At 39.0% G+C, this 144,179-nt stretch overlaps 1 protein-coding gene, 1 long non-coding RNA gene and 2 pseudogenes across 4 annotated transcripts; 2 read left to right on the top strand and 2 right to left on the bottom strand.

The window, feature by feature from the left end:
* The window catches only part of LOC101684325, a 1,234-nt pseudogene extending 795 nt beyond the window's left edge, over positions 1-439 (bottom strand).
* A 160-nt stretch (positions 440-599) lies between these two features.
* LOC106004032 lies at positions 600-1,220 on the top strand (annotated as a pseudogene).
* Positions 1,221-51,756: 50,536 nt separating this feature from the next.
* On the bottom strand, positions 51,757-98,082 carry LOC123392771. The gene is made up of 2 exons (XR_006607422.1): positions 97,806-98,082; positions 51,757-52,368 (listed from the first exon to the last, which is right to left on the bottom strand). It is a non-coding gene; the product is annotated as an uncharacterized LOC123392771 (long non-coding RNA).
* Positions 98,083-98,198: 116 nt separating this feature from the next.
* EFCAB1 (EF-hand calcium binding domain 1) lies at positions 98,199-116,580 on the top strand. 3 transcript variants are annotated; one of them, XM_004775701.3, is made up of 7 exons: positions 98,199-98,391; positions 106,967-107,125; positions 107,849-107,953; positions 108,668-108,819; positions 109,063-109,167; positions 111,577-111,658; positions 115,048-116,580. In XM_004775701.3, exons 1-6 carry the CDS (start codon positions 98,334-98,336, stop codon positions 111,634-111,636), a joined length of 639 nt encoding a protein of 212 aa, XP_004775758.1. In that variant the 5' UTR covers positions 98,199-98,333; the 3' UTR covers positions 111,637-111,658; positions 115,048-116,580. The 3 variants fall into 3 exon arrangements, with proteins under 3 accessions (XP_004775758.1, XP_044938245.1, XP_004775757.1); XM_045082310.1 differs by lacking the exon at positions 115,048-116,580 and adding an exon at positions 112,783-113,130 and having other exon boundaries at positions 107,024-107,125; XM_004775700.3 differs by lacking the exon at positions 115,048-116,580 and adding an exon at positions 112,783-113,130 and having other exon boundaries at positions 98,200-98,391.
* The last annotated feature ends 27,599 nt before the right edge of the window (positions 116,581-144,179 follow it).

Raw genomic sequence — 144,179 nt, 5'->3', positions numbered from 1 at the left:
GACTTTTTGCATTTATGTAAGCAAGGTATGTGGGGGAATTATGATAGGCCTTCATAGATTCATTGTACTCTATCTTTTCTGCTTCGTATTCGTTTAATTATTCTTGTTTGTCTTCATCAGTGAGATTTCGCCACATGCCACCAATAATCTTGCCAATCTCCCACAACTTTAGGTCAGGGTTGGAAGCTTTTACTTGGTCCCAGACCTTTCTGCTGTACCTCATGTAGGGCATCAGTGGCTTATCTGGTCACTTTGGGGTTTTGGAATTGTAATACCAGAGGATGCCATGACCCGGCTGTTGGTGCCGGGTTCCCTCAGGCCTGTAGTTGTTGTAGGCGAGATGACTGTATGGATTGTATCTCACAAACCCTGGTGTGCTGGGCATTTGTGTTTCAGGAGCTGGGGTGGGAGGTGGGGCATCAGATGGTCTTTTTGACATTTTGGAAGATTAAGTTCTCAGTTAAGAATGAATCTGAGACACCGCGGGCAGAAAAAGGGCCCGCAGCTCCGGCCTCATTTCCCTTTGTCCCCTGTTTGGTAGTTTCTTAAAACCTAAACACACTCTAACTATGTGATACAGCAATTACTCCTCGGTGTGACACTCCATCTTGCCCAGAAGAGGGGCCTTTTTGAAAGTTAACCAGGAGCTGGCTGGCTACACCAGAGGGAATGTGAGCTTCATAAAAGAAGATTTCGACCTTCAGTTGAAACAACAACTTGTATTTGGTTCAGTTTTCTCAGCGTCTCTCTGGGGTGGGATGTTGGTGCCCACTGATGATAAACCATCAAGTATTGTGGACAGGTTTTACCTCAGAGGACCGTCCAGTATTCTTCTGTTCAGGACACATAGTGTTGGACCACAGAGCAAAGGCAACTATCTGGGTGGAGAGGAATACTGGGCCGGCGGCCTGCATGTGTACACTCCACTGTCTTTCCTGCCAGGCCAGGCCAGGCCAGGCCAGGGCAGCTTCGGGGAACTCTTCAGAAAACCCTTCTTCCTCAATGCAGAGAACCTCCACAACCTCAACTATGGGGAGGACCCCAAGGCTCATATCCAGAAGCTGGCTGAGTGTATCTGCTGGTTTTATGGTGCCAATATCATCCTCGGGCTTGGCAACATCACCCAGCTGTAACTGAATTACTGTGTCCCCATAAGTGTGCAGAAAGGTGACAGGATATGTGATGGTGTCCATTTTGGAGCTGGGATCAGGTTCCAGTAGCTGACACGTGTGCTGGAGGCTACACACTTTCTCACCAAGGAAACACGACCATGCTGTTCTTTGCAGTCCTCATGGGAAACCATGTAAAAAAAATTTTAAAGGCAAAAATAAAATAAAATAATATTTATCACTTTTCACTTTATCATTTCACTTTATCACTTATCATTTTATCACTCTGATAATGTTTCCACTGCAAGTATTCAGCTATGGAATTGGAAATAACTTGCTTACAGTGGCTATGGGTTGGAAACACCAATTACTGGATTGCCTCATAAGTACTTACTTTCACAATTCTTTGACAACAGAACATTAATCAGGATCAGAAATGTGACTTGCCCTCTCAGTCTGTGTTCTTCTTCAAATCCCCTAAGTAAATATTCACCTGCAGCTGAATCTCTTGTTGGCCATGCCTTAGCCTCAATAATCTGGCAATATTCTGTATTCTAAGACCGTCTAACATCATATTGCTCTAGTGGGCTTTTACATTATCCCATATCTAACCTTGGTGACATAACTTAAAGGAGCTGAAAGTGTATGTCTACACAACAACCTGTAAGATGTTTACAGCAGCTTTATCCATAATTGCCAGAACTTGAAAGTAACCAAGATATCAGTCCTTCAGTATGTGAAAGGATACTGTGGTACAGCCAGACAATGGTAAGTACAATAGTACAATAGTACTTACTTCTAAAATAAATAATCTATGGAGCCATGACAAGACACAGAGGAATCTTACATCATACTGTTAAGTGAAAGAAGCCAATCTGGAAAGGCTACATACTATATGATTCCAGCTATATGACATTCTGGAAAAGGAAATCTATGGAGACAGTAAAACAAACAAACCAATCAACAAAACAAAACAAAAAAGCAGTGATTTCCAGGAGTGGGTGGTGTGTGGTAGATAGAAATGAATAGACAAAGCACAGAGGACGCTTAGGGTAATGAGTCTACTCTATATGATGCTGTAATGATAGATACAGGTTCTTACACATTGGCCATGTTGAGACTGAACCACATTATAAACTATGAACTTTTGGGTGATTACAATGTGTCAATATAGGTTCATCAATTGTAATAAATGTACTATCTGGTGAGGCATGTTGATAATGGGGGGGCTGTGTATTGCATGATTTCTATCTACTTTTGTAAATATATATATATGTATGTGTATATATATACACATATATGTATGTGTATATATAGTGTATATATATATGTATGTGTGTATATATAGTGTATATATAGTGTATATATATATATATGTATGTGTATATATATATATACACATACATATATATATAATATATAATTATTATTAAAGAAAATTAGAGACTGGAAAGAACAAAACCTCATGAGTGGTACATAGATTGAGTTCCTTCCAAACACAGTGTTTAAAGATCAGTGAGTTAGATTTTCTTTCTTTTTTTACTCAATATACTTATCTCTAAGCTAGGAATGCCAATTCTAAGATGCAAAAATAAATGATTTGTTAGGCATTTTGAAAGTATTGGGGAATAAATTATTCCTATATGACTCTGGCACAGAAAGAAATTTGATCCAATTCATTTGAAAGAAAATTATACAAACAACCCATCTAGAAAATGTAGACTGAACTTTATCACTTTGAATCTGCTAGATCTTTCAAATGGAATCTAAATAAAGTGAAAGTGTGTTTTGAAGATATGAAAGGCATGTTTCCATGAGGAATTCATTGAGAATACATTTCTATTCACACATCTGATTCTGTCCTCTTTTTTTAAATTAAATTAAATTACTTTTTTTTTTCATTGTTCCAAAATTCATTGTTTACGCACCACACCTAGTGCTCCATGCAATACATGCCCTCCATAATACCCACCACCAGGCTCACCCAACTCCCCAAACCCTACCCCTCCAAAACCCTTAGTTTGTTTCTCTGAGTCCACAGTCTCTCATGGCTTGTCCTCCCCTCTGATTTCCACCAACTCACTTCTTCTTTCCATCTCCCAGTGTCCTCCATGTTATTCCTTATGCTCCACAAGTAAGTGAAACCATATGATAATTGACTCTTTAACTGCTCGACTTATTTTACTCAGCATAATCTCTTCCAGTCCTGTCCATGTTGATATAATTTGGTAATTCATCATTTCTGATGAGGCATAATATTCCATTATATATATGAACTATATCTTCCTTATCCATTCATCCATTGAAGGGCATCTTGGTTCTTTCCACAGTTTGGTGACTGTGGCCATTGGGGCTATGTGAATTGGGGTACAGACAGCCCTTCTTTTCACTACATGAGTGTCTTTGGTGTAAATATCCAGTAGTGCAATTGCAGGGTAATAGGGTAGCTCTATTTTTAATTTTTTGAGGAATCTCAACACTGTTATCCAAAGTGGCTGCACCAACTTGCATTCCCACCAACAGTGTAAGAGGGTTCCCCTTTTTCCACATCCTCTTCAACACTTGTTTACTGTCCTGTTAATTTTGGCCATTCTAACTGCTATAAAGTGGTATCTCAATGTGGTTTTGATTTGAATCTCACTGATGGCTAATGATGATGGACATTTTTCCATGTGTCTGGTAGCCATTTGTATGTCTTCATTGGAGAAGTGTCTGTTCATGTCTTCTGCCCATTTTTTGACATGATTATCTGTGTGTTTTGTGTGTGTGTTGAGTTTGAGGAGCTCTTTATAGATCTTGGATATCAGCCTTTTGTCTGTATTGTCATTTGTGAATATCTTCTCCCATTCCGTGTGCTGCCTCTTTGTTTTGTTGACTATTCCTTTTGCTGTGCAGAAACTTTTGATCTTGATAAAGTCCCAAAAGTTCATTTTCACTTTTCTTTCCTTTGCCTTTGCGGACATACCTTGTCCTCTTTTTTCTGTCACTTCTAGCTGTCTTTTACATCTGAAGCTTCCTCTCCTGCAGCTGCTTTAGACACCATACTTCTCTTCTACCCTCTACTGATAGCAAGGGGGTTGCATTTAAGCTCCTTTCAACAATTGGATAACTGTGTGCCCTTTAGCATATTACCAAAATTCTGTGTCTACTTTTATTCATTGTAAATGATCAAAGATCTCACACCTGATTGAGCTAGTGTCAAAAACTGTTGAATGAGGAGTGCCTGGCTGTCTTAGTTTGTAGAGCAAGGACTCTTGATCTCAGGGTTGTGAGGTTAAGTCCCACATTGAGTGTACAGCCTACTTTAAAAAATTTAAAAAAAACTATCAAGCAATATAAAGAAAGACATTTCTGTTAGTCTTATAGCATGCCCATGTTCTATTTTTCCAATTCCTCCTCCCCTGCATGCATTTAAACCAAGCATCACTTTCCTTCACATTATACTTTGCTATCCTAGATATTGCCACCAGTAAAAGACCAAGAAGATGAAGATACAGTAGAATCAGTAGTTAAGAGAAAATAACTGCCTTGATTACTTTGAATTATAGAAATAAAACCACATTTGACAAGTTTGGTATTAACAGGTCATTGAATTAGGGATAAAAAACAATGACTTGGAGAACTTGAGCATCACAGAACATTGTCATAAGAATCCAACTACATCATTTGGACAATGGCTCTGGTATACACCTCAGGGTTCCTTTAAGGAAGTGCATACTAGTCCTCTCTTAAAATAAAGTAAATTAGAAGACAAGACAAATATATGTCTTCAGCCTTAAAGGGACAAAATTAAAACTCAAAGTCTCCATGCTACAAACCTGAGTTCCAATAGTTCATATCATTTCTATTGTGTACTGTTAGCTAATTAGATGCCTGGCATCTAAATAAACCAATGAAATCTGGAGTCCACTCAGAAACGAATCTGTAGTAAGAAGTCCCTCCATAGTATTCTCTTACTAAGAAATCCAAAGTTTTGCCCACTTTATTTGACTCACACTCTCAAAAAGAAGATAGAAACAGAATTTTGCTTCTATTTTCAAATGAAGAATCAAAATAATAATTTATCAAAGAATTAGATAATTAACCCGAGATTCAAGTTCCAATATTTCCAATTACCAAGAAAACCAGTTTTCTACAAATGACATTTCATTATTAATTTTTCTCATTTAGAATTTCCCAACTTCTGGGAACTGAAAGTGATTGTGCGACTCAAGGTACCATTTTATCACTCTGATAATATTTTCATTGCAAGTATCCAGCTATGGAATTCAAATAACTTGCTTACAGTGGCTATGGGTTGGAAACACCATTCACAATTACTGAATTGCCTCATAAGTACTTACTTTCACAATTCTTTGACAACAGAACATTAATCAGGATCAGAAATGTGACTTGTCCTCTCAGTCTATGTTTTTCTTCAAATCCCCTAAGTAAATATTCACCTGCAGCTGAGTCTCTTATTGGCCATGCCTCATCCTCACTAATCTGGCAATATTCTATATTCTAAGACCTTCTCTCATCATATTGCTCTAGTAGGACTTTACATTATACCACATCTTACCTGAATCTCTTTAGAACTTCTCTTTTGGGGCACCTGGGTGGCTCAGTGGGTTAAGGCCTCTACCTTCAGCTCAGGTCATGATCCCGGGCTCTCTGCTTAGCAGGAAGCCTGCTTCCTCCTCTCTCTCTCTCTGCCTGCCTGCCTGTCTGCCTACTTGTGATCTCTGTTTGTCAAATAAATAAATAAAATCTTAAAAAAAAAAAAGAGCTTCTCTTTCAACATCTGGCAATTTCTAATAAACATACTTCTACTACAGCATAATGGTTAAGGCAACAGACTTTGAAGACACACACACACACACACACACTCACACACACACACACACACACACCCCTTTGTGTAAAATCCCAGTTCTGTCACCTTAGCCTCAGAATTTACCTAGTTTTGTCTCCTTGAATTTTTAAATGAGCCCCAGTTTTCTCATGTGTAAAACAGAAAGAAAAATGCCTACTTAACATATACTTTTTTTGTATTAAATGATATAATATGGGGTACCTGGGGGGTTCAGCCAAACATCTGCTTTCAGTTCAGGTACCAGAATCCTGGGTTCAAGGCCCATGCTGAACCCTTTGCTCAATAGGGAGCCTGCTTCTCCTTCTGCTGCTCCCCTTGCTTGTGCTCTCTCCCTTTCCCCTCTCTCTTCCTCTTAAATAAATAAATAAATAAATAAATAAATAAAACTTTAAAGAACAAATAAATGATGTAACATATGTAAAATAATGAGTATTTACTAAAAATAGATATTATTTCTTCTTTTATTAAAACGTCAATACTAGTTATTATTTATAATAGTGCCATTGAAGCAAAGCAAGATCCCATATTGTCTTTGAACTTATAGAAAATAATAAATTACTTTTAAATTATCACTAAACTTTAAACACTTGCCTCTAGCTAATTTTTTCCTTCAAAATTTAGTAATTCTGATAAATTATGATGGGTAATTTTCAATAAGCCAAAAGATTCCACAAATTAAAGTAAATGAGTGTTTATCACACCACACAAGGAAATAACTTACTAAGTATCTTCCTCTGCTTATTCATAAGTCATGGTTGTCAGAATTCTTTAAAACATCATACAGTCTCACCTCTTCTAGTCATATTTTTCACATGTAATATTCCTAGATTTATATTCTCAGCTATTAATGATAAAAAAGTCTTATCAAAGTGGTGAAATTATAGATTATCAGAAAAACAACAATAACAAAAGGCTTCCTTTGTGGTAAGTCTCTTTTTTAGATTATTCCTATATTTACTCTTAAAATACAGTGAAATTCACATTCTTGTTATGAGTGAATGAGAATAGGAGACTTTTTATTTTTTTTAAATTTATTTATTTATTTGGCAGAGAGGGAGAATCTTCATGTGGACCCCCCGCTGAGCCTGAGCCCAATGTGGGACTGATCTCACCACCATGAGATTTGACCTGAGCTGAAACCAGGAGTTCAAGGCTTAACCCACTGAGCCACCCAGGCACCTAAAACTAGGAAGTTATTAATAGAGACAAATAAATTTGCGTTTTTTTTTTAAATTTCATGCTATAGGTCGTGTAGCCCAGGGCAATCTTCAGTGTTGCCTAACTTTGGGAAGATAGTAACAGAATCTTTATATAAACATAAATTTTAAAGCGCAATAATGGATGGAAAAAGTCAGTAGGACCCAGTGAAAATGAATGCTAGATTGCAGATGGCAATTCTGCCCTAGCACACATGGCTAGGTACTTGCGGCCGCCCTGCTCTAAGGACCAGCCAGTACCTCTGTGGTTATGAAAAGGAAGCAGAACGATATTATTTTCCCAGATCTAGAGCCACTCTCCCAACCTACCTGTGTCATTCACCTTGAATCTGAAAGATGCAAAATCAGAATTCCCCTTCATGTTTCCATGCTCCCCTTTTGACCCATAGTTTCCACCTTCTCGTTTTACCTTCCATAGTCCCTCACCAACTTGGAATAAATACACGTTCCTGCCCAGCTGTGGGAAAGCCTGCAGCATTGTTTTCCTCATGACCTTGAATGGCCACCAGGGTCTAATAGACTTGAGAACACTTGAGAAAACTGAGAAGTATTCTTCAAAGCAAGATGCTATTGACATTTTTTGTATCCACACATAAACCAAAAGCTCCTAACTCAGCCAGCAGGCTCAGGCAGGTAATGTGTTATTTTTCTGGGAGTCTGCCCAGTAAGCACCTCTCAGGACGGCTCACCACTCCCAGGAAGGTTCCCCTGGATCAGTGAGCCACACTCGGGCTGAGCGGAGCGGCCTTTCTTATCCTATGTGAGGAGTCTGTGCACATCCGGCTAGTGGAGGATAACTTTCCAACTGGTCTCCAGCCTGACAGTCTAGCGCTGCTCCATCTAGGGGTGATAGTAGCTGCCACAATACCTCAAGCAAGATAATATTATTATTTCATTATCATAGATGTCAGATTAACATTTCTTTTTCTTATCTCAAAAATTCTTCACTGGGTTTGCTTTCCCTTTTCTCAATATCTTTCAAGTGCATTCCTATAGGAAATAAAATATATTTAACACTTCAATGTCAAAGTATTGAACAGCATTAGCTACATAAGATTGTTCACTTTAAAGTAGATGTGGGGGGAACGTGGGTGGTGCAGTCAGTTGGGTAACCAACTCTTGATTTTGGTTCAGGTCATGATTTCAGTGTCATGGAATCAAACCGTGCGTTTGGCTCTGAACTCAGTGCAGTCTGCTTGTCTCTCTCCCTCTTCTCCTCCCCCAACTGTGTGCACTTTCTCTCTCACTCTCTTTCTCTCTTTCTCAAATAAAAAAATAAATAAATAGAGTAAATGTGGGTAACCAATGAAAAAAGTCTAGGAAACATCAAAATCTGTTTTCACTGCTCTTCACTTGTTTTCAATTTTTATCATCAAATTCTGGAACTTCCAGACATTTATTTTTAACATTTATGAAATCAAGATTGACCTAGGAAATCACTTTGTCATAATTGCTGAGAAGCCTATAGGAAACCAGTTTCCAACCCAATTTCTCTGTGATCAGTGATGACAAAGTGTCTTCTCTCAGGACACCTATCCTTTATCTGGATTTCACCACCATGTCCAAACTGTGGGAAGAGGTGCAGCTTTTTGCTGTGTATCATTGGGTCCATATGACCAGGTGTACAGAAAATGAAACTTGTCTAGCTTTAGGAATAGGCTGAGAAGGCCTCACTTCCAGCTCCAAACTGAAGTTCAAATATAAGGCGAATGTGCAGGTATAAAATAGTCTTTACTCTTAAGTATTGTCACATCATGCTTGTGGGATGTTGGCTGTACTACACCCTGTTGCTTTGTTTTGCTTCTGAAAATGAGGCTGTACCAACTTCTTTGAGCTTATCTTCAGAGTGACTCATATGGAATCTCTGCAGAATAAAAACACAGGCAGCTGGCATCCTGGCATCACCCTGCGAATGCACTCATAGATATCACCATAGACCACATCTGCCATCTGGTACCCAAAACACTGTTTCAAACCCTTAATGCAGGTGAAAAGGAAATCTTGATTTACTGGGTTAAATTCATTGATCCATAAAATGGACCCAGGTTTTTGAACTTGGTCTGCCAATGCTTCTCCACTCCTTGGGATGCTTCCAGCCATGCGCTAAGGCTATGGTATTTGTGTACAAGCACCTCAGGTAAGTGAGGTCACTGGGGATGAGTTGACTTCAGTGCTCTAGGTGGGCACTGGATGCCTCCACTATCCAAAACTCATTTTATTTAAAAAAATTTTTTCTAAGTTTTTTTTTCCCCTAAAGAGCTAACACTCCTCATAATTAAACTTCGATAAAATGTATAAAAAAATAAAAAGTATAAAAAATAAAAAGTATAAAAAAATAAAAAGTAGACTTTTCCCCAAAAGGATCATTACTTAACACACTTTTTCTAATTAAAGCAATTTTTTCCTTATAATTAAGAATGGATATGGAGGTGATGTAGATACAAAGGAGAGCACGAACCAAGTCCAAATGGCCCTCCTCCCAGTTTTGTGCAAGTTGAGCAGATGACCTAGCAGGAATCAGACAAGATTTCAAAAACTGTGTCCATTTTCTTAAGGTGTTTTCTTTTGTACCGTACTGCCATTTCCCTGCCTCTCTCAGAGCAGGGGTATCAGGTATGCCTTTGAATGTCCACCTCTTTTTTACCAGAATCTTTCTCTTTGAATTCTCTTTTGAACATTCCCTGATCACATTTTGTATGACCTGGAAAACAAAGGTGAATTGTTGAAAAGCCAAAGGTTTAGAGGATGCAGAAGGCAGGAAGAGGAGAAAGAGTATTTAGGGAAAGGAGACCTATGGCAGGAACAGAGACAGAAAATGGTGGAGCCTTCAAAATACAAGCTAAGATGACTTCCATCCAATCCACTGTCCACGGGATTACTGACAAAGAGTCAGAAGTTGGAAGTCAGCTTTTCAAAACCTAATGATTATGGTAGAACACAGAATACACAGTGAGAAGACTGGCCAGGAGCAGAGGGAGAAAGAGTGATTTTTAGAACACCTTCACTTGGGTTCAGTGACACAAGCCACATCCTGAGGTTTGAATCAAACAGCAAAACGCACCTGAAAATTTCACATATGTCTTGAGGATATGGATTTTCAAAAGTTTAACTCTCTAGCTTCCTTCTTCAGTATTCTTAAAAACTAATTATGATTACTTGGAAAAAGTCTTACAAAACTGCATGGGCTCAAATACTTCCTGAATATGTCAGATTCAGTGTATGGGAGATATGAAAATGATATTCCATGAAGAGGACAATCCTGTTTAAGAATAAATTTTGGAGGAGATTACCTCTGCTTTCATTTAAAATGCCAACTTGAATTTGAAAGAATGTTCTAAGACACAGACAATCTGCCAAGGGTCCTCAGGGAGGTTCTATTCCAGAGACCTTTGCTAAGAGGCCAGCTCTCCTCTCTGCCAGGGCCCGGAGTATCCTCAGACCTTGTCAGCTGGCCTTGAACTATGGTCACTGCACTTCATTCACCAGCACCTGCCCATCCAGGCTATGTCTGGAGCTCTTCTTGAAGTCTCTTGTTGGTTGCTGCTATTTCTGACATCTCTGACTCCAGACTCTGCTAGTTATATCAGTCTACTTCTTCCTTTGAAAACTGACCTCCTTCCACCTTGGCCTGGAGTATCTTTCAATACCTAAAGTTGGAATCCCAGCTCTGCTCCAAACTATATGACAGTTCTCACTTCCATATTAGTAAAATTGGAAGAAGAAGGATGAGGAGGAGGAGAGGGAGGGGGGAGGAGGGGGAGGAGGAGGGAATAAGAATAGAAAAGAGAAAGCACATTGCAGGTTATAAGCACTGTACAAATACTGGGATTAGCTTTTAGTTGGACTCTTCCCCCAACTACCGAGATATGAGCATGGTTGTGGTAACAGAACACAGCTCAAGTACATGTGGTTCCAAAGTCTGACCTCCAAAAACTAACTATAGCTTATTAAGGACAGCAGCCCACTTATTTCAGGTGGTTCCCCACTTTGCCTGACTTACACTTTCCATGTGTAGCCAAGCTTGTCTGCAGGCACAGATTTGGGAACTACACTGGGGACCACATAGTGACATGCTCCAGCCATACGCCAGTTCAGAGCTGGATCACCTTCAGGTCTCCTGTCTCCAGTCAGTGTTCATGAGCACATTGGGCAGCCAATGTCTCTGTGCCATCGCCATCTCATTAAATGCTCACTGAAATACTCTGTCAATTCACTTTATCCTTTACAGTACTGTTTTATAAACAGATTCTTTGGAAAAATTAGGTCTTCTTTCGCTCCCTTTGGCACTTTGAAAGTTGCACTAAGAGAAAGAAGTCCCAAACTGTTAATTTAAAAGTGACTGTTGTTCCAGACTTCCCAAGCCGTTTCCTTTAAAAACAGGTCAATGGCCTGAAAGAACAAGTTGCTCTTTGACACCTCTGGCCTTAGCGAGCTGGGAGCAGCACCTGCAGTCAGATGGGATCAAAGGGCTGGAGCTTGCATGTCCCACAGCCCCCACCCCCAGTCGGCACCCTGCCCACCTGCCCGTGTCCATATTTCTCTTCCATCTGCTCTGCCACCTGCTGTGAGTCTGTGACCCCTTCCTGTGGGCCAGCCCACCTGTTGGTCCCTGACTGTCCCTTCTGTTCTCTCCAATCCCACCAGGTCATGACCGGGATCATTTTCAAGGCTGACTCATCTGCCTCGCTGTCTGGCAGGGCTCCACTGGGAAGTGACTTCCATCTGTGGACTCTGGCCGTCCTGGCACATGTGGCTGCAGTCCCCCACTCATGCTGCTGCTTTCACTGTGCCTCCTGACATGGGGATTTGCTGCTGTTTGGAGGATCCTGCCACCTGCTTCAGGCTTGAACTTCCCAGTCAGCTGTTTGCTCCATCTGCTTAGTAACCCTGAGTCTGTTCACAAAGGAATTTTCTTCCCTTTGTCACAGTGCATAATCCCTAATGTCAAGGTTGTAGGTCAGGCCCAAATTCAAAACCATGTGACATTTTATGTTCTGTGAAAACAAGATACAATGCAGAACTTTTAGAGTGCCTGCCTATGTATGTCACAAACCTCCGCTTATAAAGTAGGGCCTGGGTCTTCTTATGTTCACTCAGAAGGTGGCCAAGAGGAGCCCCAGTCTGTATGGTTGATGGAGGAAGTGGACCTTGTTTGAGGCTCTGTAGAGAAAGGAAATGGGCAGGGAGGAGGAGAAAAACGTTTCGACATGTGGATATATAAGAACAAGGGAAGAGATATAGTTAAGTAAAAGAGATTAAATAGGGCGATATGATCACTTTAATGTGAGATAAATACAGGAATACAGGAACTTTCCGATTTCCAGTACAATTCAGAGCAAAAAAAAAAAATAAGAAAACTTTGAATTACTGATATAATAATGCTAAATGATACTTCTATACTGTATTTAAAAAAAAAACTCATACAATCAGTAGCTATACCTTTTGGTATCTATTAATAGAGAGTAAAAATGTAATCTCATCTTAATTCCATGCTTTCCCCATGGCTCACACACAGGAAGAAGTAGAAGACATGTCATGGTTCCCCAGGACATGCTTGGACACTCCCAGTAACCCTGGCCCAGGGCAGGATCATCATAACCTGGACACAGCTTTGAGGAAATCAGAGAGTTGTCCCCTGTTTGTTAAATGAGCACAATGTTCCTCAGAAGTGAGAGCACCTGCTAACAGTTGTGCATATTAATACTGAGCTCAGAGTCAGCCCACTGCCTAGCTTTTTATAGGCTCACAAAAGCCAAATTTAATCAATCACAAGAACAAAAAATCATAGCTTGTTTTCCTCACCCCCATGCAAGGAGCCTCACACTTGCCCAGAGTGTGGATGTATCATTGTGTCTAGGCTGCACACAGAAACAACTACTGGTACTATCACCACTGCTGTGTGTGAGCAGCAGGCTTTCAACTGGATAAAAGAATGCTCCAGAATGTATGCAACATAGCAACAGCTGGAGAAGTCATTGAAATATAATATCAATCCCCAAATAGTCATAATTTATTTTTTGAGACTTATAAATGGTTAAAGAAATGGAATCTACCTTTGGGAAATAATGTTTCTTTATGTCTCATCATATCCCATTTTCCCCCAAAGATTAAAACAAATGGTGCTTTTGTGGTAAATCATGTTTGTCAGCCTTGAGCAGCCCTGGAGCTCTCCTGTGCTGGCTGTTGGAGTAGACAAGCTGTCCCTAGATCTTGAAGGGGTTGTCTGTCACTCATCTTCAGAAAGGAAGCAGGAAGGAAGGAGGAGGTCAGGACTGGGAAGCAGTGGCAGCACATGAAAACTAGCACATGGCTGTCTCAGAGGGGGCACGTCTGTGGCGTGGCTGCAGGGAGCCTCCCACTTCCTCGATTGCACTGACAAACCTCCTCTGCCCAGTGCTCATCCTGTCCTGGCCCGAGTTCCATTGTCTGGACACACCCAGGCTGCTGGCCTCTGGTGAGGTCAGCTGCCCATTGTTGGCAGGCAGACTGGGAATTTCACAGCTTTAATGAATCCCTGTGGCTTCCTGCTCTTCAGCCTACCTAATGGCATTTAAGAAATACATAACTGAGTTCATTAAAAATGAGTTAATCCATTTCTTCTTTTGTGTGGTCATTCAGAAAACATTTATTGAGTTCCTATCATGTAGCATGCACTTTGCTGGCTTCTGCATACACATAATATACAAAAATACATGGGCCTGGGGGCTGCTGGGTAGCTCGGTTTGTTAAGTGTCCAACTCTTAATTTCAACTCAGGTCATGAACTCAGGATTGTGAGATCAAGCTCCCATTTGGCTCTACTCTCAGTGTGGAGTCTGCTGGAGATTCTTTTTCCTCTCCCCCTCCCACTCTGTCCCACCATTCTGCCCTCTGTCTCCCTCTCGTAAATAAATAAATGTTATAAAAAAAAATACATGGGTCTGGTCACTTGCAATCAAGCAGGAGAAATAAGTCACTTTTTAATGATCCAAACAATTATTTGTATACAACTATGGTAAGTGTTTTGAAGGAAAGGGGTGTTAGGAGAGTACAAATCAAAGGGTCCTCACTTAGCATATGGAAGTCTGTGGAAGGGTTCCTTGGACAGTGACGTTTAAAATGAGATTGGACTCAGAGGATAAGGAGTTGGCCAAGGCAGGAAGCAGTGGCTGGGGCTGGGGTGAGGTAGGATGGAAAAAGCATTCTAAGTGAACTGAAGAGCACTGTAAAGACCCAGAGATGGGTCTGGAAACAGGCGCAGAACAAAAGTCAGCATGGGCACCCCTGGACTGGGGTTTGGCACCGTCCGCATTGTCTACCCTGAGAATGGTGCTCGCAGTCTCAAGCTGCAAAATGGAGTGCAATAAGGGTGGAATGAGAATGCGTAACCCACCCTGTCTACCCTGGAACGATGCCTGCACAGCCACATGCTGCAGAATGGAGTGCAGTAAGAGTGGAATGAACAGTAAAGCACGGGCCAGACTGTATAGGACCTTTGTTTCCCATGGGAATGTGTTTCGCTGCAAGGAAGAGAATATCAAGGAAAGGTGACCTACACAAATACGAACCTATTTGTCACATAAAAACCGGTGGAGATAGCCTGTCAAGCATGGTTCAACAATGCTATTACTCCCTGTTTCCTCCTCTTTGCCATCAGTATCACAGTGACCACTTTCTGTGGTATCATGACCTTCTACACATTCAGTTGCCAATTCATCATTCCATGAAAATAAAGGTTTTAACTGAGATGAAGAAAGGATTGCAAGCTCTCCAGCCAACACTGCCCTCTTTTCCTCAGTAAACCATGTTTCCTTGGAACTTTTATTCAGAAGTATCTAAGCAGGAGGATGAGTGCGTGGGGTTGAGTAAGCATATCAACAACATCTGCCACAGCTCATTCAGCCTTGCTAAGGATTGGGGGATGCAAAATTTGAAAACCCGCAAGGCATTGTTCAGTAATTGTATTTTCAAAGATATCATAATAGTACCACACTTCTAATAAGTGTGTACACTTCTGGACCAGAGTAGCACACCATTGACCCTTAGATCCTAATTCCATTCTGTTCAGTTTGTATTCCTTAAAGATGCAAAAAAAAAAAAAAAAAAAAAAAAAGAGAGAGAGAGAGAGAGACCAAATCCCCTTCATCTTTGCACACCCAGCATTTAGCATCACTTTCCGTACTTAGCCCTTATTAAGTATATATTCTTCTATGAAACAAATATACATTAGCTGTCAATGAGCACCACATATGGTTCCAGATGTACAAAGCTTATTGTTGATACATTCATTTAGAAACTGCTTAAGGGAGGTGTGCAACTCTCCATAAACAGTCCAACTAACTCAATGCTTTCAAACTGGCAGCTGACTGGTTAGAATTTCTCCTTGCACCATCTTTATAAAAATTATAGCCAAGAACCAAGAAAATTCCTCTTACAGTCTTAAATGATAGAGTATGAATGAAGAACACACTATATTCTTTATATTCCCTTAGAATAGAGTTATAGGGAAAAATAAAGCACATTCTTGCCAAAGCCAGCAATCTCATTTTTGTATGCTGAACAGGAAAACATTTTGGACTTGCCACAATTATTTTTCCTCTTTTCCACAAATAGCAAAATTTAAATTTATTCCAGGATGGATGTGTACTATTATGCACCATGAGAAATTATATTCTATTATTAAAATATAGGATATCAGATCCTCATCTTTCCCACCTGCTCCTCACATTCTGATGGGCCTGATGAATTTCCCCCAAATGCCAACAAATCTCAATTTCCACCTGTGAACATTCGCAGAAAAAATGATGGACAGCTCTATAAGGCAATAAACCATAAGCCTGCACAAGAGAATAAATGAAACCAGCTAGTGGGAAACACATTTTTTCTCTTTAATAGTCTATAAAATGGAACTATTATGTGTCTTGAGAAAATATGAAATTATACCAGAATAATGCAGTAGAAAGTCAGTCTGTAAACTGTTTGACCAATGCACTTTACCATTCCCTAGCTGATTTTTCTGTTTCCAATAAGATAGCAACTAAATGCATGGTTAAGCTGAAAAGGTCAAGAATATGCAAGCAGTGCTTAAAATGAAAATTATAAACCTACTGAAAGCTGGAATAAAACCAGGTAAAACCACCCAGGAATTAGGTAAAAATGCTGAAACATCAAGGTAAGTATCATTATGGGAAAAAGTAAAACAAGATTTTTTGTTGTTGTTGCTCTTTAGAACCAGTGGGGTTTCACGAGAAATATAGAGCTATAAGGAATAGAAAATCCACTCATAGAGGACTTGTGCACAGACACAATCATTCTGGGACCCAGTGCAAAAGCAAACAGTTTGAAAGGCACCTGGACCATATGCAAAAGAGACTCATTTGTTAATCTTAAAGCATCTGCCAGAGAGGCAGGAAGCATGGAACTTTCTCCAGAGACAAAGGTGCTGACAGGCACCATTTTTGCATTCCCCTTCTGACCTGTTGGTGCCAGCCCTGGCAGGTGCCAATTTTACAACACCTCCAACATTCTTGCTGAGGTGGGACTTCACCAACCATCCTCACATAACTGTGGCCATCCCACCATAGCTGGCATGCATGTGAAGCCCACACAGGGACACGCCTTAAACACCTGGGCACCATTGGTCTGACAAAGTAGGAGAGACAGTCCTTGGAGGTTACCACCCTAGGGCACTGCACAAATAGACTGAAACACAGACCTTGTTTTCATGTGGGAAAGCCCTATATTCTTACCCAGGAGTTTCAACCTAAGAGGCAGAATTCAGGTTTGCTATTTAGTCAATTTAGTGAGAGGCTACAGAAGTGTCTCTTGGGGATCAGGGCAGGGAGACACCATATTCTCACTTTCTCTTGTCCTCAGGGCTACTTGATGATACCTTCTAGAAAGAACCGTATACACACATCTAAAACCAAGATTTTTGAAACTGTCACCTAAGAGACAACTCCAGATCTCCTAATCTGGAAGTTAGCAGGTTTTATTATTCTGGACTCACAAGACTGTGTATATTTACCTACTAAAAGCTGCTGCCTGACTTACAAATAGCCTGAACTAGGCATTATGTGAAATCCCTTCCTTGGGAACACTGGAAGGTCTTAGCACCCTTAGCAATTGGGACCTATCAAGAACAAAACTGGCTACTTAGATAATCACAATGGTCTAATAAACAACAAAAAGGTAGGGCAATGTTAAATGATAAAGTTCATCTCCTATAGAAGACCACTCCTTCAAGACTGAGAGAGGTAGCTCTTCTGCATAATATATAGAAACAAAGACAGCAAAATGAGGAGACAGAAGAATATACTCCAAATGACAAAATAAGACCAAAATCTCAGAAAAAAAAGACCTTAATGATATGGAAATAAAGTAATCTACCTAATAACAAAGTTAACATAATAGTCATAAATATGCTCATCAAACTTAAGAGAAGAATGAATGCACACAGTGAGAAATTCAACAAAAAGAAAACACAAGAAAATATCAAACAAAAGTCACAGGGCTGAAGACAGCAAGAACTGAACTGAAACATACACCAGAGGAAATTAATAGTAGGCTAGACAAAGTAGAAGAATGGATTAGTGACCTGGAAGATTAAACAATGGAATCATTAGACAGAGCAACCAAAAGAAAAAAGAACTTTAAAATTGTGAAGATACCTTAATAGACCTGTGGGATAACATCAAGTGCAATAACATCCACATTATAGAGTTCCCAGAAGGAAAAAAAGGGTAGAATTCTATTTTTTTTCTTTTTATTTATTTATTTATTTATTTTTAAGTATAATTTTTTATTTTTTATAAACATATATTTTTATCCCCAGGGGTACAGGTCTGTGAATCACCAGGTTTACACACTTCACAGCACTCACCAAAGCACATACCCTCCCCAATGTCCATAATCCCACCCTCTTCTCTCAAACCCCCTTCCCCCAGCAACCCTCAGTTTGTTTTGTGAGATTAAGAGTCACTTATGGTTTGTCTCCCTCCCAATCCCATTTTCTTTCATTTATTCTTCTCGTACCCACTTAAGCCCCCATGTTGCATCACCACTTCCTCATATCAGGGAGATCATATGATAGTTGTCTTTCTCCGCTTGACTTATTTCGCTAAGCATGATACGCTCTAGTTCCATCCATGTTGTCGCAAATGGCAAGATTTCATTTCTTTTGATGGCTGCATAGTATTCCATTGTGTATATATACCACATCTTCTTGATCCATTCATCTGTTGATGGACATCTAGGTTCTTTCCATAGTTTGGCTATTGTGGACATTGCTGCTATAAACATTCGGGTACACGTGCCCCTTTGGATCACTACGTTTGTATCTTTAGGGTAAATACCCAATAGTGCAATTGCTGGGTCATAGGGCAGTTCTATTTTCAACATTTTGAGGAACCTCCATGCTGTTTTCCAGAGAGGTTGCACCAGCTTGCATTCCCACCAACAGTGTAGGAGGGTAGAATTCTTATTTGAAGAATAAATAGCTGAGAGCTTCCCTAACTTGATGAAAGAACATATAGAGTTTCACATAAGACATACAGAGAGTTTCACATAAGACAAACCAAAGAAGTTCACACCAAGACACATTATAATTAAAACGTCAATAGTAAAAGAGAGAATATTAAAAGCAGCAAGAGAAAAGCAAATAGTAGAGACAAAGGAGACCCCATAAGACTATCCATTAATTTTTCAGCAGAAACTTTGAAGACCAGAAGAAAAGGGCGCAAATATTCAAAGTGGGGAAAGGAAACACATCCAACGAAGGATAATTTACTAACAAAAGTTATAAAGAGTTTTCCAGACAACCAAAAACTAAAAGAGTTATCACCATGAAAACAGCATTAACCAGTAACAACAACAAAAAAAATATGTGAAGGTAAAAATCTCACTGGAAAATGCAAATATATAGTAAAGGTAATTGATTAGACACTTATAAAGCTAATATGGAGGTTTAAATACAAAAGTAGTACAATTAACTATAACTATAATAATTAGCTAAAAGATATGCAAAATTTAAAAATGTAAGGTTTTGTCAAAAAAAAAAGAACACATGGGGGTGTAAAATGTAGTTTCTAGAATATATTCAAACTTAAGATTCTATTAACTTAAAATAGAATGTTATATACACATAAGATGTTATAATCGAACCATATACACATAGGATGTTATAATCGAACCTCACAGTAACCACAAAGCAAAAATCTTTAGTGGGTGCACAAAAGACGGTTAGAAGGGAATCCAAACATAATACCAGACAAAATCACCAAATTCCAAGGGAGTAGAGAAAGAGAAGAAAGGAACGGAGAAGAGCTACAAAAACTTCCAGAAAATAATGAACAAATAGCAATAAGTACATATTATCAATAATTACTTTAAATGTAAACAACTAGATTCTTCCATCAAGAGACATAGAGTTGCTGAATGGATTAAAAAAAAAAAAAAAAACTAAACCCATCTAAATGCTAAATGCTACCTCTAACAGACTCACTTCAGACATACAGACATACCCACTGAAAACCACAGGATAGAAAAAGATATTCCATTCAAATGGAAACAAACAGAAATCTGGTGTAGCTGTACTTATATCACATAAAATACACTCTAAAACAAAGACTGTAATAAAAGACAAAGAAGGGCATTACATAATGATAAAGGGGAAAATCCAACAAGAGAATATAACATTTGTAAATATTTATGAACCCAACATAGTAGCACCTAAATATAAAAAGTATTAAAAGACATGAAGGGAAAAATAGGAAACCTTAATATCCCTTATATCAATGGATAGATCATCCTGACAGAAAATCAATAAGGAAACATTGGCCTTAAATAACACATTAGACAAAATGGACTTAATAGCTATATACAGAACATTCTATCAAAAAGCAGAATACATATTCTTCTCAAGTTCAGATGGAACATTTTCAGAATAGGTTATATGTTAGAACACATGTCTCAATAAATTTAAGAAGATTGAAATCATGTCAAGTATCTTTTCTGACCACAACAGTATGAAACTAGTAATCAATTGCAGGAAGAAAACTAGGTAAGTCACATACTATTGAACAACCAATGGATCAAAGAAGAAATGAAAGGATAACTTTTAAAAACACCTGGAGAAAAATGAAAATAGGAAAACAACAATCCATATTCTATGGGATACAGCAAAAACAATTCTAAGAGGGAAGTTTATAGTAATATAGGCCTACCTCAAAAGACAAGAAAAACTAAAATAAACAACCTAACCCTAACACCAAAAGAATTAGGAAAAGAACAGAATAATCCCAAAGTTAATAGAAGGAAGGAAATAATAAACTTAGTAGGAATAAATGAAGTGGACACTAAAAGACAATAAAAAAGATCAATGAAACTAAGAGCAGTTTCTTTGACAATATAAACAAAATTGACAAAACTTTAGCAAGATTCACCAAGAAAAAGAGAGGGATCAAATAAATAAAATCAGAAATGAAAAGGAAGTTATAACTGATAATGCAGAAATACAAAGGATCATAAGTGACTACTATAAACAGTTATAAGCTAACAAATTGGATGACCTAGAAGAGATGGATAAATTCTAGAAACATACTCTTCCAAGAGTGTCATGAATCAATAGAAAATCTGAATAGACCAATTACTCTAAAAGAGACTGAAAAATAACAATACAATAAAAGGATTATACACCATGATCAAGTGGGATTTATTCCAGAGATGCAAGGATGGTTCGTCATCTGCAAATCAATATGATATGCCAAATTTACAAAATGAAGATGACGAATACTATGATCATCTTAATAGATGGATAAAGAGCTTTTGACAAAATTAAAAATTCATTTATATAAAAACTCTCAACAAAGTTCATATAGAATGAATATACCTCAATATAATAAAGGCAATATATGACAAACTCACAGCTAACATCATACTCAGTGGTGAAAAGCTGACAGCTTTTCTTCTAAGAGCAGGAGTAAAACAAGAATGCTCAGTCTTCCCACTTCTGTTCACCATACTATTGGAAGTTCTAGCCACAGTTAGGAAAACAAAAACAAAAACAAACAAACAAACAAATAGTAAAAGGCATTCAAATTGAAAAGGAAGAAATAAAACTGTCACTATTTTCAGATGACATAAAATTATATATAGAAAATTCTAAAGACTCTACCAAAAAACTGTTGCAACTAAAAATGAATTCAGTAAAGTTAAGGATACGAAATTGATATACAGAATCTGTTCCATTTCTATATGTTAACAGTGACTGCCAAAAAGAAGTTTATAAAATTCCATTTACAATTTCACTGAAAAGAATATAATACCTAGGAATAAATTTAGGCAAGGAGGTAAAAAAAACCTGTGCACTGAAAACTACAAAACACTTATGAAAAAAATTGTAGACAACACAAATAAATGGAAATCTCATGCTCGAGATTTGTAATTAACATTGTTTAAATGGTCCATGCTACCCAAAACAATCTACAGATTCAACGCAATCCCAATCAAAATTCCAATGGCATTTTTCACAGAGGTAGAACAAAACACTTCAAATAGCCAAAGTGATCTTGAGAAAGAAGAACAAAGTTGGAGGTACAACACTCCCTGATTTCAAACTATATTACAAAGTTATAATGAAAACATTAGGGTACTGACATAAAAACAGACACATAGACCAGTGGATAAAGATGTGATAGGTATATACAATGGACATTAAAAAAAAAAAAAAAAAAAAGGAAATCTTGTCATTTGTGGTAACATGAATGGAACCTGAAGGTATGATGCTAAGTGTAGTAAGTCATTTGGAGAAAGATAAATATGATATGACCACACAAGCAGAATCTAATATCTCATATAATAATCTAATATTGTAGTGCCTACTAGTATAACATTATTCACTTCCTTTGATTAATATTTGCATGATACATATTTTTAAAGATTTATTTATTTATTTGATAGAGAGAGAGAAAGCATTGTCCCTGTTGAGCAGGGAGCTGAACATGGGGTTAGATCCCAGGACCCCCAGATCATGATCTGAGCTGAAGGCAGACAACAGATGTTTAATCAACTGAGCCACCCAGGCATCCCTGCATGATACATCTTTATTATCATTTATTTTAAATCTACCTATCTTATATCTAAACTGAGATTCTTGTATACAGTATTTAATTTGGCTATGTTTTTAATTCCTGTATTTTGTGTATTTAGATAAATTACCTATAATGTAATTATAGTTGTTAGAGCTTAAGTCTGAGATTTTGTTTTCTGTTCATTCTTTTTGGGGTTTTAAAGTTGTTTATCATCTGTGTCTGCATCAGGCTACTGTAACAAACTACCATAACTGGTTTATTTTGTTTGTTTGCTATGCTTTGTTTATGTATTTATTTGTTTCTCACTCTGCTGGAGGCTAGAAGTCCAAAATCAAGATCCCAGCAAGGTTGTATTCCAACAAGGGCCTTTTTCCAGGTTTCAGACTGCCAACTTCTCTTTTTATCTTTGTGAGTCAAAGAGAGGGTTAGATAGCTCTGTGACCTCTTTTTTTTTTTTTTTTAAGATTTTATTTATTTATTTGACAGACAGGGGTCACAAGTAGGTAGAGAGGCAGGCAGAGAGAGAGAGGAGGAAGCAGGCTCCCTGCAGAGCAGAGAGCCCAATGTGGGGCTCAATCCCACGACTCTGGGATCATGACCTGAGCCGAAGGCAGAGGCTTTAACTTACTGAACCACCCAGGTGCCCCTCTGTGACCTCTTCTTACCAAAGCACTAATAGGATCCTATCATGAGGGCTTTACCAACATGACCTAATTTCCTCCTAAAGGTTCCACTTCCAAATACTATCAAATTAGGGATTAGACCACAACATATGACTTTGTGGGGTGGGGAGACAAATACTCAGTCTTTCAAAACAACCATCTCTTTCTTTTTTCCTGCCTTCCCATGAGTTATCTGAATATTTTTTAGATATCCATTTTTATTTAACTTTAATGATTTTAAGTATATCCCTTTAGATAATTGGTTAGTGATTGTTCTAGATATTATATTATACAAGGTCACACTTTACTGATATCATTATTTTTCCAGTTCACCAATGTGGAAAGATCATACCTTACCTTACTTCTATTTACCGCTCCCCCCACATTTACAATTGTGGGAGGCCGCAATAAGGCTTGAGAGGAGGACCAAACCAGGCCCTGACTTGTGCCTCCTTTAAAGTCCGAATAACCTAACAGAGGTTTAGGACGGAAAAGTTGAGTAGCACTGAGAAAGGGTCTGTGCTATGTGTTGTGCGCTCGCCTACGTGACTTCCCACATGCTTGCTAAACAAATGAGAACAATTCGGTTGGGTCAAAAGTTCGTTGCTGGTCCTTGCTGCCCTGGTACTGCTCCTAAATTACTTTCAGGTTTTCCATATCAATACAGAATAATTGTACTAGCATCAGCCGTTTGGTGTCACGAGGTCTGCTTATAGTTAAATGTGAAACTTATTATGGGAACCCGTGGTTGTTTAACTGGACACAGGTGTATTGTTTCTCCTGTCACTATATATGGCCTTAATGCTTTGAATCAACTTAGTATTGTTGGACATCCTCCTCAGTGCTCCTCCTGCCTCCATCTCTTTGTTTCTTAATTTCTTTTCACCATCCTCTTACCCTCACATTTCCTGGTCGACTTGTCGCGCTAGTTGCGACATACAATATAAATTGTCTTACACATTTACTCTACATAAATTTATGACAACATAAAACAGTGCTCTGTGAAAGATATTGCCAAGAGAATAAGAAGAAAAGCCACATACTAGGAAAAAAAATATGTCACAGAAGACTCATCTGATAAAGGATAGTTATCCAAAATATGCAAAGAAATGTTAAAACTCAACAATAAGAAAATGAACAACCCAATTATAAAATGGGCAAGAGGCAGAGACAGAGCTGTAAAGGAGCAGAGTTTTTGTACTTAAATACAAAATTATTGTTATTAAAGTTAAGCTGTATAAATTGAAATTTGAGCATTAAACTTTAGGATACTAAATGTAATCACCATTATAATCACAAATAAATAGCTATAGACTATACACAAAAGGAAATTAGAATGGAAATTCAACATTTTAATAGAACAAATCAACTAAACACAAAAGAAGTTAATAATGCAAGAAATGGGGGCACGTGGGTGGCTCAGTCATCAAGCATCTTCCTTCTAGCTTGGGTTATGATCCTAAGGTCCTGGAATCCAGCTCCATGGTGGGCTCCCTGCTTGGTGGGAAGCCTGCTTCTCCCTCTCCCACACACCCTGCTTGTGTTCCCTCTCTGGCTGTCTTTGTCAAATAAATAAAAAATCTTTAAAAAAATAATGCAAGAAATGAGAAACAAACAAACAAAAATCTATAAGGCATATAGAAAACAAAGAGCATGGTGACAAACATCTCTACTTATAAGTAATTATTATTTTTTTACCTTAAAATGTTTTTATTGTAGTAAAATACACATGACATAAAACTTGCCATCTTAACCATTTTTAAGTATACAGTTTAATGGTATCAATTACATCCATATTGTCATGTAACCATGACCACCATACAACTCCAGAACTCTTTTCATCTTGCAAAACTGAAATTCTGTACCCATTAAACAGTAATTCCCCATTCCCACCCACCCCTCAGCCCTCAGCAAGTACAATTTATTTTCTGTCCCTATTTATTTTCTTTCTTTCTCTTTTTCTTTCTTTCTTTCTTTCTTTCTTTCTTTCTTTCCTTTGTGTAGTTGAGATACAATATTACATTAGTTTCAGGTGTACAACATAGTGACTCAACAAGTTTAGACATTATCTTATGTCCCATAAATAATTATTTTAAAATGTAATTGGACTAAGCTCTCCAATCAAAAGAAAGTGATAGGCAGAACAGATGAAAATATGTGATCAAAAAAGTACTGTGTAAAAGAAACTTCCTTGAAATCCAAAGAAATCAAAAGGTAGACAAAGAAAAGATGGAAAAAGGTATTCCATGTAAATAGTAATCAAAAGAGAACAGGGCTGGCTATGCTAATATCAGACATAGACTTTCAGGTTATAAGAGATAAAGAGACAAAGATTATATATTAATAGAAGGTTCAATTCTTTATCCACTCATCTGTTGAAGGGCATCTTGGCTTTTTCCGCAGTTTGGCAATGTGGCCATTGCTGCTATGAACATTAGGGTACATATGGCCTTTCTTTTCACTACATCATTATCTTTGGATAAATACCCGGTAGTGCAATTCCGGGGTCATAGGGTAGCCCTATTTTTAATTTCTTACAGAATCTCCACCTGTTTTCCAAAGTGGCTGCACCATCTTATATTCACACAAAGAGTGTGAGAGGGTTCTCGTTTTCCACATCTCCAGCCCTGTCTTGATGAATGCTCAACTTTTGTATCAACATGGACGGGATTGGAGAAAATTATGCTGAGTGAAATAAGTCAAGCAGAGTCAATTACTATATGGTTGTACTTACTTATGGAGCATAAGGGATAACATGGAGGACATTAGGAGAAGGAAAGGAAAAGTGAATTGGGGGAAATCTAAGGGGGAGACAAAAAATGAGAGACTGTGGACTCTGAGAAACAAACGGGTGGTTTTGGAAGGGAGTGGAGTGGGGTGATAGGTGAGCCTGGTGGTGGGTATTAAGGAGGGCATATATTGCATGGAGCACTGGGTGTGGTGTATAAACAATGAATGGTGGAACACTGAAAAAATTAAATTTTAAAAAGAAAATTCAATTCTGCAAAATGGTATAAAAAATATAAACATTTATTTTTTATTTATTTTTAAAAAGATTTTATTTATGTATTTGACAGAGGGAGAGAGTGTGTTCATAGGTGGGGGGAGTGGGAGAGGGAGAAACAGGAGCTCCACTAAGCAAGGAGCTGGATGTAGGGCTTGCTTGAGCTGAGGACTCTGAAATCATGACCTTAGCTGAAGGCAAGATCTTTAAACAACTGAGCCATCCAAGTGCCCAAAAGTTTTATGCTCCTAATGACATCCCATCAAAAAATATGAATTAAAACTCTACAGAACTGAAGAAGAAATAGACAGCTTCACGAAAGTAGCTGGAGACTTCAATATCATGCTCTCAGTTACTGGATAGAGCAACCAGACAGAAGATGAGTACAAAAATAAAGGACGTAACACAATAAGCCAACCAGACCCAAAAGACACCTGAAGTACATGCTACCCTTCAAAACCCATGGGCACACTCTTTCTCAAGTGCACAGGGGACATGTTCCAGGATAGACCCTGAGTTAGGCCACAAATTCTCTATAGATTTAAAAAGATAGGTGTCTCAGAAAATACCTTCTTTGAACACAGCAGGATGAAATTAGAAATCATTAACAAAAGAAAAACTGAACACAAGATTGTAGAAATTTAACAACATATTTTTAAACAACTAGTGGATCAAAGAGTAAATTCAAAGGAAAATTAGATAATACTTTCAGATGAATGATCACAAAAACAACCTACCCAAAATACAGACTGTAGAGAAAGTGGTGCAAAGGGGGAGATCTATAGCTATGAATGCTTACATTAAAAACTGAGAGATCTTGAGGCTCCTGGGTGATCCTTGGTTTGGGCTCAGGTCATCATCTCAAGGTATTGAAATCAAGCACTAGTTGGGGTCTATGCTCAGTGCAAAGTCTGCTAGAGATTCTCTCTCCCTCTCCCACTTGTGCGTGTGCACGCGCTCTCTCTCTCTCTCTTTCTCTCTCTCTCTCTCTCTCTCTCTATATATATATATATATATATATATTTAATATCTTATGTTAGTCAACATAGAGTACATCATTAGTTTTTGATGATGTGTTCCATGAGTCTTATTTGTACATAACACCCACTGCTCCATGCAATACATGCCCTCCTTAATACGCAGCACCAGGCTCACCAATCCCCCCACCCCCTCCCTTCTAAAATCCTCGGTTTGTTTCCCAGAGTCCATAGTCTTTCATGATTCATCTCCCACTCTTGTCCCCCCCCCTTCATTTTTCCCTTCCTTCTCCTAATGTCCTCCATGCTATTCCTTATGTTTCACAAATAAGTGAAACTATATTGTAATTGACTTTCTCTGCTTGACTTACTTCACTTAGCATAATCTCCTCCAGTCCCATTCATGTTGATGCTAAAGTTCAGTATTCATCCTTTCTGATGATTGAGTAATATTCCATTGCATATATGGACCACATTTTTTTTTTAGCTTTTTATACATTGATGTAAGCATGTATTGAATGTGCAATTTTTATAAAGTTAACTTTAGTTGCTTTTCTGGAAAACGATTATGGATCACATCCTTATCCATTCATCTGTTGAAGGGTATTTCATCTCTTTCCAAAAAAAGTTTGACTATTTTCACTACATCTGTATCTTTGGGGTAAGCACCTAGTAGTGCAATTGCTGGGTCATAGGTTAGCTCTATTTTTAATTTTTAGGAACTTCCACCTGTTTTCCAAAGCAGCTATACCTATTTGCATTCCCACCAACAGTATAAGAGGGTTCCCCTTTCTCCACAACTTCTCCAATATTTGTTGTTTCTTGTCAATTTTTGACATTCTAACTGGTATAAAGTGGTATTTCAAAGTGGTTTTGATTTGAATTTCCCCAATGGCTAATGATGGTGAACATTTTTTCATGTGACTGTTAGCCATTTGTCTATTTTGGAGAAGTGTCTGTTCATATCTTCTGCCCATTTTTTTTTTTTACTTGAGTATTTGTTTTTTGGGTTTTGAGTTTGAAAAGTTCTTTATAGATCTCAGATATTAGCCCCTTATCTGTAGTGTTATTTGCAAATATCTTCTCCTTTTTTGTGGATTTCAAAGTGCTGGAACAAACAACCCTAAAATTTGCATGGGACCAGAAAAGACCAGGAATCACCAAGGAAATGTTGAAAAAACAAACAAACAAAAAAGCTGGAGGCATCACATTGCCTGATTTTTAAAGCTATATTACAAAGCTGTGAGCACCAAGACACTGTAATACTAGAACAAAAACAGACACATAGATCAATGGAAGAGAATAGAGAACTCAGATATGGATCATCAACTCTATGGTCAACTAATCTTTGACAAAGCAGGAAAAATTATCCAGTGGAAAAAGACAGTCTCTTCAATAAATGGTGCCTGGGAAATTGAACAGCTATATACAGAAAAATGAAACTTGACCATTCTCTTATATCATACTCTAAATAGATTAAAGACCTCAATGTGAATCAGGAATCCATCAAAATCCCAGAAGGGAATCTACTAACCTCTTCTACATTGCCCACAGAAACTTCTTTCAAAACGAGTCTCCAAAGTCAGAGGAAACAAACCTGGAAATAAACTTTGGGGACTTTATCAACATAAAAAGCTTCTGAGCAATAAAGGGAACAGTCAACAAAACAAAGAGGCAACCCACAGAATGGGAGAAAATATTTACATTTACTACCTCAAGTTATGGTTACTTTGTTACCAGTAAGATGGGGCCAGGTCATACCTCAGCTCAGTGCCAAAGGCTCAGAAGTTCTAGTGTCCATTCTCTGATCTAAGGATTCAATTTTGAGCACTCTGAGAGAATAAATCATGCAATAAAAATATTACACCTTAAAAATACAAATAAATGAATTAATGAACTTGTTAAAATCAATCCCACTTTCTAGTAAATGATTTAAAATTATTTCATTTAACTTACAACTTTTCTAAATCTTATTGGTCTGAGGGTCAATCTGCATAGAACCACTGGTTGAATACTCCAAAGTTCATTTTTTTGACTTTTTATCCTTATTAACTGGATCACATAGAGCCAAGATTATTCCAGGGTCATATGCCCTTGTTTTATAATAAGCTAGTCTCATAACCTCAATAATATTATCTATTGATGTTATTTCAATTCTGTGAAAATCTCCAATAAATATGACTCATGGCTTACTGAGACATCCTATTCTACCCTTGCTTCATTCTTAATTTTTAGAAGATTGTTTCTTGTCAAACTAAATTATGTGTGTATGTGGTTTCGACTTGCTTTTCCCACTAGAGAAAAACAGAGCAAGGTAAATCATTCTTCAGATGAAGTTCTTAGAGATTATTTTCTGTATCATTCCTCTCCGTTCCTAACTATTTTATTTTCCAGCCCAAATGAAACAAAATGAAACAAATGAACAAAAACAGCAAACAAATCCTCCTTTTTTTTTTTCTGCCATTCTTCTTATGATGTTATTTGAAGTCCTCCAGCCAACTGATGTCTAATGTAGAGTCACTTCCATGTGCCACTGACCTCTCCAACTCACCCTTGTGGCCCATGTCTGGACACTGTATATGTTGATTGACCCAAGATCACATTAGCCCTTAATTACATTCATTGAGGAATTATTTATTGAACAACTACTTTGCTGAGAACACAGAGATGTCTGAAATAGGAGTCAAAGCCTCAAGCCGGTAGAGTGTTATTGGATCCCTTAAGGTGTTTATAAATCCACAACATTTTAGGAAGAAACTGGCAAATGCTAGCACAGAGCTAGAGCTTGTATCCAGTGGAAAAAAAGAAAATAGATGACAGAAAGATCATCTAAACAGGAAGACACAGAGTATTTTATAATCCCAGAGGCCTTTATGATCAGTTCTTGAAGTTGGGTGTGACATGGATTTACAGAGGTAATACAGAGGGTGCATGGCTAAGTCGATGGATATTTAATGTCCACTCAACCACCAAGGTGTTTTCTCCAGGAGCTGAGGCTAGGCTTTGTGTCCCTATTATGCAAAATTGTTTCTATTCTTTCATAGTACTTTTAACCAAATGTGAAGAATTCTATTAATCTCTAATAAGCTTTAGTTATTAAATATTTCCGGATACTTGGGATGTTTCAATATCCATGTCCAGTTATCCTTCCTATTCATTACCCATCCAGCTTCTAATCATCCAGTAATTTGATACATTTTCTTTCCACTCCTTCCTCCAAGTCCTTAAGGACAAGGGGCCAGGACCAAGAGGAGAGCAGCCCTGAGCCCACACTGAATGCCCTCCAAGGTGACTTTCATCTCACTCAGCACTCTGTGGCTCTTAAATTCTTTGACTCATATCTCACCATCTTTCCAAAAGGATAACAGGAGACCCCTGTCAGATGCCTTGTTGAAATCCAGATCTGTTTACCAGCTGGCAACACTAATGAAAAAGGAAATTGAGCTAGTCCACATAACGACTTGTTCTTAGTAAATCCGTGGTGGCTTTGATGATCATGTTTCCTTTCTAAACATTTAGAAATTATTTCTCAACTCTTGTTTAAATCTGCAACAGGATTTCAAGCCTATAATTGGTAGAATTCTTTCCCGGAAAGGACACTAGAACTTTACTTCCCACATTCTTACTTTCACTAGTTTTCTACAGGCTTCAACAATTACCAACAGTGGCTGCTTGACACTAGCCACTCATTCATTCAACAAGCACAAGAAGTTTTATCCATTTGGGTCTATGATTCATTTTGGCCAAGAGATTGAAACACTAATCAAAGAGAACTTTTTCACGATTTCCTTTGGCTTAGATTTCCTCTTAACAATATTTGTTTTACCCTTTTTGTCCAAAATGACTTGGTTTCACTGGGGGGAGGGTGCTGAATCAACATAGGAATTAATGAGTTAGTTTTCTGTTTATTATTCATCAACATTTCTTCACTGACCTCTGGCAGATCTTTTTGGTTCCCTTTGATGTTTTGGGGACAGTTTTGTAATGGTATAAGTGGGTCAGAACATGCGTCTGAAGTGTGAATGTGGGCTATGAAACTGCTGACCTTGAGCAGGAACATGGCTTCTCTGAATCTCCATTCTCTGATTTGAATATAGGGATAATGACACAAACCCACAAAGCCATTATAGAGTTAAAAGAAATACAACCTGACTCTTGTAGGCAACCCAAAAGTAACAATTCATGAAATATTTTTTATTCTTGTATTTGTTTGAGATCCCTAACATTTTTTTTCTATTTTTTTTTACCTTTATGTTTACACCATCTTTGAAACTAACACTATATATCCTGTAATTCTTTTATATTTATTCTTGTTCATATCTCATTTTTCTATTTGTGGGTATGCCCTTTTATATCAGAGCTAAATTTAAATCAATTAAAGTAATATGGATAAATAGCATAGTGTTTAAGGAAATAAGTCAGTCACAAAATATGTATATTGCAGGACTTCATTTACATCAAGTTCAAAAATAAGTTAAAGAGAGTAATAATTTATTATGCTATGTATTTATGGTTCTTCTGTTTGCTCACATGTCTTGTGTTTCACAATAAATATTTTAAAATGTTATTTGAAGTTGATTTAAATATACAAAATATATAAAATATGTGAAGATGGGAACAATGAGCATGATTTTATTACAAGCTTAGAAACTGTTAAGTTTGATTGGACTTTACCATTACTTGAAATTATGAAGGACCAAACAAATGATAAGTATCCTTACCCTGCTCTGCAGTAGTCTTTGTTAACAGAGTTGGGGTCTTCTTTTGTTACTTCAGTCATACAGCTCACAATGCCTACCTGATTTCACATACAAGTGTGACCCAGTGTCAGGTGGATGGTATATTCCTGGGAGACTGTGTAGCACTGTATGGGGGAAGTCCTGAACTCCCCCTTAATTGTCCTGTGTCCTTTTTCTATCCCACTTCAAAACATCTCACATCCTTCTCCACAAAGGAGCCTTGGTCAAATAAATCAGTGCTCTATTTGATGCAGTCTTTATTCATAGATGAATAAAGTCCAGTAAAGCTCAACATAGGTTGTAATGATAAAGGAAATTAGTCTGTACATTGTTCAAATAAAGCATCATAAAGGCAGCCAGACAAAGCAAATTCTTTTAGTATCTGCCATATACATCTATGCTCAAAACTTAGAGAAACAAATCTCTGGTCCCAACAGAATGGCATAGATCCATTTCTGTCTTCTCTTCCTGACTCAATACAACTATAAATCCTGGGAATTGCCAAACAAAAATGGTGGAAAGTAGCAGGGAAAGATATAAAGGTTTGGGAACCTGGGACTTGAAGCCCCCCAGCAAGATGGTCACAGCCCCTATCCCACCAGCAGAATAAGGTGATCCTGTTCCAAGGCTTCTTAACCCTCAACCTACAACAGTGAATAGCACAGACAAGCTCATTTCTTGCTCGGGGAAGGGGGTCCTTCTCACAGCACAGAGCAGCACCAACACAGTGGATTCCTTCCGACTATACCTAACAGCAAGACTGAGACTCCCTTTCTTATGGGAGAAATGGAATGGACCAGTGTAATCAGGAAAGCAGTGGGTACAGCAAGCCAAGCAATTTGTCCTTTAGTCTGAGACTCAACCTCCCTCACCAAGAGACATGCCACAGATGCACAAATATGCTGAATTGATTTTTTCTAACAGAGTTTATTTTTAGAACAGTTTTAGGCCATAATAAAATCGAGAGGAAGTTTTCCTGTACACTCTCTGCCCCTACACATGCACAGCCTCCCATTTTACCAACATCCAGTCCCAAGGTGGGACGTTTGTTACAAGTGATGTACTTATTTTGACACATCTTTATCATTCCAAGTTTCCAGTTTATATTTTGATTCATCCTGTAGCTGTGAGGGTTTCATACATTCTGTGTGTCTGGACAAATGTTTTTTCCTAATCTATGGCTTGTCTTCCTATTCTGACTGTGTCCTTTCACAGAGCAGCGTTTTTGCTTTTATTAAAATTACATCTTTCATGGATCATAAATTGCATATTGTATCTGAAAAGTTATTATCAAATCCAAGGTTACCTATATTTTCTTCTATGTTATCTTGATGGGTTTTATAGTTTTGCATTTCATATGTACGTCTGTGATCCATGTTCAATTCAATTACTTGGAGAATATAAGGTTTGTGTCTAGAACCGAGCCTACGCATGTGGATGTCCAATCACTCCAGCACCAGTTGTTGAAAAGTCTGTCTTTCCTCCGTTGTATCGGCTTTGCTCTTTTGTCAAAGACCAGTTGGCTATGTTTATGTAGATCTATTATGTTATATAGTGTATATATTTATTTCTGGCTCTCTGTTCTGCCCTAATTTTCTGTTCTTTCACCCACCCAAACTGCTCTTACCACTATAAATTTCTGGTATCTCTTGAAGTGGGCTATGTCAATCCTCTGAAATCATTTTTTCTTCCCCACTATTTAGTTGGCTATTCTGGGTCCTTTTCCCTTTTCTTTTTTTTTTTAATGTTATTAACATATAATATATGCTTTGGGGTACAGGTCTGTGAATCATCAGTCTTAGACGATTCACAACACTCACCACCATAGCACATACACACCTTAATGTCCATCACCCAGCCACCCTATCCCTGCCCCCACCAACCCTCACCAACCCTGAGATTGTTTGCTGAGATTAAGAGTCTCTTATGGTTTGTCTCCCTCCCTGGTCCCATCTTGTTTCATTTTTTTCCCTTCCTTCCCCCCACGAACCCCCCCACCTCTCAAATTCCTCATCAGAGAGATCATATGATAATTGTCTTTCTCCAGTTGACTTATTTCGTGTCACATAATACCCTTTAGTTTCATCCATGTCACTACAGATGGCAATATTTGGGGGTTTTTTGATGGTGGCATACACACACACACACAAACACACACAGATAAGTATCGATGTAGATAGATATATAGATATAGATAGATATAAATATACCAAATCTTCTTTATCCACTCATCTGTTGTTGGACATCTAGATTATTTCTATAGTTTGGCTATTTTGGCTATTTTGGACAATGTTGCTGTAAACATTCAGGTGAATATGACCCTTCGGATGACTACATTCTATGCAAGCTGTTGCAGCCACTTTGGAAAACAGTATGGAGTTTCCTCAAAAAGTTAAAAATAGAGCTACCCTATGATCTTTTTCCCTTTTCATTCAAACTTCAAAATCCATTTGCCAATATCCACAAAGTAACTTGCTATTATTTTAAGTGGGATTGACTTGAATCTATTTACCACCTTTACAAGAACGGACATGTTGATCATATCAAGTCTTTTCTTAACATATTGTTAAGCATGGAATCTCATCATTTATTTAGTTTTCCTTTTATTTCTTTCATCTGAGTTTTGTAGTTTTCTTCATATAGATCTTACATGTATTTTGTTAGATTTATACCTAAGTATTTAACGTTTTAGGACTTAATATTGTATTTTAAATTTCAAATGCCAATTGTTCATTGCTGGTATGTAAGAAAGTGAATTATACATTAATCTTGTATCCTACAACCTTGCTATAATATTATGTTTATTAGTTCCCAGAGGGGTTTTTGTATATTTTTTTTTTACATAAACAATCATGTCATCTGTGAACAAAGGCAGTTTTATTTTTTCCCTCCCAGTCTATATACCTTTTATTTCCTTTTGTTGCCTTATTACATTAGCTAGTACATCCAGCTCTTTGTGAAGAATACAGGTGCCTGGCTGGCTGAGTCAGCAGTGCATGCAATTCTTGATCTAAAGGTCTGAGCACCATGATCAGCATAAAGATGACTTAAAAATAAAATCTTTAAAATAAAAAGAATGAGTGGTGCCTAATAATCACAACCTCATCCAAGTGAGCAATGTCAACATTGACAGTTATAAATCATGTCAATAGTATGTAGCCTTGGTATGATGGGATGAAAATGACAGTTCCTCTCTATGATCTTCCTCCCCAAAAACATAACTTCAGTCTAATCTATGAGAAAAATATCAGGCATATGCCAATAAAGAAGTATCCTACAAAATACTTGATCAATGCTTCTCAAAACTTTTCAAAGTTATCAAAATCAAGGGAAGTCATAAAATGCCACCGCTGAGAGCAGCTGAAGAAGACATGACCACTAAGTATAATGTAGCATCCTACATTCTGAATCAGAAAAGGAACATTCTGAATCAGGAAAGGAACATTAGGAAAAAACTAAGAAAATCTGAATATACTACGAACTTTAGTTAATAGGAATTGATTAATAACGACTTAATAAACCATAATAACATAAAATGATAATAATAGAGAGCTGTATTTAGGAAGTGAAGGAAGTATATGGGAACTTTCTGTACCAACTGCTTCATTTCTTTGCAGGTCTAAAACACTTCTAAAAATTAAAGTCTATCAGTAAAAAAGAGGGGCAATAAGGAGGGTCCTTGTAGTAAGGAAGCACTCCGTGTTTTATACTGATGATGGATACACAGACTTATGTGTGTGATGGAATTGTATTTCACTAAATGCACACACAGATGCTAATACAAGTAAAACTGGAGAAATTTCAATAAGGATGGATTTCATGAATGTCCTCATCCTTTATAACTATAGTTTGCAAAGTGTTACAATTGTGAGAAGTTGGGTAAAGAATACAGCCACATGTAATCTATAATAATCTCAATAAAAGTTTAAATTTTAAAAATTGAGCAGCACAGGGCACATGGGTAGCACATTTGGTTAAGTATCTGCCTTCGGCAGGGGTCATAATCTCAGGGTCCTGGGACCCCCACATCTGGCTCCTTGCTCAGTGAGGTGTCTGCCTCTTCTTCTCCCAATGTTCCTCTACTCATGCCCACTCACTCTCTCTCTCTCACGAAAATAACTAAAGTCTTTTTAAAAAAAATTTTAATATTAAAAAACAAGGAACAGGAAGGAAGAAAAAACTTTGAGTGATTTCATGCTTCTGAACACAATCTTTAAGTGAACCAAAAAATATCCTAAAGGAAAGGGGAGGAGCAAAGTAACAACACTAAAAGTAGCAAAAAGGAAGAAGGAGAAAGGGGAGATCGACAAGGAAATACGGAGGGGGAAATAGTTGTGCTCCCATTAGCAACCAGATGTCAACATGTTTCAGAAGCTGGAAATACTCCCTTTGGAGAGCTTCCAGCATATTCTGTTTTCCAGGATAGAGGCCATCTTTCACTGGGGAGTGAAGAGCTTCTTTATTTTCAACAATTGCATTAATATTTCTTTTTTATGCAAGTGCAGGCCATTTCATCTAAGCATATTGCACATTGACTAACAGATAAAAGATTATAAATATTTTTTTAAAATAAAAGCAACCAGAGAAACAATCAGGAAATGTTGAGCTCTGATCTTAAGAACTCTTCAGTGTACTTGATATTGGGCATTCTCAAGGATGAGAGCAGAGCACTAAGCCTCTTGTGTGACACAAACATGGTTTACCTTAATAAGCAAAATCAGGTTTCCTGTGCTAGTGAGTTGGACAAGGTGTAACAAGCTCATCAACCCTGTGTAATTGAGGCAGTCTCATCTTAATGATCCATCTAGGTAGAGCTAGCAGCACCAAGAGCATCCATCACCAAGGGGAGAAACTGCAGATGTATGACATGAGAATAGAAAAACCAGTGTTCCTAAGAAGACTTCAGTTTCCAGATGTCAAAGATCCTCTTGGGCTTCCACTGTGAGAAAGCCTCAACACAGCACCACATAGACAACCACATAAAAGTTCAAATCAATAACTTGGAAAACTGAGCCTCCCCTGGAGCCTCTGGACTTTCGTAGCACTTGGCTTTAGTGTCTGGGTGCTTTCTCTTTTTTTTCTGCACCTGCATCCATATTGAATCAGCATCTGCCCCCATCACACGATCCAGGTACAGATGCATCGGGTCGAGCAGATCATATCTCCTCATCTGGCCTGGCATTTGTCTGTCATGCTGTGGCCAGAACATGATACCTAGTTGACAAAACGCAGCCCTCACATATGTTGATGGCCCTTTGTTCCACCAGGGTGCCTCTGTTGTTTGGACTCCTCCAAAAGTTCAGGGACTCAGGCCTCTATCTTTCTTGGCCCTTTCAAGACAAATGGTGTATCACAGATCACAGCAGTTGTTGCTCAGCTCAACATTTGCATCTCCCTATACAAATGCCCCTCTGCCTGCCACATTTCAGAATCAATCAAGGAAGCTCCATAGTCCTGTGCACACTCAAGAGTGTGCTTGTGCTTGTGTGTGTTTATGGCCTGTGGTTTGGAGTGAGTAGCTTTGATGTTTCCTTTATTATCTCGAACTTTATCTTGAGAATTCTTTGCAACCTGGTTGAAGTGGAAGTTAACAGCCAGGCTCAAGGGCTCTAACGAAGAACTCTGTAAGAAGTCACAGATGGAAAGTGTCTGCTCTGATGTCTGGTCTAGGATATAGGAAAGATAGAACAAGGATTCCATAGTCCAAAAGTTAATCACAGCAATCTTCCTTCTGAATTATGAACAGTGTTCAGGCCTCCTAAGATGGAAAAATGTGAAAAATGTCTCATTTAAATTATCTGAATTGACAATTAAATAATATGGTAGCAATAATTCAAAATTATTCATTTATTACCAAACATTAAAATATAAATGAATCTCCTTAAGTTTAGATCCAAGAACAGCCCTTATTTTCTAACAATAACTCACCCAATGCCAAAGTAGCCAAGAGGAATCAATCAATTTTCTGAAATCTTCTTTCATAACACCTACTCAGTATATATATTTACCTCCAAAGAATATGACTATAATTTTTTAAAAGTTCACTATTTTGGTTATCATTATTTATAGATGAGTGTCAGATCATTTTTTCGAGGTCAATAGATGAATAGAGTTAAGATTAACTGACTTCATTCAGCAGTGTGAAATTTTTCTATTGACCCTCGTCTGTGTGAAGAATGCCTCAGTAGACATGAAATTCTCATGACTTAGTTCTTTATATTCTAAATGTCCTTGTATTTGCATAAACAACTACCGATGCTTAACAGTATGCTTAACAGTACATACTACACTTTCATCTGATTGAAAATGATAAATCCATGGCTCCTTATAAGCAGATTGCAAGATCCAAGTTTTTCTTTTTTTTTTCATTAAAGTGAATCTTTGTCAGATTTACAAAAATACTAAATGCCCAAATCATGTGTACTTAACATTGCTCTGTAAACTGGCATATTGAAAGTATCTCCCTTTGTGACATGATCCATTTGTCTTTGATAATTCTTAATTACTTACTGTGTAAGATCCAAGTTTTTCTTAAGAATGACTACAGAAATTTGCCATTAAGATTGCTTTTCTTTTTCAGTCATTTTTGAGTTTTAAGGGTGGGATCCCATCATTTTACTCCTTGCTATAGGACAGCTATACTCATTGGCACAGCACGATGTCAAGGTGTTTCTACCAAGTTGTCTAACCCTCCGCATATCTTTCCCAAGTGTCCACCTGTGAAAAATCCCCTCACATTTCCTGCAAGGCCCCAGTGTGCAATGGGGATGAGCAAGGGGTACAGTACTGTGGTGTCCAAGGCACATGGCCACTCCCTAGAATACACATGACTGCAAAGGCCATAGCATGGACTCCTGAGGAGCAAATGGGATGAAGATATCCTTACATTCATTAATAATGTCAACAAGATGATCTCCACAGTACAGCCCCAACTCTAAGCTTCTGGTATACTAAAGCCCTAAAACCAAGCAAGCACTGAATTAGCTAAATGGCATCCCTGAGCCCATGCATTAGGTTACTAAGCAGGTTTGGTCCAATGCTGATGAACCGAATACCGTCTGAATGAAGATTGCATCTTCATTTTCCGCAAAGCAGTGAAGGACATTCACATATGAACTCACCTGAGTTCTTTTGTTTTCCTGATGCCAAGCCGCTCACCTGTAACTGGAAGGAAAGTGTTGTTACGCAGCCACATGCCACTTGGATCGTCTCTATTAGTGCCCTCAGGTCCTTTTTGCCTCTGGGCTACTTACTCAAGCAATAAAATTTAGTCTTTCCTTAAGGCAAGGCCTTGGGAATGTTGGAACATGAACCAACATCTTAATGCTCATTTACTGAATTCTTTTAATGTTTCAGGCACTATACTCAGTGCAATAGAGTATGCAAAGGTTAATACATCAGGGCATGCCCTCAAATAACTGTGAATGGGGGACAAGCACAAGATGCTGTAAGTATGGCAAAACCAGATACTGCAGAAAATAAATAAATATGAGATTTCCATTGATTGACTTTAGCAACTGGGGACAGTTTTGTGAAGTAGGTAAAAATGTTAGGTTCTCAACAATTGATAAAAAGAGAGGAGGAATGCAAGTAATTGGAAAGAAATGTATAGGCTAAGAGAACAAAGTCAGCAAAGGAAAAGAGGTGAGGAATTACAGGCTCTGTCCTGGACCCAGCAAAGAGCAGGTTAGAGCCCTGGTACACTGGGGGTGAGAGGTAAGGTTGTCCATAGTTTATAAGAGCAGAGTGAAGTAAGACCATGGATACCTTGGCCACCAATCTAATGAGTTTGGATTTTGTTCTTGCAGCAATTGCAAGTCACTGAAAAAGTCTGAACAAGGAAGTGACATTCTCAAGCTAATTCTGCATGATGCATGGAAGCTGGATTTGGCAGAGAGGTAAGCAGAGAGAAGTTATGAAATCTGGGATATTTCGCCAATGGGCTTCTCCACCTCCACGTCACCCCACTTGCTCCCTTACCCCGCTATGGCTTTAGCCTCTCCAACCTAACCCATATAACCCTTCCTGAAGTAAGGTATTAATCCTTTTGAAAAATCACACTTTTTAAAAATATATTTTATTTATTTGACAGAGAGAAATCACAACTAGGCAGAGAGACAGGCAGAGAGAGAGGAGGAAGCAGGCTCCCCACAGAGCAGAAAGCCCGATGCGGGGCTCGATTCCAGGACCCTGGGATCATGACCTGAGCCGAAGGCAGAGGCTTAACCCACTGAGCCACCCAGGTGCTTCCCCGAAAAATCACACATTTTAAAATGAAGATTCTTAAGAACTGAAAATACTTCAAGACCCCAAAGCATGTCACCACAGTGAGAAAAAGGATGAGTGTTAGCACCCAAGACCATGTTATCTGCTGCCCTGCCCGCTCCCTGCAGAAGTCAGCAGAGGAAACTGCACAGAAGGGTTGCCTCTCTCTGGGCTGAGATGCAAAGTAACTTTGAGGGGAAAGCAAAGGAGAATAAAGCTCAAAAATGCTTCCTTTTTAGTACTGACTCTTCTCAGGGAAAACCCAAAGCTCTTGACCTGGCCTAAAATTAAAGTACAGACACCAGTTTTTAAATCCAATGATTAGTCATATCCTTTTCTCAAGCTTGAGGGTTCAACTTTTCTGCCCCCGATGAGGCACAGTTCTGGAAGGCCAGCTGCAAGAGCAGAGCTGAGGATGCCTCCTTGGATGCCAGAGCTCTGCAGGTCTGGGAGCTCAGTGCAGGATGAGTAAAGACGGTGGCCTCAACTTGTTGCAGCCACCTCACGTCCCTACCTTCACAAGAACAGGGATCCCACAGAGCACATTCTGTATTCCAAAGACCCATTGCTTACATTCTTGTCTTTAATTACATCGTATAAATAGTTACTTTATTTTTATCCAGTGTACATAGGTTAAAAATGAAAAAAAAAAAAAAAAAAGAAAGAAAGAAAGAAAGAAAGCTGAAAACAACCAAAGCTCAAAGCTAAATTCTTTACAAGTGTCACTGTGACCCCAAAATCTCTCCTATCACAAAAACTCAGGGGACCAACTTCTGATTTTTTCATTCAGGAGAAAAATTGAAATGGGAAAGAAAAGTGTGTTTCTCCGCTGAGGCTCTCATTTTCCACAAATCACATCTCCAAGCCCTGAGACCTGGCAGGATCTCAGGTGACCACTGCTGCGTCTGGAGTCCTATCACTGCCCACTGAGGCAGACAGGACCTTTTCAGGAGGCTCTTTGCTGAAATGCTGCTGCCAGGGAGAAAATGGTCTCCCTTCTAGTAGGGCACAGAGCCTGAAAGCATAAAGGCTGAAAAAGAGGAGGGTGGAGTATGATTCACTCTGAGCTGAGAAGTGACTCAAAAAGGAAATTGCCTGGTGTGTCTGGATGACACAGTTCATTGTAACCTGCTGTGACCAGGCCTGTCTGTCAGGCAGCTGTCTACCTTTGTCTTGGAAATCCGTCAAGTGAACACGCCGGGCACACTCCAGGCTTCATCCACCACACAGTGACTAAGACTTTTCCTGGCTGGGTCTCTCACTTCTGACCACTCCCAGATTCTGTACTATGGTGATCATTGAGACTCAAGGAAACAATTTGGAAACAGAATAGAAACAATTTAGATATAAAGAGGGGACTGCTCAAGTGTCAGAAAGGAGAGTGAGAAAAAGGGGAGGAGAACCACATGCACTCGGAAATCCTGGAGCCTATGTTTTAAGTTATCCACTGTCACTATTCCTACTTCATGCTTGTAACTCTCTCCAAATCATATTCAGACAAGCAATACAAACAAAAAGAAAGAAGGAAGGAAGGAAGGAAAGAAAGAGAGAAAGAAAGAAAAGAAAAAAACCCCTCACTTTTGTTTTTATAATTGCTTTCTTTCTTTGTAAGGGTCTAGACACTTAACGCATTTTAACAGAACAGGTATTTACAACAGAACAGGTATTTCCTGAGCTGTTTTAATGCTGAAGAGTAAAGCTTAGAGTGAGGTATGTGGAATTACTATTTTGGTAAGTCAAAAATGGACTAATATCCTCACTTTACATAGTTCAATTTAATGTACTGAATGAAAGAGTAGTCAAAGTTTCTTCAGATAGTGTGTGTGTGTGTGTGTGTGTGTGTTTCCAAAAGGCTTCATTGGCATCTTATGTTAGCCTGTTACTATGTGCCTGCTACCTTCTTACCTACTTCCCTAGCAATCCGCCCTGGCTGGTCCCTGTGCTGCCCAGAAGGTGGCTGGTGGTCAACATTGCCTTGCTCTTCACCCACAAGATGCCAAGCTGGTTTCAAGTCTACACAAGCAGCTGGCATTGACTTCTGGGCAAAATTCACATCATACCAGGCTGAAAGGTTACCACAGAGTCTATCACTGTCCCTGGGGGAACCCTGGAACTGGCCCTGCACCTCATGAAAAGAATGGCCAAAGCCACAGCAGACTTACTGTATGAGGTGGAGGCCACCCTCCTGCTGAGCACCCACCCTGTCAACCCCCTTGTTCCCTGCACTGAGCAAAGTGAATCTGCTCCCCTGGGAGAGAGTCCAGTGTCATTTTCTCAGGTAAAAGTGCTGTATGCTGGTAAACCCCCACCTTCTCAAGAGTAAGGTGCTATCTTTGAAGGATGCAAAAAAGGGACTACCACTCCCCCACCAAAACTTACATTCCCACCTTCTTAAACATAGGACAAGACATTAGAACTTTTCTAAAAAGTTACTGTTATTGGCTTCTGATGAATACAGTTTACTTCCTTCTTTTCTTCTTTTCTTCAATGAATATTTGAGTGCACTGTGCCAGGCATTGTGCTTTTCCAACAAAAAACTGTTACATCTCAGACTACTCTCAGAAAGCTTAGGCTCGACAAAGAGAGAGCACACATGTACAGGGAACCCAGTGATAGCTATGCTGTGTGAATATAATGGGAGGAACAATGAACTCTGTCTTGGAAATGAGGACCAGGTGGTTATGGATATTGCTCATCCCACACAGAGTATATCGTGAAGATTTATTAGTGAATGAATGAGTGAGTATGAAGTGAATGAGTGAATGAGGGAGGAATAGATTGCCTTCCATGGTGAGCTTTGTTCTAGGTAACAGGGACAAAGGAGTGAATAAAACATACAAATAATTACTTTCAGATTGAGTGGACTTGACAAACATGATATTTTGAGTTGCATTTAGAACAACAACAACAACAACAACAAAAAGATTTTAAAAAATTAAGGGAGGGACGCCTGGGTGGCTCAGTTGGTTAAGCAGCTGCCTTTGGCTCAGGTCATGATCCCAGGGTCCTGGGATCGAGTCCCACATCAGGCTCCTTGCTCGGCAGAGAGCCTGCTTCTCCCTCTGCCTCTGCCTGCCTCTCTGTCTGCCTGTGCTCGCTCGCTCTCCCTCTCTCTCTGACAAATAAATAAAAAAATCTTTAAAAAAAAAAATTAAGGGAAAACAGGATAAGGAATTCTGAGCGATAGGAATAGGGTCATGAAAGCACATTGATGTACATATACAATCCAGATAGGCAAAATATAAAGTCAAGATGTTTCAGGATCTTATGAATTTTAGAGAGAAAAAAATTGAAAAAAAAAAGTAGTAACATCCTGGTCTGGCCTGGCCTTTGTTTTGATCCTGTTAAAATGGTTATCAACATTTCCAGACCTTTCCCTAGTCACCAAAATAGAAAGGAGAAATAAAGGAAATCAGACTGATTTTTCAATTTGCCTCCTTTAATGGTGATTTACCTCTGATATGAACCTCATGAATAGGCCAGAGAAGCAGAATGAGTCGTTAGAGGCAGGGAAGAGTGTATTGGGGAAAAGAGAAAAAATAGTGCCCTGTCCTCCTGGAGAGTACCCTTTCCCAATGACAAATCACTTGCCCCCTGGTGTTGGTGTTCTCAGGTTTGTCAGAGAACTCTTAGCTCTTTCTGACTTCTAATAAAGTGAACACTGGAGACCAATTTAGTAAGTTTAAACTTTTAATATAACATTTTTATTTTATTGAGGTAAAATGTACACACAGAAAAATGCACATTTTGACATTTTGATAAATACATACACATGAGAAACCACCAGTCTAATCGAGACGGTTATCAGCCCAGAAAGCTCTCTCAAGCTCCTTTCCAGAGAACACTACCCATGCAGAGGTAACCACTTTTCTGACTTATATAACCATGTATTAATTCTGCCTGTTCTTCAACTTCATATAATGGAATCAGAACATAAATATTCTCTAGGGGTTGGCTTCTCTCCCTCAGCATGATGTTTTTGACATTCATCCACGGTGTTTCATTTGACAATAAACTGTTTCTTTTTCATTCTAGGTGATAGTCCATTGTATGGTCTCACACAAGTCCTTTATCCATTCTCTTTTGGTAGACATTTGATTTGCTTCCATTTTTTTTTCTTTATTTTTGCTTTAATGGATAAAGCTGTTATAAATATTCTTACTGTTGTCTTTTTATAGACCTATATTTTCAGTTCTCTTGGGTAAATACTGAGAATAAAATGGCTGGGTCACGAAACAAGTGTGTGTTTAACTTCGTAAGAAGTTGCCAAAGTGTTTTCCGAAGTAGTCTCACCATTTTACATTCCCAGTCCATGAGAGTTACAGTTACTGAATATGCTTGCCGACATTCAGTGCTGCCAGTTGTTCCGATTTAAGTATGCTAATGAAAATAGAAGTATATTTCATTGTGGTTTTAGTTTGCATTTCTCTCTGATCCTGAGCATTTTTTTTCACATGCTTCTTGGCCATCCTATGCTTTTTAGTGATGTTTCTGTTCAAACATTTTGCCCATTTGAATGGATTGTCATTTTTACACATGATAGGTGACTAGCTAGCTGGCTGGATGATAGATAGATAGATAGATAGATAGATGATAGATAGAAGTCTTTTTTCAGAAACATGTATTGCAGTCCTCTTCCAGTCTGTGACTTACATTAGCATATTCTTAATTTTGATGAAGCCTGATTTACCACTTTTTTCCTTTATGTTTAGAACTTTTCTGTCCTCCCTAAGCAATATTTGCCTACTTCAAAGTTGCAAAGATATTCTCCATTGCTATCTTTTGTAAGTTGTAGACTCTTAATTTTAATGATTAAGTTTATGATATGTCACAGATTAATTTGGGAGTGTTTATGAATTACAAAGGCTGAGAGTCATTTTTTCCACATATTTATATGGCAGAACAGATGTTTTGCATATTTCAATGACAAGACTTCCCCGCCCCCATTGAATAGCCTTGATACCTCTGTCAAAAAATGAAAAAACTAAAAATAGAACTAACATATGATCCAGCAATTCTACTTCTGGGAATATATCCAAAGGAAATGAAAACACTATGTCCAAGAAATACCTGCACCGCCGTGTTCACTGCAGTGTATTTACGGTAGCCAAGACAAGGCAACAACCTAAATGTCTATTCACAGATGAGTGGATAAGAAAGATATAGAATCTAATGTAATGGAATAGTATTTGGCCATAAAAAAACAAAAAGAAGAAGATGGTCCAGCCATTTGTAATAATACAGATGGACCTTGAAGATGTTATACACCAAGTGAAATGTCAGACAGACAAAGATAAATACTGTATGATATCATATAAATATATGTATCTTAAAAAACAGAAACAAACTCATAAAGACATCAGATTTGTAGTTACCAGAGGCAGAGGGGGAGGACAGGGCATTGGAGGAAGGTAGTCAAAAGGTACAAACTTCTAGTTATAAGATGAATAAGTACTAGGTATATAACCTACAACATGCTCACTATAACTAACACTGCTCTGTGGTATACGGGAAAGTTGTCAAGAGGGTAAATCCCAAGTTTTCATCACAAGGAGAAAATGGGTTTGTTCGTTTTTGTTATTCTATATCTATGAGGTGATGATATTAACTAAAGTCAATAGGTGATCATTCTAAAATATATGTAAGTCAAGTCATTACACTACATACCTTAAACTTATACAGTGTTGTATGTCAATTATATCTCAATAAAACTGAAAATTTTAAAAAAAAAGGAAACAAAACAAGACCAGACTCAAAAACAAAAAGGAAGGAAAGAAAGAGAGTTGAAAGAAAAGGAGAGTATTATTACTATGATCTCCATTTATCCAATTGTTTAAATTCATGTGTGAGAAAAAAATTTTTAATGATTTTCTAAATATTTGCAAAACAAAAAATAAATCAACAGTATATGGATGGTCTATTTTCAAAGTCAGTATTCTCTTCTATTGATCTGCCTATTCTTAAACCAATAACACACTATTATGATTAATGTAGATTTATAGAAAAAATTCATATCAGACTCAAAATATAAATATCCATGAGTCCATATTGATATGAATAAAGAACTGGGTAAATAAATAAAATAAATGGCAGGGAAGCAGGAGGGTAAAGACAAATCTCCCATACAGATTTCTGAATCATCACTGTAGTTAGTCCACCCTCAAGGAAGTGGAGCATACCTTCCCACTCCTGAACCGTGGGTTGTGCATAGTGACTTCTTCCCAAAGAGTAGAGTTTAGGGGTGGGGAGAAAGAGTAGGTTTATAATGGCAAAAACTGACAAGCTCTACCTTAGCTAGGTAATCAAGGTTAGCATGAAGAGTTGATAGCAAGTAACTTTGATACCATGTGATAAAAATGGAACTTCTGTGGGATTCCTCCCCAAAAGACATAATCCCATATAATCATGAGAAAACATCAGACACATCCTGATGTATGAATATCCTATAAAATACATGACCAGTATTCTCTAAACTGTCAAAAAATAAATTCACATCTGGTAGTTTAATCCTTCCAACCTTTTTTCTCTGCATGGTATTAGTTTTCTTTAGTGCTTTGCATTCCCAAAAATTTTTTAGAATTAGCTGCTCTATTTCTTTTAAGCAGTGTCCACTGGGGATTTTTTTTTTTTTTTTTTTGGGAGGTGTGGTTGGATTGGCAGAGGGGCGGGCTCAAGGGGTTGGGTATGACCTTTATTAAGCTTATCCACTGGAGTGAAAATGTCTGTACGAAACCAAATGTTGGTTACTATGACTTCTGCATCACAATTAAAATCTAAACAGTTATTTTTTAAAAAGTCAACTCAATCAAAACCCACTACTTGAGAATCAATAGCTTCTTTGAAGCCACAGCAATACTTAAATACGGTTAAAACTCAAAGGCAGAAATTTTGTTGGTTGGAAAGCTAATTAAATTTCCAACTTGTTCAAATAGAATTACAAAAAAGCAGAATTGTTTAACTTAAATTGGCAGGAAATGCAACAAAAGACATAAATGTAAAGCTTATTATCCCTCATCACTTGCAACTTGCTCTTCATGGAGATGAAGAATCAGACTCTCTCATCAAAGCTACAGTTGTGGGTGGTGGTGTTATTCCACACATGCACAAGTCTCTGGTTGGGAAGAAAGGACAGCAGAAGACTGTTGAAATGGTGCTCAGATTCCTTATTATCTCAGGACTCTAAGAACTATTAGCAGCTGATGATTGGTGCACTGTATCTCTGTGAGAAACTCACATGGATTTTGATTGGGATTGTGTTGAATCAACAGATCATTTAGAAAAATTAATATGTTAACAATAATATATCCTCCAATCCATGAATATGGTTATTATTCTCCATTTATTTAGGACTTCTGAAGTCTCTCTGAGCAGTATTTTGTAGTTTCCAGTGCAATAGTCTTACATGTGCTTTCTTAAACTTATTATTCAGTATTTTATTTTGTGTATGTGATGGAACATATTTGTCTTGCTCTCTCAAGTCTTTGCTAGTAGTATATGGAAATATAATTGGTGTCTGAATATCAACTATGACCTTACTGAATTCAGTATAGGTTTTAGCAATTGCTTTGGAGATGTCTTAGCATATTTATGTAAACTATCACATCATCTACAAGTAATTCCTAATCATTTCTAATTATTACACATTTTATATCTGTCTATTACCTTATTGCAAGGCTAGAACCTCCAGTAATATGTTGAATAGAAGTAATGAGGGTGGATATCCTCATGTTGGTTTTGGGGGAAGGTTCTATTATTTCACCATGAAGTTTGGTGTTAGTTGTAGTATGATTTTTTTTTTAAGATTTTTTTAAAATTTATTCATTTGACAGACAGAGATCACAAGTAGGCAGAGAAGCAGGCAGAGAGAGAGAGAGAGAGAAGCAGGCTCCCTGCTGAGCAGAGAGCCCAATGCTGGGCTCAATTCCAGGACCCTGAGATCATGACCTGAGCGGAAGGCAAAGGCTTTATTTAACTCACTGAGCCACCCAGGCACACCTGTAGTATGATTTTTTTTAGTCCATGTTCTTTACAGATAAGGAAGTTCTTCTTTATTCCTACTGTAATGCAGGGTTTTATCATGAATAGGTATATATTTTAATAAGTGCTTGCTCTACATCTATAGACATCACTATACAAATATTTTCATTTATTCTGTTAATTAAGCTTATTAATATTTAAATAAACATTTTAATATTTAAATATGAAGTGCAACTTTGCATTTCTAGGATAAACTCTGCTTGGTCATAATGTACTATCCTGTTTGTATATTGCTGAATCCAACTTTCTAATATTTTTTTAGCTTGATTCCACCTATGCTCCAGAGGGACACTGTTCTATAATTTTCTTTTCGCTATTAACATAAATAGAATGCCCAATTGTAGACTATTTGTAGGGTTTCTGAAAATTAGCAGTAATGAAATATTAGTAAAAAATCATTCCAACTGAATAATTTGGAAATTCAACATGTTAGTATTGTTAACAACTTCTCTCATGAAGATAATTATCATACTCCCAAATGCTTAGGTTCTCAAAAAGTGTGGTATCAGATTACCTTTTATGAGGTAAATCAAGAAATTTCCCCATGATTCCAGATCACAAGAACAAGTTATCAAGAGATAGGCTCTTGAGTGTTCATTTTCACACTGTCTTTTATTTTTTTATTTTACTTTTTTAAAATATTTTATTTATTTATATGACAGACAGAGATCACAAGGAGGCAGAGAGGCAGGCAGATAGAGAGAGGAGGAAGCAGGCTCCCCGCTGAGCAGAGAGCCCAATGCAGGTCTCGATCCCAGGACCCTGAGATCATGACCTGAACTGAAGGCAAAGGCTTTAACCCACTGAGCCACCCAGGCACCCTCACACAGTCTTTTAAAGTGAAGTAAGTTCAGGTCACTCCATAAGCCACTAAGAAATGCTTGTTTGTCCTCTAGAATAAACCACCCTTTAAATAAGTCTATGTGTCCTCTCTCGCCCAAAATGATAGCATTCTATCTTGGCATCTCAACAATCCTTATGCTATGGAATTGTTGAGGCTGGCCAAGATGGAGACAACTCTTCAGAAATATGACTTTTCCCAGAGTCTCTGGCTTTCTCTTAAGGTCTGCCCTAATGTGAGCTGGTTTATGGGATGAGACAATGGTAGGACTAACTTCAACCCTCGGAAGTATAATTACACTGGCCTTGAGAGGAGGTCCTGAATTTTAAAAGCAGACTATTTTGAACATATAATGCAGTACTTATCTAATACTGTCTATACCTATTACATGTACATTCACTGTCATGACATATAGAGACATATAACTTAAGGCTCCCAGAGTATAGCTTTTCTCTTATATAGTAAGTTTCCTAATTTGACTCGGAAGTGATGAATGATATTTAAGGTGACCATATGAATAAAACAGAAAAGGAAGGCACAAAACTCAAGCAGGACTGGGGAAAAAGCTGCCTAAAATTTTCTAAAATATTAATTCAGGACAAAAAGGCTGATCACTGATCATCATGGATTATTGGGGGCATCCTATGTGCCATGTACTTGACATGTGCAATAGGACTTAATCCTCACAATAACTGAGTATATGGTTATTAACTTAACCACTTAGTAATGGAGGATAATGTGTTCTAAGTAGCATTTCCAATCTGTCAATACTAAAAAGTGACGGTGTTGGGATTCCAGCAGAAATAATTCTAAGTTTAGCACCCTTCCCCTTTACTGCAGTGCTTGTACAAGAAGCACTCAGGATTAGGCTTGAAATAAATCACAATATAGACAGAGGAGCTATATTAATGGTGCTCACCATGTAGTAAATGCAGCACCATACAGAGCCTCTTCAGCCAGTGCTTGGTTTAAGCTCCATCATTCAGTTGAATGAGTGTACTTGGTGGGGAGATGTGGAAGGAGCTGGGTTGACACTGAAGACGGCAGTGGGATTTCTGCTGTCTTGATGGTGTGAACAGTGTGCTGCTGCACAGTCCACAGGGAGATTCAGCATGAGACACAGAACTGGTGTGAGAGAAGGGCTGGCTCTTTGGGGGTCTGTTTGCATGCAGTGACATAAATGATGCGATTTGGGTTTTGTCACAGTAGAATGAGAGCATTTTACTATTATCATTTTGTCTTAATAATGGCCAATTAAAGCGAATGAGAAGGACTGTGGTTTGGGGTTGATATTTAACCAGTTAAGAAATTGTTTTGTGAGGAGGCTGGTTTCTGGGCACAAGCAGGCACAAACCCTGCACAGAGTCGGGAGAGGGAGCCCTTGGTGAGTACCTGCAGCTTCAAGGGCATCGGGAAGCAATGTTCTTGACACCAGGCTTGCCTTTTCACCATGCAGCCTGCAAATAGTGAAAGGCTTTGGTGCCCTCCTACAGCCTTGGAGAAGGGACATGTCAGGCACCCAACACAGAAAAGGAATGGGAGCAGGGTTGTCTGTGCCTACTTGAGGGTGCAGGAGCCCCGCCAGGCAGTCCTTAAAGGTGAGGCTGCTTTGTAAGGGGCCTAAGGAGGTAAGACCCAAGGACCACTGTAATTTAACCATTATGTCACAATAATCTCATTCATTTATTCATTTGAAAATGCACATTTAACACGGTATATATGCCTTAGCACTATGCTAAGTGCTCAAGATACAATACAGAACAAATCACATCTGCCTTCATGGAACCTGCAGTCTAGGAAAATGGCATTTATTCAAAAAACTTCAAAATCAGTATATCATTACAAAATAAGATCTGTGATATAAAGGAAAAACAAAGTGTCCCGTGCAAGCATAATAGGTGCTCCTAACCCAGGGTATGTGATTTGAAGAAAGCAGGATGCTGGAAGAATTTAAGAGGTGGCATGGTAGGAAAAGAGCTAAGGACAAAGAAGGTGTCAAAGATGACTGCTGGATTTGGGAGTGTGCACAGATGAATGACATGACCCACAATAAGGTGCTATTTGGCAGCAGCTTGTCCTGGATTTTATGAATGGAATGAAAGCAGAGCGGTGGTTATTCCTTCATTCATTCACCTGGGAAATACTTAATTCATGCTTGAAGACACTAAGCACTTCACCAGAAATGGCTCCAATGTCAAAACTTTTAGTTCACATTTTAGATTCTTTTTTATGCAAAATCTTTAGATTTCAATAAAAATAGCACATTTGTAAAAAGTACACCAGGGAGTCAGTTAAATCTCCTACTTCTAGGTTTTGTTTGTTTGTTTGTTTGTTTGTTCGTTTGTTTTTTGTCGTATGCAGTCTAACCTCAGTGGAGGTGCCCTAATATGAATGCACAGAAATACTTTAAGTAATAAATAGATCAGGGTTTTGTTTGTTTGTTTGTTGTTTTTTGTGTGTTTTGGTTTTTGTTTGTTTGTTTTTCAGCCTTCTTTTATTAGAAGTGTTTTTTGCTTTGTTTGAGCATCTAAAAGAAACTCTTCAGGGGCACCTGGGTGGCTCAGGGGGTTAAAGCCGCTGGCTTCAGCTCAGGTCATGGTCTCAGGGTCCTGGGATCAAACCTCATATCAGGCTCTCCTTTCAGGGGGAAGCCTGCTTCCCCCTCTCTCTCTGTCTGTCTCCCTGCCTACTTGTGATCTCTCTCTCTCTTTCTGTGAAATAAATAAAAAAAATCTTAAAAAAGAAAAAAAGAAAGAAAAAAAGAAACTCTTCAGCAAATGTGTAACTTAGGGAGTGTTGGCCATATTTCTTGAGAAATAGATAGTCTCTGTGTGTTTTTTCCTGGGAGATACTGTGAAATTCCAGATCCTTGAGAATCACTTTAATAAGCAGAATTTTTTTTCTCTCTCTGCAAGTATACTCCTCAAATGTTTATTCTAGCATAAAAGCCTTCCCACGTTATCAAATAAACATCATAGAATAATTTCAATTGAGAACAGAAATGCTTATATTTAGTTTCATCCCCACCAATGATTATATTTATTCTCTCAATAAATACTTCTTAAGTGGTCTTTATATTGTGAGCCAGGCACTCTTTAATAACTTAGCTAAATGACTTTCTTTTACTGCCTTCAATTTATAAATGTAATTAGAAAGTTTTCCCCCTCTGTTAATGACATATGCACATATAAACATATATAACTATATACTCATAGATACATTATCTATAGATTCTTTAAAAAGTAATTGTTATATAGCATAGGATTCAGTGAAAGTCTAGATAAGAGATACAAGAACTTTAACAAAAGAGAAGTTACTATTTATATGACATATTATATAATTAACTATCTCATGAATCTTGTACATATAATTCCCCTGAATTAAATCCACCATGAGAAGAAAACCCATTGGGGATAAAATAAACATCTGATGACACTTTCTCAGCCTGTGTTCAGTGGCTATGTGGGTGGGAAACAGGGGTAAACCTGACAGTCTACTGAGAGTTCCATTTCTTCTTTGGGTGCTGAGGTGCACCTCCACTTCTAGTCATTGTCATTGACTTCATTAGGTTGTGTCCTCAGCCAAAAGTCCAGTCCTACAAGATTCAAGAAGCGATATTTAGTGTAACTATATGTAGGCAGCCAGCTTGTTAGGATCCTCTGACAATTACATACAGTAACGGTTGTTAAGTCCTTCTCAGCACTTGCCATAGCCATGTGGAGTAATGAAAAATAATATCAAGCAAACAAAATAGTGCACACACACAGATGGATGATAGGTACATAGACAAAGTGACCACATGGGATAAATCAGGATTCCCTGTTGGATTCTGCCATTTAACCAAAGCCCTAGATCCATGCTGTGTAAATCCTTTTCTGATGCTCTCCAAATCAGAGCCCTTTATGTGAGCTTCCCTCCATAGCTATTAAAGCAATTTTCTTGTCTGGAAAAGTTATGAAGAGCTTTGAACAGAGTTTACCTTGGTGACTTAAAGAAGTGAATTTCTCAATAAGGTATAAAGAGCTTTCAGAGAATTCATCGAAGATTTTTTGTTTTTTCTGAAGACTCTTATTTAAATGTTCAACCTTAGGTTCCCCAGCCTGTTTTACTCAGACTTACAGATTTTCAGGTTTTCTCTCTAGAAGAGAAAATGAAGATATTCCAGGGGACAAGACCTCCATTTGGAGAAGGAATATAACATAGTGATATTAAATGAGATAACTGTACAAGCATGTATTTTTTTTCTAAGAGTATTCACTTGAGAAAGGCTAGACCTATCAGAGAAACAATAGGGGAAGATTACCAAAAGTCCATAAAATTTGAATTAAGGGAAAATTACATTGTGAAAGTGGGTTATAATGCACCACAGGCCTACAGAGCTGGAGGACAGACCACACACGATGTAGCAAAGCACAAATATCTTTGTATTGGTGAGTCTGAAATTACCTTTGAAAGGAAAAAGAAAGGGCCGTGGAAATGACACAACACTGAGGAAGAGATATGATGTATGTATTTTCTTATGACACCATAAACCCTATGAGCAGTTTAACTTCCATGAGGTTAGTGCATTATTGTTAATAATTTTAAGAAAAAAATTATTTGAGTAAAAAGGCCAGAATAATCTTTCAGTTTCATTCATTTTATCTCTATTAATTCCACTGAACCCTAGCTCCAAAAGTTAGAAGTCAGCAGTATCTTTCTGAGACAAGGAGAGAAACTGTCTTCTTTATCTTTAAATCTCCATCAAGAAGATTCATTTTGTAGTATATACAAATGAAAAGAGTGCATACATAACTGTCTTTTGAAGTAGAGGATAATGTACTGGCAATACTATCTTTGAATATGGAGTTGTTTTCCCATTAGACCAGAGCTTAAATTCAGATCAAATTTTTACTCTGGGACTCAGAACATATAGTTCTTTTTTTAAATACAGGGCTTGCAGTCTCTCTGTGTGCCATGATTATAACACTAGATACTCTCATCAAAGGATATACCATCTTACATAGAACAATCCAAATCAGCTGTTTTCTTTTTTGCACATTTCCTCTGACTTTTGGGTTTTCAAGTGCCTATTTCCAAAGCAGATGTTGTTTTGAAACGTACAGAGCAATACTGAGCCAGGATGGATGGTCAACAACAACAGTGATTTGGAAAAGAACCATGGTGTGAAAAGCAATGCAAGGTTTATGTAGGCTAAAGATACAAACAGAGCTGCCAAGATGTAGTCCAAAACCTGTTATCTATATGTGGTAAATGAAGTAAAGACTGCATTAATTTCTCTTACATCTTCCTAAAGACCAATTCTTCTAATTAAAGCAGAAAACTTGGTATTTCAGAGCTTATTTGGCACTTTTGGCAAAAAAAAAAAAAAAAAAATATATATATATATATATATATATATATATATATAGTCTTTTTATAAGTAGAAGTTTGTCAAATGAGAAATCTGGAGCTCAGTGCATAAGTCAATGTGGAATACTATGTGCGATTTCACTCCAGGAACCAATACACTAGGAAAATATTACTATGATTACATCATAACATTGTGAAAAAAATAACTATGAACAGTAAAATGAGAAATCATGAGCATGAAATAAATTTGCTTCCCCACCGTAACAGAACTCAATGGGCAAGTCTTTAACTGTACATTTCCTAGGTAGCTAAAATATTCCTCCCCCTCATCCTGGCAAATCCTTCAGACTTCGCAGTTTCTGTGGAGCATTGCTACACTCTACTCATTCTGCACGTTCTTTTTGTTGTTTAGCCTTTGAAGGACAAGAGTATGGCTTGGAAAAGCCATAAGTTCAATTCATTCCACAAATCCAAACATGTATTGAGTTCCTACTGTATCTCATGAACTTAACATGGCAACTGGGTAGGACTCTGGGAGGTGAATTGGCTTGGACATAAAGCACAAGGCCCTGAAAACTGTCCACACAAAACCTAGAGAAATATCACAGAGATACTCCATTTGTCTTCAGAGCCATCTCACAGGACTCATTGGCCCCCTGCCCAGACTTCAGGGAAGGGGAAGCTTCCTTGCATAGTCAGACAGAGGCCAGCCCTTAGGACCACCAGTACCTTGGGGCTATCCCTCCTCAAACTGCCCAGATTCTACAGCTCCTATTTCTCCTCATCAGTCCACCCTTGAAAATCAAAACTCTGTACTGAGAGCCACCCATCACTAATGATAGTCACTTGTCACCTCATCGGATCAAAACCCAACAAGAAACCAAGCTATCTGATTATTTCCTGTGGGTATTTTCATTTTTAAGAAAAGAGATGAATATACTGACCAAATATCCAAAAATGGTTGCTTATATGGTCAGAGCATGCCTCCCTGCATCCTTCATGTGAGCAGCTTTCCAGGGGCAACCACACTCATTAACAAAGACTTTTGCTTTAGGAGGTGCACCCACAGGGCTGTGATACCTGCAGGGCAGAGCATGGCCTGGGATGAGCCCTCAGCACAGGGTAAACAGAGAGCCTTGGCCACAGGCCCAGGAACTTCCCAAGGGGGGGGGGACACTGAGGGTTTGGGACAAACACAGAGGTGGCAGCACCTGGTTTATAGGGTATGACCATGATAGACTTACTGATTGGAATAAGTAAGTAACTGCACGTTCACAAAGCCACCTGAGTTCATCACAGGATTGAAGGACTACAAGGAAAATTCCTCATGGTGCAGGAGAAACTATTCTGGGGGCAGTGATGGAGATTGCAGACAGCATTCCCACCACTATGGACAGAGCCCTGAGGCTTTCCCTGCCTTCTGGCCACAGACTCCTTCTAATTAGATGCAGAAACAGAGCCCAGAGACATGAACAAATCAGTAAAGGTCTGAGTGACATAGGAGAGCACTACAAAGAAATGTGTGACAGCTCACTGAGGTCTCAAGCTGGGTAAGAAACATGTAGCTCCTAACATCAAGACTTGGAGCAGAAGCAAATATAGCCTCATTTCACAAAATGGTTCAAAACTCTTGTTAAATTGATTGTATTACACAAAAATAAACACGTCGACTTTATGGTTATGCACGATGGCTTTTATTTTATGTTTCCCTTACCGGAGACTGTATTCTGGACCCAACAAACAGACCATTATGAAATAGCAATCCACACCCTTTGTGGTTGAACAGAGGAACAGTTATACATAATTTCCATGTCGTAGTCTCCCCAAGACTAAATGTGAGTTTTCCAGTATTTCTTCTGCAGCAGAGAAGAAAATGTATATTTGAGTGCATAGGCCCAGTGGCAATCACTTAAGCTGTTACCACAAGAACATTTCATAGTATTTTAAAGATAAACTATGACCACTGCCTTGAGCAGGCTCCCATGACCACATACACCATCTAAAGGAACTAAGTTTTGAAAAACTAATTTATTAATTGATTCAAATTTTATAAATTCAGTTAAGTGACCACACAGTAAACATACTTTTAAGGTAACAATGTAGGTCATGTTCTGAAGTTTTTGTTTTGTTTTTTGGTTTTGTTTTGTTTTAATAAGAGATGACAAAATAACTTATCTGTGCTTTTTCTGCTCAGTAACTCTTGTTACTGAGTCTAAGTGATAAAAATCAATAAAAAAGGAGAGCAGAAGGCAGTTGATGATGTGAATTTGTCAAACTAAAGAAGAACAGAGAATTAAACATATTTAGCATAGACCTTAGAAGAAGAGAGAGAGTAAAAGAAACAGCGGAGGACCAGAAGTTTTCTGTGAACATCAGGATGGAGTGATTGGTGTGGCCTCCTTCTCTGGACAGGTTGCTCATGCACCCTAGTCTTGTTACTCTGACTCTATCCACAGAGCACAAAACTTTAACAAAAACAGAAAATGCAACCCAACAAAAAAGATAATTTTTAGAACAATGAAAAGGAATGCCTCATGTTTTAACTGATGTTTATACACCATTCTGTAAATTACTGATTTTGCCTCAAAGATAGAGTCTTTGAAGGAGACTGAATATTGCTTATCTCTCTTTTCATGTGTAAACTTGACTCTTTTCTTAATTTCAGCTTTATTAAGATGTAACTGACAAATAAGACTGTAAGATTTTTAAAGTGTACATGGGAGTGATTTGATATACATTGTGAAAGTGTTCTCCCCACCCAGTTAACACATCCATCAATTCACATTTTATCTTTCCTTTTTTTGTGTATATGTAAGAACATTTAAATTCTACTGTCTTAGCAAATTTCAATTATATGGTACAGTGCTATCAGCCATAGTCACCATTTTTTACACTAGATCTTCCAACTTTACTCATCTCAGAGATGAAAGTTTATACCATTTTACCAGTCTCTCCCTATTTTCCTCCCTTTCCCACTGCCTGAAACCACTTTTTTATTCTGTTTCTTTGACAAACTCATCTTAAAATGGAAAGAAAATAACCCACAAAATGTAAACAACTTACATGCTAGTTTTAAGACAGAGTATCTATAAGAAGCAGTTATGTTTAGAGTTTTTATATTATTAATAAGATAGAAAGTTCTGTTTACTAATAATAAACCACTCCAGCTTTATGTATTTTTTTGAATAGTCAGTCTTTATTTGATATTTCAAACCCTGTAAATTTGGGATGGGCTGGTGAAAGCAATCCAACAACTAAAATTGCATTATAATAATATAAACATCATATCGTATTTACAAATGATAGAGCCAGGATTTGAATCTGAATCTGATTCCCCAGCCTTTGCTTATTTCAATAGAAGGAGTTGCCTTTCTCAGTTGCCATGTAACAAACTGGTTTATTCAAGTCAAGTTAAAATTCCCAAACTGCATTTTTTTCTCTGGTAGAGACACTGGTCTTCCCTCAATATTCTGCCTACCTCCTCTCCCACACACCACTTGACCACTGTGAAAAACATCCAGGCCTTAAGAGCTTGTGTCCTCACACTGCCACTCATGGGTATAAAGTCCCTGCTGGGGCCTGTTCTCACTTACTAGTGGTCTCTGTAATAACCAGTTAGCACACACATCCTAAAGTAAAATAAAATGAATTAAAAGACACTTTCCAGGACGCCTGGGTGGCTCAGTTGGTTAAGCAGCTGCCTTCGGCTCAGGTCATGATCCCAGCATCCTGGGATCGAGTCCCACATTGGGCTCCTTGCTCAGCAGGGAGCCTGCTTCTCCCTCTGCCTCTGTCTGCCATTCTGTCTGCCTGTGCTCACTCTCTCCCTCTCTCTCTCTGATAAATAAATAAAATCTTTTAAAAAAAAAAAAAGACACTTTCCATGTTTAATGCAAGATTTACATTTTATCCATATCATATTTATAAAACTTATTGTAAACATGGGATTGAAAAAAATTCCCTTAAAAACTAGAAAAAAGGAATGCTCGTTAAAAGACCTCAACGTGAGGGGCACCTGGGTGGCTCAGTGGGTTAAGCTGCTGCCTTCGGCTAAGGTCATGATCTCAGGGTCCTGGGATCGAGTCCCACATCGGGCTCTCTGCTCAGCGGGGAAGCCTGCTTCCCTCTCGCTCTCTGCCTGCCTCTCTGCCTACTTGTGATCTCTCTCTGTCAAATAAATAAATAAAATCTTAAAAAAAAAATAAAAGACCTCAACGTGAGACAGGAATCCATCAGAATCCTACAGGAGAACATAGGCAGTAACCTCTTAGATACCAGCCACAGCAACTTCTTTCAAGATATGTCTCCAAAGGCAAAGGAAACAAAAGCGAAAATAAACTTTTGGGACTTCATCAAAATCAAAAGCTTCTGCACAGCAAAGGAAACAGTCAGAAAAACAAAGAGGCAAATCACAGAATGGGAGAAGATATTTGCAAATGACAGTACAGACAGAAGGTTGATATCCAGGATCTATAAAGAACTCCTCAAACTCAACACACACAAAAAAAGCAATCATACAAAAAAAATGGGCAGAAGATATGAACAGACACTTCTCCAATGAAGACATACAAATGGCTATCAGACACATGAAAAAATGTTCATCATCACTAACTCTCAGGGAGATTCAAATTAAAACCACATTGAGATATCACCTTACACCAGTTAGAATGGCCAAAATTAACAAGACAGGAAACAACATGTGTTGGAGGGGATGTGGAGAAAGGGGAACCCTCTTCCACTGTTGGTGGGAATGCGAGTTGGTGCAGACTCTTTGGAGAACAGTGTGGAGATTCCTCAAGAAATTAAAAATAGAGCTTCCCTATGACCCTGCCATTGCACTCCTAGGTATTTACCCCAAAGATACAGATGTCATGAAAAGAAGGGCCATCTGTTCCCTAATGTTTATAGTAGCAATGGCCACGGTCGCCAAACTATGGACAGAACCAAGATGCCCTTCAACGGATGAATGGATAAGGAAGATGTGGTCCATATATACTCTGGAGTATTATGCCTCCATCAGAAGGGATGAATACCCAACTTTTGTAGCAACATGGATGGGACTGGAAGAGATTATGCTGAGTGAAATCAGTCAAGCAGAGAGAGTCAATTATCATATGGCTTCACTTATTTGTGGTGCATAACAAATAGCATGGAGGACATGGGGAGTTAGAGAGGAGAAGGGAGTTGGGGTAAATTGGAAGGGGAGGTGAATCATGAGAGACTATGGACTCTGAAAAACAATTTGAGGGGTTTGAAGTGGTGGGGGGATGGGAGGTTGGGGTACCAGGTGGTGGGTATTATGGAGGGCACGGATTGCATGGAGCACTGGGTGTGGTGAAAAAATAATGAATACTGTTATGCTGAAAATAAATTAATTAATTATTTTTTTAAAAAAACAGGTATTTAAAGAGACATTGTAAAAATCAATCCCATCTTTGGTTGACTTAATACAAGATTAATTGTGTTTCATAAACAGATTCATTAATTGCTGAGAACCATAGTGACAATATGTGAAATGACACAGTGGATGGTGACCTTCTAGCCAGGTCAGCATCAAGAAAGAAAGTCTAAACAAATACAAAGATGGAAAAAGAAAGAAATACGTAAGTTCTCAAAGTGATTTATATGATGAAATTTTGAAAAATTGTTTTAGGTCCCTGCCTGGAGTGTTTTGAAGTAAAACATATTGGGAAAACTTTTTTTTTTTTTTTTTTTACTATTTTTATGTAAAAAGAATTAATGGCTTAATAGTATTGTAAATGTGTGCAGAATTCAAGTCTTGTTAAAATGAGTTTGTAGGATTGTTTGAAGTAATCTGCTGCACAGTCCTGAAGAAAGAAATGAGTCAGTTTGTAAAAAGCCTATTAAAGCTTCTACTAACAAATTGTGTAATGGGTATGACAATAGATCAGACTGCTATGTAAATGCAGTTAGTATTGGATAATCCAAAATCCCAAAGAATTATAATATCTATTGTGGTAGTTTGAAGTTTATGTTTATGTGACATCTATATAGTTTAAAAGAACACAGAAATACAGATGTCTCCTTTTCTGCATTTTATACAAATTCACAAACAGACAAATATGAATACATACTATTTTGCTAAACTCTTGAGATGTGCAACAGAAGAAATAATTTTAAGAATTTATGCTAATTTTGAAAACATCATCAATAAGATGACAAATGTTTTATGTTGATGCTATGAAAGCTAAAGCAGGAAGAAGCAGTATCATGGGAACTGTAAAAACCTCTAGAGAAAACTGGTTTCTCTGTCTACAGAAAGATACTTAAAAATACTGACTCTTAAAATGGTAGCATCTTTCAAAATGCTATTGAATAATGACATACATTGTTGTTTTTGTTAGTTATGGTCTTTAAATTTCATACTTTTCATTTTGTAGTGATTTTGTTTGGCAATAAAGAGGTTTTGCTGGTAGAAAGTTTGAAAACATTTCGAACTTAAAGTTGTATGACGCCTCTGGAATAAAATAATCAATTATAAAGACATTTCTTAGGATGTAAGCAAAAAACATTTAGGTAATAAAGGAGCTAATTTGTATCAATTATTTACTCTGTTCCAGGCACCGTGTTAAATGCTTTGTGCTGGTAATTTCATTTTATAATTACAAGAGTCTGATGAAGTAAGGATGGTTAGGTCTCTCATTTTATGGATGAGAACACTGAGACTTAGAAAGCATCCTGGCTTGGCTTAGCTGGGAGTGAGGAAGGACTTGCCAAGACCTCTATGTGGCTGAGAGCTCTTCTGAACTCTGCAACCCCATCCCATGCACTCTGCTTTCTCAAGGGCTTGGACTTTGTGTAGCCACAGTCAGGGCCGAATGTCCAAGGGGGTCACTGCCTGTCATCTCAGCTGTGAGTGCCAAATGCTATTTGTTAACTAGTAGTAAATTACCGGGGTTTGTACTTTGGAATGTATCCAATTCTCCCCATAGTAAGTAAAATCACTCCCGAGTGTTCCAGTGTTTTCTTGAGTGGAAAAGAGAAGGGGTAGAGTTACAGCTGGCTGGATAGCACGGGTTAGTCTTCATGGGTGATTCAGACATAAATCACACATCTGTTTGTGTCACAACAGAAAAACAGGCAAAACAAATACAGGAGTGAAAGCCACTGGCTAGGCTGGGCCCAAGATGGGCTCTTCAAAGCTACAGAGAATGGCCTTGTCCATCACCTGGGCTTTCACATGATCTGAAGCACATGTCACTCAGGCTCTGAAGACAGAACTATGGGTTCAATTTTCATTAAAGGCTCCAGCAGAAATGACAATTCTTGGGACAAAGTAAACAGCAGCTAGCAACATAAGGAAGCCAGGATCCTAAGAGCCCACACTTATAAAGAAGTCCAATAAGGGTAGGCACATTCACAGACGGTGGTCCTCCACGGTCCTCCATGCTTGATCCAAGTTCCATAAAATCATGTGGATCATATTCTCTGTTTGTAGACTGGAACTACTGCCATATTCTAGATCGTTTAAAATTATTTTTCAAATCTTAAAAACATTCAAGTGTCTTTGGATCTACACTGTCTCCATTCTTTGAATGGGAAATTTTCTTTAACAAAATTAGTTTTAGGCCACCATTCCAAAGTGCTCTTTTGTCTTTTCTTTGGTATGCGTTGAGACTTGTCCCTGAACAAACCCCTCCCTGATCACTCTGCTAAATTTCATTTAATAATGAGGGGGTTTAATAAGAACGAATAGAGCAAAGGATAAGAGTAACCATTAGTTACTTAAGACAGAGAAGGAGAAGATTTAAAAAAATGATAATACCAGTAATATTGTCTAACCTGTAGTTTTGAAATGAAAAACCAGATTTGATGTAAGAACCATGCAAGAATAATAAAAATACTAGACACTAACCATAAAGAATATATGCATTTCACATTCTGTAATTTATTGAAAATATTTGCCCACTGTAAAATAAACTTCAGAGAAACACAGTGAGCCTCCTTATGAATTAGTCCTAATGCCTAAGGTTCCAGAAGCTATGAAATAAAAAATAAAAAATAAGTTAATTAAGTTAAATAAATATACAATATTGCTGAGCAGTCTGGCTTAGCCTTAAATAACTTTTCCTTGTATAAAACCCTTCAGAAAGGAGCTCCTGTGAAATTTATGTAAGTCCTCACCCTATGGGTAGTGCTACAATCTTTTAATGAATAGTTACTCAAAATGGTGACTGAGTCTACCTACATACAGTCTCTAGGGCTATCCCCTTCCACCACTTCCTCACATGCAGGCACACAAGTGTGTTCACACACACACACACACACACACACACACACACTTGCAGGCATGCACACACACTTATGAAACTTAGCTAAGGTGGGTCCTCAATACACATTATATTGAAAAAAAAAACTTGAATGCATTGAAATGGTGATGAGAATTTAATAGCTTCTCTCCTGTCTTTCTTGTTGTTTAAACTCTGATGCATATTTTAAATATATGATTGTCACTATTTAGTCTAGGCAGGCAGAGACACCCATAGGGATTGGAGGGCACTGCCTGCAAACCTAGGATGAGGAAGAATTGCAGATAAAATATGACTTTCTTCAAACCCTTTTCCATAACAGATGCTGAAGCCAAGCAAAAACTCCTTTGAGGAGCATAATAATAAAAAACTGAGTTCACTTTGGGCTTTGCTGCTTTTAAATGATCATTAATCTACAATATCTGCAATTGTGCATCCTTACAATAGCTAGGTACTGTAAGAAAAATGTGAGACTCAACAAAAGCTGGCCAGCAAGCACTTCTTGAATGCCTGCTATATACCATGTACAAACAAACCAATGAGTAATTCCTTAGGAATCTCTGAAACAGGTAATGCTTGGGATACTAGTTGGAATAAAATGTAATGCTCTGCTTAAGTCAAAAATGCCAGGGGTGCCTGGGTGACTCAGTGGGTTGAGCCTCTGCCTTCAGTTCGGATCGAGCCCCGCATCGGGCTCTCTGCTTGGCGGGGAGTCTGCTTCCCCTTCTCTTTCTCTCTCTGTCTGACTCTCTGCCTACTTGTGATCTCTCTCACTCTGTCAAATAAATAAATAAAATCTTTTTAAAAAATGCCAGTATAAGGAAATAGATTTTTCCATCCTTCTATGCTTTCCAGTTTTCTTGTTCTCTTACAGATAGAAGTCCTATAACTTGGCATACTTCTTTGAGAAATCTGTAACCACAGTTATTTTTTTTAAGATTTTATTTATTTATTTGACAGAGAGAGCACACAGACAGGGGGATTGGGAGCAGGAGAAGCAGGCACCCTACTGAGTAAGAATCCGGATGTGGGGCTCGATCCTAGGACTGGGATCATGACCTGAGCTGAAGGCAGACAGTTAACCAAATAAGCCACCCACATGCCTCTGCAACCACAGATATAAGCAATTAGCTATTTGCCAAGGGAGCATTTCTGTAGGAATCCATGGATGGTCAATGCCCCATCCATAAACCTCAAAGACAATGAATGATCAATAGATGAAACTGGAAACTATACTAGTCTTGTACCCATAAAAGAAATGGAAAATCAGCATAGCATTTGTTAAAATGGGTAACTTTGGCCAATATTTATTGTTCATTTCCAGACTCCCACTACATCTGTGTCAATTCTGCTTAGACTACTCAATCAAAAGGATGAACTCCAGATTTAAAGGGGCGGAGCAGTCCCAGGACTCTGCCAGGCATTTGAACACCATCTACCAACATCCGTAGCAATTAATAGCACAGGCTGAAAGCCTTACCTTTCATCAAAATATAATTAACAAACAAATTAATATTGTAAATAAATTACGTAGGCAGTGCAAGTCCACAAGATAATACAAAACAAAGCTTTCATTTAGAACGAAGACAGTTCTGTGAAACTCTCTTCAGATCCCAGCCCTGCCACTTACTAGCTCCATGAGGCTGTGTAAGTTAATCACTGTGAAACTCTCTTTCTTCTCTAAACTGGACATTTATACTACTTACTCCAAAAAGTTGTTGTAGGACCTAATGTTAGCCTGTGCCTGGTGCAGAGTAGAAACATCCCACTCCTAGTAGAGAATAGCGCCTTTGTAGTACCTAACGCTTACTTTGACCTTCCTCACAGGTAACCTTTCAGGCACCCATCCTCCTTCTCACAGCTGCCCACCTGCCTCAGGGCAGTGGGCCCAGTCAGAAAGGGGTACATGACCTGATTTGGGCCAATAGGATGAAGAAAACTTATGTGGTATGCAGGGCATAGCTCCTGGAATCAGGAGTTTATCTCTTAAGACAAAGAAACGGGAAAAGATTCATCCTCCCCTGTCTCCCTCCAGGTCTTGTGCCTGGATTTGACAACTGAGGATGAATGCTGTCACGGGAATACTAACAAAGAACAGAGAGAAGAAAAGAACCTGGATTTTGATATATATATCCATAGTGTCTGTGTACCTAACCTCCGAAATTCTTATTGCATGATGTCTGAATCAAGAGTTCTATTAACTTGGATGAAAGAACACCAAAATGACTCAGGAAACACATAAATACTAATGTGGGGAAGGGGTGGAGGAAAGAGGGTCACATTGTTCTAAGGATAATAAAAACCTCATCTGATCGAATGGAATCAACTCAGGGCACCTACAGAACGGTAAAGTCAGGTTTGTAGAGAACTATTTCCCATTCTCTGCCATTCCCAGGCTCCAAATCTCCCACAACAAAGAACTAACTCCAAGAACTTTGCATCTAGAGATACTCAAAACTATTATGCTGTCACAGCAGAAGGGTGCCTGGGACTCTGGCCCCCACCCCAGCAGGCAGTAATTCTTAGCAAAAGTCCCTGCAGCACCAGGCAGCTGAGTTCCAGGCATTCTCCATAAAGCAAAATTTGAAGAGCTTACACCTGGTCAGAATACCTTTTTTTTTTTTTAATTAAAAGAAAATTTTGAAATAATCTATACTTATTTTGGAGTGTAGACTCACATGCAGTTATAGATCTTATGCACCCTTTTCTAGTTCTTCCAGTGATATCTTACAAAACCATTGTACAGTATAACAGGTATTTACACTGATAAGATCAAGATTCAGAACATTTCCATCTCCACTGGTCCTACCTCTTGCTCTCATCCTTAACTCCTTGTGAGTACTAACCTGTTTTCCATCACTGCAATTTTTTTCATTTCAAGAATGTTATATAAATAAATCGTGTAGTATATAACTTTTGGGTTTGGTTTTTTTCTTCACTCAGTATATTTCTCTGGATATTCAAGCACCTTGTTACTTGTAATTCATTTTTTTTTTAATTACTGAGTACAATTCCATAGTATGTGGATATACCACAGTTTGTTAACCGTTAGTGTGTTGAAAGACATCTGAGCTGGTTTTAGATTTAGCAACAACACTTAAGGGACACCTGGGTGGCTATGAAGACTCTGTGACTGTTCATATACAGACTTTTGTGTGAACATAAGGTTTCACTTATCTGGGATAAATGCCCAAGATGGCAATGTTCAATCATATGGCAGTGACATACTTAGTTTTTTAAGAAACTGCCCAACTGTTTGTAAGAGTAGATGTGCCATTTTACATTCCTACCTACAATAGATAAGTGACCTAATTTCTCAGCAATCTTACTATCATTACATATTATCATTTTTTATCTTTTCCATTTTCCTAGGTATATAATGAGATATCTCCTTATGATTTTAATTTGCATTTCCCTGATGGCTAATGATGTTGAGAACATCCTCTCATGTGCTTTTTTCGATGTCACCATCTACATACTCTTTTCAGTGAAATTTCTGTTCATGTCTTTCTCCCATTTTCCAATATGATCTTTTTGTTTCTTTTACTATTGAGTTTTGAGAGTTATAAAATTGTTTTGGCTTTAAGTTTATTTTGTCTTTCTATATATACTTTAAAACAATCTTGTCTGTATCTATTAAAAAAAATAAAAAAAAAAAACCCAAAACCTTTCTTGGATAATGATAGAAAGTGTGTTAAACCTGTACATCAATTCAGGAAGAATCAGCCCCTTTACCACACTGAGTTTTCTAATTCACGAGCCAGGTATGTCTCTCCATTTAGTTAGATCTTTTTGACTTCTTTCATAAAAGTTTCACAAGCTTTAGTACACACAGTACATGCTTTCTTTTTAAGTAGTTTTGTATTTATAATTTTCTTGCCTATGTCGTCATTATTACTATAAAGAAATACGATTTTTTAAAAGATTTTATTTGTTTATTTGACAGAGAGAGAGAGCACAAGCATGGGGAGTGGCAAGCAGAGGGAGAGGGAGAAGCAGGCTCCCCGCCCAGCAGGGAGCCGGATGTGGGCTCAATCCCTGGAACAACTGGGCCACCCAGGTTCCCCAACAACTGATTTTTGTGTACTGATCTTGTATCCTCTGAACTTGTTAAATTCACTTATTTCTAAGAGACTTTGCATATTTCTTCAGATTTTACAAGCAGATAATTATGTAATCTGTAAATAGTAACAGTTGTTTGATCTTTTTCCTTTCTATTCTGTTTGCCTTTTATTTTCCATTCTTACCTTACTTCAGCAACAAGACTTAAGGGACACCTGAATGGCTCCGTCAGTTTAATGTCTGCCTGCATCTGGGGTCAGGCTCCCAGGATCCTGTGATGGAGTCCTGCACAGGGCTCCTTGTCAGTGAGGAGCCTCCTTTTCCCTCTGCCTGCCACTCTCCCTGCTTTTGCTCTCTCAGTCTCCCTCTCTCCCTGTCTCTGTCTCTCTCTCTGACAAATAAGTAAGTAAAATTTCAAATAAAAAAGACAAGGTGTTATATTGAATTCGATGATGAGAGCAAACATTCCTGACTGTTCCATCTTAAGGGAAAGTTATCTATCTTTTACCATTAGTATGTCAGATGTAGGATTTTTGTAAATGCTTTTTATGAAATTAAGGAAGTTTCTCTATCATTCCTATTTTCAGAGAGTTCTTATCATGAATGGATGTTAAATTTTACCAGATGCTTTTTCTGCATCAATTACTATGATCGTGACTTTTCTTCTTTAGCCTATAAATACAGTATAAAATCTTGATTGAATTTTTAATGTTCAACCAGTCTTGCTTCCACAATAGGTATGAAGTGATAATTCATAATTCATTTTATATAATTCTTACTTTATTCACTACAATTTTGTTAAGGATCTTTTAAGCTGTATCTATAAAGGATATTGGCCTAAAGTTTTCTCTTGTATTATTTTCTCTGGTTTTGATTTTAGTAAAATAAATTGCAAAGAATTTTTTTCATCTTCAATTTATTACAGGACACAGTTGGTGTTGAGTCTTCTATAAAGGTTTGGTAACATTCATTATGGAAACAATCTGAGCCTGGAGATTACCTTTTTGGGTTGCTTTTGGTTACAAATTAGATTCCCTGAATAGCTAAAAGGCTATTCAAAAGATATACTTCAAAATGGGTAAGGTTGGTAGTTTTTGCTTTTCCAGGAATTGGTCCATTTCATCTAAGTTGTAAAAGTTATGTGTGCAGACTTGTCCATTTTACTCCTTCATTACCATTTGGATATCTGCAGGATCCATAGTAATATCCTATTTCATTCTGGTATTGGTAATGTGCCCTCTCCTCCCAGACGGGAGGACTAGGAAGACTCCTAGTGTGTGTGTGTGTGTGTGTGTGTGTGATTTGTCAGTTTTATTGACCCTTTCAAAGAAAAAGCTTTGTATTTCATTGATTTCCTCTATTGTTTCCTCTACCGTTGTGCTTTTAATTTCACTGTTCTGTGCTTTTCTATAATTGTCCTTCCTTCTGCTCACTTTGTGTTTACTTTTCTAGGTTCTCGATGTGGAAACTTACACATTGCTGACTTGGAAAAGCCCCCTCTTTTAATATAAGGATTTAGTGCAGTCTGTTCCCTCTCAGCACTGCTGTGGCCTTGTCCCATGCCTTTTATAGGTGGTATTTTCATTTTCATTCAGTGCAACATATGGTTTATTCCTCCTGAGACTTCTTCTTTGGCCCACGGGATATTTAAAAGTGCATTGTTTAGTTTCCATGTGTTTGAGGATATTTTTCCATTTTTTATTTCTAGTTTGACTCCCAATGTGGACAGCAAACACATTCCATATGATTACAGCTTCTTAATTTTTTTAAATTTGTTTAAAAATTTTATTCACTGAAGAGAGAGATTGAGAGAGAGAGAGAGCTAGCTAGCAGGAGCATGCACTCTTAGGGGAAGGGCAGAAGCAGAGGGAGAAGCAGACTCCCTGCTGAGCATGGAGCCCAGTGCAGATCCTATCCCTGGACTCAGAGAGGACCTGAGTCAAAGTCAGACACCCTGATTTCAGTTCTTTTAAAAGTGCTGCTTTTGTTTTCTAACTCAAGATAGTGTCTTTCTGTATATGTCAACTCGATCCTGTTGGTGGATGGTGTTGCTGAGTTCTTCCATATTCTTAGTGGTTTTCTGTCTAGTTTTTCTAGCAAATGCATACAGAGAGGTATTGAAGTCCTCAAGGACAACCATAAGTTTTCTATTTTTGTCTTCAGTCCTATCGAGTTTTGCTTCATATATAATGAAGCCCTGTTGTTTGGTGCATGCACATTTGGGATGGTTAAGTCTTCTTGGTGGCCTGGCCCTTTTATCATTCTGTGCTGTTCTTCTCTGTCACCTTCACTGGTAATTTTCTTTGCTCTGAAGTCTTGTTTATCAGGTATTAATATAACTTTTGATAGTTCCTTTCTTTTTTTTAACATGTTGACTGTATTTTGTTTTCTTAGTATCATTTCAATTTAGTATAATTAAATACCATGAGCCACTCTGAAAATGAAACTTAATTATTTTTTTCTGACTACATTCAAACATAAGGACATATTTTATTTTTTAAGATTTTATTATTTATTTGATGGAGAGAGATACAGCAGGAGAGGGAACATAAGCAGAGGAAGTGGAAGAGGGAGAAGCAGGCTTCCCACCAAGCAGAGAGCCCAATGGGTTCAATCCCAGGACCCTTGGATCATGACCTGAACCAAAGGTAGACACTTAAGGACTGAGTCACCCAGGTGCCCCAAAAATATTTTTCTAACAGAAAGGTTTTTTTGTTTTCTTTTTTTTTTGTTGTTTGTTTGTTTGTTGAGAGATCCGGGGACAGGGGAGTCGGGGTGTGGTAGGAGGGTTAGAGGGAGAGAGAGAGAATCCCAAGCAGTCTCCCAGCCTAGCATGGAGCTTGACTCAGGGCTCAATCTCAGGACCTTAGTTCATGACCTGAGCCAAAACCAAGAGTCAGACAGTCAAATGATTTAGCCACCTAAGTACCCCCCAAACAGAAGCATATATGTACATATAAATTTTCTACATGAACTTTTATTTTTTTATTCAAGTATAATTAACATACAGTTTTATATTAGTTTCAGGTATACAATATAATGATTCAACAATTCTGTGAGCACCCTGTCTTCATCCTGGTAAGTGTATTCTAGATCCCTACCACCTGTTTTACCCATTCTTCCACCCACCTCCCCTCTGGTACCAGAAGCTTGTTCTCTATAGTTAATAATGCAAGGTTTTGTCTCCCCCCTCTCCTTTATTTTTTTTTTAATTTTTGTTATCAAGTGTCGATGGATCGCCATTCTTTTGATTAATGTTTGTATGATATATCTTTTCTTTTTCTACTTACCTATATCATCACTTTTGAAATGTGTTTCTTGTAGCCAATGTATAATAAGGTGTTTAAAAAAATCATTCTGTGTATCTTGTAATCTATGCATTTAGATCATTTGAATTGAATGTGGTTATCGAATTGATAAGATGTAAGCTTACCATTTTATTTTTCCCTTGTATATTGTTTTTCATTCCCCTATTTCCCCTTTCTGCCTGCCTGTAGGTTACTTAAACATATTCTTAGAATTCCAATTTGAGTGTATCTCCTTGTATCCCTTTCATACATGTGCATTTACTTCCTGCAGGCTATCGGTGGAGATATTTTACTAATCTGAGTGAGGTGTGGAAAGTGTGCCTCCCTTTTATACTTTTTATACTCCTCCCTTTTACACTCCTTTTTCTTCCCTCTCTAAAATATAGTTGTCTTAAATATATCCTCTTCTCACATTAAAGCCTTTTCAGGAAGTTTTATAATTTTTGTTTCAAATGTCTGGTATTATTTAGAGAACTCAGTAAGAGAAGGAAGACATACTGTGTTTTCCACATTTTTACTTTGTCCTTTCATCTGACCCTCATTCTTGAGACTCTGGTGACAGCAATGCAAATGCATGTTCTGAGGCTACTCATGAAGCCTGGTGAGGGGGACAATCTAGGCTCCCTGCTCAGCTTTTGCTGGTGTGGCTGTGGGTGGGACTGTAGTGTTTTCTGTGGTGTTTAGACATAATGAGTGGTTTTTGCCTAAAGTTTTCTGTCTCACTAGGCTTCCCTGTTCCTGGTCCTCACTTGCATTTTCAGGTTCCCTGGCTGATTCCATTCTTAACTCTGAGATGTAGGAAGCAAAAAGAAAACCCAGGAAACTCACCACCACATCATTTCTCAGTTTCTGGGTGCCTAGCTAGCCTGCCTCCTTCTCTCCACCATCCAGAGTCTTCTTGTGTTTATTTGATACAGAATGTTCATGAATTTTAGGGGTACTTAATGGGAGGAGAAGGAATAAATACATCTAATCCATCCTCCTGAAAGCAAGGTCTTTCCCAGTCTCAGGTTAGAGAGGGACCCTGCAATCATGCCAGCCCAGCTCGCCAAGGCTGGGCACCCATCACTGTCTGCTCTCTCTTCCTTTCACAGTGGGGGGCAGTCTGGACTTTTGGTTTTTGATTGTTTGATTTAATTTGTTGTTTTCTAAACAAAGATCACTGTGTTTCTGAGAGGTAAGGACTTAATATTTTCCCAATTCTCAGGTCAATTCCCAATTTTCTGAGTGAAGCAGAGAAGTAGTAAATAAGTTAGTAATTCAACCAAGCTATCCTAAATAAATAAATGTAGTTAGTAAATAATTCAGTCCAGCTTCTCTAAACAAATATGTTACATGAAGTAATATATAAATAAAGATATAACAAATAAGTCAAATACTTCAACTGAGCTGCCCTAAGTCTCAGGTCATGTGCTTAATAGATCAATACATATTAAGTCAATATCAAACATATTAGTGAGTGTTATAGTTAATGTGCCCAACACTGTGCCCTTTTGCTCCTCCTTAATTTTATGGGCATTCAGGGGTCTATATAAATGTATTTTATTTTTTACTAAAATATGACCAGTAAATAGGTTATATGATTATTGAAAGGGGACAAGTCACTAAGTAAGAAGAAGCTGTCCTCCCCTTGTTCCCCCATGTGCAGGTAAGAGAAATATTCCAGCATATTTGACACAAAGGTTTCCCCAGAGAGTCAGTGTCCCCATCTTACAAAATGTATGTGAACAAGATTAAGAAGATAATTCAGACTTTTTTTGTTTTAGATACTTAAGGTGGTAGTCTCTGCAGAGGGGAATTTTTAAAACTTAGGTAAGAATCAAAGCATTTCTCAGCTTACCAGGGTACAGTCTCCATATAAGCATCCTCAGTCTCCTGTGCTGAGGGAAGTACAAGTGTCCCTCAGACAGAAGAACACCCTCCTGCTCTTCCTCCTGGCTCCTCGGGTCCCCATACAGAAAAGATCCCCTTGGAAATGGCAGCACCTCCACTACTCAACCTTTACATCTATGATGCTACCAGTAATTGATCACAAATAGAAAGAGGCATGGGGTTTAGGCTGGACTCAGAAGGATTCCTCTTCTGGGTCTTTCCTGTCTCCTTTTTCTCGATGCTACATCAGAATTCATCAAAATGAATGGTTCCCAAATCCCACTGGAGTCAGAATCACATCTGGAACTTTTAGGAAACATACTTTCCTGGGAGACTTCCCAAAGACATTTGTTAATCAGACTCCCCCAGGCCAGGGCTCAGGGGACTTATGTCTCAAAAGGTCCGAAGATAATTCTGATGAGCTAAGGGAAGAGTGGCAACCACAGGTCTCACCTGATTTCTTTATCTTTCAGATAGCTACCAACCGAACCTGCAAGCAGAAACTGACTCCATAGCCCAGACCTGTGTTTCTTCCACCGGGCTGCCCACAAGGGGTTAATGATCTCATTCAGAGATTTCTGAAGAGATCTCGGAAGAGGGGGATGGAGGTGTTTTATTTACAAACCACCGGTGATTAAAGATGTAAGTATGCCTTATGTTCAAAGCCCACAACCTCGAAAAGCCACATTCTTTTTTGTGACAGGAGTAGGCAGCTCTGGAAACTTTAGTTTTTCTGGGTGGGTTGGTATAAATCTGAAGGCAAGAAGTCCTCTTTAAACAGAGCCTTGGTCAGCTGCAGAGAGCAGGGTCACTCAGATAAGATCCCGGGGAGAGGAAAAGGTGTGAAACATCCTGTGAGAACAGTCTTCCCAGAGCTGTCTACATGAATTTTGAATTATGGCTTCCATAGTTAGCTCATTCTCAAGATACTCAAAGGCTATTAGGTTGGTTTTTATCTCTGTCTACTACCCAGTAGACACTCTACTACCTGGTAGAATGATCCAGGGTAACGTTTGCTTTAAAAAGAGTGAGCTAGTTTCCCAGTCAGGGATGGAGTGAAAGCTTCTTTCTCTTTTTCTTGCTGGGTTCTGTGGAAGAGTCTCCGGAGCACAGATCCTTATCCAAGCAAGAAAAAGAGGGTGTGTGCCATGGCCTCCCTGGCCGTTCTCAAGCAGGGCCTGTGGGCTTGGGCCAGGAGCAGGAATTCCCCACACAGACACTGAGTCTGCCGCCGGAGACAGGAGCGGCGGCTCCACAGAAAGCCACTCTGTTCCCTGCCACCAAGTAACGTTCACACAACACACACACACAGCTGCGGAAAAAGGAGTATTTGAAAGGAGTGTTTTTTTTCCCTAGAATACACAGTGCTCTTATTTCCTTAGGGGTGCAGTAAAAATTAGCCATGAATAGATTGCCAAATGCAGCTAAGAGTCAGTAAGGATATTTATCTCCACAGGCTGGGGTTGCTGGGACGGGTCCCTGGGACTGACTTTGAATCCTTCTATAAATCATAATGAAAGATTAAAATAAGAAAGCATTTGCTAAACATGCCTGCAAGGCAGCTTTTATACTAGTATTTCTCTCCTTACCAACTGCTGCTTAGAGACTTCACTGGGCTGTGAATTCAATAGAAAATGTGCATTTGTTCGAGGTGGGAAGCAAAATAAACAAACAAATGAATAAATAAACAAACAAATAAATAAAATTTAAAAAGCTGTTGCTTGAAGCCTTGGTTTACATGGGTTTTTGAGGTCAAAGAAAATTCAGTTGGTAAATTTAAGTGCAGAAATTCTATTAACCGCACAAACAAAACAAAACAAACAAAAAAACACCCAAGAATATATCCCCAGGATATGTGAATTCTTAACAAAGGGGCATATTGAAATGTATCATTTGTTTTCTATTTCATTTAAATATAAGAATCAATTTTCTTAAAAATCTGTGAAAAAAGCAATCAATCATTTTAAAAAACTCTGAACTATTCTTGTGAGCACTGTTGGGCAATCATGGACTATGAGAAGCCATAGCTATGAGAGTGCTTGGGAGGCACATCTCCTGGCCTCAGTTCCCCTTTTGTGAATAAGAATATCTTCTGGTTTAGAGCAGGAGGTCCCCTCTAGCTTGGAAATAATACCACCCCTGAATCCAGGAGCAGTCGGACAGGTGGGTTCTGTTGTTCTTCTTTCTACAATGTGTGTCAGCCACTCACAGGACTGCAAGATCACTGATGGTCAGGTCTTAGACTTCTGTTATGGGCCTACCCCTTCATATGTTAAAGTTCCTAGTAGGTCAAATGTGACAATAGGGGGAGACAGGGCCTTTAAAGAGGTGATTAAAATGAGGTCATTGGGTGGGTCTTATCATAGTATAAATGGTGTCTTTCTGAGAAGAGGAGATTAGAACCCAGATACACATGGAGCAAAGACCCTGTGAGGACAGAGAGAAGCCTACCACCTACAAGCCAAGGAGAGTTGCCTCAGGAGAAAAGAACCCCACCAACACCTTTATCTTGGACTTTGATCTCCAGAACTGTGAGAAAATAATTGTTGTTTAAACCACTCAGTCTGCAGTGTTTTACTATAGCAGCCCTTGCAAACTACGGCTGCTTCTTTTGATCCCTGACACATAGTTCTGAGCCTTGAGCAAAAAAGGAGCTCAAAAGCGAGACTGTGGACTCTGAGAAACAAACTAAGGATTTTGGAGGGGGATGGTGGAATTGGGTGAACCTGGTGGTGGGTATTAAGGAGGGCATCTACTGCATTGAGCACTGGGTGTGATGCATGAACAATGAATCCTGGAATACTGAAAAAAAGAAAATAAAGTTTAAAAAAAGGGGAAAAAATAGCCCCATTTTCACACTAAAAAAAAAAAAGGTTGTTTGTTGGTCTATCAGTTTGCTGCATATAATAAATAATAACATAAATATATGTAATTATATATATAATACCTTATATATAATATAGAATTATATAAATTAGCACATTAATATATTGTACAGCAAATGTAAATATATACTATATTGTAATTATAATTAATTAATATATTAGTATATTATATATTATAATGTATATAATTATGTATTATACATACAGGATAATATAAAATATAATTTTACATGTATTATATACAAAATTAACAATTGCATATGCAAAAAAAATGTGTGATAAAAGAGTTGCTATTTTACAAAAACTACGAAAATTTTATGAATTCTAAAAACTTGCTGAATGAGATGCTTATAAAATATTTAAAATGAAAACTATAAAATCTACCCAGCTCCCACAAGGCTTCTACTTCCAGCAAAATGTAACAGATATATTTTCCCTTTTCATCCTGCTATGTACAAATAAAAACAATAGTGTATATAAGGCAATCATAAGAAGACTCCTAAAGGCAGAAAGAAGGCAGACAGAGAACCTGGGGCCCAAGGAAAAATGATGATGGTTTCGTTAGCTTTATTTTCTGCCTTACGTATCCCAGGCATGGAGCTGGAGCCCCTGGCACCCCAGAATGGTACACACCAAAGAAGCCTCTCTTTGTCGTTGCCTGTCTCTAGCCAAAAGACCAGCAAAGGGGCAGCTCAGAAATACAGAAAACTTTTAGGAAATCACTGCTTACTCTAGTACACCGGAAAAAAACTATAATCTTAGGCCAACCCCACTAGCAAAGGCCACATAAAGGGGCTGCTCCCCATTCTCTCTAGGCTTATAATGAGATGCCACAAACACCCTGCCAGAATGTGTCACAAAAGGCTAGAATAATGAGCGGGAGAATCCTGCGGTATCAAGACCCCCACCCTCAGTGTCAGAGCAGACATCCACCCCCACCCAGTGGTGATGAAGAACTCCCAATCTCCACTGGGATGGTGTCAAAGGACTCTGTGAAAAATCAGGAACTTCACCTCCCCTGATGCAATGTCAGTGTAGAAAACATGGGGAGCAGTAACAAGACAGCCCTCACCAGGCCAGCCAGGTGGTGGGGTGGGGAGGGGCAAGTGAGGAACCTGGACCTCTACTCTCACCTGGCAAGAATGAGGCAGAGACCACTTTCCTCTGCAGGAGCAGTGTCTGATGAAGGCAGCTAACATAGAGAAGGTTTAAATAAAATCCAGACTTTCGTAACAGAATACCCAAAGTTCCAAATTTCAGCTGAAAATCACTCACCATACCAAGAATCAGAAAAATCCCATCCTGAATGGAAAAAAAGATAATAAGCCACACCAAGATGCCAGAGATGTTAGAATTATCTGGGAAGGATTTTAAAGTAACCATCATAAGCATGCTTCATGAGCAATGACAGACACACTTGAAATCAAAAAAAGAAAAAAAACACAGAAAGTCTAAGCAAATAAAAGATATAAATCAAAACCAAAGGGAGATCTAGAACAGAAAAATGGCGTAACTGAAATTAAGCTGGATTCAACAACAACATGCAGAGAACAGAGGAACAATCAGTGAACTGGATGATAGAACGACAGATGTTATCCAATCAAAACAGTCCAAGGAAAAGATAGAGAAAGGAAAAGGAGATATGAACAAATTTTCAGGGAACTTTAGGTCCATTAAAAAAATTATATCTGTGGCATGAGTCCCTGAAAGGAGAAAGAGAGTGAGTCAAAAAACTCTATCCAATGAAATAATGGCTAGAAAAAAAATCTCCAAATTTGACCAAAGATACAATTCTATAGATTCAAGAAGTTGAGCAGATCCCAAACAACATAAACCCAAAGAAACCTATATGGAGAAACATCATAGTCACATAACTAATGTAAACACATACAAAAATGTATTGCAAATAACTATCAGTAGAGAATACCTTATCTCTAGGGGAAACACAATTTGAATGGGAATAAAATTCTCTGCAGAAATTAGAGTCCAGAATATTTTTTAAGTAGTAAAAGAAAAGAGCTGTCAACCCAGAATCTTATACTCATAAATACCCTTCAATGATAAAGGAATTCCAAAAATTGAGCTGAAGAAAAAAGAATTTTGACCATCAGAGATACCCTAAAAAGTAGCTAAATGAAGTTCTCTAAACAGAAAGAAATGCTAAAAAAAAGGTAACTTGGAGCATCAGGAAGTAAGAACAAGTGGAAAGAATAAAAATATGTATATAGGAAATACATTTTCCTTCTCCTATTCAGTTTCCGAAATTATACTTGATGATTGAAACAAAAATTATAACACCTTCTGATATGTCTTTAAACATACATGGAAGATATAATTAAGACAATTAGATTTTAAACAAGACTAGAATGGGGTATAAGGGAAGTAAAGTTCCTAAACTTCACTCAAATTAAATCTCTAAAATATGTACACTAGTACAATGAGATTTTTTTTAAAAAAAGCCCTATAAATGCATACGTTAAAAAAAAAAAAGAATCAATGAAACAAGATGGGACTGGGAGGGAGACAAACCATAAGTGACTCTTAATCTTACAAAACAAACTGAGGGTTGCTGGGGGGAGGGGGGTTGGGAGAAGGGGGTGGAATTATGGACATTGGGGAGGGTATGTGCTTTGGTGAGTGCTATGAAGTGTGTAAACCTGGCGATTCACAGACCTGTACCCCTGGGGATTAAAATACATGTTTATTAAAAAAAAAAATTAAAATAAATAAATTAATTAATTAAAAAAAAAAGAGAGATAAATCAAAACAGAACTTAAAAAAAAAAAAAGAAAAGAAAAAGTTCAGCTTTTTCCCACAGAAAGCCAATAAAAATGAGACAGAGAACAAACAATAAGCAGAAAAAATAAAATGGCAGGTCTAAGCCTTAACAATTTAGTAATTACACTAAATAGCACTATCCTAACACATCATTTAAAAGACAAAGATGGCAAAATTGATTGAAAAAATAATGACTGAAGTACATATCACCTACCAGAAACTCATTTCAAATATGATTACGTAGAAAAAGAATAAGATATATCATGCAAACAATCAAAAGAAAGGAGGAAAGACATATTAATATTAGGTGAACTAGAGCAAAGAAAATTACCAGCAACAGGTGACAGGGGGGAACAGCACATAATGATAAAAGGGCCAGGCCACCAAGAATACTTAACCATCCCAAATGAGCAAGCACCAAACAACAGAACAGAAATCAGGGTGTTGGACTTTGACTCAGGTCCTCTCTGGGTCCTGGGATAGGACCTGCACTGGGCTCCATGCTCAGCAGGGAGTCTGCTTCTCCCTCTGCTTCTGCCCTTCCCCTAAGAGTGCATGCTCCTGCTAGCTAGCTCTCTCTCTCTCTCTCTCTCTCTCTCTCAATATCTCTCTTCAGTGAATAAAATTTTTAAACAAATTTTAAAAAAATTAAGAAGCTGTAATCATATGAAATGTGTTTGCTGTCCACATTGGGAGTCAAACTAGAAATAAAAAATGGAAAAATATCCTCAAACACATGGAAACTAAACAATGCACTTTTAAATATCCCATGGGTCAAAGAGGAAGTCTCAGGAGGAATAAACCATTTGTTGCACTGAATGAAAATGAAAATACCACCTATAAAAGGCATGGGACAAGGCCACAGCAGTGCTGAGAGGGAACAGACTGCACTAAATCCTTATATTAAAAGAGGGGGCTTTTCCAAGTCAGCAATGTGTAAGTTTCCACATCGAGAACCTAGAAAAGTAAACACAAAGTGAGCAGAAGGAAGGACAATTATAGAAAAGCACAGAACAGTGAAATTAAAAGCACAACGGTAGAGGAAACAATAGAGGAAATCAATGAAATACAAAGCTTTTTCTTTGAAAGGGTCAACAAAACTGACAAGTCACACGCACACACACAAACACACGCACACTAGGAAGACGGGAGGAGAGGGCACATTACCAGTACCAGAATGAAATGGGATATTACTATGGATCCTGCAGATATCCAAATGGTAATGACAAGTCTGCACACATAACTTTTACAACTTAGATGAAATGGACCAATTCCTGGAAAAGCAAAAACTATCAACCTTACCCATTTTGAAGTATGTAATTTAAATAGCCTTTTAACTATTCAGGAAATCTAATTTGTAACTAAAAGTAATCCAAAAACATAATTTCTAGGCACAGATTGTTTCCATGGAGAATGCTACCAAAACTTGAAAGAATTAATACTAATTGTATAAAATGTATTCTAGAAATTAGAAGCACGAAGTTACCCCCAGGCAGAAGGAATAGCACAGTCTGAGCAAGTGTCAGATGTGGAGAAAACACAAGCTCCTTCCAAGTCTCAGGCTTCAGGAAACACTATGCTAGGCCTTTGGAATAACTGAAAGCAATCTTGGGTTTTTGTTTTTTTTTTTTTTAGGAAGACATAAAGAACAAAATAATTAATACAGAATCTGATAAACATTCCAAAGTGAGAATGGCACTTATGGGGACATGGAAAAGGTAGGGATAAGATCTGAAATAGCAAACACTTTGGATTGTAATAAGTTTTAAGCAACCTTAGTAACAGTTCTTGCAAGTAGTTGCACATCTAGTAATGGCTCAGTCTGTTAAACCTCTGACTCTTGATTTGGGCTCAGAGCTCATGTCATTATCTCAGGATGGTGAGATCAAGCTCTGAGTCAGACTTCAAGCTGGACCATGGACCCTACTTAAGATTTTCTCTCCCTCTCCCTCTATCACTCTGTACCCCACTCATGCACTCTCCATCTCTCGAAAGAAGGAAAGAAAGAAAGAAAGAAAGAAAGAAAGAAAGAAAGAAAGGGAGGGGGAAAAAAAGTTGGACAGTGTTAATGAATAATGAAGTCTACATTGTAATGAACATTGATTCTGCATATAATAAATATGCTGAAGGACAAAGGAACATTACATTGAATATACTCAATGTAAGTCCCAGGTTCTGCTCTTGAATTAATTTTAATTAATTAAATTAAATTAATTTTTTCTTTAAATTATAAGCTGAGCCATGGCAATAGAGCAGTCCAAGTTGATGAGGCTTTCCTATAAAACACATATGATTTTTTGGATCTGTTTTTAAAAGATGATTCCTTGTTATCAAGTGACGCCAAGTCTAAAACATAATATAAAATATGATGAAGCATGTGAAATAAATACGTTTGTTCATATGCCCTCAAGTGCACAAATATATGTTAATTTCTCAGATATGGGTTCTATTCTTCACCTTTAAATTCCTTTGCAGAAGGAATTCTGCTTTATAATGTGTATAATAATATAAACAATCTGCCCCTGAGCCAAGGAGTCAAAGCATTCTACAAAGCAGACTCAGTGAGGAACCTGGTGCTCAAAGCACAGCGTACCCAGGTCTGCTGAAAACACTCAGTAGAGAGGAGTGTGGAAACAGAACATTCTCTTTACCCAAAAAGCAGCATCCACATCCATCTTCCAAGGGAAATAGCTTTCCAGGGACTGTAGGCTGATAAGAAATGGCAAGTGATAAATGAAACACTAGCGTCAAAGGACAAATGGCCCCCCAAGAATGGGAAAACCAGTCAATTTTTGACAGGAGCTATGCAGGCGAATGCATGGCTGCCAAAAACATCACACACACACACACACACACGTGCATGCACACACATATGTACAGGCATGCATCCACACATACATGAATCATAAACAATCAGTCCGTTTGGAATGGAAATGGAAGCTCCTCTGAAGTGGGCTCCACCCTTCATCTTGCAGAACAACCAGCTTATTTAACCACTCTGAGCCTTGGTTTCCTCAAGTGTAGAACAGAGAAAATAATATTGCCTACATCTAAGATTTACATGAGGTTAGATACTTTAATACATATAAAATGCTAAGAACAATGTATAGCATATAGAAAGGACTTAATGTCTTAAACTAATTCTTAAAAACAAGCCATAGATTTTTCATTGCAGTTTTTCTGGTGTCCATCCTCTACCTCCAACTTTTTATCTGTTAAAACAGGAGTCCCTCATTATAAACCCTAGTAAATTCCAACTAATCAAGCTTAAAATTTGCTCTTAGGCAAATCTTTATCTTTAACCAGCTTGTCCAGTCACCTTGGCTGTGTTTTCAGAGACTTGCTTAACACTAACATTTTCAGCTTAAGGAAAGGAAGAGGGGGGAACCCTCCCTTCCTGCTGGGCTCTTTGTCCCCTCTCACCCCAGGCATAAATATCTGGGCACTAGCAGGAATGAGGAAACCCAGTCCTGGCAGTTCCGGAGGCCAGCGGGCCTCCTGCCTCCTGCAGGCTCTGGGTTGGAGGCCTGCCGCCCTCTCTGCCTTCAGGAGCAATGCATCTTAGGCGTGAGGTGAATGGCTAATAGCTCCAAGTCTCTTCTTGGAAAAGCACCAGCTATTTTTGAAACAAAGTACTTCCTCAAGACCAAGAAAGTCCATATTAGTAAAAACACTGGGGAGCTGCCTCTCTGGCTCTTCCTGTAGAATCTCTCTGGTTATTTTAAGAAGTTCCTTTCTCCCCGACTAAAAGTGAGGAAGCAGGGAGTATTCCCAGGGTGAAAGCTCTGACTTCACATCTCTTGGTAGCTCTGGGCCATGGCCAGGATCTTAGTGGCCACAGAGTTCAAAGGGAAAGGCTCAGTCTGAAAGACATGGGTAGAAACCCTAGTTCTGGCACTTGTGCCATCTTAGGAAAGTCACTTAACCTCTCTGGGGATGGGTGTCCTCACTCTGCAGTGCTGCTCTGAATTAAGTGATACATGGACCCCACCCAGTGCCAGTAAGCCCTAAATGTGGCTTTTATATTTAGTAGTAGTAGTAGTATTCTGCCTTGCTACCAGTTAGTTATATAATACTCACCCAGGCAATCTATTTCCAATAATTTTTTTTTAATTTTATTTATTTATTTGACAGAGAGAGATGACAAGCAGGCAGAGAGGCAGGCAGAGAGAGAGGAGGAAGCAGGCTCCTTGCTGAGCAGAGAGCCTGACACGGGGCTCGATCCCAGGACCCTGAGATAATGACCTGAGCCAAAGGCAGTGGCTTAACCCACTGAGCCACCCAGGCGCCCCTATTTCCAATAATTTTTGAAGATTTTCTAATATAGCTGGCCCAAACCTGAAGAAGTATATCTTACCAAAGTCACTAGAACCTACAAGATCCACATGATTGTGTCCCGGCACTTCTAACCTTGTCATCTTCATTTACTCTCAAAGTGGACAGTCTATAAAGATGTGAATCCAGTGAGTCCTCCCACTCTACCAGAATGATTCTTGCAGTATGACTTGGCCACTCCTCCCAATGAGAGGTGCAGCTTACATAGCCAACCCTTAGTCATGTTGGCCTGTGACTTGTTTGGGCACACTAAGTGGCAAACAGAGTCTGGGAGACTCTGGAGGAAAAGGTGCCGGAAACACCCTTGCTAGCTCTTTCTGCTGCTGGTGATGTCTGTGTGAAGAAGTCTGAGTTAGCATCCCCAGAGATATGAGATCACCTGGTGACAGAGACCCAGCCAAGAGCCAGCATCAGTACCAGAGTACCAATCCCATTTCAGATCATCCCCACTCCTGTTGAGCCACCACTTCGCATGAGACCAGATGAGCTGAGCCCAGGTTGCCAACCCACAGAATTGACAGCTAATAACCAATTGTGGTTTTCAGCCGCTAGGATTTTCAGTGACTTGTTCCATAGAAACAAACAGCTGATACAACAGTGCTTTGGGCACAATGGCCTCCTCACAGATTTGCAAGCATGCCAGACTTTGTTCTAACTGAGGGCCTTTGCACTGGCTGTTCCCTCCTTCTGGAATGCTTTCCCCCAACGAGTCTTCTGTGTTCTTAGCTCTCTCATGTTCTTTGGTGGTCTACTCAAGTCTCTTTCCCTGTGAGACTTCCCCTGACCCCCGTCCAGAACTGCAATCCTTTCCCCTGACACCTTTGTCTTCCTTCCTGACCCTCATGACCCCTGTGGCACTTACCATACCCAACACAGCAGTACATATTTAACTACTTGGGTTGTTTTCTCCGTCTCCTGCAGTGGAATGGGAGCTCCATGAGGGCAGCTCCCATTGGTTTGGTCCTAGAACCTATCTAGTAGGGTGAGCTATGTTAGTTTGGCCATGCTTTCTTGCTGTAACAAAAGATGCAAAAATAATCTAGTAGCTTAAAACAGGTAAGTGATGATTTCTCTCAGATCCTAGGTGAGCTTTTCAGGCTGGCAGGTAGCTCTGTTCCACAAGACCCTTCAGAGACTTGGGTTCCTCCACCTGAATGCTCCACCACATCCCCTGCATAGTTCAGGCTGGGTGGCAGAAATCCTCTCTGTCCCAACTCATGAGACGCAAGAAGTGAACCTGCTTGGATATCTTAAGTCACAGACCCCGAGACAGTACAAATCTTATCTGCTCACAAGGTTGTTCTTGTTACATGAAAGTCCTAGGCCAGGGTCTCTCCAGGCAGGCTTGTGCCCAGCTATAAACCCACTACATGGGGAGGTAAGGAAGAAGCTTAGTACCAGCAATAGGTTTGGCTGCCAATAAATCAGAAGTGGAGAGTTTTCCCAGAAATTGTTCTTAAGTAACTTGTACCAAAACAACTGAAATTGAAACTAATAGCTCAAAAGAAGAGATAAATTACATACATGTGCCACTTTTTCTCTGGCTTCTCAGGCTTAGCTGAGAGACATACTAGATGAGCTGGTCGATCCACAACCTTACACTGAAAGCCAGACAAAAGTCAGCAGACAGAAGACAGGCAACCCATCTTACTTTGGACAGGAAAGCAGCATGACAGAGAAAGCTATGATGCCATGCCATGGATGTGGAGTCACTGCTCCTGGTTCAAATCCAACACTGCCTCTAATTGACTGGTCTGTGGCCTAATCAATGAACCATTCTAATATTGGCTTCTTCCCCTAGAAAATCAGGAAATTCTTTCTAAGGGTACTGTTGAGGATGAAATTAAATAATAAATATGAAAGTAAGCTACAGAATAGAGGGCCATAGAAGCTCTGTATACGACCTGGACCAGACGAAGCAACCAGCTTGGGGCAAGTTTGGTCTTTGGGAAATCTGCACTTCTCTGAATCAGCAAGTTCTCTTCTGATATGGCAGGTGTACCTCTTGCTACTTAGTAGTAGGGAGAAATACAAATGCAGGGCATTTCATGACTACCTTAAAGGTAAAATTTGCATTATTTTACGGAGTATTTTTTTTTTCTAATGCTGTTCTAAATGCAAACACAGACACTCCACTTATGTGATGCACTCACATGGGCCAGGCATACTTAGAAGTCTGTGAGCCTCTGAGGAAAAAGAAACAGGAAATATATGCAAGCAGTTTTGTTCAAAAGATGGCTCAACACACCAGAGGTGACACAGGAAGGGGGCATACAAGCCATGCTCAACCCATTGTCAACACTGAACTAAACTCCACAATCCTGTTGTAAAAAAGAAATATTAAAGGCCTTCCCAGAGCCAGTTCGAGCGGAGCCTCCTTTCGTAGAAGGTTAGCTTGCCCTTAGAGATTCTCATTAAATGATTATTTTCAACAACTGTTAAGAGAATGACCCCAAAATAGATTTGATTACATGAAACAAAATTCTACTACTAGACTGGTATGTTTAAAGGAAAGCCTTATAGAAGATTTATGCAAAAAAAAAAAAAAAAAAAGAAAGAAAGAACAGAATGGGGGTATTTTAGCTATGTGCTGCTGTTCCCGAAATCATGAAGAGCTTTTATAAGTCAGCTCTTTTTTGTGTTGCATTTGTTCATTATCCAGAGTTTTGTTAGTAAAAGGGAAACATTGAAATGAACCACTTTTTAATCCAAATAAGAATGACTTGTTTATCCAGCTCCTAGTTTTATTAATATATACACACACAAAGATAAAGTAAGCTTTAGTATGAGTACAATTGACATCAAGTATTCAAACAAAAGACTTGGTTTTTTAAGAAGCATTTAAAAACTTGAAATCTAGAACAAGAAGAAACACTTTAGGATTTAAGTACAAAAAAGGCTTTACTTATGATGAGCACTGGGTATTTTATGTAAGTGATGAATCACTGAATTCTACTCCAGAAACCAATAATGCAACGTTATGCTAACCACCTAAAATGTAAATTTAAAAAATAACAATAATTTTTAAAATCTTCACAACACTGTCCCAGTTTTCATTTAAATGCAAGGTTCTCTGACCACTAAAAACTGCCAGTGTTTAAGTTCTTAGATCGAATTTGAAATTACAGGATTCCCAATGAATTTACTGCAGCATGGGCCAATCCCAGAGACCCTCTTAGATCTTAAATTGAATCACTGTCCTCCCACTGAGAGCTACTCATCTTCTCTAATTCCCCATGTACCTGCCAGTCCTATAACATCAGCTAAGCCCACATTCCCAGCCACAACAGCCAGCTTCTCAAATGTGTCATTAACTGATTAACCTATCAGTTAATGCTATGGTGAGTATAAAACAGTGCTTCGCCAGTGATTTGACCTTTCCTTTCTAAATCATCCACAACAGTCGTCTTATTAACCGGGACTTCTAAAAGCAGTGTTAGTCACACTTTGTTTCATCCATCTCCAGGTCTGAATCGGATGGTTCTGCTCCAGGGGAGTCCAAAAGATGCTCATCATAACTGTGAAGTTTCACTGATACAGAGTCGGTTGATACAGTTTCCCACATGTTGGATACTTAGGGGAAAATCAGCAAAAACAACATCAGCCTTTGTACCTTGACCTCTTGCCTACTGTGACTCTTGAACAGTCATGTGTATGTAATCAAAGCTTGAATAGGAGACTCTTACATTAGCCAAAGGAAAAATTTGGCATCAGTCAGGAACTGATTTCACCAGGGATAAATGAAGAAGAAAAATGTACTCGATTCCTCCTAAACTCTCCCTTAAACAAAGTAAGGTCAAATGTGTAAAGCTGATATTTTATTAAAGAACCTCTCAGCTCTAACTCTGGAAGTGTAGCTAAATTGCATTTATGGCTAAAAGAAAACAGAAGACCAGCAATGCTATTTCTCTTCATTGTCGAACTCAGTGTGGAGTGTAAAGAGAAAGGTCTAGCTGATCTTAAGGCCCACTTACCATGGAGGCATGGAGAATAGATGATGAAGAGCCAGAAAATTTTAGGAAACTAAACATCTACAAATTCAAGCCAAACTTTGACATGTCAAATGATGTCATTTTAACTGAAGCTCTCTTTGGAACATTTTATTGTTTAACATGCTATCTCCTTAGCACAGGACATGATATCACCTAACAGAATACAATACAGTTCAAGGTAGACAGATGCTCAAAGACAATAGAAATGAAAAAAAAAAAAAAAAGAAAAAAAAAACTGAAAGTAACGTCCAAAGTTCCAAGGGCATCACTGAAAAGTGTACTTGAATATAAGCTAAAAAACTAAAGGGAATTTGATGTGCTTTTTGAAAACATTAAGATGATTATTCTTGTTAGGGAGAAAACAATTTTTCCCTACAGCAGGAAGGAAGGGTAGATGGAATATGTGGTAGGAGGAAAAGAGGTAACAATTTAGAAGCTTCTCATAGGATGCTCTCAATTCTCTGTTTGAAGTAGAAACAGGAATACATGCACAGAGGTGTGACATCCACAGAGTGTCATGAATGAAGAAATACAACGTAAGAGCTCACAAATTACCAAGAAGAACCCCCCAGGATGAGTTCTTAAATTAGAATTAGTTTTGTTGTTGTTGTTATGAAGTATATCCTAGGGCAGGTTCTCAAAGTAATATGTGCTCTTTATCGTAAAATAGTTATGTATCTGAAAACAGGAATTCTGAGAAAGGAGGGGAGGTGATGGTGACCCCTTTGGTTATTTATTTGCTTTCACAGTGTCATGGGTATTGCAGTTCACATGTGCCTAGTTAAGCAGATTTATGGATTAAATTATCCGGTTTTACTAAACTAGCCCTAAAAAAAAAAAAAAAAAAAAAAAAAAAAGGACAAGTAGGTTAAAATCATTCCTTTATGAAAACTCTGTGTTGAGAGTAATAGGGTAATGAAGAAGGCACACCTGCAACAAGAGAAAAGCAGAGATGCTTCTGCCCCTTTCCAGTCAACAATATCATCAAGCACAGCTTGCAGTGATCTAGTCAGATCTGCAAGAAGATAGCAAATTAGAAAAAAAAGTGTTAATTAGAAAGCTATTTGGATTATGGGACTACAAATGAATTATCAGAGAGAAAACTTGAGTTTAGTGTGCACTGTGACTTAAAATATAAACTATTGATATGTATATATGATGAGTATGGAGATTTGGAATAAATATGTAAAATATGGAGAAAATATTTATAATTTTAAAAGATCTTTAAAGCTTGAATATTCAACATAGTCCTTAACAAATATTTCTAAATTTTTAATTAACATATAATTTATTATTTGTTTCAGGGGTACAGGTCTGTGAATCATCAGTCTGCTAACATCCTGCCCACCCCACCCCCACCATACAGTGAATGCCCTTTGTTTCCAGCTACACAGAGCAGGAACCAAGCAGAGCAAGAGAAGTATTGTATAGCCAGGCCTGAATGCATCTCCTCTCAATTCTGCCTGTTTTCCATCAAATAGGACCCAGCTGAGAAGCAAGTTTACCCATGTGACTGGTACGGATATGAAAGGTGTGTTTCAAATGGTCATGATGGTCATGATACACTTCTAAAGTGTCTAAGATTAAATGTTGGCCAATTCTGTTTCCAGAAGGAAATTTAATGAGCTTCTAAAAAACAAACATGCCATAGAACACATATTCTAACACAAAAGGAATAGTAAATTAAAAAATATATATTTTATTGAAAAACTGTGAAACTTCGACCAGAATGGGGGGGGGGCGCACCACTGAGTAAGGCTATAGAGATGGCACCAGATATAAAATGAATCTATTGCATAATTCATAGGCAAAGTATTTCAGTCAGGATGTCAAATTCAAAGTGAACAAAATCAGCAACATATTCAAGTTTATTTAAAAAAAAATAAAGGAGCTTTAAAATATTATGAAATGTTGACAATAATTCACAATGAGAGAGGTAGTGGTTACAAACTCTTTTGTGCCACACTGATATTTACTGACCAGATTATGAAAGTGTATACAAAAACTGTCAAATTTCAGAATGAGTTGTGAATCATTCATTTTACTAAAAGACAAGCATTCCAGATTCATTGTTTTCTGTGAAACATAGCACTCATGTAATAGACACTCGCATTACTTTCAGCAATGGTGGATGAGCAAAAAACTCAACAACCCACTAATGATAAAAACTCTCAAGAAATTTGGAATAGAAGACAACTTCCTAAACTGATATAGGGCATCTATGATAAATCTACAATGAACATCACATTTAATGGTGAAATATTGACCATATCCCCCCAACACAAGGAACAGTGCAAGGATTTCTACTTCTACCACTTCAACACTACCATAAAAGTAGAAATTCTTGCTTTGTTTGTTGTGTTGGAGGGAATGTCCATAATATTTCATCTTAAAAAATGAAGATGAAAAAAGAAAAAGTCTTAAAGATTGGAAAGAAAGTAGTACAACTGCCTTTATTGGTAAGCAACATGACCATCCATGTAGAAAATCATAAAATCTACAAAAAAACTCATAGAAGTAATATGTAACTTTAGCATTATAAACATATTAAACATCACATTTATATTAACATCAAAAATACTTAAAAATACATGTAACAAAAATGCTCAGATGTGAACACTTAAACCCCCAAAATAATCCTGAGAGAAATTAGTGAAGACCTAAATAAATGGAGAGGTATACCATGTTCATGGATCAGAAAAATCAATATTGTTAAGATGTCAATTTTACCCAAATTTCTATATAGATATGATACCAATAAAATCAATACCAATCAAATCTCAGCGGTATTGTTTGTTTTTTTCCGGAAATTGACAAGCTAATTCTAAAATTAATATGAAATAAAATTTCATCAAAATCAAATTAATTTTGAAATTAATCAAAACAATTTTGAAAAGGAACAAAGTTAAAAAACTTGCACTACCTGACTTCAAGACTCACTATAAAACTATAGAAATCAACACAGTATGATATTGGCAGAAGGATAGACATAGTGATCAATGGAATAGAATAGACAGTTCAAAATTGAGCCCACACTAACCATTTGAAAGAAAATGCCAAGGTAATTCAATAGAAAATGTATTTTGTATAAATTGGATAGTGACCTGAAAAATAATGAACATTAACCCATAGCTCATGCATATGCAAAAATTAACTGAAATGACCAGAGATCTAAGTGTAAGATACAAACCATAAACAAATGTAAAAAATATAAGAAAAAATATTTGTGGCTTTATAGTAGGCAAAAACTTTTTAGCTAGGACACAAAAAGCATAAATGATAAAATTAAAATTTGATGAATTGGATTTCATCAAAATTTAAAATTTTGCCTCTCAAAAGCCACCAGTAAAAGAATAAAAGGAAACTAATGGACTGGTATCTGATAAATGTATTCCAGCTGTAATGTATGAAGAACACTCAACTACACTCAAATTTAAAAAAAAAAAAACAACCCAGTATTTAAAAGAAAACATACAATGCACTAGTTAATAGGGAAATGCAAATTAAAACCACAATGAGGTAATACCATACACCCACTAGAAAGACTAAAATTAAGAAGACTGGCAATATTAAATGTTGGTGAGGATTGGGAGCAAATGGGACTCTTATACAATGCTGGTTTGAATGCAAAATGGTATGGTATACCATGGAATGCAAAATGGTTTGGTATACCATGGAAAACAGTTTAATAGCTCCTTATATAGGTAAACCTATATTTATCATTTGACCCAGCAGCAATCCCTTTCCCAGGCATTTACCCAAGAGAAGTAAGTACATATGATCTCACAGAACTTGTGCTTGAATGTACATGGTAGCTTTATTAATAATAGCCAAAAACTAGGTGTATATGTCCACCAACTGGTGAAGGGATATGGTACATCTACATAATGAAACAATACTCAGCAGTAAAATAAACAACTGATATATGAAACAGCATGAATGAATCTCAAAAGCATTTATGACAAGTGAAAGAAGCCAGATAAAAAAACCATATGATGCCATTCATATGACACTCTGGGGAAAACAAAGGGACAATACACAGATCAGTGTTTACCAGGGTGGTAGGGAAGTAGTTCGCTGCCAAGAGGCAGACAGGACCCTACAGGGTGACAGAATAGCATTGTTATTGTAGATGGTCATATGAATATATCCATTTCAAACTTCATCAAATTATGTACTAAAAATTGGTGATCTTTATTTTGTGTAAATTATATCTCCATAAAGCTTTTTATTATTATTATTATTTTATTTGACAGAGAGAGATCACAAGTAGGCAGAGAGGCAGGCAGAGAGAGAGAGGAGGAAGCAGGCTCCCCGGTGAGCAGAGAGCCCAATGCGAGACTCGATCCCAGGACCCTGAGATCATGACCTGAGCCGAAGGCAGCTGCTTAACCCACTGAGCCATCCAGGCACCCCTCTCCATAAAGCTTTTTAATAGTTCTTTGGGATTTGAATGTTTATTATTATTACAATGCCTTCTGAATTTTTTAAAAATACTTGAAAATGATGGTGTATTTATTTTCTATTGCTGTGTTATAAATCACCATAAACTTAGTAGCTTAAAACAAAAACACAAAGTTCTGGCAGGCTCAACTGAGCTCTTAGTTCTGGGTGTCACAGGTCAGAATGAAAGTAGTCAGTCATCTGGAGGCTCTGAGCGAGGAATCTACTTCCAGCCTCATTCAGGGTGTTGGAGCATTAATTTCTTTGTGGTGTAGTACTTGGGTTCTCATTTCCCTGACACGTAGACCCCCACATCTCGAAGCCAACTGTGGTGCGTGCAGTCCTTCCTGTGCTTTGAACCCCTCTGCCTTCTTCAATTTCCTCTCCTGCTTTTAAGGGCTCATGTGATTATATTGGACCGACCCAGTAATCCAAGATAAATCCCTACTTTAAGGTCAGCAGATTAGTAACCTTAATGACATCTCCAAAATCTCCTTTGCCACGTAAGGTAATGTATTCTCAGCCCTGAGATTGAGATGCCAATCTTGGGGACCATACTGCCCCCACAGACTACCACTGATAATGATTGCAGCTAACTAAGGAGCACTGAGGGCAGTCTACTACGTGCCACACAGCAGGCTAATTTCTTCAAAGCCATCACTGCAGTTTATCTTCCCAACTGCCTTACAAAGTGGGCACTATTGCTTTGGTCATTGTCCAGTGTGGCAAATGGGCATGAAAAGGTTTGAAAACTGTCAGGTTCACTCACTAGTTAATGACAGGGCAGACTTTAGGTTCAGATCTGAGTTCCAAAGCACTAGACTGATGGCATTTATATTTTGGTCACTGTTATTATTATCAGCTGATTTTATTTTAATACAAAGTACCTATGGCCTCTCACTAGCCCCTCCTTGGGATTGTTTGCATATTCACTTGACAGTATGTTGCTCAGCTTGTAGTTATCTATCTTTTCAAGTATTTGAACCAGCAGCTGCCTTTTCATTAAGTGGACAGTGTCCTCATGCTGTATCTCCACATCCCAGTTGATGCTTGGTTCATGATAAGGGCTCAATATATGGTTGCTGACCGACTGAACAAGTGAATAGCATGTAAGTACACACCTGCCTCCTGCCATCTTCTCCAAATGCTGACCATTACTCTCTGCCTTTAAGACAATGAAAGAGAAGAATGAGAGTATGTGCAATCTAAAGGCATGCACTTGCAGCCCAGGCCTGTTCCCTGAGAGATGAATCATGACATCCCACCAGTGCATCTCTGGAAAGGATTGGAAGGATCTGCTATCTTTTTGTATTACTCACTTTCTTTATTTTGTTTTATTTTATTTTTTTAGAAAAAGAGAGAGAGAGAGAAATAATCTTACATAAGTTCCATAGCTATGACACAGCCTTACACAAGACTCCATCTCCTGAATCATGACCTGAAATGAAATCAAGAGTGAGGCTTAACCAACTGAGCCACCCAGACAAACCCCTTCTCTCTCTCTCCCTCTCTCTCTCTTTATTTTTATTTTATTTTATTTTATTTACTTTTTTGTCTGTGCTACTCACTTCTGAAAACAGCCCATGCTTTCATAATAATACAGGTCATATCTCAATATCATATTTGAATGAGTGAACAGATTGAGCCTTCCCCAACTCTAGATTTTAGGAAACACTGCCTGGACTAGCATGTCCCAGAGAATTAATTTCTTTATGGAACCAAATAGCTCAAGAGTACAGTCTGCCCAGACTAGCACATATCCCACTTTACCAAGTGGCTTTACATGAGGGATTGTCAGAACACAGAAGTAGGAAGTGGGCATAATTCAAGAGCACCTAATGTGATGCACTTGACACATAGCAGGCACCCAAAATAGTGATTAAATGAATGAATAAATGCAACAAGTGTGCCACATGGAAATGGATCTCAAGGACTTCCCTAGAGTTTGTATCTAAAAAAAAAAAAAAAAAAAAATTCCTCCTCCCTGAAACAGAAAAGAAATATCCACAAATATAAGGATAATAATGTTGATCAAATCCTTTCTACAATTTTGAGTGTGAAATTGCCTTTCTTGATTTGCTTGTTTTTCTAGTACTACAAAGACCATAATGCCCTTTTGATGTTTCCAAATGTAACCCCATATTAAAGATTAGATCAGAGTAGGAAAGGTTTTCTTTAAGTAGAGTTGCAATTCTCAAGTGTTAAACAATGTGTGTCATGAGTGGCTTAATTGCCCATTAACCTATGAATTTTAATGAAAAATCAGAAAATAAATGACCATGGTTTTCTCTGTCATCCCAAGCAGTGAGAACATAGCAGTGCCTGCTTGAGGTACAACCTGTTCTAGGTCAGCCATTTGGTATGTTCCCCACCAATATGGGAGACAAGTTAAAAGAAAAATATTCCAAATTCCTTCCAATATCAAACCACAAATCTAGAATGGGAATCACAGGGAATCTGAATGACTAAAGCATAATGTAGCCACTTTGAATTTGCAGATGAAATCTTGTCTCTGCATAGCTAATTTGAAATATTGAGCAAACATAAAAAGACATCATGATACATTAGATTGATATGGGATCACAGATTTTGTAGGTCAAAAAGGGTCAATTGTTGAAACTGTCATAAGGTTCAGCCTAATGAAGAGGCTAGAGAATAGATGGAAATCAAATTTAACCTTTGTTTTTAAGAATCACAAAACCAGAAGGATCCTTAGAGAAAATGAAATCTAACTTTCTTATTTTAGAACTTATGTTTATAGGATTAGGTATGACTGAAATTAATTACACAATTTTTTAAAGATTTTATTTATTTGACAGAGAGAGAGATCACAAGTAGGCAGAGAGGCAGGCGGGGGGCCGGGGGAAGCAGGCTCCCTGTTGAGCAGAGAGGCGGATGCGGGGCTCAATTCCAGGACCCTGCGATCATGACCTGAGCCGAAGGCAAAGGCTTAACCCACTGAGCTACCCAGGCACCCCGACTGAAAGTAATTAAAACAACCAAATATCAGTAGGATAAATAAGATAGAAGTTTATTTTGTTTTGTTTTGTTTTATCTTATATTGTGATTTTATTTATTTATTTTGAGAGAGAGAAAGAAAAGAGAACAAGCCGGGGGGAGTGGCAGTGAGAGAGGGAGAAGCAGACTCCTTGTTGAGCAGGGAGTCCAACATGAACCTCAATTCCAGGATCCCAAGATCATGACCTGACTCCAAGGCAGATGCTTAACCATCTGAGTCATCCAGGTGCCCCCAAAGAGGCTTATTTTACATCCCTGTCTAAGAGTCCCTACAATGACAAAAACACAGACCCTCCACTATGAGTGGTCCCAAATTCCCAGTGAACCTCATGGCCTAATAAGGCTGCTGAAACTCCAGATATCAAATACACAGGGGCTACTTGAAGAAGAGGCTGACATAGCAGGCAGAGGCCAGACCTTGAACTGTGGAAACTGTGCTATATGAGCATGGACATTGTCTTACAGGCAGTGAGAAAGCATTTCAATATTGAGCAGAAGGCAGACATGGCTGGATCTGTATAAATCCTTTTGGCAGCCTTGTGGATGGCTTAGAGAAGTTCAGGATGGAAGACAGTGGGCTAATGCAGGATCTGGGTGAGAGAAAAGCAGATGGATGAGACAGGAGGTGGGTAGCGAGGCAGAGAGCACAACCTGCACTTTCTGAGATGGCCAATAAAAAAGAAAGGAAGAAAGAGATGATATAGGTCAACAGGATTGACTTCCTTCCAGCTCAAACAAATGGGTATGAGAACATGAGCAGCCTGTTCTGTGGGTTGTCTATGGAAGAAGCAGGTTTCAGAGAAGAAAGGAGGAAGAAGGTTCTGTGCACAGATGATGGATTGTGTAAGGTAAATGTTCACAATCAAATAAAATTGCTAAGCATGATTCAAAAGAATCAGATCTAGGCTAAGAAAGGGAGTCTGATGGGGATAAAATTATTTGGAAATGGGCAATTCTGGGAAATTCCTTTTCTCTGAATGATCAAGAACAATGGTGGAGAATGTGGAGGTGGAGAATTGGTTCCAGAGCCTGGTCTCAAATATCTGTACTGATCCAGATCATTTTCTAGTCAGCATCAGCTCAGGGGACCAGGCATTACCAGACCTGGTCTGAGAGGATAAGCTTCCCATGAGCTAAAGAGGGCCATGATTTGTTCCAGAATGTTACCTGGCACTCTAGGCTCCCTTGGCGCTACTGGCCCTTTGGTGGTTATGCAAATAACACCACTGCCATTACCCAGCCCTGGGTACCCCATGACCCAGAAATCACTAAGGAGGAGCATGGTGGGTCCCATGGGATTTCTTGATTGGCTCTACAAGGCCTAGAAAACCAGCTTCCTTATTCAACCTGCTTATATTATAGCTGTTGCAATGGTTACCTGTCATGTACTACATATTAATTTACAACTTCACAAGTTACATGTAAGATGTAAGAATCCTGAGATGCCTGGATGGCTCAGTGGGTTAAGTGTCTACCTCCTGCTTGGGTCATGATCCCAGGACCCTGGGATCAAGTCCCACCTCAGATCCTTGCAGCAAGCCTGCTTCTCCCTCTGCCTGCTGAAACCCTGCTTATGTGCTCTCTCTCCATGACAAATAAATAAATAAAATCTTAAAAATATATATATATAAGAATCCTATCCTTAGCTAACCTTAGGCATTTGCATTACTCACCAGTCACTTGTTTATGTTTTCTTTTTAATGTTATCTAGAAATGTGTTATCACCAGTGAGTACCAGTATATTTTGGGAAAAGCTTTTCTTTGTTATGTCTTCACAGAGGGTCTCCATGATGGGGTGTTGCAGGGGAACTCAGAGCCCATCCCTACTCAGGCAAATTCTCACACTCCCCCCCCTTACTACAGACAACAGAATATGGACCATGTTGCCAAACTTCAGAGATACAGAAAGACAGATAATAGATACAGAGATCCAGAGACAAAAATAGTCATGAATATAGGGAGAGAGAGAGAGAGAGAGAGATTATGTAATTTACAGTCTACTGGGGAGGAGAGATCAAAGAGAGCAATCACCCATTGTAGCAAGAACTAGAAGGAAATAGTTCTGAGGCCAAGAATGAGCACAGATTAGAGAGGGATTCACTTTACATAGAGAAGTCAAAAACTCTCCAAGAGCTGCCTCTGGCGATAGGTGAGGAATGTATAGGAGTCCTAGGGCAGATAGGTGAACTACTGGAGATGCCAAAGGCAACAAGGAACACAAGGTAGCAGCAAAGACAAGTGGCAAGAGAGAGAACTGGAGAGTCAACCACCCAGTTGGCTAAGATCACCTCTGAATTTCTCAACATTTTCTCTACATACTAAAATTGGTAACATTGAATTTAAATTATGTAAATAATTAAACTTTATATTTTCCTTGTATTAAAATAATTTCATAATAGATTTGTAATTTACTTGAAAATCAATTCTATGATGTCATTTCCTAAACAGCTTTCAAATGCCTTCATCATAAAAGGTCCATATGAAGTAAAAGACTTTCATCAACTCAAGGTTCAAGCTATTTATCACAGCAAAACTCCAGTTAATTGTGAATCAAAGGGAAGACTTCTTTGCACACAAAATTAAAGAAAACATTTATAGCACTGATAGTCACTTTAATGTACTTTTTTTATTTACAAAAGCCTCCATTGCAAAGTTGAATTTTGGAAAGTTTGATGATCATGTCATGCACAGTAAAATTTGTGTACAGTAGAGATTAAATGCAGGTTTTTTTTATTATTCTATTATTGATTGACTAGATATGAAGTAATTGTTCAGGTTCAGTTGTCTTACTTTGAAAACGCCCATGAGGGAGTAAGTGATCCTGTGTCTACTCAACACAAGCAACTAAAAACTGCAAATTGCTTTGAAATGTGATTAACTGACCTTATCATGCCTACAGCTTATTTCTGAAGTCTAAAAATATTAAGTTTAAAAAACTTCACAAGAATATAATGAATGCACTGAAGTTTTCCAATATGTTGACAAAATACTCCCCTAACAAATATCTTGTCCGCTGTCTTAGAGGACTAATTTCTTCTTCTTTGGAATGCCCTTGGAAATTTTTCACTAAAAGAACAGCATGGAAGAAAGAACATGGGGAAGGGGAGAAATGGAAGAAGAGAATCTTACAAAGATTCCTGAGAATCTTACAGATTCCTGTATTCTTAGCAGGTTAAAGAACTTTTGCCTGGTAGAACAGATTTGACAATTTTAATATCAACCTTCTGTGTTACTGTCCTTACATCATTTTTTTTCTACTTTAAGGGAAGATGGCGGATGGGTCCTAAGCCTAAACTTGTGAAGTAAGAACTGATTAGCTCACCAACAAGCTCCTAGTGTATGATGTCTGTAAAAACGCCTGGATCAGTGTGCTCCCCTCCAGTGGAGACCTGCCCTCTAAGACGTGCCAGCAGGGCATCTGACCAGGACACTTAATACATGGTTTATAACAGACCAACCAGCACAAGACAGGTGGGAGCAGTGGCTTCTCTTACTACTGACAGCCACTCTTCTGGCTCCTTGTTTTTTTAAATGAGTCCTACAACAATCTCTATAAATGAAATACTTGCTACAATACTGTCATCGAACAAAAGTCATGACGGTTTCACAGGTGAGTACAATTAGAATATGTCTAGTCCTTCCCATTCGTTCTCTGCAATCTAATTAGAAGTGTCACAGCTGCTAGACAACAGGATATATAGGAATGCTATGTAACCAGAGAACTGTTGCAAACTCATAATCACTATCATTTCACATTGTTTTACCGTTCTTAGAGAATTTGCTTTAGGATAACACACTCCATGCCTTCACCAGGCATCCTTGACTCTAGTTTCAAACAGCTTCCCAAACCTTTATCTGACAAAGAAATAAAACAAGGAGAGAAAATCAGAGACCTCAACACTGGAACTAATTCATTTTGGATTGTTACTCATGACTGGCAGAATTTTTCTGCTTTCAGTCTAACAATGACAGTATGTATACTATGAAATAATTTGTTTTCTTATTTATTTATTTAAGAGAGAGCACATGTGGGGGCACAGGCAGAGGGAGAAGGACAAGCAGACTCCCCACTGAGCCAGAAGTGGATGCAGGCCTGAATCTCAAGACCCTGAGATCATCACAACCTGAAATCCCCAACTGACTGAGCCACCCCGGCACCCCTGAAATAATTTGTTTTCAAAGACATTTCCCCCACTGATGTAAAACAAGTAGGTAAACACACCGTTTTGTGCTCCTGGCTGAGCTAACACATTTTATTGCTATCTTAATTCAAAGAGGGTGTCCCATCTGTGGTTAAGAAGACCAGAAACTCCTCCTACATTAAAAAATACAGAGCCTGCCTTTCAAATAAGTTAAAGACCAATTTTACTGGGATATTTTTCAGAAAAGCAAGATTGGATTGTACCCCACAGACAAGTGGCAGTTGTCAATCAGTCTCTTTGGGAGGCTGCCTTTTAAACTAGCTTAACATTACTGATGGCTTTTCCTGGATTCTACCCACAACTTCTACTTCCACCTCCAAAAATGAAGGAAAGGGAGGAGAAGAACTATTTCAAGTTACCTTTGCTCCCAGTAACATCACTCAAATCTTGAGGGTTATCTTGTTCCAGGCTACCTCCAGGCATCATAGCAAAAACATAACCAAAAACGTAGCTCAGCGTTAAAGGCAAGCTCCTCACCCTCCTACACCCTGCAAAACAATGTCGGGTTAACACACCTGCTAATTCTTGAAGCTCCTCCAAGTTTCCCCAGATCTACCTGAAGATCTGAAGCCTCTCTTGGTGCGACGCTCACCATCCAAAATACCCCTCACGCAGCGTGCACAACATATTTTCAGACGACCTTGATTCACAGTGCAGTCCATGGAAGGGGCTGCGAAGCCCAAAGACAGCAACAAAATCAAAATTCCGACTCATCAATTAGAGCAGAATCCGCAAGTATCCCTGACAGGGACTCTCCAAGTGGGACAGTGCGCCCAGACCCAGGAGCCAATAGGTGGCTGGCCCAGGCGTTGCCATGGCCACGTTGTGTGTTAGGGCCTCGCACGCACCCCGCGTGCGCGCCCAGAAGCCAATCGGCAGCCGGCCTAGGCGTTGCCATGGCCACTCTGTGAGTTTAGGGCCCCGCGCGCGCGTGCGCGGAGTGGGGGAGAGTCCGCCCAGCTGCCCCAGACCCAGGGCAAGAAAGGGTCGCGTTAGCCGCGCGACCCTAGACACCCGCCGCTGCCCAATTCCCTACCGCTGGCATGAACCGCAAGAAGCTGCAGAAGTTGACGGACACCTTAATTAAAAATTGCAAGCACTGTAAGTAATAATCAAGTGCTGGATGAGAAGTTTCTGGAAGGGCTTGTGTTCTACCTGGTAAAAGTGTCCGCTGCTCAGCCTGCTTCCCACCTCCAGTTTAAGTGCTCCTGGAGCCCTCTTAATGTCCGCTAAAGAGAAGTCTGGAAGGGAATCTCTGGATGGTTGGCCAGGTACCCATGCTTGCCCATGATCTTAAGGACCAGTATATAGGTATCCAGGCATCTAGTACTACACTCCCACGCATGCACTGACTTGCTTCTCAAACCCTCTTCTTATCTTACCTTTCCATTATAGAAACATTATTTTTATACTGACACAACATGTGTGGTTTTAGCCTCAGACATAGGTATCAAATATGTATGAAACCCACTGGACTCAAGAAAACTAGCACAACAGGGGTACCTGGGTGGCTCAGTGGGTTAAAGCCTCTGCCTTCGGCTCAGGTCATGATCCCAGGGTCTTGGGATCGAGTCCCGCATGGGGCTCTTTGCTCTGCGGAGAGCCTGCTTCCTCCTCTCTCTGCCTGCCTCCCTGCCTGCTTGTGATCTCTCTCTGTCAAATAAATAAAATCTTAAAAAAAAAAAAGAAAGAAAAGAAGAGAAAACTAGCACAACAAACATACGCCTGCTTTCTAGCTCTTTTTAGTGCAAATACACTGGCAGTGTCCAAGTTCTGAAAATTTACCAGGAGATCCATAAGGGAAAAATGGTTATCAATAGCTGAAAAGAGTTGAAATGCACAAAACCCTGTACCTCAGAAAAAGGAAATGTGTCTGGAGACCAAAGAGTTCCACAAAGCTAAACACACAGTAAAGAATTTACTCCCAACTCCAGACTTGGGCTTTGCTATTGCCGGTGGGGTTTCAAGGTAAAGGAGACCTTGCAGGTGACAAAATGAGCACTTATTAAAGATATCTGCTCCAATCACACATTGTAAAACATGGTCTTAGAATTTCTTTTTTTTTTTTTTAAAGATTTTATTTATTTATTTGTAAGACAGAGAGAGAGTGAGAGCGAGCACAGGCAGACAGAGTGGAAGGCAGAGTCAGAGGGAGAAGCAGGCTCCCTGCGGAGCAAGTAGCCCGATGTGGGACTCGATCCCAGGACGCCGGGATCATGACCTGAGCCGAAGGCAGCTGCCCAACCAACTGAGCCACCCAGGCGTCCCATGGTCTTAGAATTTCTAAGAAGTTTCAGATGTTTATACCCACCGTAACTTTTATAGACAGTGCCACTTCACTAAAGGAGAACATCTCACCACTTATTACATTAGATACTAAATACAACTAGAAGGCACTAGATCCTATAAGCTCTAGAACGATGATAAACCCATTCTTCCTTTGCACAATGGAGTCGATATTGGGATTGCGGATTCTCCTATTTTCTCAAGTGGCCATTAGTTTTGCAATCAGCAGCAAAATTTACAAGTTTGCTCATTAGACAGTATCTTTCTCATTAAACATATCTTGGGCTCCTTGACCAAGTACAATTCTGTGTTTCTGTCTAAATACAATTCTAAAGTTACCTATGAAATTCGAAGAGCATGTTTTAGAATGTTCAGGCATCCCTCCTGCCAGGTTTTCATTTACCTTTTAATACATCGACATTTTGACTATTCACAAAATGACTGTGTTTTTCTCAAAATAATTCCATTTCAAGGAAAAGACCAGATCTTCTTAAAACATCTAGTGAACATTTTACAAAAGCAATGCAATATCTGATATACACAATGCTGAATTTGTTTTAGTCTCTGTTCAGTAAGTATGCAATGTGCTGCAGTCATTCTCTGAGCCTGGGTGGCTCAGTAGGTTAAGTGTCTGCCTTTGGCTCAGAGTCCCACATTGGGCTCCTTGCTCAGCAGGGAGCCTGCTTATCCCTCTCCCTGCTGCTCCCCCTGTTTGGTGTGCTTACTCATTCTCTCCCTTTCTCTGACAAATAAATAAATAAAAATTGAAAAAAAGAAAACCTGGCAGGAAAATAGTCAACTTTTGATTTTTGTCCTTAAGTCAAATTTTTAAAGTGGGCCTTAAAAACCTTGATAATTACTAGTTAAATTCTATAGAAATTGTTACAAATAACAGGCATTATCATTAACAACTTGTTTAAACAGAGAAACTTTCCAATACTATGTTGAACAAGAGCGGTGAGACTGGGCATCCTTGTCATGTTCCTGATCTCAAAGGAAAAGCTGTCAGCTTTTTCCCATTGAGGATGATATTTGCTGTGGATTTTTCATAGATAGATTTTATGAAATTGAGGAATGTTCCCTCTATCCCTATACTTTGAAGCATTTTAATCAGGAACAGATGCTGGATTTTGTCAAATGTTTTTTCTGCATCAATTGAGAGGACCATGTGGTTCTTCTATTTTCTCTTATTGATTTGTTCTATCACATTAATTGATTTGAGAATGTTGAACCACCCTTGCAACCCAGTGACAAATCCCACCTGGTCATTGTGTATAACCATTTTAATGTACTGTTGGATCCTATTAGCTAGGATCTTGTTGAGAATCTTAGCATCCATATTCATCAGGGATATTGGTCTGAAATTCTCCTTTTTGGTAGGGTCTTTGCCTGGTTTGGGGATCAGGGTAATGTTGGCCTCATAAAAAGAGTCTGGAAGTTTTCCTTCTGCTTCAATTTTTTGAAACAGATTCAGGAGAATAGTATTATTTCTTCTTTGAAAGTTTTGTAGAATTCCCCAAGGAATCTGTCAGGTCCTGGGCTCTTGTTTTTTGGGAGGTTTTTGATCACTGCTCCAATCTTGTTACTAGATATTAGTCTATTCTATTCAGGTTGTCAGTTTCTTCCTGATTTAGTTTTGGAAGTTTATAGTTTTCCAGGAATGCATCCATTTCATCTAGGTATCTTAACTTATTGGCATATAACTGTTGATAATAATTTCTGATGATTGTTTCTATTTCCTTGGTGTTAGCTGTGATCTCTCCCCTTTCGTTCATAATTTTATTAATTTGGGCCTTCTCTCTTTTCTTTTGGCTTAGTTTGGCCAATGGTTTATAGATCCTATTGATTCTTTCAAAATACCAGCTTCTAGTTTCATTGATGCATTCTACTGTATCTCTAGTTTCTATCTCATTGATCTCTACTCTAATCTTGATTATTTACCTTCTTGTGTGTGGGTTTGGCTTAATTTGTTGTTGATTCTCCAATTCTTTAAGGTGTAAAGACAGCTGGTGTATTCTGGATTTTGCAATTTTTTTGAGGGAGGCTTGGATGGCTGTGTATTTCCCCCTAGGACTGCCTTTGCTGTATCCCATAGGATTTGGACTAAAGTATCTTCATTCTAATTGGTTTCCATGAATTGTTTAAGTACTTCTTTGATTTCGTGGTTGATCCAAGCATTCTTAAGCAAGGTGGTCTTTAGCTTCCAGGTGTTTGAATTCCTTCCAAAGTTTTTCTTGTGGTTGAGCTCCAGTTTCAAAGCATTGTGATCTGAGAATATGCAGGGAATAATCTCATTTTTTTGGTACTGGTTGAGCCCTGATTTGTGGCCCAGTATGTGGTCTATTCTGGAGAAGGTTCCGTGTGCACTCCAGAAGAATGAGTATTCTGTTGTTTTAGGGTGGAATCTTCTGTATATATCTATGAGGTCCATCCAGTCCAATGTGTCATTCAATTCTCTTGTTTGTTTATTGATTTTCTGCTTGGATGATCTGTCTATTACTGAGAGTGGCATGTTAAGATCTCCTACTATTAATGTATGCATATCAATATGACTCTTTATCTTGATTAACAGTTTTCTTATGTAATTGGCTGCTCCCATATTGAGGGCATAAATATTTACAATTGTTAGATCTTCTTGGTTGATAGATCCTTTAAGAATTATGTAGTGTCCTTCTGTATCTCTGACTACAGTCTGTAGCTTAAAATCTAACTTATCTGATATGAGAATCACTACCCCAGCTTTCATAGTATTAGAAGTCCTAGCAACAATCAGACAACAAATCAGACAAAAAACAATCAGACAACAAAGAGAAGTAAAAGGTATTCAAATTGGCAATAAAGAAGTCAAACTCTCTCTTCACAGATGATATGATACTTTATATGGAAAACCCCAAAAGACTTCACTCCCAAACTAATAGAACTCATTCAGCAATTCAGTAATGTGGCAGGATACAAAATCAATGTACAGAAATTAGTTGCTTACTTATACACTAACAATGAAAATACAGAAAGGGAAATTTTAAAATTCCATTTAGTAAATTACATTTACTATAGCATCAAGAACCATAAGATACCTGGGAATAAACCTAACCAAGAGGTAAAGGATCTGCATTTGAGGAACTACAGAACACTCATGAAAGAAATTGAAGAAGACACAAAAAGATGGAAGACCATTCCAGGGTCATGGATCAGAAGAATAAACATTGTTAAAATGTCTATACTACCTAGATAAATCTATACTTTTAAAGCCATTCTGATCAAAATTCTACCGGTATTCTTCAAAGAGCTGGAACAAACAATCCTAAAATTTGTATGAAACCAGAAGAGAACCCGAATTGCTAAGGAAGTGTTGAAAAAGAAAAATAAAACTGGGGTCATCATGTTGCCTGACTTCAAGCTTTACTACAAAGCTGTGACCACCAAGACAGCATGATACTGGCGTAAAAACAGACACATAGACTAGTGGAACAGAGTAGAGAGCCCAGATATTGGCCCCTCAACAATATGGTCAGATAATCTTCGACAAATCAGTAAAAAATATACAGTGGAAAAAAGCCAGTCTCTTCAATAAATGGTACTGGGAAAATTGGACAGCTATGTGTAGAAGAATGAAACTCGACCATTCTCTTACACCATACACAAGGATAAACTCAAAATGGATAAAAGACCTCATTGTGAGGCAGGAATCCATCAGAATCTTAGAGGAGAACATAGGCAGTAACCTCTTTGACATTGGCCACAGCAACTTCTTTCAAGACACGTCTCCAAAGGCAAAGGAAGCAAAAGTGAAAATGAATTTTGGGGACTTCATAAAGATCAAAGCTCCTGCACAGCAAAGGAAACAGGCAACAAAACAGAGAGGCAACCCACGGAATGGGAGAAGATATTCACAAATGACATTACAGACAAAGGGCTGATATCCAAGACCTATAAAGAACTCCTCAAACTCAACACACACAAAACAGATAATCATGTCAAAAAATGGCAGAAGACATGAACAGACACTTCTCCAATGAAGACATACGAATGGCTAATAGTTCATCATCACTAGCCATCAAGGAGATTCGAATCAAAATCACATTGAGATACCAGATACAAACTTACACCAGTTAGAATGGCCAAAATTAACAAGACAGTAAACAAGAAGTGTTGGAGAGGATGTGGAGAAAGGGGAACCCTCTTACACTGTTGGTGGGAATGCAAGTTGGTGCAGCCACTTTGGAAAACAGTGTGGAGATTCCTTAAGAAATTTAAAATAGTACTACACTGTGACCCTGCAGTTGCACTACTGAGTATTTACCCCAAATATACAGACTGTAGTGAAAAGAAGGGCCATCTGTACCCCAATGTTCATAACAACAATGGCCAGAGTTGCCAAACTGTGGAACAGAACCAAGATGCCCTTCAGCAGACGAATGGTTAAGGAATATGTGGTCCATATATACAATGGAGTATTGTGCCTCCATCAGAAAGGATGAATACCCAACTTTTGTATCAACATGGACAGGACTGGAAGATACTATGCTGAGTGAAATAAGTCAAGCAGAGAGATTCAATTATCATATGGTTTCGTTTATTTGTGGAGCATAAGAAATAACATGGAGGGGACACCCGGGTGACTCAGTGGGTTAAAGCCTCTGCCTTCAGCTCGAGTCATGATCCTAGGATCCTGGGATCAAGCCCTGCATTGGGCTCTCTGCTCAGCAGGGAGCCATTGCCCCTCCTCTCTCTCTGCCCGCCTTTCTGCCTACTTGTCATCTCTGTCTGCCAAATAAATAAAGAAAATCTCTAAAAGAAAAAAAAAAAAAAGAAATAACACTGAGGACATGGGGAGATGGGAAGGAGAAGAGAGTTGGGGGAAACTGAAGGGGGAGACAAACCATGAGAGACTATGGACTCTGAAAAACAATCTGAGGGTTTTGGAGGTGTGGGGGGTTGGAGGTTGGGTGAGACTGGTGGTGGGCATTATAGAGGGCACATATTTCATGAAACATGGGGTGTGGTGCATAAACAATGAATTCTGGAACACTGAAAAGAAATTTTAAAAATAAATAAAGATTTAAAAATGAAACAAAACAAAGAAACCGAGAAACTTTTCCCTAAAGTCAAATTTCCTTTTAGTTGCCAGATGATAATCCCACCAGGATGAAATAAATGGCTAATTTCTGTAGAATCAGAGAAAAAAAATATCTTAATTGATTGCTCAGCTAATCTACCATTTTACAGATATGGTCTGTAGAAAATCCATTCTTGAATTTCCCTTAATTTCATTTAGTATTTTATTCTGGAAATTAAGAAACATTTCAACAACAACAACAACAATAACAAAACTTTCTTATGGCTAACCTTGGATCCTTTGGGTAATAAATTAAGGTAATATTCTTTAATTTTTATTTTAGCCAAGATGGAAAAATGGCTAATAAACATCCCCACTGCTAACATTTTATATGAATGAACATCATTCTTCATGCAGGCTTTTCTTTAACTAGTAGTAGCTCTCTTATTTTTGGATATTAGTGTGTTTGGTTAAATAAATATAGCATAAAATTTACCATTTTAAGTGTACAACTCTATGGCATTACATACATTCACATTGTTGTGGAGCCATTACCACCATCCATCTTTTCATTTTTCCCAACTGAAACTGTACCCATTAAACTATAACTTCCCATTTTCCCCTTCCCCAGACCATGGCAACCACCATTCTACTATCTGTATCTATGGATCACACCACTCTAAGTACATGATATAAGTGAAATCATACAATATCTGTCCTTTTTTATATAACTTTTTTCATTCAGGAAAATGTCTGCAAGCTTCATCCATCTTGCAGAAGGAGTCAAAATTTCTTTCCTTTTCAAGGCTGAAACATACTCCATTGTATGTATACACTACGTGTTACTTATCTATTCATTCACTGGTGGACACCTAGCTTGATTTCACTTTCAAGGCTTATTGTGAATAACGTTGCTATAAACATTGATATGAAAGTATCAGAGCTCTTGCTTTCAATTCTTTTAAGTATATATGCAGAAATAGAATCACTGAGTTACATATATTTCTATGTTTAATTTTATTTTTGAAGAACTGACAAGCCATTTTCTACAGACACTTTTTATTTTTCGGTGTTCCAAGATTCATTGTTTACACACCACACCCAGTGCTCCATGCTATACATGCCCTCCTTAATACCCACCACCGGGCTTACCTAACCCCCCACTAACAGCTTTTTAAAAAACTATAACCATTATATTCTTTTCCAGTATTAACCTAGATTTTTACTAAATCACTTATTTCCCCAAATTTTCAATGTCCCTCCTAAAATGTGATACCCCAAACCAGAAATCATACTTGAGCCTGTCTTGACTTGTAGATGAGCCATGATTTCTCTATTCCTATCTGCTGTTTTCCTTTATTTTATTTTTTTCTGCAATATAGTCATTTTTTTTCAATTTTTAAAATTTAGTTTATTTAAACCAAAAACAAAACAATTCACCTTTTAAACACACACAGGTTTCATCCTTGTTTTTAGAAGTACTGGACTGTAATTTGTTGTGTTTTGAAATAAAACCTTTCTCATCCTCCACCTATACTTCATATTCAAACTCACATTTATGCCAGGCAATAGTGCTTCCACCTACGTACCTCAAATGAAAATTGGAGCACAAATAATTAGCTCAGGTTTTATAAACACCCTTCATACATTTATGTGTATGGACCAGTAGTCACATCTGTGTGTCTATTTTAAATAAAAATTCCTTTTCTCCAAAATACTACTGAGTACTTGCATGTTAATTTTCACATCATGTATAATAAGAACTATAATTGGTGCTGTAATATGGTTAAATGCTTCTTTACTGGGAAAAAAAATTAATTCTGATATCCAAAATCCAGCTTATTCATTTGACTAAGGCTGATGATGTGAAATGAAAATTGTTGCCTAGTGTTCAGGAGTCTGATATCTATTTCCAGGCAGAAGTTAAGCTCTAAATCTCATAAATGCCTATAATCAAAATGCTGGGGAAAAGTTACCATTCTTAAGCATTACCTTGCTTGCTTTGAATTGCACCTTTACTGTCTTTAAAGTTTAGCATCTGGCCCCACAATCATTATTCAGGAAAATTGGCTAATATTGTGACTAAATAATAATGTGACTAAATTTAATATTCAACCCCTGTGTTGAGGTAAGGTTGTTTTTCTTATTTTAGTGGAGAATCCTTTGTAGTGGTCATCCTCTCTTAAGGGTCATGAATCTTAAAACAGGATAGTCTTCTGTTAAAAACTAAATATTTGGTGGCCTTCATGTTATCTATAAACTCATTAATGTAAAATTTAAATAAACTAAAGATTAAAATGTATTTTGTTATATCTTAATTTTATCTTTTCACAGTTAATAAATTTGAAGTAAACTGTCTTATAAATCTTTTTTATAATTTGGTGGGAGAAGTAACAGAGCGGCAAGGTACCACCATTGGGCTAGATCGTAATGCATTTCGAAACATCCTACACGTGACATTTGGAATGACAGATGACATGATTATGGACAGAGGTAAGAAGACATGCAATATTCAAATGTGTCAGATCCACCATAACTGGGAAAAAAATTGGGAGTTTGGACAGTCTTGGTAGGAAGCTTAATGTTCTGAATTCCTAATTTCACTCAAATATAAAAAAATTAATTTGTGTATTCAGAGGGAAGGGTCACAGGGAAGTGATTCTATGTACTCTATTTTGTGTATTTAAGAAAACAACAAAGCCCAGCTTGAATAATTAGCTTTTCCTTACTTTATATCCATAAACCTAAAATATTTCTATTTATACTTAGTAAATATAATAATGAAAAGAACAATTTTAAAAGAACATAAATTTTCTTATATCATCAAAACTATTTCAATAAAAATTAAGTTATAACTTTATCAATTGTATAGTAGCATTTCTTTTCTTGAGTAAGAAAAATATAAAATCACATATTTTATGTTAACATATCAACACATTTTGTATATCAATATATTCATATATTAATAATTATTGATTAGTGTATTTAGATACTCAGAATTTAGTTTGTTTCCGTAAAATATGAAAGGAATATGTGAAAGTTTAAATAAAAGAGTTTTTCCAATGTTATATCTTAGTTTCCTTCTTTGTCAAATGAGCATGTCAGACCATCTGATCCTGAAGTTTTATCCACGTTTTAAAAGTGGGTAGCACCAGTGTAAATATATTACTGAGAACAAAAGTGCTGCACAAGTATTATGTTGTACTTCTCTCTTAGTATTCCGAGGTTTTGATAAGGACAACGATGGCTGTGTAAACGTATCAGAGTGGATTTATGGATTATCAGTATTTCTTCGAGGAACTTTGGAAGAAAAAATGAAATGTAAGATTTCAGGTTACCCTATTGCTTTGTACATTAGGATTAACATATCTAAAGAATGTACATCCATGTACATTCCTAGCCAGCCAGTAAACAGTAAACAGTAAATAGTCAACCAGTAAAACAGGTTTGTCTTTCAGTTGGTTGGTTCGAATCTCCATTAGCCTCTTTTATGGAGCAAATTCAAGTCAATGATAAAGATTGAAAAAAATTAATACCAAGGAAAACCAAAAGATTCTGAGGAGTAATTTATGCCAAGCAAGACTGCATAAGCATATACTATACATACTATGTACATATGGATTTATGTATTAATGTGCATAAGGTAAATATTGTTACCTGAATTATTAACCATGGAAGTAGAGAACATTGATTAGAGTGTTCTGATTCTTATTTAATTCTTAATTCACTCTGATGAACTCTGTTTAAGGATCATATTTCAGTCAGTTTTCCAAGAATTTCAAGATGAAATGGTCAAATCATTGTTCCTTAGCATGGTTACTCTTAGCTGAGTGAGTGTAAGGAGCCATTTTCTAAGGGTTGTTGACCATATTCAGCTAGTGTACATTAAGCATTTCCTATGGAAATCAGATTGCACTCAGTCCTGCAATGTTGTCATGAATATTCCCAATACAGACCTCGGCCTTGAACATTTTGTCAGAGCAAATATTTCCTTAGTCATAGTATCAAATACATAATTGGTTGTTTTTTTAAAAGATTGCTTTGAGGTGTTTGATTTGAATGGTGATGGATTCATTTCAAAGGAGGAAATGTTCCATATGTTGAAGAACAGCCTACTCAAACAGCCATCTGAAGAAGACCCTGATGAAGGAATTAAAGATTTGGTTGAAATAACACTTAAAAAAATGGTAAATATGGGAAACTTAGGGTTTTATATTAAAACTTACAGGCCAGAATGGGACACTTGATAAATAATAAAACACTTATCTTGTGCTTTTTAATTATAATGATAAAAGTTCTTTTCAATTTCAATATTTAGTCTCTCATTTTTCCAACACCTTTCTTCTATCAATACTTGACCATGAAAAGACAGTTTGTGTTTGCAATAAGTATTATACATGTTGACTGATACATGGCCGGTCATCCCCTAGGATCATGACCATGATGGGAAGCTGTCTTTCACAGACTATGAACAGGCTGTAAGAGAGGAGACCCTTCTACTAGAAGCTTTTGGACCATGTCTTCCTGATCCAAAGGTAATGATATTACTTTCATCGAACAGTGACCAATATATAATGTAGGATCAATAACCCAGAACTTCTTGGTTTGGTGAGTAAAGGATCAGATGAATTACATTCACCCACAGAGAATAGTTTCTAAGTAAAGAAAGCCAACTGAAGAAGAACATGCTGGTTCATTTCATAATACTGCTGTAGCCTAATGGTATTTCCCCCCCATTCATTAACTCATTCATTCATGTAAGAAACAATTATTAAAGCATAATGTGTTTCAGAAACACAGATGAAAGGCTTCATGTCTGCATTCAAGGACTAATATTTTCTTAGGAAAAAACAGTGTGAAAATAATTACACAACAGTGTGATAAGTATTACTATAATAACAATGACTTGTTCAGTGCTTCATCTATGTCAGGCAATGTTTTAAGCGCTGCCCCATATTACTTCCTTAAATCCCCCTAACAATCCTATGAAGGATGTAGTATTATTAATCTTCATTTTATAGATGAGAAAACTGAGGCTCAGAGAGTTTAGGCAAGTCGTCCAAGTTCAGTCACCAATCATGGAGTATCCTGCATGCCCTGGTGCTCAAGTCCATAAAGATATGTGTAGTAGAGGGTTGCAGTAGTCGAGGGCATCTAATCCAGCTGTATGGAATCACTGGTGAATGGGTGATGAGACAAGGAAAGCTTACCTGGGTTGTTAGGCCAGAATAGTTAGCCAGGTCAAAATAGAGAAGAGCAACCTAAGCAAAGTAATGGCATATGCATGAGGATGGGGAAGAAAAAGAGAAACAAATACTATATTAGAAGAGCACTCAGTGTGGTATGAGATTGATTTTGAGGCTGGATGTGCATAGAAGAGCCAAGGCCATTGGAGCTTGGAGCCTGGATTTTGTCTTGAAACTCATGAGGATTAATTAGAAGATTTTAGGTTGGTGGAGTGATGTGATATATATTACCATTATCTACCTTCCCAATCTCCAGCTGCCTACTCAACATGCCAGTAGATAATCTCAGTAAACTCTTGGTTTTCCCCTAAAAATAATTCCCCACCATCTTCCCTGCCTCAATAAATGACACTCCTGTATGCTCAGTTTTAGTCAGAAACCTGTTACCCTTAATTTCCCTCTTAGAGCACTACTACTTCAGCTACTACTTCAAAATATATCCCTGAATATAACCTCTTTTCCACACGTCTGTGATTGCCAACCTAAATCAAGCTGCTACTCAGTCACCCAGCCTAGATCATTAGCTTTGTTGCTTCTACTATTGACCCTACTGACTAATCTCCACAACATCCAGTATATTTGGAAACACAGAAGCTGCCATGCCCCTCCCTTGCCTAAAACCCACAGTGTGTCTGAAGTCTATTCAGTGGGCCTCCTTCTCTCTCTCCAACCATGGTCTCCTGCTACCTTCCCAATGGCGGGGTCGTGCCCCAGAACCATTCCAGCCACTTTGCTGTTCTCCCTAGGTGCCTTTGCAATTAAAGTAGCCTCTGTCTACAGTACACAGAGTACACAAGAGTACCTTGTGTACACCAAGTACACAGAGAACCCTTCACATCCCTCAGACCCTCACTCCATTCAGTCTCCGCACAGATGCCATCCACTGTCTTTTTGTGTGTGTGTGTGCCATCCACTGTCTTAACGATTCCTCTCCCTCCACTCCTCACCACTGCCTGCCTCTTCTTCATAGTTCTTATCATTATATAGAATATATTTACTCATTTACTTATTGTCTGTCTTAACACATGGATGGGAAAGAATGAAAAGGAAAAGGAAAGAAGGAAAGAAAGAAGAAAAATTACCTTAATCCCTCACCTACTTCTATTTCCTCTCCAATGGCTTTCTTTTTCACTGTCAAATGTCATGGGAGAATTGTCTATATTTATGACCTATACTACCATGGCTTCTTTAGCATACTCCTGAAACAGCTCTTGCTGAGGTCACCACAGCCTCCTTGTTAATAAATCCCAAGTGAAGTCTTCTTGTCTTGCTGTATTACATCCTTTCCCTACCCCAGCTCTCAGTGCAGCTTCTTGACTCCAGGAAGCACCTCCACTCCAGCAGTAGCCTGGCTGTGACATCACGTGGCCTCCTGGACTCCAGAGCCCTGGTGTGCTTACCCTGTTACACCCTTCCTTCAGTGAATTAAACTCAATTTCTGGCCATCCAGTCACTAGGCTGGAATCTCCTAGAGAGCTGTGTCATGTGCCTTACTCATCTTTGTGGCCCCAGACCAAGTGTCATGTTGGAACATAGCACTGTACCTGTGAGTGTACAATGTATGAGTGTCACAGGTTCTTGGTCCCCACTCTTCTTCAGTTAACTTGTGGCTCTTCATACATAAAGGAAACATACAGAACACTTTGTTTTTCTTACCTTTTTTGGAAGTCTTTACTAATTTGAGCACATTTTTTACAGAGTCATATGGAATTTGAAGCTCAAGTATTCAAAGATCCAAGTGAATTCAATGATATATGAATACCTAAAAGTGTTGTCTCAAGTGAGTAAAAAAAGAGGTGCATGCATGTTGTTTATTTTTTCCACTTAGCTCAGAAAGATGGTGTCGAATTTTGTGCTTGCAGTGGGGAATGGGACTCACCAACATGTACCATTTAACTATGGTGCAAGATGCAAGTGAAATAAATGGAAGAAAGGAAGTCCTTTATTAAGTATTGGGTTTGGCAAGACAAGTTCACATTGCCACATATTTTATCACATAGACTATTTGTTGAAGCTTATAACTACCATAAAACACTTGTATTAATGAAATGAGTAGAGATTACATAATCACGAACTATTGAGGCAAATATTCTTGATGTCAGAAAAATGCTGGCTATACATTTAAGAGTCAGTGAAACTATTGAATTTCCTTTGGAACAGTAAATAATGAAGACAGCATTTAAAAAATAATAACAGTGGAGAACCTGGGTGGCTCAGTAGGTTAAAGCCGCTGCCTTCAGCTTGGGGCTTGATCCCAGGGTCCTGGGATCAAGCCCCACATCGGGCGCTCTGCTAGGCAGGGAGCCTGCTTCCCTTCCTCTCTCTGCCTCTCTCTGCCTACTTGTGATCTCTCTCTCTGTCAAATAAATAAAATCTTTAAAAAAAAAAGTAAAAAATAATAACAGTGACATTTAGCACATAAATACCTGTCTGCTAGGCATTGAGGGACATTCAGAGAGCTGAAAGCAATATATACCTACCTCAATATAATGCATACTATTGGTTGGGATTTTGCCCGAATAATATGCATAGACAGTAAGCATCTGAGGGCAGAGATCCCTACACACATCATTATGTCTGCCACAGCAATTAGCAGAGTCCTCTGCACAGAATGGGTCCCCAGTAAACATTATGGATAGAAAAGGACAAAATGTTACCAGATAAATCCAAATTCTTGCTGATCAGAGGTGAAAGAAAGTGCTGTTTTTGTAAATAATGGATTATGTGGCCACAGTTTTCAGTCTATGGAGTCACTCCAATGCTCTCCACCCCATTGCAGTTGCCTTCACAACCCCCTGTCTTCCCCAGCTTCCTGTCTCTCTCCACCTCAGCCCCACCCTTTGTCCCCATTGCCCTGGCTGGGTGCACCTCGGTGTCACCCCTAACCTCTTGGAATCCCCTCAGGTACCCCTTAACAGGAAACACATCACATCACGTCCCATCAGCAATGAAGTCCTGAAGACAGAACTGCTTCCTCCATCCAGCAGTGCCTGTAGGCGTTTGATGCAACATGAGAAAGATGGGAGCTACTTGGTTTCCTAGAGCTACTGTTTACCTCTTTCTTAAATGCATGCAGGCAGCTAAGAGAAGTATTATGCACATAGTCCTCTGTCCATATATAAACATTCAGAGACTATTTGGGACCTTAAATCCCTTTTGTTACTATATATGTGTCAAGTTTGAGCAAAAGTACACCTTGTATTTAAAAAAAATGGATTGTTACAAATAAATCTAATAAATGATTCCATGAAATAAAAAGTGTTTTACTATTTTCTTAAAATTTTAGAGTCTTATGTAGATATGTAGATGGGGTTTGACACAATTTTTCTACCTTGAGTAAGTATAAATAGTGAAACACAATGCTTTTAATTTTTAAAATTTATATTTTTCTGATTACAAAGTAACAGAAGTTCACTGAAGACTCAAAAGATTAGGAAATTAAAAACTAAAATGTAAATATCCATCAATATTCCGGTGTAGATCCTTTCAGGCTTTCTTAAAGCATTTGTAAGTATAGCTGTATTTTTGCACAGAGTATACTTAAGCTGCTTTTTTTATGGACCACTATCTCATGGCACTTTCTCAGATTAATATCTGTCTGCAGCCTGACTTATAATGGCTACCTGGCCTTCCATCACAACAGACCTTATTAAAGCACTTCCCTGTCATTGAAATTTCAGTTGTTCCACATTTTTTTTACAAATAATTCCCAAGTGAACTGTCCTTGTAGATAAATCTTCTCATGTTCATTATTGCTTGCTTAATGAGGACAAGTTTTTAAAAGTGAAAGTTGGGTTAGAGGTCCAGCTTTGAGGTTTCTAGCACATGTTGCCAGATTACCCTCCAGGAAGGTGTGATGTGCCTGGTGCATGAGGTGCTGATTTCCCCTTCCCTGTGGTGCACATTCTTTTCACCTCTTTGCTGATGTTGTGGACCATAATTGACCATGGTTTTAATTTATCATTTAAAAAACTAATCTTATACATCTGTCCCTAAACTTTTTATTGTAGATTGTGTAAAAGTTGACTTACATGTGAATAACCCTATTTTATTACTTGATATTATTTAAAAATAAAAAGTCTTTTTAGAAAAATCTAAATAATTTTAGTGAAACTTAAGATGGTGTTGGTACAGATTCATTAGCTCTGTTTGAGAACTTCCCCATACATAACAGAACACACCCCCTCTGCTGTTTCTCATTGTATCTGCCCAAATCATTTCCTTCTGTGACTATATCTGGATTTCCGGATTCTCTTAATTTTACTACTGTAGCAACTCATAAATGATTTTAACACTGAAAATTCTTTCAGCTTAATAGTAGGGTCATCCAAGTACATAGAGAACCTTTGAGGAAAAACCCCCTTTCCTCTCATTCTGAGCTCCATGGCCTGCTTTGGGCCTTGCCTGCCTGCTGCTAGCCTGTCCTGACTCCAGCCCTCAGGTACAGCCAGCTTTGCTCAGCCCCACCTTTGCCTATCTCTGGGTGGCTGGGTTAGGACTATGATAAGCAGTTATAATTCTGAAGGGTGACTATAGCCTTCCTATCAACTGGGTCCTCAAAGCATTGGCTTCCCCTTCTCCCTGTGCCTTGGGAGGACCAGCAGAAAGCCAACCAGGACCCTCTGAGAGATGTACACATTGCTTTGCCCACAGCATGGAGGGTGTCTATCTGGGAAACAGTACATTTTTAAAACAACAGGATTTAAAAACTACCACTGAAAACTGGTAGTCCTACATTCTTAACCTGCAAATATCTTTGTGTACAAGATTGCACTTGTTAAGAAGCCAAGCCTGCAATTGCTTGCATCATAAAGTCATCCAAAACATTCACCAAGTTCCCACTTTGTGCTAAGCCATGGGGGAGAATATAGTCTAAGTCAGTTGCCCTGCTCTCACCTCACTTGTTGTAAAATGAGGACTCTATGCCATGTGATGGTAGTGTCATCACCTTTACTATTTGGATGCAATTGCAATCCATCACCTGCCCTTCCCAACCCTCCCCCAAAAAAGTTATATCATTTTTAATTAAAAGAGATTGTTAAAGGTAATTAAAATCAAATATACTTTGAAACTGTGGAGACAGCCATATCTGGGAAAGGCTGCTCTGACCCACTCCTTGGATTGTGTATCTTCACTGACTACATTTTATCTGTGTTCATTTCCTCACAGAATCATCCCCAGCTCTTCTACAGTCATCTAGAGATGATGGTAATTCTCATGTACTGTGGCCAAGAAAGGGTGGCAATTGCATTTGACAAGGAAAGATTATTATAAACGACCTATAATAAAACAGAAGCTTAGATTATGCATATATTAATTATGATTTGGCAAATCTTGAGGACTATGTAAATCTGGTAATATTTCAAAAAGAGAGAGAAGTGATGTATTTATCTTTTCTGATTCGGTGACTATGTTCTCTGTTAGAATGAAGCAGATGATCTTCTCAAATGTTTTCCAGTCTCAGTTACCATTGAAGGAGGAGCCAACCTAAATACATACCAAGCAAATCAAAGTCCTCTTCTCATGAAACTTGCCCAGTTTTTAAGGGGAGCAGAAAAGGAAGGAAGTCTTAACAGTGGACTATCCTGCATGAAACGAAGAATTCTTCAGCATTTGAAATGTCTTTATCAGAGTGCCATTAACCTGAGCAATGGTTAACTGTTCACAGTTCCATCAGTTGGTAATTTGTGGCTTTCTGTGTACCTCCTGCCTCCTACCTAATCCGTCCAAGAAAATATTCCTCCCCCTAAGACACACATCCTCTTGTTTATTTTCACCTCCCTCCTGCCTGTTAAGCTCTACACTGCCCCTATTATGTGGCCCCAGCCAGACTCACAGAGATTTCCCTGGGTGAGAAGCTTGCTAACTTAAAGGCATTTGAATAAATTGGGTAAAATACAAGCTGTCCTCCACTTAACCTGAGGTGCACCTTTCTGTCTTCTGTCCCTGTCTCCAAAGTCAGCCCAGAGCTGGGCAACAGTGAGCCTGAAGATGGAGAATGGCACAGAAGGAAGCAGAGGAATTTACAAGTTCTCCTGCAAGAGACATTTAGAGCTTGTGTCACTGCCTCCTGGTAGGAATGATTAACTCCAAAGCCCAGGGAAGTCCAGGAGAGTAATTAAAACCATTTGGCCAAGTCCTCCTTAATGACTCCTTCAGAAATACGAGAGAGTCAGAAAGTGGATAAAATGACTGCTACAATCTCAATAATACATTATACAACAATCCAGAGAGCACTTTTGTTCCAGGTATTATGCTAAGTACTTTATATTCATTATCTTACTCATTTCTCACAACTACACTAAGAGGTAAACATTATTTACTGTCTTTATCCTACATATGAGACAATAGGAGTTTAAGAAAATCAAGGAACTCCTTCAACATCTTAAGCTGGTCAAGAACAAAGCCAAGATTCAAACCTCAACTAGTTCTAACATTGAAGATGTTTCTCTAAAGCAATATGTATTCTTCTTGCCATACATACTCTTGATGTTTGAAATTACTGAGCACCCCTACTTCCTGAATAATCTTCAAATTGCCCCTTCAAGTCACCCTAGGTACCTGGCATTCTAGTGAATGAGACTGTTGACAACTCTCTTCAAGGGCACTGTTCTCATCTTTCCTTCTTTAGCTGAAGTTTACAATTTGGATGTAAACCTGCCTACATTTGGAACCAATAAAAATCTAAACATTGTATTGGAACTGTGCCTTGTCAGGAGTCCACATGTGGTAAATGTGATTCATGAATGGTGGCCAAGCTGTTATACTCTGTGGCTCCACGGTCAGCACAGGGTTAGAAGTAAGATGAGTGTCACCCAACCAACCGTTTTCTCCAATGGAAGGAGAAAACAGAGGCTGAAACCATTTCTGGTTTGTGAGGAGGATGGAAGTCCTTAAGAAAGGAGAGGAAATGGCTGAACTCCTCAAATGGAGAATGTTTCTTGGGCCATCTTGGGTAGTACCAAAGAAAGATGTCTATCTGAAGAAGATGCCAATGATGAGAGGACATAATTTAGTGGCAAATATTAGCAATGATGATATGGCCTTTCCTGGGTGCCAGTAACTGGTCCAAGGATGCTAATCGAGGTGGAAATGAATTTGTAGCCCAGCCAAGACCCTGTTCTAGCTCCAATGCTCTCTCATTGTCACAAGGTATCGCATGGCCTTGCATGGGTCACACAAACTTAAAAAGTCTGATAGAAGTGAAAAATGGTGGATATTTTGGTGTGGACATTGCATTTGTCATCCAAACTGAAGATACTGAGAGAGAAAGGGAAATGCTAATAATTATACTGGGACAATGTAATCCCAAGTAAATTGGGATATACAGCCACTCATGGCAAGCTATGTACTACTCAAATTTCATTTGATGTAAAATGAGAATAATACCTACTCTCTGTATCTCAAACACACAAGGTTTTTTAAGAATTGAATGTGATAATATCTATGACATCATTTTGTGACCTGTGAAGTACAATACAAATACATATATTGATACAGGTATGTACTAGACAGTGGAATCCATGCTCTGTCTTGGAGCATGCTTGTGTTCTCATATATAATGAAGCAATAAGAAGAACAACAACGTAGAAATGAGATACATTTGATTAAATGTGTGACATTGCTTAAGCTACTTAGCCATTAAAAGAAATCCAAAGGGTAGCTCTAAAAATATCTTTAGTAATCTAGTGTATTTATAGACATGAATCTCACAAAATGTGGATAAAACTTCAATATAAACAACACTAGAATTTTCATGATTGGAGTTAGTGAAATTATGTCTCCTTTTAACACACATACACACATACATACACATACATCTCTCCTAACAAACTCACAGACATACACACAGTGGTTTATTATATTTAACAGACACATTAGAGTATCCTGAATTTCACTCTCACCCTGTCAAGATACCACTAATTCTAAAGCAATCAGTACCATGCTGTTAATGATTACAGTCCTGATTAACTATAATCAAGATGATGTGTTTGCTATGCTGGCTCTAAGGTACTGAAATATTAAAGAGAAATGAATAAGATGCATGGTTTGTATGAAAGATTAGAAGTAAGAAATCCACTGAATAAACATGAACTTACATCCAAATTATGTGAGCCTCAACTAGCCAAGACACCTTGGTCTACTTGCTATGTTCTTAAATTGGATAGTATAAATTTGACTAAGGGCAAAACAGACGTACTGTATTTTGATTCATGCACATGCAGCCCTAGGAATTACACTCAAATTATAACGAGGAAGTGGGTGCACTCTCTTTATTTCCAAGGACTGTGAAAATCATCATGTTTGGATTTATGTATGATGTCTGCATGGCAATATACCCAGTATCCACAGACTACATACTGGGTAACAAAAGGGAGATGGAGAAAAGGATATTGTCCCTGTCTGCAAATAGCAAACCATCTAGGAAATCAGACTTGCTGTTGTCTTGGAAAAGAGGAGGAGAAGGAGAAAAAAGGAATGAGAGAGGAGGAGGAGATGGAAAAATAAAATGAAATAAGTAAGAGCAAAAATATTTTATGGCATGACTTTCTTTAAAGAAAACAGATATGAGCAGAAGAATAAAGGAGGGTGGTGCTTGTGTCTGTTTTTTTTTTAATTTTTTATTTTTTATAAGCATACATTTTTATCCCCAGGGGTACAGGTCTGTGAATCACCAGGTTTACACACTTCACAGCACTCACCATAGCACATACCCTCCCCAATGTCCATAATCCCACCCCCTTCTCCCAAACCCCCTCCCCCCAGCAACCCTCAGTTTGTTTTGTGAGATTAAGAGTCACTTATGGTTTGTCTCCCTCCCAATCCCATATTGTTTCATTGATTCTTCTCCTACCCACTTAAGCCCCCATGTTGCATCACTTTTTAATAGCCATGTTATTACAGAAAATCCACAGTCAGAGAGAAGAGGGACAGCCTCCCTTGCAGAGTGTGTTGAGAAGCCAGTGGAGTGGAGGAGCTATCATCAGGGCAGAGCAGGATGTGGAGCAGGCCAGGGCCTGCACGCCCAGCACGAGGTATGTGACTGAAAGGCAGGGAGCTGGCCCGCGGCAGGTGCAGCGCAGCCAGTGCCCGTCGGCCCCAGGAAAGGAAAACCTGCAGGTGCAGTTGGGACATGTCCTGAGCCTCCAAAGCCACGCGTTTTTCTGAATAGCTGTCCTATCTTCATTGTCTGCCTGCAAGATTATGGTTTGCAGTGGGAGGGGACGGGAGGAGGGAGTGGTTTGGTGGAGTCTCTAGCTCTGGCGGCTTTGATGACACACACAGGCTGCTCCAGAAGTGAGGTACAACTGGAAGAGGCTGAGACCATGCAAGGGGAGTGTTGGTGGTGGACACTTGTCCCATGCAGCCCTGCATCCCCCTGGGAGGGCTCTCCTTTCTCCAGAGGCTGTGATAGACACAGACTTTGCTGGCCGCCACTCAGAACTATCCTCCTGTCCTCCACACACAGCATCTTTTTCCTTCCTCCTTCAGTCATCTTTGGGCTGAGTGACTACCTTAGCAGTCCAGAACTCAGTGCTCGAAAGCCCCACAACTTCCAAATGCCACACAGGTTCTCTCTACACACCCCAGGAACGCACACAGTGTCATACCTACTGTTGGGACTCGCTGTCCCTTGACCAAGGACCTCTCAGCCCTCTGATGACCTATAATCAGAAGCAGTTTTGCAAATAAGCAACTGTCATGAATAATTGGAAACAGGAGAAAGAAATGGAGCCATGGCCCTTTTGCAAATTCCCTATACTTGGTCAAGGTGAAACTTCCACCTGGGTCAAAAAGGTCTATTAGAGATGGGGGGGTAGAAGAAATGTATTAAATATGAGGGTATTTAATATTTTTAAATATTTAACTTGAGTGTATAGTAATTGCTCTAGCAATGCCTGCGACCAAAGGAATGAGGAAGAAAGGGTGTCAGGGTGAAGAAATGTTCTATGACTGAATGTGCAACCAGGGAAAAAATGTAGTGATCCAGAAAAAGCAGTGCTGGGATAGGAAGAAGCCTCCAGAACAAAAATTAGAGAAAACAGTAAGGAACAATCTGGTCCCTTCAAAATAGTACCCCAAAGAACCATGCAAGCCATGGCACAGCCCAGCACACTGGATCTGGAGAGAGGCCAGAGGGAAGAGAGGGTGAGGAATGTGGAGAGACTGCTAGAGGGGTACAGAGGAGGCCACCAGGACAAGGAGACGCTGGCAGGTGTCCTGAGAAGCCACGTGCTCCCACATCCTGTCCTGTAGAGCTCTGGGAGGGGAGACGGCATCTGGGTGGGTGGGGAGAAGTGCACCCATGGAAGAGGGTGAGGGATTACTCTGGGTTGAATTCCTCCTTTCTCAGGTGACTGCATTCTGGCCGCCCCACACCTCCCCCTTTCATTCTTGGCCTGCCTCAGTCCACCTGGGGCATGCAGGCGGCTGTTCCAACCGCATGCCCTGTCAGGACCTGTTGCTTCCAGGGGAAGAATGCAAAAATATCAAATCCTTTCAAATGCTGAAAGGGGAGAGCCCTGCTTTGGGGAGTGTGGGGTATGCATAGTTAAAGTATAAAATCAGAACATAGAACAATTTAAGACTTGACCGCAGGATGCAGGGGGCAGGGGCCAGGGGGAGTTGATTTGAGTCTCTTTGGTCCTTGAACTCAAAGAATCAGAGACGATGAAACTCTGTTTTCTTCCAACCCCAGGGGAATAGGTGCAGCACAGTACCCATTTTCAACAAGGCCTCCACTCCCATCTGAGCTGGAGACTTGCGCTTTGTACATCCCCAACGCTCAGAGCAACAACCCCAGGACTGAGCAAACATACTTTACAGTTACTGAGCATCATGACAGAAAATGGGGGTACCCTCCTTCAGAGCCCATGCACACACAGCTCCACTACCCGCCACACCACCATCTCCAACCCCACCCCAAGCAGTCTTTGTGTATACCTGGAGAGGTCACACAGCCAGGGTTAGGAGTGGGTTCTAGAGCCATTCAGGACTGAACACTGCTCACTGCTCACACTGAACACTGAACATTTGCTTATATGACCCAGGAGAGATGCCTTGACCACTCTGTGCCTTACTTTACACAACTGCATTTGGGGGTCAACAGAACATCTGCCACATAGCGTAGTGAAGGTTTAAGTCATGAATAGATTAAGAGCTCTTAGAATCTTAATAGACGTGAGGTTAGATAGATAGATAGATAGATAATTGTTAACTATAGATAACTTATAATGTAAAGATTGTATGATCTGGCTGCATTTCAGGAATCTGGGAACTGTCTTATTATTCAGTGTCATGTTTTCAAGAATAGCTATAATATTGGTTGCTCCTTTGGTTACCCCTTATAGCATTCAGACAGCACTCAGTAAGTACACAGGCTGTCAGCCTGCTACAATTCCTGAGCTGGACTGGAATTCCTCCAAGGGTCTGCATCCTAAGCGGGCATGCTTGGAAGAAGCAAAGGCAAGCACGGTTAAGCAGTCATGAAGAGGTGATTAAGAGTCACCCTAATGCTCATAGCAGCAATTTCCACAAGAGCTAAATTGTGGAAAGAGCCTAGATGCTCTTCAACAGACAAATGGATTAAAAAAAAAAAAAAGCTATGGTTCATATATATAATGGAATATTACTCAGCCATCAGAAAGGAGAATACCTACCATTTGCATTGACATGTATAGAGTTGGAGGGGATTATGCTAAGTGAAATAAGTCAAGCAGAGAATAAGCTTTCATTCATGTGGAACATAAGGAATAGCATGGAGGACCACAGGCGAAGGAAGGGAAAACTAAAGGGAAGGAAATCAGAGGGGGATGAACCATGAGAAACTATGGACTCCAGGAAACAGTCTGAGGGTTTCAGAGGGAAGGGGGGTAGGCGAACTGGTAGCTCAATGATGGGTATTAAGGAGGGCACGTGTTGCAATGAACACTGGATGTTATACACAAATAATGAATCATGGAACACTACATCAAAAACTAATGATGTACTGTATGGTGACTAACATTAAAAAAAAAAAAAAAAAAAAAAAAAAAAAAAGAGTCCTCAGTCTATGTGGCAAATACCTTCCCTGCAAAAATTCTTGACTAAGAATGGAATGGTTTATTTTCATAGGGTGCTAACCCTTGGCCATAAGAATTTCTTTTCATTTAACATCCAGGAGATTTCTCCTTACAAAAAATAGCATTCTAGAAGACAGGCTACTTCTAAGGACTCCTTCCTCCTATCTATTATTAACCACCAAATCACAACCCACTACTATGGGAGTTTCAGTTTGCTTTGTCAACTAGCCTTAATTTAAGCTACGGTTGTGTGTGATGTGTATGCATGCCCACACATGTGTTCATGTACACATAACTAAACTCACCTATCCATGCAGTGAGACTTTCTCCTTTCCAAATCTTTTGGGTCTTCACTACCAAACTCCACTTGTTTTTGCACTGACTTGTGTGTCTTCCTATGAAACCTCTAGATCATCATTTTTTTTCCTGTCTGAAGTAGATCATCTCTCCCGTGTTGATCATTTCTAGTTACTTCATAAAAGATAATAGGAAAATGGGCCCCATGTGGGGCTCAGAAAATAAAGGTGAGCTGGACACAGTCTTGGGATCACAGGCAACAGATATGTCATCTCCAGGACTTTGACAAAAACCTTCAGACAAAAGGCTGGTTCTGGACATTGGCTCTTTAAGGCCCATCTGCAAAAATCCTCCCGTTTACTCCGGCAGTGGGATCAGAAGTGAGCTGGCTGGTTAGTGCCCAGTACTCAGAGGATGGGGAAGGAAAGCCTAAATTAGCCAGGCCACACAAACTCTACATGATTATGCAAGTGGGTTCCTTAAATCCTTCTGCTTAGAATAAGCCCATAACCTCAAAAAATAGAAGCAGTTAACAAAAGAGTGCCACTACAACAGGCATCACTATAGGAGTCCACGTAGAAGCATAGACATCTGCCCTTCCATGTGGAATGCCAAGTTAGACACATACAAGGAGAAGAGGGACAAAGACAGGCAAAGTGGAGATAAGAAAGGGGGAGGCAAGAGGGAAAAAAGTAAAGTAGAGAAAAGAAAGGGAAAGAAAAAGAACAGCATGAACCCTACCCTTATCTAGGTTTCGCCAGGTGTGTGGTATAGGAAAACAGAGATGTGTTTTACCTTCTCTAGGAAAAACGCTTCTGATGGACATGAGGAGGAAATGGCTAAGCACAGGCTCCAGGAATAATAAACAAACCAGACCTCAGGCTCTGTGGGGAGCAGGAAGGGGGTTCCTTGCTCACAGTGGTGTCCCCATGCATCCCATGCTCATGGCACATGGGCCAGCTTGATAAATAGGGGGTGAGTTGGATGACAAAGAGCTCCTAGGAATGGGCCACCTATTTTAGGGTCACCCTTTCCCTGGTCATAGCAGGAATGACACAACATGGTAGAGGTGAGCAGAGGGATGGGAGGGTACAGAGAGCACCTTGACCTCGGGATGGAGCACCGCTGTACTGGACCCATGCTTCAGCACAGGTGCAAGCATGTGCTCATCTCAGGGAGCTCCCTTCTCCTTGGAAGGTAAATCTGGACATACTGACTGTCCATTTGGTTACAGAGTATCTGCAGTCCACTGCCTGTAGAGGCAACAACTCATGGGAATTTGGCTAGAATATAAAGTCTTGGGCCCCACCATCCCTGCTGAGTAGGAACCCTCCTTTCCTTAGATTCCATGGTGATGCATAGGCATGTGTGAGAAGCCTGGCTCTTGATGGCCTGGAGATCAACCAAGCATGATCCTCAGTACTAGCAAAGACTTTACAATCTCATCACATATTGCTAAAGAAATGACTTATCTGACCTATAGAAATGAAAACTAAGGTTTAAATGCATTGAGTCCTAAAAGGACAACAAAATGGGGAGTTTATTTAATCCAAATGCCAATCTGATTTTACTCATCCCCAAAGAAATATGTAGGAAGGGGGGAAGGGAGGGAGAGAGGAAGGAAGGAAGAAAACAAGTGTCTTTCTTTTGAAGCCAGAAATAATTTGGTAAGACATGAGGAAGAATGCCTTGGTAGATCATCAGTTCAACAATAGCATACATGTTTTCCCTCATTGGAATGTTTGTAGCCAGCCTAAGGACAGCAGTCTAGAGAGTTGAAAAGATCAATGGCTTATAAACAAGGAAGGAATGGAGCTGCTATGATTTTGAAGGTCCAGCAATCAATCTGGTATTTAAAAGAAATTTTACCTCAATGTATACATCAAGTGAACAAGGTGTCCCTACTTGCCTTTCATCTACATACATGGACACTCACACAAGTCAGGAACAACGTGGGGAGGGGGGTTACTGAAGACCTGCCAGAAATCCTCTTGGTATGTCATATCTTCATGCAATTGCCAGCATCCTTTGGTGTGTTGAACAGCATGGCCCTCATCCTCAGTGATTTGTGGCTTGCTGTATACTCACGCCATGATTTAATCCCTCAAAAAAATATTCCTCCTCCTAAGACACACATCTTCTTGTTTATTTTCATCTCCTCCTGCCTCTTCAGCCTACACTGCCCCTATTATGTGGCCCAGCCCCACACAGAGTTCCCAGAATGAGGGGTTGTCAGGCAAAAGGACATTTGAACGAATGAGTAAAACCTGGGCTGCTCCTCCTCTTTCGCCTGAAACTCACTTCATGATCCACCACTCTGGGCCACCAGCATCCAGGGAGTGTCCCCACCTGCCAGTCACACATGCACAGAGTGCTTTCCCAGCCCTACACAAAATGGAGTTTGAAGGAAATACAAGTGTCTAAGTGGAAAATGAAATAAGACTTTAAATTCTTGTCATTGGAGAATGTTTTGAATACTGTAATAACTGTTTTTGCCAGAAAAGTTATGGCATGTGCTTCATCATTAATAACAAAATCTTTGCATTTTTCTGATACTGACTAACAAATCACAGAAGCAATATTATTAAAAACCATCTAGTCAGATCCTTGCTAATGAGTCAGACGTGTAGTTAATAGGGCTCAGAGTGGTGCCATTCTGTGAGTTAGCAAAGAAATTCACTGTCTTTCCCTCATGTAGGCACAGTACTTGTGGGTCTTACACTGCTGTTTTCTTTCTGGTGTCTCCCTCCTTGTCTTTCTGTACAATCTCCTTTCTGCATGTATATCTTACAACTCAAAATAATTTATTGAAATTTGCAAAGAAGGTAGAGTAGCAAACAGCATTTGCTCTTACAAAGAGTTGATATGTGAGTTCTGATAGAAAATCCCTCCTCAAAAAAGCCTTCTAATCCTACCAAATTCGGTTTTCCTGATTGGTTTTATTTCTTTCCCAACTTCACCTACACAGCTTAAACCCACATATGTCATGTTGGTTTGCTTCTTAGAAAACCACAATAAGGATAGAGACTAATGAACAACAGATTGTGTGAAGGCAAGTGAGGGCCCATGAACTATGGAAGGGAGAGGGACCAAGAGGGTGGTGCTTGTGTCTGTTTTTAATAGCCATGTTATTACAGAAAATCCACAGTCAGAGAGAAGAGGGACAGCCTCCCTTGCAGAGTGTGTTGAGAAGCCAGTGGAGTGGAGGAGCTATCATCAGGGCAGAGCAGGATGTGGAGCAGGCCAGGGCCTGCACGCCCAGCACGAGGTATGTGACTGAAAGGCAGGGAGCTGGCCCGCGGCAGGTGCAGCGCAGCCAGTGCCCGTCGGCCCCAGGAAAGGAAAACCTGCAGGTGCAGTTGGGACATGTCCTGAGCCTCCAAAGCCACGCGTTTTTCTGAATAGCTGTCCTATCTTCATTGTCTGCCTGCAAGATTATGGTTTGCAGTGGGAGGGGACGGGAGGAGGGAGTGGTTTGGTGGAGTCTCTAGCTCTGGCGGCTTTGATGACACACACAGGCTGCTCCAGAAGTGAGGTACAACTGGAAGAGGCTGAGACCATGCAAGGGGAGTGTTGGTGGTGGACACTTGTCCCATGCAGCCCTGCATCCCCCTGGGAGGGCTCTCCTTTCTCCAGAGGCTGTGATAGACACAGACTTTGCTGGCCGCCACTCAGAACTATCCTCCTGTCCTCCACACACAGCATCTTTTTCCTTCCTCCTTCAGTCATCTTTGGGCTGAGTGACTACCTTAGCAGTCCAGAACTCAGTGCTCGAAAGCCCCACAACTTCCAAATGCCACACAGGTTCTCACTACACACCCCAGGAACGCACACAGTGTCATACCTACTGTTGGGACTCGCTGTCCCTTGATCAAGGACCTCAGTTTCTGGGAGGGCTCTCTTCTATCTTGATGTCTACATGACACTGCAAACTTAGACTGGGACCTCTGGTCCTAACACGCAGTTTCATTCTCCAAAAGGCTTTGATCCCCAGACAGAGACCGTTTTTAATATTTCTATCAGTATTTTTTTGAGTAAGTGGATGCTGAATGAGCTACCTAAACCTTAGAAGGTAAATGTAAAGTTCAATAGCACCATCACCCCATTTAAACTCTTAAACCACCTCAGTAATATGAAAGGGAAGATCAGGCTCATGACTTCAGCCCTGGAGGGGAGGCCCAGCATGGCCCCCACATGGTACGGTTGCCAGTGCCCATTTGGCACATCACTCTTCTCTCACTCTTTCCTTTTTTTTTTTTTTTCTATTTACTTGTTTCATTGTGTTTTTCCTTCTACCAGAATGTAAATCCATGGAACCTGTCAGTCTTAGAGTTCTTCCTTGACCCCACAAATAGATAGTAGGCACTCAATAAATATTTGCTGAATGACTAAATCCCAAAACAAATGCTATTGGAAACCTTTTTTTTTTTTTTTTTGTATTGGATCTCAACAGAATTTGTGAGCTCAGGGTAGCATTATCTTTTGAGGAAATTGATATGACTCTATAATGTGCTCCACAATACAAAGTGAAGCGCTGAACTGGCATTCCTTGGTCCAAAGCAGCCCTGAGGCCTAAGATTTATTGCATGAAATCATGAATAGGAGTCAGTATTTGCTTGCTGCCCACCCTTGCAAGGGCTTCAGTAGCATCTTGTTCATTTGGTCAGCAAATAGAATTGAAAATGGCCTCTTACAGAAAAAAAAAAAAATGAATTAACCAGAGACACTCACATAACTGGGAAAGTCTTTCTTTGCCTGGAGAAGAGTAAGAGCTGAGTTGAAGCCTTTACTGGAACTTTACCTATGGAAGTTTATTAAATGGAACATACCTTTCAAATAGTGGAGTGAAAATAAAAAGACTCCAACTGATGTATATAGTAAATTTGGTTTGACATAAATAAATGTTATTCAATTGACATGGCTATAACATATTGTGACAATCTGCTAAGGGACAAATATCACTGTGAAACTTAAAAGTTGGATTGTCAGATATTATATGATTGACAAACCCCTGCAGGGAGCTAACTGATTTCTCCCTGAGGATGATGACTCTACTGATGTTCCAAGCCCTGGGTAAAGTTATAATGTCAAGGGTTTCAAATCTTATAGTTTTTAGTGCATGGCTAGCCACCAAACCTTAAATTTTAGAAGAAGGGAATGTGTAGATCAACAGGATTGGTGATTTTATGATAAAGGTTTCACTGAGTGAGAAAAATCTTTCTATCTTAGCAGGTATCTACTGCATTTCAGAAGTGGATGATATCTGAGCCTGCCTGGAGAAGATGTGAGGGAAGCTTAGTGCTTCTGAGTGGTTGCCTGATTCTCTGTGTGTCCTGGAGTGCTTTAGTAAGACAGCAGAATTTGGATGTTCCTTCAGGCTACATTTGCCATGATGCTGACCCAGCAGTCTTGTCACCTCCACCCCTTCTTCAGAAATTGCCTTCGTTCCACCTCCCCTGCCTGACAAATTCCACTCCCCCTTCAAGTCAAATTTCTTCTCTACTATGAACCGCCCTGGTCTTTGCCAAGAGGTCTGCACACCCCCGAACCATCACCACCACAGAGCCTGTGGTACAGACCTCTCTTACAGCATCATATAGCATTGCACTCATTTTTCAACTTTGATTTCACACAAGCCAGGGGCCATAATTCATTTCAGTGCCTTCGTGTGACATATGATAATTCTCCATTAAAGTGACAGATATGTGAAGAATGCTCTTCACCAAATTCATCAGCTCTAGAGAGCTCAGAAATTTCCCCAAACATACTTAAGGTCTTCTACCCTCATGAATGACAAAGGTTTGTGTGACTATCCATCCTATATAGCCTCAGCGTGCATGACCCTCTCAGCAAGCAAGCCACACCACAGACCTGCTATCACTGGACTACATTCTCCTCTAAAATCTCCATCTCAGTTATTCTGAACTTTGAACATGATCTGCTAAATTCCAGCCTCTCAAACTCTAGGATCATTTCGCTTTAACACCCATATCATAGATACCTCCATCATTTCATCCCAATGCCTTCTCCCAAATTACCAACTTGCACTGATCTTTCTTTATTTCCTCTTCCTGACATTCTTTGTCCTTTTTCTCCATCAGGAGATGGAGACATGCACCAGACTTTTCTGACCTTTTCACATGCACCAGACTTGCTTCTGACCTTGTCTCTGTCGAGAAACTATCCCTGGTAGCCCCTGTTGAGATTTTACCATACCCTGCTGTAGTCAGCCACTTATCATACAACTTCCGGCTAGTGTACTTTCATATTCTACAAAAGATACACTCCTCCAGGATAACATGTGCCTCATCTATCTGCAATTCCTTGTCAGCTAATGACTCATTAATATCTCATCTGTGTGAGGACTCTATACAAAGTCTGGGTAGCATCCATAAAGCTGTAGGATTTGCAGAGATAGAAAAGTGTCTGGATCCTTTTAGAGCACTCCAGGAGTACTGCTAATATCTAAGGAAAACAAAATCTATTCATGTCCTTCTCTATGGGCTTAAAATTCCAAATGGGAGAACAAAACACTTCTTCATTCAGAAGCTGACATGTGTAAAGGATTTTATATCCCATTTCCCCTTTCACCCACAATGCAATGCAGCCACAAGCTCCTTGATGATTTCTCTCTGTCCCAGGTTAATCTTGGGTTTTCCTACAACTGGCAGTCATAATGAGTGTTCATCACATGTACTATGAGTATAAACTACATATGAAAGTTATAGGCGGCTGGGTATCTTGGGGCAAATTCCAAAATATGATTAAAATCAGTATATCAATGAATTGTCTTGTGACAAGCCAATTTTCCTCTGTCAACTAAGAGGCAGTTCATCCTTGATGGTGTAGGTCAAATCCTACCTCCATGGCACACCTCCAACCCTAGCTTCATCAACAAATAACAAAAATTGAAAATGAGAGGTGTGCAGAAATTCCCTTGTCCTATAGGACAGAAATTCTCTCTCCTATGAATTCTTGATACCATCTTTGTCTTAACCATCAAATGACAGAGTTTGGTAGATTTAAGGGTCTTGAGAGACATATTCCCCACTGCTTCCACACATTTTCATATTTCAGCATCAACTGGCACATTGTTTTCCCTATTATAAGTGTTCCATAAATGTTGATCAGTTGATTAATGAAAAGAAAACACTGATCACTGACATGGAGGGAACATCTTCCAGGAAACTGAAGATCAGAGTTTCTCATAAACAAGACTGTCATTCTTTAGAGTTTTCTTGGCCACCACAAAAACAAGACCTATTTCCCAACTGTATTTATTAAAGAGCCACATCCTGAGTCAAAAGGTTGGCAGGGCTGGTTAAATAGTACCCATGCTGTAATTCAGGTAGCTGTAGGATTTTTATTATTTGTGTGGTATTTTTATACTTTGCAAATCATTTTTATATCTATGACTACATTTGATCTTCACAGTGTCCTAGAAGTGGCTGGGGCAGATGTGATGATTAATGCATGAATAAATTGAGGCACAGAGAGGTTAGCAGACCTCAGCTCCAAAGTCTGCATAAGAGAAATAACTATGGACATGATAGCAAGGGCTAATGCAGAGAACCCCAGCAGCTTAGTAAGACAAACCAAGTCCATATGCTAGTAGATCCAAGAAGGAATGAATGCAAAAACAGAAGTCTGACTAAAGTGTAATGGAACACAGAGGAAGATCCAAGAACCGAACTCCCAGACATGCACTCTCTACCCTAAGAGAGGTCCTCACCGGTGGTGGTTTGCATCCATGAGACCTGAGGAAGCACTCCAGCACATAGACTTTCCCAAATCCTGCAGGTTCTGAAGGGATGAAAGGGGCTTTGAATATGTGCACCACAATAATTATGTTTGTTTTAATGAAGCAATGCATGCTTCTGTTGTGCTGCGGTGCAAAGGCCTAATTATTCAAACACAGCCATTAGTTCCCACACAACAGAGATGACAGCAGATGTTATAAAGATAGCATCTCTTGGCCATTTGCCCACCAAGCCTGGCCACAAGGACACTTCAAAAGCAACTGCAGCTTCTGCCAGGAGCATCCCACCACATGTCCTAAAACATCAGAGCCCAAAGCTGACTTGAGACACCTGGAGGGAGATAGGGGTCAACATGGTAGTAACGGCCCTTCCTCCCCCAGCCCTCAGGTAGACAAGGTGGCGTCTGGGCCTGGTTAGCACAGAGCAATCTGGGACGCCTGGAGACCTCGGCCCTACCAGCTGTTTTCACGCAGGCAAGCAGCTCCTATCAGGACACAGAGCCTGTGTCAGGAACTTGTTTCAAACCTACAAGGCTGAAAGGAAATCATTCATTTAACTGGAAACAAGATGTGCCCAGAAACCCATCCAACTTCTTGCTGCCACCATCAGGAAAAAAATATATATATAACTAGCTGAATTTGTGTGGTATACTATTGCTCAAACTTGAGTTCTCAGAAGCAGGCACCAGCCTGCCTGCATTTTTCCTATCCCGGCCCTATGAGTAACAGTTAGGGAAACACAAAGGGCTTTAAAAAGTTCAAAGAATTAAAAAAAAAAAAAAAAAGTTGACTGCATCATTATCATCACCAAAGTGCTGAATATTTAAATTTCTATTTTAAAAAATGTTTTTAAATGAAGAGACCATGGGGATTTTTTTTTTTTTTTGTCTTTGCATCAACCATAGCGAGGAGATTTCCTGGAAATGGAGTCCCTCAAGGCCTCAGTTTCTTTGTTTCCTATGCATGTGTGCATGTGCACACATGCACGCACTCAGGCACACACACCTGTCTCTCCAGAAAGCAACCTGCCTGGAAACACGAGACCTTGAGAGAGGAGAGAGAGGGCTCAGAGGAAATTATTCTTCTTGACAAAGATTTCTGCCACCTGTGTTTGAATCACATTTCCCTCTGGTTTCACATCTCACTTCCACCAAACCATAGAAAGGATACTGCCCATAAAAATTGCAGTACAGGGACACCTGTGTGGCTCAGTGGGTTAAAGCCTCTGCCCTCCCTCAGGTCATGATCCCAGGATCCTGGGATCGAGCCCCACATCGGGCTCTCTGCTCAGTGGGGAACCTGTTTCCTCCTCCTCCTCCTCCTCTCTCTCTCTCTCTGCCTGCCTCTCTGCCTACTTGTGATCTGTCAAATGAATAAGAGTTTTTTAAAAATTGCAGTGCAAAGGGTTCCTGATTTTAAAAAAAGAAGAAGAAGGAGAAGGAGAAGAAGAGGAGGAGAATGAAAGAGAAAGAAAAAAAGTGGGGGAAAACCTTCTACCATAATAATGAGGGAAACCACACTGGTTTCCTGCTAGCAGGACAACAAAGCCAAGATCTGCCGTCACATGGATACTTCCCCCTCGGAAGTGGAAGGAGGGGGTGAAAAGGGCTAAGGTCCTACAGGATGTCCCTTCCACAGCAACATGTTGTGAAAAACTCCTACTGGGGAGGGATTTCCCAGTTTCAGTGCACTGTGGGTTTTTTTCTCTGAGGGGAAGTGTAAAAGAAAATCTAGGTAGGAATGAATTCAAAGACCTTGCTTCTTAATCCAGTAGGAGGAATGTGAACTTTAGAAAGACTACAAACTCAAGAGGGCTCTGGAAGTTTATCAATTTGAAAAAATAAGCACATGCGGTTAAAAAAAAAAACAGTAACAGTCAAATATTAACAACGTGAAGTGGCAAGGGCCTACTGGCATGGCTGGCATTGAACTTGCTGAAACAAAAGCAGTCATTGTCCTTCACTAGGACAGAAAGAATTTTACACGTCTGGAAAGGATCTTGAAATGACATTGAAATAGGTATTTTGATTGCTAGGAAGTCACAAAGTGCCATCCTGGCGGGTGGGGATATTGGAAACAGTGAAGGCCAAGTAGATTATGGGCCCATCCTGTAGTTGGGAGAGTGTGGCCCAGGTGGTTCTCAGCCTCACAGCTAGCTCATAGATGTAGGACTAAGGTTGAAATGATGGAAGGTTCTGTTATTACCCCATTTTACAGATAAGGAAACTGGGACCAAAAATTGGGTCTAAGGTAATTCAGCAAATAAACAGCACAGAAGAGCTCTGACACACAGACCTTCGAATCTTTGGACACAGTATCCTCAACTTCTACACAAAACAGCTCCATGATGTGGCCTCAGATCTGGATGCACAAATGGATGATGCTAAGAGGATGAGGTGAGTCTTAGGTCCACATTTGCAAATGCTTCCTAGCAAAGCAGCCTTCTCTCTACCTGCAGTCACAGGTATGCCCTGAAACACAGCCAGAAGCCCAGGCTCAGGGTCATGGTGGGGTGACACCACTGTCTTCATTGGGGTTCATGCCCTATTTGAAAACAAAGCTTAAGCTCAAATCCCTAGTGCCACTCTATAATCAATCCTTGACTTCCCCAGCATGTTTCCTCTGAACAAATACTGTATCCTACATTTTGTCATTTTACTTTACACATGAAAAACACGAAAGCAAAAACAGGGCAGTTGTATCTTCTGAAGTTATTGCTTAAGCAACAGGCAAGACTGGCAACAGACTTTAAGACCTCAATGAAGAGCCAAAAAAGATGCTGCAACACCCAACACATCACCTAGGTTCAGAGTGTGGGCCTGACAGGGCCTATACTACACTACCTACTCTTGAAGGCTAGCACTCTCTTTCTTCAAGAACCATGACCCAGGTAATCATGAAACTGCTCTTTAGGACCAAAGGCCAACCCATGCTCCTATGTGGGGCATGGATTCCTTTGACGGGGAGGATCACTTTCTATAGTCAGTCTTCATAGGAAGAGGCCAATCTTGGAGTGGGTTGAAATAGGGCAGTATGTTCCCCTTTGTGGGGCCAGGTGTCAGGTCCGAGGTTTCAGGGAAGGGGTAGATGCTGAGGGATGACAGCAAACTAAGGGATGTGGGACTTCCTGAAAATTCTGGAGTGTACCTTGGTGAGGGGGTCTTAGCCTCTTTGTGTGGACTACTTTGCCTTCTGTGAGGCTTATAAACTTTCTCCTCAATATAATAAAAGTACAGAATAACATAAATACAATTAAAGGAAAGCAATTATATTGAAATAGGTTGTATCCATGTACCTTTTGGTTAAGACATCATTAGGGAGACAAAAAGTACATGTGGGAAAAAAAGGTATTATGAGATCCAATTTTATAATCTCAGACTGTCATGGGCCATTTGGCTTGCTACTTCTGATAAAGGACACCTGGTTCCTATAGGATTCAGGGGTCAGAGCATCCAATTAAAAGCTGCAAAGTCCTCTGAGTATTTGCTGTAAGCTACTTAGATTCTATATTATACAGGATGCCAAAGATTAAGCTCAAAGTTAACTTAAGGTGACTTCCAAGTATAAGGATATTTGTGTGGGGTCGTATTTCTAATAAATTATATTGAATAGGTTTGTTTTTATAGGACATTAACACATTTTTTATATTATATTTCTTTTCTTATAAGGTACTCAAATCATAAATAAACCAAGGATATTCTCTCAGGAACAGATAAAAATAGGGGATCCAGGACTCAGTTTTAATTTTATTTTATACATATTCAGAGTAAGATTCTAATGGCAAACACATCCTGTTCCTTAGAAGTTTTTCAATGGAGGCTGAAAGCAGCCATATGCATCCTGGTTCCCTGAGGTCATGAACAAACACATTTACCAGGCCCACGCACCTGCTCGCCTGCTCCTGGGGAGCTCTGCTTCTTGAGAAGGGCATCTGCACTTTCAGAGGAACTAAGTACGCAAACGAGTCTGGGCCTGTAGCTGGTTGCTTCCCGTAATCACAGACCCAGACACATGGCTCTAGGGAGGAGCCAGAAGGCAACCGCCACCACACTTGGCCCCCACAACTACCATCAGGACCCTGGCATGCGGCAGCCCACCCCACCATACCACCAATCTTGTCCTGAGTCACAGGGACCAGCTCCAGTGCCAGCCACAAGATGCAACCTCCCCTCCCCACCCCAGCCCCGCTCATCACTCCCACACTCTGTGGACCACAGGCCCCTCTACCAGTACCACCCCCAATATAAGACAACAAGCAAGAAGAAGCAGATTCTCTGACCCAAAGTGCAAGCCCCCACCAGCTCCCAGTCCAGAGGGAAGCCAAGATCTCATACAGTGACTTATTGGCAGCAGCTCTTTCAAGGGAAAGAGCTTATGGTAGTGTTTCTTATTTTTTTATTAAGTCAGTTCTTCCTAGCTCTGACTGTCATGAAGCCTGAGGTCCAATCAGCTGTAACAGAGCAAACTCCCTTTCTAGTGAAACCTAGAGAAGACCCGCAGCCTCTCTGAGCTTCTGTTGTGGCCTGGAAGAATACCCCACTCACTACCCTGGGCCAGGCACTGCTGGCCTGAACTCTTCTTTACAATGTCTAATTTTTGGAGCAGGCATGAGCCCAATTTTCTCCTCATGATGACTTCCCACAGATGTGGTTTCTTTCTGCTCATGGAGGATTCGGGCATGAGGATTTCTCTGCTCTTCTCCTGAGGCCTAGTGATTTCTACATCTAAGAAAACACTTTGTAAGGTCTCCCCCAGTTCTTAGTCAAAGCACAGGGAGTTTATATACTCAAAAACTTAGGAAGAAGAGATGGAAGGAAGAAATTTCAGAAAATATCTGAGCAATGTTTAGATATCAACTGTTTCACTACTTTTCTGTTGGTGCTGTTAAATGGAAGTACTATTCCATCTGACAGATCCAAAGGCAAGAGAACAAATGTCTCATATCCATGAAAATCAGGTTTCCAAGGGAAAGTAAATGAATATTGAAGGAAAGGATTCTAAGACCAGGTAATCTCAGGGAGATATTTCGCTATAGGTACTTTATTCTGCAGAATGCAGTCACATCATCCACCTCTTCAGGGGAAGAGAGATACAAAGAATGTTGACTTTTCACTATCCTAGTCTTCAATATTACATTGCAGCCAGTCCTAACACAGAGTAGGAGGAAACACTTGTCTCTGGCTCTTGACCATATCCTGTGGGGCTCCTGGCCCCTGGTGAGGTTCATACACCTGGGTGCCTTTGAGTACTGTAGTAAGTAATCCTTGCCCAAAACCCCAGCTCTAAAACCTTGGCAAAGTCCACTTGGCTTTCAAACAGTTTTTTGTGTGTTGATGCTCTGACCTGATGCTTCAATAGGACACACACTCTAGATATTTGTGGACCAACCTTATATATATCAACAGAGCAGTTGTGGTCTATGTGTATATTGGAATATCATTCAGCCTTAAAAAAAGCAGAAGACCCTTACATATGGGACAACATGGATGAAATTTTAGGACATTATGCCCAGTGAAGTAAGCCAGTCACAGAAGGATAAATACTGCATGAGTTCCCTTATATAAGGTGTCTAAAGTAGTCAAACTCACAGAAAGTAGAATGATGGTTGCCAGGGGTTAGGGAAGGGGCAATGGGGCATTATTGTTCAGTGGTATAAAGTTTCAGTTAGCAAAATAAATATATTCTAGAGACCTGCTGTGCCACATTGTGCTTATAGTTAACAATGCTGTAATATTACAATACTGTAATGCAGTTAACAATACTGTAATACTTTACTATACTGTAAATACTTAAAAATTTGTTAAGAGGGTAGATCTCATGTTATCTGTTTCTGTCATATACATACACAAAAAACTCAAGCATAGAGAAAATAAAATTAAATTAAAAAAAAGAAAAAGAATAGAAATAAAATACTAGTGGGGGTGGGGAACCAAAAAAAAAAAAAAAAAAGCCTCAAGCAGATAGAGGAACAGCTCCTGGCATGCCCTCTGCAGCCTTGCAGAATTTGAAGTCTTCCCTCACACTGCTCTCCCTGTTTGGAAGACCCTTTCCTCCTGCTCTTCTTTCTACACTTGTGAGGTGCCTGGGCCCTGTCACTCTGTTATAGATAGGAGGCAAATGACACTGTCAGGTGCTATGTCTCTAAGACTCTGTCTGCCATATGGTGCTAGAGCACAGCAGACATCCCATCCCCCTGTAGTTACCTTCCTTCAGGTCTCTCTGACTTGGGGAAGATGGGATTGACAGCTGGGGGTTGGATTTAGGAGAAAATAAGTAATTTATATTAATATGGTATATACTTAGAACAGTATCTAGCATTAGCTAATATTGTCAATATTATTAGGAAATAATTTCTTAAAATCATTTTGAATATATAATTCAAAATTATATATCTTGGTTCCCTTAGACACTATTTCTATATGCATATGTATTTTGTTTTATTATTTTTCATAGGAAGGCTTAGTTTATTCTTTGTTTAGCCTGAGTTTAAATAATCAAACTTTCTTTGCATTAGCCCTACATAAAAACCAGTAACAATAAAATTTGTTGATATGTGGCAACTTCCCTATGAAATGAACACTGCAAGGTTGTGGCAACCTTCATGTGTTCCCAGTGCAGATATTTGTATATGCTTATTTAGTTTCTGTGGTGTGTTTTGTTTCTGACTGGTGGATAGGGGAGTGTGTAGAGGTTAGCAATCAGGTCCATTTTCTAGGGTTGCTTGTTCTGCACTTGTACTCTTTCCTACAAAAAGTTCCGAGTTTTACCTCCTATTTCAATAACTGAAATATGTATTCTCTGTATGCAGACCAATTAAATGCAACTGCAAGATTCACTACAGTAGAGCAAATCTGGGAACCCTGCTTATAGCATGGGAACTGAGCAATCAAGCTTTTCACAGTGATTGAAGCTGCAGGTTTAACAATGCCAAGGAGGGATGGGCCTGGCCTCCCTGTGAATTCATTAATTGTGTTTATTGTACATATTGTCTACCTGTGTCTTTGAGGCATGGGATCATAAAGTATGAGTGACAGCACCTCAGCTACAGAGTTGCTGTTCCTGCTCAGGTCAGGTTCAAAGGAAATTCTGTTAGCGGCCCAGCTACTAGGGTTCCAGTTCTTCCCAGCAGGGCATCCAGGCCAGAGAAAACCCAAGAAGTGCATTCCACCTGACTGGTGAAAGTTATATCCAATTTTAGAAATGTAAGTAGATCACCTAGGGAAAAACACGAGTTAAGGGAGAAAATTATGTATCTTTACTAAGAGGCGTCAGGTAGACATTTAAATCTGACAGTAGAAGACATTTACACAGATGTCCAGAGGTGGCCATGACATGGAACAGTAATACCTCCTGGTCCTTACTCCAGTCACAGGCCAGAGGGCTGCTCCCCAGTGTACTGATGGCTCCATGCCCCCCTACCTGGACTGGTTCCCGCATAGTTTGTGAAGGGCCTGGCCAGGTGTGTGAGAAAGTCTCTGCCCTCCAGCAACAAACATCAGGGTTCTCCCCTTCATACACTATTTATTTATTCATTCTTTGCTTTTTTTCTTCTGCAAAGTTACACATTGTGCCTACCAGGGGTACCACACACTAGAGCTTCCATATACAAGACATACCATCATTCATAATTAAGTAAGCCTTATCAGGAACCAGAAGAAAAAGAAGTAGATATTCAAAGAAGCATTTCATATTAATTTCACTAAGATAGCATATTCAGTGTTGTCCTCCTATCTATATTTAATCAATAATCACTACTTGGGTCCATGTTATATTTTATATGCTAACCTCATGAATGAATTTACCTGTATAAGTGGTTTCAATATGGATGACACATTATCATAATGATAGACTTTAATAATTAGATGCAAATTACCAAGAATAACCCATGTTATTTTATAAGAATTTAGAGGGGTCCAGTCCCCACACCCACAGAATTTATAATCTGTGTTTTGTGAGGCTCCATATTCGTTGTCAGTATGCAATCCACCATATCTACTATTAGTAATTAGGTCAATTAATTGGCTCACTATTGCAGTATGTATACTTATTCTGATATATGTCAATAAAAGTTACTACATACATTATGAGTTTCAAAGGTAACTCCGTGAAAGAAATGCAAGGAACTGATCTTGTTAGGAACCAGTGTTAAATGTTCTGTAAATAAAGTACAACTTCTTAAAAGAGTTTTCTAAAACTATACTTGTATTTAATATTAATGATTGAGCCATTCACCAAACTCAACTGCATAATTAACAGTTTCAGTGGGATATACATTTTGCCAAGAGGAGCAATGTGGTGAAACTAGCTCATCATGGCACATGAGAAACACCTGCTAAATTTTCAGGAAGTTTTTTGGATGTTTCTAAACATTTACTGTTATTTACTATTAAATTATATAAACTTATATTTTATTATAGTAAATGAAAAAGTAGTAAGAACTCAAAAATCATCCTTCCCAAACATTTTACTCCATTTTACTCTGTGTCTTGTGTTCTTTAGCGGTATTGCATCTATCACACCAGTGTGGTGGAAGCTAGTGCACACCTAGTCCTAGCTCCATATTTAGTCACATGTCATTGGTAGCATGAGACAGGTTGTGGGCAGGTCTTTATGCCACAGAAATCAGCAAACATCCCTAATCAGGATTTGATTTATTATCTTGTCTGTCAAGGCTTCAGGAAATGGTGAAGAGAATGTTTATAATGCAGTTTAAAGCTAAAAGTGTGTTATATATATAGCTGTTACCCTATGAAGTAGCACAAGAAATTGAAAGAATGCTCCTTCAGTGTTCAACACCTACTATCCAATTTAGCAAGAAGTCACTCATGTCCTGAAGAACCCTTGAAACCCTAACATTCACCTTCATGATTTCACTTTCTCTTTCCTCACTTGCTTAACTATGAAAATATCAAACCACAGTCATGTCAGAATCACATTTGTACATTTGCTGCAATGTTAGGTTGGCTACAGACCTAAGATTTCAGCAAAAGTCAACAAAAGTATTCTTTGAGAATCAAATGGAATTTATGATAAAGAATAATGTATACAAAATAATGTATACAAAATAATGTATGCAAAATATATTTATGTCAGGATTGTTGATAATAAAATTATGTGTGTATATATGCACACATTTTTTTTTCTCTCTGGAGAGCTGGTTATTAGACATTTACCAGCGTAACATTGGCTAAGGTCTTTCTTAGTTTTTCTTGCATGTATGAAAATTCTAGCCAATTTAAAGGAGATCTACTTACCTAAATGTTCTTCCTAAGGAAACAGTAGGGATATTTAATTTTTGTAGCAAGCAAGAAAGAAATTCTGATTAAATGAATTTCTTTGGTGATAATTACCAAAAGATAATGTACCAAAATGCTAGTACTCAAAAACAGTTTAGATATCCTCATGCCAGTAACAGGTAAATTAAAGATTATTGTCCATGTCTGTACATTTAAACCATATTCTTATCCAAACATATAATAATGGTATATACGTTGTGGCTTAAATTGTTTTTTAAAGATTGTTCTCCTAAAATTTTAGTACATTAAAAGAAATTACACACACATGCACATACACATACATATACATACTTTGTTTTTACAGGCGAGACATAAGGGATTCAACACCCTTAGTATTTAGCTTCTTTCCAGAAGCCCCGGCTTGAAGGTCAGCCCAAACAAACACTAAAGGGATACAAGTTCCCATTTCTGGCTCTAGCACCAATCCCACAGGGGCTTTGCCCAAGAAAGCCCATAGCATGTTCCAAAAAATAGACAAAGCTGAAGTGAGAGCAATCATTCAGATCATGTCAAATTGAGATGAGACATCGATTATGCCAAGTAGACAGGGTACAGCTTAAGAGGCATTCAAGAACGTCCAGAAGCCAGAGGAGACAATTGAAGTGAAACAATAAGCAACATACTTTTAGGGACAAGTATCTCAGGACAGATTTTTTTTTTTTTTAAATAAAGTTATATGTCTGGGATCATTCTTTTTTTTTTGCACCTAGAAAAATGCTTCACCAATAACATGGGTCCAATACCATGAAGCAAATGAATGAATGAATGAATGATTGGTATGCTGAGCCTGCCGCCAGAATATGCATAGTTGCCTTTATGTTTGGAAAACACGAGTGTGAAAATTTGCTTATGGCACTAAATTTAAAACCCAAGATCTGTGCCAACCCTTAAAGCACAAGCAGGAAATGACAGCGTCTGCAACAAATCTGGCCCAGCACCCATTTTGTAAATTAAGTTTTACTGGAACACAGCCATGCTCATGCATTTGTGTGCATCTGCGACTGCTTTGGCATGCCAATGGCAGAGGTGAGTAGTTGTGACAGAGACAGCATAGCCTGCAAAGCCTAAATATTTACCATGTGGTCCTTTAGAGGAAAAGTTTGCCAATCCCTGACTTAGAAGAATTAATGCAATAGGTAGCATTCTTCCAATGTTTCTTTCTTTCATATGGTTCCACAAGACAAAAGAGTGTTTACACAATAATTCATTTGTCCAACTAACATTTATCAAATGCCTACTCTGTCATTGGAAATAAGTAAGACACCTCTCCTCAGCAGCCTGGCTGTCCAGAAGTTCTAGTTGGAAAGACAGAAATACAGATGTTCAATGTCAGGTCCAGAACTTGGCCATAAACTTGAATGAGATGCTCTCCCGGGGGATATTGCAAACAAGTTCTCAGGTTTCACAAGATAGTCATATTCAGCTTCTTTTTTTGCCATTGGGGTCCTGCTGCCAGGAACAGGGGTGAGAGACTAAGGATGACCCCAATGGGCCTGTAGTGGGAAAATTTAGGGTTCCAGCTCAGACTACAGGGTGCCTTGCTTCTCATTTGACAAATGGCTCTGGTCCAGCCCAGCACCAGGTGCAGGGGCGGGAGGGATGAGGGATTCCAGATGCTGAAGTGTGTACCAGGCACCTGGCTAAGCCCTTCAGGAGCACCAAGTCATGGGATCCTTGCAGCAAACCTATGCTGGTCCTGCTGATTTCTCACACTGCAGTGGGGAGACTGAGGTTCAGGGTGGGAAAGTTTCCCAGCATGCCAGTGGTAACAGGTGGTGGAGTAGGGACTGAGTCACTCTGACTTCAAAGCCAAGCTGTTAGGCATTCTGCTGGAGTCTGAAGCCTGAGGGAGGAGGGAGTTTCCAGAAGTAAGGATCAGGGAGTGGTAGATGCAGTGGAATGCAGCAGAAAAGTGAAGACAACTTCAATCCCCTCTTGATATTACACCTTTGGTATCACCAGTGAACTTAAGTGTGGGAAGAGACTCTCAACTCCTGTCTGGTATCTGCCCTCAATGCTGCCCTCAGCTAGGTGATTTTGGAGAATCCGGTATTCTGGACTCTTATCGTTGTGTCATCAGCCTTAAAGGGAAAGAGCCATAAATGAGGAGGCTGCAAAGGTGAAGTTTTACATTGAGATAATAACTGAGAAAAGATGAGTTACTCAGAGACACGTAAAATGTATTTGCAGAGCAGAACTATGCATCTATATGGAATTCTCATTCCCTAATTAGGGAATCAGGTAAACCTGGGTGGAGACTCAACTACATCAATTAGTAATTGCTCAATCTTGAGCAAGTGTCGTGTCCTCTTAGAACCTCTGTTTCCTAATCTACACACCAGGGATAACGAGGTCTAATTCCCAGGGTGGTTGTGACAATAAAATGAGGTCATCCTTGTAAAACAACTTAGTATGGATCTTGGCACATAAAAGACTATCAATAATGCTGCTGTTCCTGCACTAAAGTTATTAAGATGGATAATATTATTGGTATCACAGCAGGTCAAGTTCTATGCTAAGAAATCAAGATATAAAGGTGAGTATGGTGCAGCCTCTGCCCTCAGGAAGCTCGTGGAGGTTGGCAGAGTAACAGGTAGCAGGAGAGAGAAAGGCTGTAGAAACTCTCCTTCAGTTTAGTTGCCTATAGTGTTAAATATTAAAGAATTGAACACACTTTGCTGCTTCAGCTTGATTATTATTCATAAAAAGGAAAAGCTATTAGTGCTTATCACAATTCTTTCCTAATCTTCATCTCTTGGCCCCTTTTGTTTCTGGTTCTACAGACTGTGCCCACTGGGCTGCCCCCGATCCTTCACCAAATTTACCTCCCTCACTGACGTTCTAATGCATGGTACTGGATGGGCAGGTTGCCCATGGCATGTGCTGACTCCAAAGCACATGTTTAACAGACTGTTGATGACATAATACATAACTGAGATATGCTTGCATTTCCAGTAAGACTGGTGGGGGTACTGAGGGCAGGTTCAGTGGTCAACTACTTTGTATTAGCCATCCCAAATATTCAGAGGAAGCCTCCACTTTGATGAAGAGACTCAGGTTGTAAATCCAGAGGGCTTCCAGTCATTCCAACCAAACTAGCTTCTTGCTGCATGTGGACCATCAGATCACTTTTTCCTTTTGTTCACACTGGTCTGTAAAATAGTAATTATTAAAGAACTCAATACATTGTGTAGCTTCAGTATATTTTTTATAAGAAGGAGAGGAGAGTAATACTTATCACAAGAGTAAATTCCAAAGATTGTTCAAAGATTCTCAGAAGAAACATGCTTTTAAATAAAACATATGATTATACTACCTACAGATGAAGATGAATGTTTTTTGCACATCTTATGTGTCCATTTGTGGCTATTGCAAACACAGTTTCCAAAAAAGGTAAATAGTATTGGGAATTTATTTTCTATACATATATGAAGCCCACCCAGCAAAACAATATGCATTAGTAAAGAGGAAATGGATTACTTATGTCCAACTACCTGCACAGCAAATACATATAGACATAGTTTTGACCAGTGGTGTGCTGGCAAATTTTAACAATACATTTTTGAGGGCCAAATGAGAGGTGAATCCCACTGGTCTGGCACATTTGCCCATGTTACTTCTACCATGGCTGAAGTCCCTCATTGAGGAGGGGAGAGCTCAGCCCACTGGGTCCAGCAACATGGCAGAGAAGAAAAGCTCTGGGTGAGGTTCTGGAAGACGTAGCTCAGGTCTCAGTTCCAGAGGACTCCTTGTAAGTTACTCATCCTTGGGACCAGAGTTTTTCTTCTGCAAAAAGGATAGTAATAGCTGTCCTAGAAGCTGCATGAGATTGTCATGAGGACATAAGTTTATAGAGGTACTTGAAACCCCATGCCATTATAATTTTTTGCTATTATTACCATGGCATTCAGCACATAGCATGGCAACTATACACCCCAATCTACTACTCCACATATCTTAACCAGAGTGCTAGAAATCTCTGAATTCCATTGACTACTCAGAGGTGTTCACTGAGTGTGCAGAGCAGTGAACTAGCCTAGTTTGTTGTAGTATTTTTTCACTAGTAAAGTTGAAAATCACTCATTAATCTAATTATTATAGACATTTTGGATTTTTATTAAGTTATTGTAAGAGTTTCCTTTCCATGAGGAGAAGAAATCTTAATGCCAAACTATGTGGAAGATCCTAAGACAAGTCACTGGTCCACCATAAGAAGAAGGAGCTAAAGCTCCCTCCACACTTAACTGACTGAGAAAGCAAATTATTATAACCTTTCTCCTGGAATTCATTTGAGAACAGCACATTATACGAAAAACTTTAAACCCAGATTCCATTAACACATTTCAGTTAAGGCCTTCAAAATATCTGGAAACTGAATCTGGATTCCTACTGGTCATGTGATCTTAAGACTTTATCTTCTCTAAACTGGGAAGGATGAGAAATAAACCTGGTTGTTAAGGCACTCCTGAGCTGTTGAATCAATCAACCTGAAACCTGTCATATTTCTGGACTTCTTTTTTGTGAGATCATAAATGTCTTTGTTGTTAGAAGTTTTCTCCTATTTGCAACTCACTGGATCTTTACTAATTCCCATATTAATGTCAAAGATCTTAGAGATATTAAAAGAGTGGTCCAGGGGTGCCTGGGTGGCTCAGTCGTTTAAATGTTCAACACTTGGTTTTGGCTCACGTCATGATCTCAGGGTCCTGAGATTGAGCCCCACATCAGGCTTCCTGCTCAACAGGGAGTCTGCTTCTCTTCTCTCTCTCTCCCTCTGCCCCTCCCCTTCTAAAATAAACAAATAAATATTTAAAAAGTAAAAAAAAAAAAAAAAAAAAAAAAAAGGAGTTGTCTAAACTCATCTAGGAGCCTATGTTACACCTGAAC

The sequence above is a fragment of the Mustela putorius genome, unplaced genomic scaffold (assembly GCF_011764305.1).
Source record: "Mustela putorius furo isolate JIRA1106 unplaced genomic scaffold, ASM1176430v1.1 tig00000056_pilon_pilon_pilon, whole genome shotgun sequence".
NCBI classification, from domain to species: Eukaryota; Metazoa; Chordata; class Mammalia; order Carnivora; family Mustelidae; genus Mustela; species Mustela putorius.
The sequence above is the reverse complement of the archived record's forward strand: the minus strand, read 5'-3'. Positions and strand labels throughout refer to the sequence as shown.

Excerpts from the sequence above, each read along its gene's own strand:
- EFCAB1 (XM_004775701.3), top strand. The coding sequence starts at position 98,334 with ATGAACCGCAAGAAGCTGCAGAAGTTGACGGACACCTTAATTAAAAAT. Across the intron at positions 107,954-108,667 it reads TTTGGAAGAAAAAATGAAAT|ATTGCTTTGAGGTGTTTGAT; the intron begins GTAAGATTTCAG and ends TTTTTTTAAAAG. Across the intron at positions 109,168-111,576 it reads CATGTCTTCCTGATCCAAAG|AGTCATATGGAATTTGAAGC; the intron begins GTAATGATATTA and ends CATTTTTTACAG.